The 144,179-nt window shown below is 44.4% G+C and overlaps 1 protein-coding gene across 5 annotated transcripts; it reads left to right on the forward strand.

The window, feature by feature from the left end:
• Positions 1–6,209: 6,209 nt before the first annotated feature.
• Positions 6,210–89,148, forward strand: MECOM (MDS1 and EVI1 complex locus). 5 transcript variants are annotated; one of them, XM_075340647.1, is made up of 16 exons: positions 6,210–6,956; positions 9,127–9,261; positions 20,143–20,245; positions 20,453–20,669; positions 24,573–24,720; positions 29,962–30,118; positions 43,668–45,018; positions 47,838–47,961; positions 52,649–52,675; positions 72,449–72,615; positions 77,726–77,803; positions 80,339–80,508; positions 81,061–81,205; positions 84,164–84,388; positions 84,904–85,087; positions 87,717–89,148. In XM_075340647.1, exons 3-16 carry the CDS (start codon positions 20,197–20,199, stop codon positions 87,849–87,851), a joined length of 3,177 nt encoding a protein of 1,058 aa, XP_075196762.1. In that variant the 5' UTR covers positions 6,210–6,956; positions 9,127–9,261; positions 20,143–20,196; the 3' UTR covers positions 87,852–89,148. The 5 variants fall into 5 exon arrangements, with proteins under 5 accessions (XP_075196762.1, XP_075196764.1, XP_075196765.1 ...); XM_075340649.1 differs by having other exon boundaries at positions 80,339–80,496; XM_075340650.1 differs by having other exon boundaries at positions 47,874–47,961.
• The last annotated feature ends 55,031 nt before the right edge of the window (positions 89,149–144,179 follow it).

Consider the following 144,179-nt stretch of genomic DNA (forward strand, 5'->3'; position numbering starts at 1 on the left):
GCATGCGATTGTTTGTGATCGCTGCCGTAGCGAACATTATCACTACGCAGCATCACACATACTTACCTGGTCGGCGGCGACGCTGTGACTGCCGAACAATCCCTCCTTCAAGGGGGAGGGACGTTCGGCATCACAGCGACGTCACCGCAATGTAACTAAGCGGCCGGCCAATGAAAGCGGAGGGGCGGAGCTGAGCGTGATGTAAACATCCTTCCCACCTCTTCCTTCTGCATTGCGGCGGCGGCAGGTAAGGAGACGTTCCTCGCTCATGCGGTGTCACACATAGCGATGTGTGCTGCCACATGAGCGATGAACCACAAAGCTAAACAACCCTTACCTATTTTTGAGTTTGGGACGACCTCTCCATGGTGAACGATTTTCACCATTTTTGAGATCGCTGGTCAGTGTCACACGCTGCGATATTGTTAATGACGCCGGATGTGCGTCACTAACAATGTGACCCCGACGATCAAACATTAACGATATCGTAGCGTGTAAAGCCCCCTTTAGACTAGTTGCAGATAACTGTATTTCAGGTCCAAGTGCGACCTAACAAAACATCGGATCACACTTGGACCAATGTTATTCTATAGGATGAGTCTGTCCTAGGGAAAAAAATAAGAGCACACCAAAGTTGCTTTTGGAAATTGGATGGCATTCGGCCATGGGGAAAAAAAAAATGGGATGAACTTGTATGACAGCCAAGTACGGTCCGATTTTCACGGATTGACAGAATGGAGACGATTAGAAAAAAATATTCTCCGTCTTTTCCACATCCGAGAAAGAGTCTGATTGGAGCGTGAGTAGGATGGTCTGGTTTTCTCAGATGAGGAAACCACAGTTAGGCTGGACTCACACGAGCATATGGCATCCGATGCGAGAGCATCCGATGCGATATGCTAATGACTCCCGGCTAGGTTCTGCTGCGAGCGTGAGCCAAGTGTCATGCGACTGTGACCCGATCCTGCAATCAGGTCACAGCTGTGAAGCTGAGGCAGGTGCTGCGGAGGACAGGGAGGGGTTAATCCTTCCATCTCCTCCATTGTCAGCCTGTGCGTATATCGCACTGCACTGGGATAACATCCGAGTGCAGTCCGATGTTTCTCTTGCACCCATTCACTTGTATGGGTGCGAGTGATACGGCTGTCGCAGAAAATCATAGCATGCTGCTACTTTTCTCGCATCCAGAATCTGGATGCGAGAAAAGCTGACCAACTGCTCTCCCTCATTGACTAACATTGGTCAGAGTGCAATGTGAGATTTTCTCGCATTGTACTCATCCGTTTTTCAAACTCATGTGAGCGTGCCCTTATCGCTATACTCCCATGGTGAGCGTTTGGTGAACTTTTGATATTGCAGAATTTCTGCACCTATCATGTAAATTAGGTCACTTGCATTATTTTACACTGTTTGTAATGCTTTTTTTGATGTTGCATTTGTTATGTCTTCTTGATGTGTCAGGTTTTAAACAAACCTGCTTTGATTTTCACACTTCCGGGCATTTAGCTTTGACACTGAACTTTATTGATATACTTGTGTGCAGAATACATGCATTTTTTATCTGTGTTTTTTCTGCATTTGATTCAAAGTCTATGGGGAAAAAAATCAACAGAAATTGACACATTGCAGATTTGTAACATGCACCGCAGGTCAGCTAATGCTGAGTAAAAAAAATCAAAAACAAAAAAAAACAAAAACACTGGGCCAGAGCTTTCTATAATTCCCATCCACTGTGCTGGAATTATTAGTAATGTTCACATGTTGCCTTTTTTTGCCTACATGCAGAACCTGCTCTCTTGGCAGTAAAGAAGCTTCCTACAAAAATCAGGATTTTTGCTGCTTTTTGGGGGTTTTTTTTTCTATTTTTTTGGGTGTCAATTATATCTGTCATTTGTCTGCAGTACACGTTTAATAAAATAAGTTTTAGTCACAAAAAAAATACAGAAAAAACACAATTGCGTTCAAAAGACTTTAAACTGCAGTTTTCAAAAATGCAGAGGTTTTCCAATTCAATTAGGCTATGTCCGCACGTTGCTTTTTACCTGCTTTTTACCTGCTTTTTTGCTGTTTTTTCAACTGCAGCGTTTAATGCCAAAATGGATGTGTTCTGCTTTTCAAGCAAAGTCTATGGGAATTTGGGTTTCTTGTCCGCACTATGCTGTTCAAAAAGGTGCCTTTTTGTGGCAGAACATGACAGACATGTCAATTGTTTTTGCCATTTGGGTTTTGCACTGCAAAGCAGAGTTTTTGCCCAAATTTCTGCCACAAAAAGGCACCTTTTTGAACAGCATAGTGCGGACAAGAAACCCAAATTCCCATAGACTTTGCTTGAAAAGCAGAACACAACCATTTTGGCATTAAACGCTGCAGTTGAAAAAGCAGCAAAAAAGCAGGTAAAAAGCAGGTAAGAAGCAAAGTGTGTTCTTAGCTTAAGGCGCTGTGTTTTGATGCAGTGAACATACTGATGGTGGGCACACAGCCTACGGCCTCATTCACACCTGTATTTTTTTGTATCAGTGTTTATATACCAAAGCCAGGGGTGTAAGTTACAGAGAAAAAATGTAAGGCTGGAATCACACTTGCAATTGGAAAATCAGTTTGAGTCTCATGCTAGAAAGTAGGACGATTTTTCCTCACTTTTCATCAGTGTGCTGTCAGTGTGCAATCAGTTTTTTTCCTCAGCAGCTGCTTCTCATTTACAGTGTTCTCTGCTACATGATAGAAATGTATTGAGAAAAACGGATGCCACTAGGATGGTCCGTGTGACATCTGTTTTTTTTCTCGCACCCATAGACTTGCATTGGAGAGTCTCGCATGAGAAAGGCTGGGGCCACACGGGCACTACTGCGATCCACTTGCATGAGACTCGGCTCGTGCTGGCAGTACAGCAGAGCCGAGTGTCATGCGTGTGTCCTTGCAACTGAGGTCCGTTCGTGCGAGCAGACCTCAGCTGCGGGGGGCGGGCCGGCACTCAGGAGAGGAGGGAGGGATTTCTCTCCCTCTCTCCTGCATAGTCGGCTATTGCCATTCTCGCACTGCACTAGCAGTACACCGGTGTACCGCGAGTGCAGTGCGATTTTTCTCTCGCCCCATTCACTTGAATTGGTGCGAGAGAAAGAGACTCAGCTTACAATCGCAGCATGCTGCGATTGTTTTCTCGGTCCGATTAGGGCTGAGAAAATAATCGCCCATGTGTGCTGACACACAGGCTAGAATTGGTCCGAGGGGAATGCGATGTTTTATCGCACTCCACTCGCACCGATTTTCTCGCCGTGTGGCTTAGCCCAAACTCTTGAAATCGCAGCAATTTTTTTTCTCAGTCCAATTTGAACTGAAAAAAAAATAGCAGATGGGAGCTGCCTCATTGATTAACATGGGTCTGAGTGCAATGCGAGAATTTCTTGCATTGCACTCGTGCGAGTTAATCGCAAGTGTGAATGCGGCCTCAGTCTGATCTGGGCTGAGGAAAAAACAGCAGATCAGAGCTGCCTCATTGATCAACATTGCTCCGAGTGCAATGCGAGATTTTCTCACATTGCACTCGTGCGAGTTAATCTCAAGTGTGACTCCAGCCTAATGGAAAGACTGACACCTGTCCTGTGTTTTAGAAACAATCCTGGATTTGGCAAATACTGATGAAAAACTGATCAGAAATACTGCTGTGTGAATGAGGCCTTAGGGAAACATAAAGGAGTAGTCTATTTAAAGGCAAGTGGCTCACACATAGTGCTTTTGACCTTGGCCCTTCTGCTGTCTCTGCCCACATTTGGCTGTGAAACACCTGTGCACCTATTACAGCAAGAAAAGAAAAACATCCATCCATATTGGAAGCTGGCGTTCTATATAAAGGAAGAGACATGTCTACATCTATTAACTCTTTCATTCTGCAATCTCAGACTACACTTCATGTAGCAGAACGAAACGTGTAAAGCATTACATAAGCACAGCAGGGTGTAGCAGGGAGGTGTGATTCCAGCATGGAAAGAGTTAGTGCAGCTCATTTTACTGCATGTGTTATTGGGTGTCGTGTGAGGGTTTACCAGTCAGGTCTGGATTTACTCCGGGAAGCAGCGCCATCTGCCGGGCGTCTGGGGAACTGCTCGTCCATTATACTGCAGCGATTCCAGCGGAATCCCAACTCTCCACCCTAGATAAGTGAGAAGCGGAATCTCTTTGCCCCTTTCATGGGATCCCAGCATATTCAGGGGCTTTAAGAGCAACATTTCCTTCTTTTAAGAAACAAAAGCAGGGGAGAGGGATACCCCTATCATAATCTGGGATCAGACCTATGGACTCGAGCAATCAGTTTCCCAGATTACTTGTATTTAATACACAATACATCATAAAACAAATCCCTCATCCTGACAGGAAGAAAATAGCTCATAGCTAGAGCGGCTCAATTTATGGTTAAATAAAAAAAAAAAATAAGAAAGAAACTCTCCAACAATGGGTGGGATGAGGGGGGGGGCAGGAAACCAACGAGCAGCAAACCGGGACCTCCTTACGGTTCTCAAGCACCCAAGTCTATGGGAAGCTCTGCTCAGTGAGAAGGGCATTTACAAAGGATTTTTCCTGTCTTACCTAGCATTACTGTGTGATTTTACAGAAACAATGGCCATTATCTAAAGCAGCAGTTCAATGTCACAGATAACAGTCTGCGGAGACAAATTAATCATCATCTCTTGTCAAGAAAGTGCCCCCCTCCTAAATAAATAGCACTCTATAACGGCACATTGCTCCAAAATTATAAAGGGGAGCCAAAAGAAGCATGATCAGCATCAACCAGCTATTCTTCCATCTTTAGAGGGGTGCGAGGTGTTAATCAAACAGGAAGATCACTTGTGTCCCCCCCTCTGTGATTCAGCAGAAATCTAATGATATCCTGAGGATTGTTCTCATTTATCAAACATGAAATTAACTTTATAGATCCGATATAAAAAATAAGCTTATAAAAAGGATACAAAGAGGATACAAAGAGGATACAAAGGCTGAAATTCCCGTGCAAAGATTTACAACAATGTAACAGGGTTGAAAATAAATAAATAAATAAATAAAACAAACAAACAAACAGGTGATTCTGAGGTTTAGGTAATTAATATGTATTAATCATCTGGCTTAAATTAGCAAAAGTAACTGGTTCTAAAGTTCTAACAAAAACTCCTGCAACCTTCCAGAAAGGGCAGAGGTTATTGGGGTTTGCTGCCTACCTGTCTTCCACATTTATACTGGGATTATTCAGATTAAGGATTCATACTGGGAATATTCAGATTAAGCATTCATACTGGTAATATTCAGATTAAGCATTCATACTGGTAATATTCAGATTGAGGATTCATACTGGGATTATTCATATTGAGGATTCATACTGGGAATATTCAGATTAAGCATTCATACTGGTAATATTCAGATTGAGGATTCATACTGGGAATATTCAGATTAAGGATTCATACTGGGAATATTCAATTAAGCATTCATACTGGGAATATTCAGATTGAGGATTCATACTGGCAATATTCAGATTGAGGATTCATACTGGGATTATTCAGATTGAGGATTCATACTGGGATTATTCAGTTTGAGGATTCATACTGGGATTATTCAGATTGAGGATTCATACTGGTAATATTCAGATTGAGGATTCATACTGGTAATGTTCAGATTGAGCATTCATACTGGGATTATTCAGATTGAGGATTCATACTGGGATTATTCAGATTGAGGATTCATACTGGTAATATTCAGATTGAGCATTCAAACTGGTAATATTCAGATTGAGCATTCAAACTGGTAATATTCAGATTGAACATTCATACTGGGATTATTCAGATTGAACATTCATACTGGGATTATTCAGATTGAGGATTCATACTGGGATTATTCAGATTGAGGATTCATACTGGGATTATTCAGATTGAGGATTCATACTGGGATTATTCAGATTGAGCATTCATACTGGTAATATTCAGATTGTGGATTCATACAGGGATTATTCAGATTGAGCCTTCATACTGGGATTATTTAGATTGAGGATTTATACTGGGATTATTCAGATTAGGGGATAGTTGTAGCCTCCTCGGTTGCTCTGACCAGTTTATGGTCTATTAGTAATAATGGGACAGGGCTTTCTGACTGAACAGACTTCTTCAAAGGCTAAGAGACGAGATTTCCCTGTAAGAATGAAATCCACCCACCCAGATCTCCCCATTGGTCGCTGATTGCCTGGATGGACATGCTGAAGGGGATGGTGCATCTGTAATCACAGTGTCCTATAGGAGTCCTTAGCGACCTTTTAGTGACCTCTTCTTCTACAGGAGGCTGCTGCTGTCACTTTAAAACTGTCCTGAGAGAGGAGCCAGTGTCTGCTGAGATAGCTGTGGCCCCTGTCCTCCGCCTGCATGGCCGCTCATCCTCCATAGAGAACTTCACATTGTGCACTGAAGACTGGGGAAAGGATGGCTCCCGGAGGATCTCCCCCTGAAGGACGATCTGCAGCCTTGTAGCTCCATCCTGGGACGCCCTGCCAAGGAGGCTCATCATTCCAGGACACAGGGTCTCCTAGCCAGGCTTCCAGGAGAGGGCTGCTGTCAGCTGGAGCCCTGCACATGGCATTATAGAGGAAATCCCAGGACAGGAGGATCCAGCCCAACTTCCAGACAGGATCTCTGCATCCCCTCACTGCAAGACAAAAGCAGCTATCCTCTCCCGGAGCTGCACAGCACCAGGGCTGGACCCGCACCTCTCCTCCAGCCACCCTGCAGGGGCTCCGGACTCTCCAGCGGGGACGGGGTGATAAGAGCCAAGAAAGTGCGAGAAAAGGAGGCGTCCGGAGCGGGGATCCACCGGAGCAGGGATCCACCGGAGCAGGGATCCACCGGAGCAGGGATCCACCCGTGGTAGTCATGGAGCTGTAGGCTGGGATCTGTGGGCTCCAGGAGCCGGGGCTCCCTCCTCCTCAGGTAAGTGCGCACTCCTGGCTGTGAGGTGGAGGCTTCCTCTTGGCTGCACTTGTGGTTACACTTGGAGTTCCGCTGTGAAGTTCTAGTAGAGTGCACTGCGACTATTCTGCGACACTTCTATTTACTGCAGCTTATTTACATAGACTCAACCAGAAAAAAAAGTATTGTGTGCGACTTATGGGATCTTCACCCGGTGTCTAAGAAAACAAGTCCTCGTGTTCAGGACACTTTCTGATTCCAGTCAGGCCACTTTCTCAGCATGAGGCCATTCATCCAGGGTATTAGCAGCAAATCCTCCAGGTGATGCGATAGTCCCTGGGAGACAGGAGGAGGATCAGGTGCGGATCACAGCCTCACCCCGGCCAGACAGGACCCTGCGCCAGGGAACTGCGACATATCGCGACAATCACCCCCGTCCTCCTAATCCTGATCAGAGCCTAACACCCGGCTAGATCGGAGAGGACCCTGGTCACACACTGCAGCCTTGCGCCAGGTAACTGCGACATATCGCGATAATCGCCATCCTCCTAATCCAACTGCACATCACACTGAGTAAAAAAAAGCTGTTTCTTTTTATTTTCTTAACTCCTCATGTCCAGAACAAATCGCACTATTTAGTAATTGCACCGCACTTGTGAGAAGAGGAAGAATAACTTAGTCAGCTCAGTTCACTAGCTCAACTATGTGTGTGTGATATATGTGTGTGTATATATATATTTATTACACACACACTTGTGTGTGTATGTATGTGTGTATGTGTATATATAAAATATATATATATATATATATATATATATATATATACAATGTCACACGTGCAATAAATGATAACGACACATGGATAGATATATAATTTATTATATACTCCCATACATATGCACAAGTCTAGCTAGGTATGTGTGTGTGTGTATATATATATATATATATATATATATATATATATATATATATATAATATTATAATTGCACGCACATGTGAATATTTTGCGTTTGCTGGTGTTTGCAGGTATATTCTGTATTTTATATTTTGATTTATTTAATGACTGTAGGGGGCTGATTTTAGGGGTCAGACTGTGGTGGGGCCTACAGATCCGTGCGGGGAGTAACATGGAGTCCCCCCAGATCAGACGGCACAGGGGGAGCAGGATACAGTGCAGCCTTTTCTGCCTTATTATATCTCAGCCCATAATGTGACACTTTGTGTCCAGATCGGACACTTCTCTGCAGAATACACAGTGCCCTTTTAACCCTATAATACGCTGATCCGCAGCCTGTATATGGGGACATTGGCCTTTCTTCTGGGACGTTTGTGCCCTTCATATAGTTGATGACCGGGTGTCGGGCTATAAGGAGCCATTATAGCACCTCTATATACCGTAGTGTGGAGCATTCTCACCTTCTTCTGCAGGGAGAGCAGACTTTAGAGAGTAAATTGTGTCCTCTCCTTACATGTAGAACATACTAATAGATAAGAATATTCTATCAAGCTCCTCTACTTAGAGAAGGATATACTCTACACAGCAAACAGCTTATTTATTTGGCCGATTGCCTCCACACAGTTAATTTTGCTACTTAAACCTAAAACACATTAAATATCTTCCCATCAGGTTGGGCTATAAATTGTGGTGATGAGAGAGTAAGTCCCTACAAGACAGGGGATAATAACACTGTCATCTGCAATGTGGAGATGCAGGAGATTTTCTAAACCTCCAGGAGACGTTTGGCTTATTGTTGACTGCAATAAAAACGACTTGGGAGGAAATCTGGAGATCTGATGTGAATGCTTACAAATTAGGGCTGGGATAATTACAAGGGTTAACCCCTTCAGGGCTGAAAACTAGATTCTTTTTATTGTCGGTAGTTTATATAGTGTGTAGGTGATCCATGCAGGAAAAATACAGAATGGAGCTGGCAGACAATCCTGCAATCTGTCCTATTCCCAGCAAAGGCTTCACCTGGTTTCCAAATTCCTGCACACAATAAACTTCCTGCAGCCAAGATGGATATTAGTGAGTTACATGCAGGGGTAAAGGATACAATGTTCCTTGTAAAGATTCAATTTGGGCAAATAAATCTCAAATCCCAGTATTTACAATAAATGTATGTGTAGAACAATTGCAATTTATTAAGGGCACCATGTAACCTGAATACCAATGTGTTTTCTCTTTAGATCTTGGATGAGCATTGTAATATAAAATTCTGCATCGATGCCAGTCAACCAGATGTGGGCAACTGGCTGAAATTTATCCAATTTGCTGGACATTACTATCAGCACAATTTGGTGCCATATCAGCTAAATGATCAGGTATGTCCTATTTTATTTATTTATTTATTTATTGCTTAATGCCAGTTATAAAGTCAGACAAATTACCCAGACATGAAAAATTGAGGTTCCTAAGTAGTCTGGATGAAAGGCAAAATATTCAATGAATTATATAATTTACTAATGTCACCAATACCATCAAGGTAAAACAGATGTATATTAATGTGATTGTATTTCTTAAATTCATAATTTTAAAACAAAATATATAATATAAAATGTACATTATTAAAAATATTTTTAAAATGATTAGGTGAAAATATTACAGAACCTTTCCAAGAAATAAATTGTTGATTTAGAAGATTGGTATGCCCAGTACCTGTGTATAGAATATTTATATATCAATTTGCATAATTTAATTTATTGCTACTTTTTATAATTTGTGTTTATAAAAGAATAATGTATGTACATATATATATTAGATAATGTGTGTGTGTGTGTGTGTGTGTGTGTGTGTTAGATTTATTTTTATATATATCATATATAATTATATAATTTCATTTATATAGCTCTATTAATTCCACAGCGCTTTACATACAATGGCAACACTGTCCCCATTGGGGCTCACAATCTAAATTCCCTATCTGTATATTTTTGGAGTATATTCATGTGTTTAATATATACATGAGATAGAAAAAAAATATATTTATAAAATAAAATTATAAAATCTCCTGTATTTATTAAATGCATGTTGGCAGAGAATATAACATTGAAGGAAGCCTATATAGTAGGACAAGCCTTGCTCAGTGTATATTATGTATGGTTTCCAGACAGTGTGACTTATTTATTGTTGAGGTGACCTGCTGGTGTTCTCTCCAGGACTCGAGAGGTTAAGGCGGTCTTGGCCTGGTCCTGTTCAGCTCTGAGAAAGCTGCTCTTAGGAGCAGGATGAAAGGGATTTCTTAAGAGGTTCTCCAGGACCTTTTATTCTTTTGCATGAAGACTAAGATCTGCCAACTGGTGAATAAGCAGTACTCATCACATAATGAACACCCTTATTGTGTAAGAGATTATTCAATATCACTGTATAGTTGGGAGACACTTGATCAGCAGTAATTGTTAACCGCTAATTACTTGAACTCACCTGTGAAACTCCCAAGCAAACATTACACTCCACCTGAAACCGAATAGGCGCATTACAAATCCTCCGATTCTCAGAATGGACCTACATTAATAAGTTAAGGGAAAGGAAAGGTCTGAGACAGCTGGAGGTATGGGATTAGCACACACCCCAAAGTTTTTCTAAGAATTCTGCAGAAATGGGGAAAAAAAGTTTAACTTCTGCCCCCAATTATATTTACTACTCAGCTTATTATTGCTTAACCCTTTATGTCACTTTCCAATTAAACACTGAGCACCAAACATGGTGCAAAATGAATATATAAGCTATTTTTTTTCTTTTGTAAACTGAATAGCTTTGATATATTATTTTATTATTTACCGTTCAAATATAATTTTATTTGTAAGTTCTTACTAGGATAAAATGGAAACAATAAATAAAGAATATTACAAATAAATTGTCTATAGAAAAAGGGCTTGACGTTTTCAGAATAAACAAATAATTAGGATCACTTTCCTGACACGGATTCTAAATGTTGGAATGTTCCATCCTGGCGTGTCCATGACTTAATATTTCGGCCCTCCTAATTGCATAGTGTCTGAAAGCTTAGCATTAACTGCAGTAATTTGTCTCCTTACAGGATTTCATGCCAAAAGTGCTTGTAAAATTGTGGCCACAGGTTGTTACAGCCCCAGAGTGTAGAATCCGTGCTGTGCAGCCATGATCGTCATATTTTTTTTTTTTTTTGGATTCCAAATATAACACTTTCTACCATATTTAAAATGTTTTTCTATTCATAAAATATTTCTTTATTTATTCGTAGTGATAATATACTGCAGTTTATATAAAAATGTGTTTGAACTACATGAAATATGTAGATATTGATAATTATGTTCAAAACACCAAATATTATCATGTTTTGATCAATAATGGTGATTATTTGACTTTGATTTCTCAATATTTTTCTGGAAAAACAGAAATATTGAGAATATCCAATATGTCAGATTATAATTTAACACTGACCGAGAACTGAAATAATTTACCTCTTATTTCAGTCTGGAAAAGCAATGACATTCCATAGATTGTCATATATTTGTTATATTTTACAGTGCCAAAGTGTGAAAATATATAATATGCAATTATCAAATTAATTATATATAATATATACTGTGTATGTATATGTGTGTACGTGTGTGTGTGTGTGTGTGTATGTGTGTGTATAACATGTATATATATGTGTGTGTGTGTGTGTGTGTGTATATATATATATATATATATATATATATATATATATATATATATATATATATATATACATACACACATACTTATTACGCATACATACATATTATATACATACAAACATACATATATATATAAATACACACACATATATATATATATATATATATATAATGTGTGTATTTATATATATGTATGTGTGTATGTATATAATATGTATGTATGCGTAATAAGTATGTATGTGTGTGTATATATATATACATACACACACGTGTGTATAATTATTATATATATTACATATATATAATAATTATACACACGTGTGTGTATCTATATATATTGTGTGTGTATGTATGCGTGTGTGTGTGTGTATATATATATATATATATATATATATATATATATATATATATATACACACACATATATACATACACACACACACACACACACACTCTATATGGTGCAGGGGATCTGTCCAATAGGAGCTTGCAATCTAATGGGCACACAGAATTGTTTCGAGCCATTATTTATCACCAGAGTAACCTGTAATTGAATGGTTACTATAAAGATTACAGTACTGAGAGTACTAATTCATCTGCCTGCGTGGGATTTAACTTTAACCCCTTTCTTGCCGCTAGTCATAATTGCATTTCGCTGCTGTTACATTTGTGAGTTCTCCAGTGTCATAAGGCTCATCGTGTACATTTTTTATTTCGGATCCTGTTGCGTTTCAGAAATAAGTTCAATAAGTATCAGCTTCTCCTCTCTGAAGAATCGCATGCTTTTGGTCTCGTACAATAAAACTTTATATACAAAAGCACATGCCAGCAACGCTATGCAAATTGTAGGCCTCTCTGGCTGGAAATAGGTCTCCCTGCTAATTTCCATTTTAATTATTGCACTGGGAAAATATTTAAGTCTCTTGCAAACCACTCCTCTTATGTTTCATGTGAAGATTGTGGCCATGGAAAACACCCCCTGCTTAATGTTCCTGACATCTTTATTTGTAAACTCAACCTGCCGCAAATTGCCTTCCATGTAGTAGCACCATGTGTCGGCTTCTCCGCTCCGGACGGCGCAGAGCTGCTTTGCATTTATTGCAGGTCGCACAGTGCAGTTTTTCACATGGGCCTTGCATTAAATCCGGGGTTCTCTAACCTTTCTGTTTCCCACGTTTAACAGTTCTGTTTCTGCGTTGTTAACACTACTGTGACCCTGGTTCTGTTGTTTCACTTTTATATCATTGAACACTCTCTAAAACCCTTACAATTACCTGGAGAGCAATACGTATATCATAAATCAGAGTCCTAGTGCTGCAAAACCCCTCAAAACAGTTCTGATTTTGTTATATCGGCTACAATCACTTTTACTTGGGGGGGATTTTCATAGTGGATTCCATAATGCACATAACAAGCTTTGTTTTGATGAATAAAACATCATGAAATTCTGAAAAGTTTTACCCCTAGGCAAACAAATTATCTTTTTACATACAGGAGATCTATTATTTGGTCTTTGGTATATGTTGTTGACCATAAGTTTGTGTGTCGGAACTTTTGATAGCACATGTTCCCACCATTACCTTTATGGGATGTGTATAGAACGTCTACAGCTGCCCCTTGTTAAAACTATATATTTTTTTTTTTATGTCATCATTTTGCCTTTCTATATGGGGTTTACTCCTCAAAAATGTAAGAATATTCTTCAAAGCTGATTAACCTGCTCTTTCCAGTTGTGGTAGAACCACTACTACTCATTGCAGAACTACTAGTTTCAGCAATTATTGTTTAAGAACACATTGCTGGGACTTCTAGTACTATATAGCGGTTAATACTTTTAATAAGGTACTGTAGCATTGAAATGACAATGCTTAACTTTTAAACGGGGGTACAATGAATTCTAAAAGCTTTTTAAAGATATCGTAAGATCTGTTTTGCATAGATTTTTATTTATGTTGATCAAAATTGTAGCTTTCTGAGGGTGTCCGCCTGGCGCGCCTTCTGAGGGTGTCCGCCTGGCGCGCCTTCTGAGGGTGTCCGCCTGGCGCCCCTTCTGAGGGTGTCCGCCTGGCGCCCCTTCTGAGGGTGTCCGCCTGGCGCCCCTTCTGAGGGTGTCCGCCTGGCGCCCCTTCTGAGGGTGTCCGCCTGGCGCCCCTTCTGAGGGTGTCCGCCTGGCGCCCCTTCTGAGGGTGTCCGCCTGGCGCCCCTTCTGAGGGTGTCCGCCTGGCGCCCCTTCTGAGGGTGTCCGCCTGGCGCCCCTTCTGAGAAATGCATATTACCCTTTTCTGCTGTAAAGTCAGACTATACAGCAATACATTAGATTAATTACCTTAATTGTTATTTGCATGTCTGTGTGTGTATGTATATGTATATATATATATATATATATATATATATATATATATATATATATATATATATATATATATATATATATATATATATATATATATATATACACACACTATGAAAGGCCATTTACCTTCCCTATAGTAAAATCTATTGCTATTTACCGTGTTGCACAAGTGCATGACCCTTCACCAGTGGATACCGACTGTTTCACAGCGGCCAATTCTCTGCTGGAGGATGCAGCTATTTTTATAGAACGTGGACTTGCTGAAGCTTAATGGTCATCTGCTTCACAACAGGAATCTTGGATGTCTTTGCAGAGTAAAAAAAGGCAAACACTAGCGCATATTTCTGTGTGTCCTGGGACAGATAAAGTCCTGCTGTGATGCACTAGGATGTAGGTTTTGTTCCAGTCTGTGGTGTCCTATAGTGTAACACGGGCTGCATGATCATTGCAGCTTGTGCTTTACAATGCACGTATACTCGGGCTTATTTTATGGTCCATAAATAATAGTGTATCGGACAAGGAGCATGCAATGCTATTCACTGAAGCATGGAAAAAATCAACATTTTCCTTCAAAGACGACTTCCAGCAGCCGCCTGCTCCAACACCGAGAGGGAAATTTTCCTTTATTAGTTCAATTATTACAACTTCCTGAAAAGGCCAAAGGTCGTTCATAATTCACACTTCAGTCATTTTTAGAGATGGCAAATGGAGTCTATTAATCCTAAATGAAATGACCTGTATATGGCCGACAGTGGAGATTTAACGCTGAACATCACCTATTTCAAAGGGGAATCATTTTGGCCTTTCTGGTGTCTTTTCTAAGTAATGATTTTCCTTTCAGTCTGGTGCTGTACAAATGTGGGATTTAATCGGATAGGTGAGAGTTCACGTTTCTGCGGCGGTAAATTTTTAGGCTGTATGTTTTGGAACGTAATCTGAATATTTATTTAGAGAGAGGGGAAAAAAAAAAGATGTGAATTTGTCGCTTCCTAAAACAAGTCGGTGACAGAAATGGCTGGAGAGGTTCCTTTTGGCATAGCGAAGGTTATTTTACCGGCGCTGAATAATAAATAATATCTTGTGTAATAGGGCAGCAACTGGCTGTATAAAATGTATTTATGTGCATGTAATTTATGGAGCATGAAGTTCACCACTCGTGTACTGCTGCTTTTTAAACACTTTTGCTCTTATGTCGCTGGCCTTCTGTAGAGCGGCACCTAATTTATGTCTTCGGAGAGCGCATTTCTTCCTTTCCCAAACAGCCAGGCGAATGTGACACCTGACAAACATTACAGCAGCATGTCGAAATAAAAGTTTACTGGTCCCTCCCATTGCATGTGACATCACGGGGTGCCAGCCGTGTAACATGTCCGCTGCCGCCGACAGATGACTTTTACATACAATTACAAAGTGTAAATTATGTTTGCGCGAAGCCACTGGAGGATAACAGATCGGCAAAAAATAGTTTAATTTGAATTATTTCAAATTTTCAAAATATTTATATTTCTAGACCAGTTAGGAACAAAACATTTATCGAAATGTTGTTATTTTTTTCATTAGTATTGGTTAATATCTAGAATTTGATATTCTTTATCCAACAATGTCTTCTATAAGAGCATAGGTCGATGACCGTACCCTATAGATCAGCACCTGTCTCCAGACAACCGCCCGATCTCATTGTCCTACGTCAATTACTCACATGTACACTAATTCTAGGGCCAACTTCATAATCTCTAGTCAGATCTGTTTGAGCTATTAGTTTACAAGATAAAGGCTTCTAAAATTAATTGGCTCAGGACTACGCTTCTGGGTTTATCAAGATGGCATCTTGATTATTTTAATGGATGTACTAATTGTTAATGGGAAGCAACAGGAAATCTGTCCTCTTCTTAGTTTACTGGGTTCACTTTAAGAATAATATACCCCTAGTAAAACACTAAAAACCCCTCCTTTATCTCCTAGTCCTGTCACGCGTAAGTATCTGAGGAAGTGTATTTAAACCTATAAATCTGAGTTCTCATCTTTGAGGGTATGTTACTTTTGAGAAAATGCAATGTTCTCAACATCGTTCTATTTCTGGGGAACTGCCATTCACTTTTTATAGGATCTGAGCTCTGTCTGTACCTATGTAGTCTGATTAATATATATTAATCAGACTATGGACTGGTCTATATTAATCAGACCACATAGACTATATACAGGCAGCACACATACAGTGTGTATATGTGTGTGTATATGTATGTGTGTATATATAATATATATATATTATACTGTATGTGTGCTACCTGAATATAGAATAAAGTTCTGATCTCTGTGTCATCAGGTCTGTGAATTTTTTTTTTTTTTTTTTATTCTCTTTTGTAATTTGTCAACATATTAGGTGGTTTAATAGTAAGTGTTAGAATTAATGGAACACCTAAGCTGCGCAGGGTGAGAAATATCCTAAAAATGAAAATTAATGTGAGTTCTGTTAACTTGAAGGATATCCCTTTCTGCATCTAAATACATGTTAGACTTCCCCAGTCATCACATAACCTATATAGAAAGTATGATAAGAAAAGTAATTCCATCTATACTTTACTGTTGAGGATCTTGCATTGGATCCTTTAGACCTGAAACATAATTACTTTAGAAGGCTGAATTGATTTCTAGAAATATCACTGTCACCAAAACAGTCCACAAATTTATGAAAAATCACTGACCTAGTGGATATATACTATGTATATAAACACTTTGGTCAGTGTTTTTGTGTTTTTTTTTTTTTTTTTTTTTATTTATAAATTTCTAGCAAATCTGACTATTTTGGAGACTCAATGTTGAAAAAAAATTTTCAAACCTCTTTTCTGTATTGATAAATCGTGAAGGTAGCATGGTTGAGTTTTGTCAAACTACAAACTCCGCCCTGCTAAGTCTATATTTTATCCATTTTTTTTTTTTTTTTTTACAATAGCTGCCCACAAAATATGACCAGGAGTTGAAGCTTTTCTCCAATAATAGTTTAAAAGTACTTGAGACCATGTTTACAATTACAGGGAAGAGTATTACAAAACTTAACTGACTTGGGATGTATTGTCCTCTGAACCTGCGTGTTTCCGAGAAGCCAATGCAAAGTTCTAATATGTCACAATTCAAATGTCAACATGCTGCTGGAAAGGAAGCCAATAAGCCGAACCTGTGAAAGCTGCCAAAAGAGGTGCTGCTAAGTGCTGAGAGAAGTTCATTGTTCTTAAAGGGAAGTACACTTCCAGTGTGAACCTTCTTTTCACTGACATCCATTAGAATTTATTTTTTATTAAAGAAAGTCGCATAAGACCAAAGAATATCCATGTCAAGAAATCCCAACAATGGGGCAATATACAGACTGTGAATTCCTCATGCAATTGTATTCATGTCATTATAGTACTGAGGATTATCTTGTAGAAAGTGATTGAAGGCAGAAATATTCCGATAAGTAGTATTCTGTATCAAGTATATATTTAGTACATCAATATATTTTTCTTCTTGGTTAAGTAAACCCAACATTTTCTCAGGTGCGAAAACCATTATCTCACATTTTGTTTCTGTCCGACGTAAGGGCTCAAAATTTATTTTCGGACATTAGCTTTATAGTAAACCATTTTATCCTATCTTTAGGGGATTCATTTTGCTATGCAAAATAAAAATGGATGTAGATCATTTAAAACTTGTCATCATTGAAAAAGTTGGTAGGACAAAATGTTAAGGCTGATGGCAGAAGCGACCTTCCCATATAACGAAGAACGCAAACAATAGCTAACCTGCTGAACACGGAATTAGGTTTTATGATGACTAAAGATGTCTAATTTCTTAGGTAATGCATAAAATTAGATTTTTCATTATAATTACACTGCTTCTCTTGTAATCTGCCCCTGTTTCTGATTCTAGAATAACGTTGTCGTCCTCATTGACGACCATGCACAGCTAGCCTTTAGGGCCATCTACTGGAATTGCATGCTAACTACACTTGAGCTGGTACATGTTTAGCGATTTGTAAGTGAAATCTGAAAATGATGTGTTTTTACTCGGTTTGTCAGGTAATGCTGGCTGAAAACAGATCATTTTCAGTCTATAAATGTATAGGTTTTAACTGATGTAAGTAGTACATATGTAGATAAGTGGCAATACACAAGAAGTACTGGCTACTGTTGTCTTATTCCTAAGACAAAGGAGTATTAAGGCTCCTCCACTTCATTACTAAAATTTCTGGAGACTTTATGACTTGGGTCTAGGTCTATGGACCTTGTGTATGCCCTCCCCTAAGGCAGGGAATACAATAATACCTTTTGTCACATCTGCAAGGCAGCAAAAAGCCGTGGTTCGACTGGACGTATCTCATCCTCTAAAGAGAACCTGTCAGCGCAATTTTGTAATGTAGAATAGCCATGGCTGTAATTTGATTTAAATTGATGCCTTTTAAAGAAGAACCACAAAGCAGATCCCCCCCCCCCCCCTCCCTCAGCATTTCAGCATTTGAAGTTTTCAGTTAACGAGATTTGGGTGCACAGGAGCCAGACTATGCACTGAGTCTTCTCCTCCCTGTCTGTGATTCCCAGCCCCTTCATCTGCCCCTGAATAATCTGCATTCTTTAACTGACATCACAGCAGTGACCTGTCATACGCAGACTGGAGGCAGGCGACGGGTATAGGGAAATCACAGACAAGGGGGAGGAGACCCAGAGTACAGTCCAGCCCCAGAAATCTTATTAGCAGAAAACGTCAAATATTGCTTAAAGAATAACCATAAAGCAGATTTCTCTACCAAAGGTATCAATGTAATCAATATTAGAGCGCCATTAGCTTGTCTTTTCTTTATATAACAAAATCGTCCCGACAGGTTCTTTTAATGGACTATGTCATCTGATTTATGCGGCCTTACCCATGTGCAGCATGAATGAGATACTGACTGTGTTCTTGCAGCTGTATATATTTTACTGTCTGTGATGACTTGCCGGAGTTCGGTACCCTGGCGACTTCTACAGTACATTAAGTATTTTCTTCTTGCAAATTGAAATCTGTAGATGTCATTTCTTGCAGCGTTTTTGCTGCAGATTTCACCCATTTCTATTGAATAGGAAAAATATGCACCAAAAAAATCTTTTTCCTATCAAGAGATGCAGAAATGGTGCTAAATTTCTGCACCAAATCCTAAACGTGTGCACATACCAAAAAGACTTTATCTCATAAATATTTAACATTTACCTACAAGCTAAAACCTATATGATTACTGAAAAATCCCATTAATCCTGAGAATAGGAGTCCAAAATCTCCAGTGAGAAAGTATTAGAGAGCATGTGCAACCTCTGGTCTATAATTTCTATACATCGTTAATGGATGGAGCGGAGGTCACCATCTTTGACACCCCTGTCCTCATGATCTGTGGATGGTCCGCTTATTGGATTCCCATTAATCCTACATTTATGACCTACACATTTGAAAAAATATATATTTAAAACATGCAGTGGAGACATTGTCTTGTCTCATCATTATGACAGCAGAAATGCAGGGGAGACATTGTCTTGTCTCATCATTATGACAGAAATGCAGGAGAGACACTGTCTTGTCTCAACATTATGACAGAAATGCAGGGGAGACCCTGGGTCTTATATTTCCATTTTAATGACAGCAGAAACACTTGCCATTCAGAGAAACTTGTTTGACCAGTTTCAAATGACCGTATTGTGGACGTTGTATGACAGGGGTTATGACTGCAATGCGGGGTATATTTGCAATTACTTTACGTTTTACCTGTAGTTTTATTTATGTCTACAAAAATCTGTCTGGGCTCAATTGGAAGCATTAAAGTTTTGAATATGGTGTCGAGTGGAGGTCTTTGTGGGGGGTGGAGTGCAAGTAATGGCCATGGGAAACATAAAAAGTAAATCCTGCCCGGACATTATCTGAAATGCAGAAACGTTTCTATACCCAGTGATACAAGTCTTATTTTTCCTTTTCTTTCGGGCACACAATTGGTTTTAATTTCTTTCTCATGCTTTGGATTGTCTTGCCATGTTTTCTGCATTTAGGAAGTGTAACTCAGCGGGGAGTGCGATTGGCTAATCACCTTTTACGGCGTAGTATAGTTAGTTATGGTCCCATTTGAAAAGGTAAACATTTTCCTCGGCATTGAGCGCACACATAATGACATGCGGGTTTTTGCACCAGCGCTGATTCTCCGGTCTCCCTTGTTCCAGATATTCTACAGAGTTGTAGCTGACATTGAGCCTGGTGAAGAGCTCTTATTGTTCATGAAGAGTGAAGATTATACTCATGTAACAATGGCTCCTGACATCCATGGTAAGCTCTATACTATTCCCTATTGTCTGATGCCCACATGGTGTGACCAGGAGGCTGAATGCAATTTTGTTAAGTCATAGAATAAATTCTCAATGCAGAGGGCACATTTTTCTTTTCCCTCGTGGTCATTCTGGTTATTTTATATGGATGCATTTGCTGTTATTATATTACATGCACTTATGCTATTTTCGTGCTTTTATTAAACAGAGGAGTGCCGGTATCGCTGTGAGGAGTGTGATCAGCTGTTTGAATCCAATACTGAACTGATTGACCACCAGAAGTTTCCTTGTGGAACGCCCCACTCAGCGTTTTCTATGGTTGAGAATAATTTCAAGCAAAGTCTTGACGATGACAGTGATCTCATTGAGATGCAACACTCTCACGAGTGTAAAGAATGTGATCAGGTGTTTCCAGACTTACAAAGGTCAGCCATGTTCTTATACAATTTCTTCACCCTTTGGGTACACTCCCACAGGATATTTCCACTGAGAACTTCTGTATCTGTGACGCCCTGGTCGTCTATGTTTTCATTGTCTAACTATTGAACACTATTAGTGAATATTGTATAGAAAAACTGAAAGCATAACCGTCGTTTTAATTTTTATTTCGTAAATCAGTAATACACATCAAAAAAGCAACTCTGTAATGGATTTGTGACGCCCTGGCCTATCCGGTCATCACAGGGTATTGTGCAATCTGCCCTTATGTGCAATATCCATCTCCTCCTTGGTTACGGGTCTCTCACCTTTTGGTGTTGCCAAGAACAGGCTAATCAAAATCCTAGGAACACTCTGCACCACACCCACCAGACACACCAGTGGACGGCCTGAGTGGAATATTGTAGCCCACTTGGGGGAGTTGGTAAGGGGGGTCAGGAGTGTCAGGAGATACAGTTGAGCAGTGACTCTCAAGAGGAGAGGTCAGGAGCTGGGCTCCTTGGAACTATTCGGTGGCAGACGTTGGACTGGGCCTGGTAGGAGTTGGACCCCGGTCGCAGGGGATCTTGACAAGGGTCACGGACTGTCAAGGAGGACAGCCAGCAGCCTTGTGCCATCACCGGGTAGGGGCCAGGGCACGACTGGGTATGTGGACCCTGGGTCAGGGAGTAGCTTCAGGCATCCTGACAATTTACCTAATGAGGACTGAGTCTTCAAGAGCCATTCTCCACCCATTCCAAAATTGGGGTACTAGCGCAATGAGGGGGAAAGGACTTTCCACTACACAGTCCAGAAAATCCCAAGTGTGAACCCTGAGAGCAAGCTCACTTAGTTAGCCATACTGGGGAGCTGGTCCCGATTTTTAGTTTCACACTACAGGGACCAACTAGAAGACAAGGTGCCACGGGAAAAGGTCACAGACTAACAGGCAACACCAATGGGCACGGGACCCTGGCATGCTCCCTCTAAGCGGCAGCGGTGTCCAGAACTTTGGTTTACTACAGTTGTCGGTGTCAGCGTTATTAGACTGAGTATGCAAGTGACCCCCACCGTCCCAACGGCACACCACCATCACAGAGTCCCGGGGCTTCCCCCTATCCGTGGAGGGGTTAAACACCTAGCTGCCCACACCATTGCCACTGGGTACTCCCAATTGCAGCGGTGGTACTCCACCTTACCACGCACCACGGGTGGCGTCACGAACTTTCCACGCCATCCCCTGTACATAACCCTTCTTGGTTTGAGGAGCCGTGCGACCCCCGGGTCCGGAGTCCTCTTGAGCCACCGCGGATCCGGATCCGAGCAGCCCGGCTGCTGATGCGGGAGTGACACATATTCATAAAGTAGCCGCAAGATCCACAGCTGTAAATACTACTTTCCATTGTGTTGTGGAAAAAGTGCATTTATGCTTCATGTTATTCCACTGTTATATCTGCAGCAAAATCAACATATTGATCATCAGTGATAAATGAACTCTGCAAATTCTTCATTCTCTCCTTCTCAATGCTGCTATATGTAATATGCAGCAGATCTTTTGCGAGCAAATCTGCATTGAAAAATTCACTGTATTTCCTGTAGGAACTTATGCCAGCGGAACTTCGCGTGACTTCAATCTGAGACAGAAAATATATTTGTTGCAAATTCGATATTTTGTGACCAATTCACATTAATTTCAACCTAGGGTGATATATGCAGGAAAAAAATCCACAGTATAAATCCGTATGATACGGATTTAAAAGGAAGTTTGTCAGCACAAAATGACTTTCCAAACCAAGCACAGGTGCATATATCTCCACCTTTTTCTTCCTTTATTAACGGATGTGGATTTACAGCAACCAGAGAAGGTTTGAAATGCATGAAAAACAAATGGGATGGAAGGTGCACCAAACTGTTTGGTCATACCAAGGGTACTTCGAGCACGCGGGCTTAGTTTGGACAGTCATTTTGTCCGGACATCTAAGAAAAAGACTGGCACATCCTATCTTTTTAATGTGAACAGGTGCAAACTGAATATGAAACCTAGTAAAAAAAAAAAAAAAAAAAAAAGGAGACAGTTGCACTCTGCAGTGCTAAGATATGTGGAACAATGAATATGGGAATATAGACATGCATTACTGCTATGAAAAAAACATGTAAATATTGAGATACTTGGCACACAAAATTGGCCAGATTTTATGTGAGCCCAACAGCCAGCGGCAAGGTGATCTTGGCATTAGTTTGATAGGGACCCAACAAAAAATGTCGCCTTGCCGCTGGCTGTTGGGCTCACGTAAAATCTGGCCAATTTTGTGTGCTTCGTATCTTCATTTTTATGTTTTTTTATCATAGCAGTAATGCATGTTTATATTCCTATATTCATTGTTCCACATAGCACTGCAGTGCCCAACTGTCTCCTTTTTGTTATTTTGTCCTGGCAGACCTTGCTTAAAGGAAAATTGTCAGCAGGATTTCATCACCCAAATTATTTTAAAGCACATGTAGCCTGCTTTACTGAAGGCTCCTTTGCCTGAAATCACACAACATAGAGGCTTCCCCTTATGCAGGAGAAGACAGCGATGGGTGGGGAATAGAGCTAGAGTGACAAGAGGCTTCAGATCTTTAGCCTAATTTGCATATCAATTAAAATGCCGATTTCTCAGTAACAGAGTAATGGACTGGCCACATAAAGGATTTGCTGGACTTTTTTTTTGAAAGATCTACATGTGTGCAACAAATATTTACACACACACACACACACACACTTTAGACTTTCCAGCTGAATTCTAGGTGGCAGCTCAGACGAGAAGCTGCATGTGTGATCATACTCTTAATGGTGCTTTACACGCTGCTACATCGCTAAAGATATATCGACGGGTTCACTTCATTAGTGACGCACATCCTTCGCCGTTAGCGACATCGCAGTGTGTGACACCAAGGAGCGACGATCAACGATCGCAAAAGTGTCAAAAATCAATGATCGTTGACATGTCGCTCCTGGTGGTTCGTCGCTCCTGCGGCATCACACATCGCTATGTGTGACACCGGAGGAATGACGAACATCTCCTCACCCGCGTCCACCGGCAAAGAGGAAGGCAGGAGGTGGGCGGCATGTTCCGGCCGCTCATCTCCACCCCTCCTCTGCTATTGGGTGGCCGCTTAGTGACGCCGCAGTGACGTCGCTATGACGTCGAACGCACCTCCCCCTTGAGGGAGGGATTGTTTGGCGGTCACAGCAACGTCGCTGAAAAGGTATGTGCGTGTGACGCTGCCGTAGCGATAATGTTCACTGCGGCAGCGATCACCAAATGTTGCACGAACGACGGGGGCGGGTGCTGTCGCGCACGACATCGCTAACTATCGCTAGCAATGTCGCAGCGTGTAAAGCACCCTTTAGTCATTCATAGACACACAGATTTTGCTAACCAGACCATTATCATTGAACCACATGCTTTTCCTCTAGGAGTATCCTCATTATAATGTACAATTTGATAATAACTGCCCACAACAAATAACATTTTTTTTTAACTAGGTCTGATACATTTTCTGGACAGAAAAATTGACCTTCCTTTGTCTATCATCTATCGCATATTTTCATTCAGATTGGTAAATTGGATCTCTTTTTCTTGCACATGAATTCCAAAGAATGGGACATTCCATATATTCATTGCATATTTCTATTTTAACCACTGGGTTATGAAGTCTGGTAGATAAATTACACCAGATCCAGCAGCTGACTGGTAGTATTGATGCCATGTATGTGACCCTAACAACCTTCAATATAATGTCTGTAACTCTTGCACCTATAAAAATATTCTGCATGCTTCTCTTATCTCACGTCCATGATGTAATGCTTTTACAACATGCTTAGACTGGGATAGCCTTTTATATTTATACGTCCATTTGTTTTTCAGCCTGGATAAGCACTTACAGTCTCACACAGAGGAGAGAGAATATAAATGTGATCAGTGCCCAAAAGCCTTTAACTGGAAGTCCAACTTAATCCGCCATCAGATGTCGCATGATACTGGAAAGCACTATGAGTGTGAGAACTGCTCCAAGGTAATGTGAATTTGTGTTTGGTCATTGAAAGTACACCATAATCTGAGACAATTAAGCTGGTGTCACACATAACGACAACGACGTCGCTGCAACGTCACCATATTCTGTGACGTAGCAGCGACCATAGATGATCGTTAGTAAGCTGTCAAACATGTTATAAAAAGCAGCGACGGAGCAGCGATCATAGCGACGTCGACGGTCGTTGTGTGGTTTCAGACGTAGCGTCGCTGCTGCGGTGTCAAACACAAGGATTATCAGCTTATCAGCATGGCGCAGCGGGATAGCAGCGATCAAAAAATGACCTGGAGCATTCAGGGGCGAGCAACGATTTCGCAGCAGGGGTTTGATCGTTGTTATGTGTCACACACAGCGACGTCGCTGTTGAGGTCGCTGCAACGTCACAGAATATGGTGATGTTGCAGCGACGTCGTTGTCGTTATGTGTGACACCAGCTTTAGGCACTGTTGGGAGGTGCTTTATTTTCTTGCATATATTGTATTCAGATGGGTATTTCACTTAACAGGTTTGTCCAGTGTTTAACTGTTAATCATTGACTGCAGACTTGTGAATCCTGAGAGTGAGCACTGCACACTGTGAGGATTCTCTGGTGTTAGCACCAGGCACGGCGGTCACATGAGCACAAGTATGTGATATACAGACTCCAGGACAGAACCTGGCTAGAATGCTTCCGGCTCATTTAATGAAAGTGTGTTGCCCGAGGCTGGACACTGTCTAGTCCAAATTCTGGCCAGGAGTATGCATATTGCATATTTGTGGCCATGTGACCGCCGTTCCCAGCTCTGACACTGGAGAATCCTCACAGCTTACACGGTGCGCACGATGAGAGGATTCATAAGTCTGCAGTAACATATTGACTCCTGACTTGTTGTTTTAGACTGAACACCTTTTTTAAATTCCAAGTGAAAAGGAGCCTACCATAGCCATGTGATCCAAACCACCTAGGGTGCACGGATGAAGAAAAGGGGCGGTCCACCCCTGCAGAAGTCAGTCTAAATGAGAGTAAGTGATAATCCAGCACCTGTAGTCCAGTCTTCAGTGAAAATTAAGACATTCTTTATTCATAAAACATGTTAGAAACATACATGCTTAAAATCAGAACTGCCTATTCTAATTTTAGTCACTGTATCGACCTACTGAACCCGGTTATTTTTAACTGTGTTTTTCAGATAGGCTTCAAAATTGTGTGGAATTATCAAAATTTTTTTAATAGTATTTAATAATAATAAAGGTTAAATTTTATTGTACTGTCCACACAGCCAGTGAATTACTGTTCTAATTTTAAACATGTATGTTTTTAACATGTTTTGTGAAAAAAAGGATGTCTTAATTTTCACTGAAGACTGGACTCAGGGTGCTGGATTACCACATACTCTCATTTAAACACCTTTTAAAGGCTCTGTTGTAACACTGAGGCAACCTTAGCTAATGTTGACCCTTCTTCTTTCTTCAATATGTGTTTTATACCTAAGTATGCCTGATTCTTTTAGTTACCTGAACATTTGTAAGGCCTCTTTTACACATCCGTGAAAAACCACACACGTTTTTCACGGACGTGTCAAAGGTGCGTTTTGCCCTCCGCGAGCCGTGTTTATGGCACATGTGTGTTATCCGTGTGCTCCACACGTACACACGGTCCATGGTAGAATACACATGTGAGCGCAGACCCATTGATGTTAATGGGTCTACGTTTGCCCGTGTCTCCGGTACGTGAGGAAACGGACCAAACACGTACCGGAGACACGGACGTGTGAAAGTGGTCTAAGAAAGGGTTACATCAAAAGGTCTCAGAAATGGCACAGGAATGATGAAGATGGTTGCTAATCAAATAGCTTGGAGCAGCTGGGCATGTGCCAAGGGTATTGGGTGCTGATGGACCATGAACAAGCCAGTGTGCTTTGGCTATTCTTTTTAGACATAGGTTCAGTTCACTTTCTTAGCCCTATGCCCTGAGTGATGGAAAGCTTACTTATGGCTCTGACTACTGCTAACTGGAGTTTTGTTTTAAATTTTGCTCTTCGACCTTTTTTCTCCAACTTATTTCTGAATCTTTGAACTTAACAACGTTTTAGGTTAAAGATGTGTTGTTAAATAGGACCTGTCTCCGGGACCAAAATGTCCAGTTCTTGCTCAGATTTAATTTCTAAAGCTCCTCTGAATTTTGTATTATTAATAATATTAATTAATTAATATTATTAGAATATTATATTTTTTTTATTTGGTGTATAGTTCCAGTAATATGGCTTTTATAGTTGGTGTTTATTCTTTATGGTCTTTTCAAAGTAGGCGTGGTATACATTCTCTGGAGGCGTATCTTTAGTCTCCTCTGTATTATTATCCTATAACCAATGTCTCCTTGATAAAAATCAGCTCCTAGTACAAAACGCCCATATGATTTTAGATTGGTCTAAAATTACAATAGCGATGGAGCACCAACAGACGAAATAAAGGAAAGTCCACATTCCCTTAAATGTGCAATCATTTTAAGTTTCCACTCGTGGTTCACATTGCATAAAGAAATGGTCAGACTACGGTAAATACTAGTTTCAAATCGCTACCTGTTATATACATGTAAGCATAGAGGGACTCCAAAGCAAGACAGCGGTGTTACAATGGTTGTACACTGGTAATTGTAGTCTTCTAGCGCAGCCTAAACCAAGTAACGGTGCTTAGGGCATTATGACGTTGTCAAACTGTCAAACCTTTAAGTGTACATTCCCACCTTCTTGTTTTCCTTTTGTCTCTGACTCTATGAAGCCAGAGCTGTCAGTCAAAGAATAGGGAGAGTGGAGATGGGTGGGAAGGTGAACTAAAATGTTTGGTAGCGCCATGATGCATGGGCACCTGTACTTGGTTTGGGCAGTCATTCTGGGCTGACCGAGTCCCTTTTAACAAAAATTTTGGTCTTGACATGCCTTGGCATACGTTTAGGCTGGGGCCAAATGGGGACTAATGCGATCCTCGCATGACACTCGGCTCGCGCTGGCAGCAAAGCAGGAGCTGAGTGTCATACTAGTGTCACTGCGACTGCGGTCTCATCATGCGATCGGACCCCTCAACTACGGGGGCAGGCCGGCACGGAGGAGGAGAGGGAGGGATTTATCTCTCCTCCATAGCCGGCTATTGCCATTCTCGCCCTGCACTCACGGTACACCGGTGTACCGCGAGTGTAGTGCGATCTTTCTCTCGCCCCATAGACTTGAATGGGTGCAAGAGAAAGAGTCTCGCATTACAATCGCAGCATGCTGCGATTATTTTCTTGGCTCCAATCGGACCGAGAAAACAATCGCTCATGGGTGCTGGGACATGGGTTAATATTGGTTTGAGTGGAATGCGATGTTTTATCGCATTCCACTTGGTCCGATTTCCATGCCGTGTGGCTTAGGCCTAATCGTAATACCATAGTGCAGCAAATCTTATGCTTAGATAATCAAGAAGTTATTTTTTTATATACTACACAATAAAATTCACATGGTAAAAAAACACAGAGACCTAGTGGGATGCCACTCCTCTACCTGACACTGAGTTTCGCTTTCACAGCTTTTTCTGTGGCTGTGAAAGTCCAAAGAAGCTGCAAAATTTAAACCCAGGGTCTGGCAGAAGTCTGGTGGTGATTGGACATGGTTCTCGCGTGACGTTAAACATCACATGAGCTCCAGGAATGAAAGTGTTGGAACCGCTCCGACTTGGGAGGGGAGCATAAGGTGTGTTTTTAACTTTTGTACAGCAAATCTGGGGAATGGAAGCATGTACTAGTGGTGGACAATCCCTTTAATATATCACTAGGAATATCAAGACTGGATTTTTGTTAAGTGGCATTGGAGGACAACATGTACCATTGGATAACCACTTTGGATACGTCTTTTTTGTTTTTCTGTATGAATAAAGGTTGAGTGCTATTCTAACCGTGACCATTGCTTGTGCGATGTGAGACACAGGAGCACGAACTGGAACTGGTCAGGATTATTCTGTCATGCCGTCTACAGAAGACATTATCAAACTGGACAGTCTATTCCTTGTTTAAGTTAAAACCTTCAGGTAGAGAAGAGTTGGTTTGGTTTAAAGTTTGTTCCACTTAAGGCTGAGATAGACGTGCACCATGCTTTGCTCGAAAGGAGTCATATGCTAAGGTCAGTGTAGCAGGAGTGGTGTTCAGACCCCGTGGCATGCCTACTTCTAATACTCTATCAGTAATGGTAAGTTATACAGAGTATAGTCACAGTATTGGGAATTGGGGAATTCTGTGAGTCTCTGGCTAATATTCTAAAAACAAAACAGATAAATAACTATCAACTTTATGGAAAATTGTACTATTTTCTTTCCAGAGCATATTCTCCTTTTATAAACTGATACAATGACCTTATCAATATATCCAATCCAAATATGAATATGCCTATTCATCCAAGCTACATACATTAAGTAATAGAGTTTAGACTTGATGTGGCTGGTGTTCGTACCTTGGATACCCATGTCAGAATGGCTGTATAGTGCTCAAATGTAAAAGGGAACCTGTCATATTTGATAATGCAGATAATCTGCAGATATAGGGTTAATGGGTGTTAGGAAGCTGCTCAGCCACTTTACCAAAAGTGTGGAACCTGGGAAAAAATGAACTTTAGTTCTCACCGGAGCCGTCGGCTTTCAGTCACACAGGTTTGCTGGTGCGACTTCAGTTACTGCTCAGTAAACAGAGCGGCGGCTGTAAACACTGCTTGCTCTGCATTGATGCATTGTAGATTCGGCAGTTGGGGTGTGTTTACAGTATAGTGAGTGATGAATGAAGATGTACTGGCATACTTGTATGACTGAAAGCCAGCAGCTTCAAAGCAAAATATATACAGCTGCAATAATGCACCCATTGTCTCATTCAGGTTGCATGAATCAGATGACAGGTTCCATTTAATTTTGAGTAACAAGTCCATTGTTTTCAAAGTTGACTTTTCCCAGGTACTGTACTTTCAGTACAACACTCCAGTACCTTTTTTGTAACGCTTTATCGCAAATTATCCTCATTATCGAACATGACAATTTCCTTTTAAATATCAGAGCCTTTCACAAAAGTTCATGGAACCCTTCATACATTGATTCTTAGAGTAAGTACACCAGCCTCATCAGGTATCTGAGATCTATTTAATACTGTATTGCTGTTTTTGTATTGTTTAATTTCATGACAGATCCTCTTTAATGTGTACATTTATCAACTAATATGTACTCATTTCCTAGCAGGTTTTCACGGATCCTAGCAACCTCCAAAGGCACATTCGCTCCCAACACGTCGGAGCCCGAGCCCACGCTTGTTCGGAGTGTGGCAAAACATTTGCAACCTCATCAGGTCTTAAGCAACACAAGCACATTCACAGCAGTGTCAAGCCCTTTGTATGTGAGTAACTTTGTTTGCAATTTCTCAGTTTCCGTTTTCCAATGCTTTTTTTTTTTTTTTTTTTCTCTTTTATCTTAAATCAAATGTCTACAAATTAGACATGAATGATGGGAATATTGAAAGGAGCATCCTGTAGGAACAGCTTTTAAGATTCAACAGAAGTCTTAGCAGTTCTTGCATTGGAGGTATTTGTGCTTGCTCCATAGAGCAGCCACAGTCCTGATCGGTCATGCCAAGCTCTGTGAGATGGATTGCTACTCGCAGGCACAATGTCAACATTTTTATATCTAATTAGCTAATAATTTAAAGGGACAAATTCATTCTAGATATCTGTTTGGTGCGCAGATCAAAAATCCAAAAAGGTGCAAACGTCTGATATTTCTTTGATGTGTCGGAAGTTTTCAAACATCGCAGGTACTCCTTTTTAAAGTATATTTTCATCTTTGATTACAATTTTTCATTCTACATGTTAAGAAAATGTAACAATTTTTGTAAATGCTTTGTATTAGTCCTCTTCTACTGATCCAGGGCCACATGCAAAATAAGTACCGTATTTTTCGGATCATAAGACGCACTTTTTCTCCCCAAAATTTGGCAGGAAAATGAGGGGTGTGTCTTACAATCTGAATGTAGCTTACCGAGAGGGGGAGAATGGGCGCTGTGCTGGTTGCGGGTAGTGGGGCGGTGCGATTGGTGTCCCAGATTCTATGTCAGCGGTGTGAGCATAAAATCATGGCGCCGGGAGTCGACGCGTGTGCAGATGGAGCTCTTTTCTCAAGATCTTATTTGCACATGGGATGCCTCTGGCCCATTGATCTCCCAGCAGCGGACTTAAGGAAAATGGCGCCTGGAGGTGGCACTTGTGCATATGAGATCTTCGCTTGTCATTGAGCTGAGAGAAGAATCTGTGAATACTCCAACTCCTGACGCCATTTCTTTGAAACCTGCACCGCCAACAGAGCATCTTTGATAGCCACCGCACCACCCTGCTCAACACAGATAGCACGGCCCTTGCATGCAGCACAGACCCCGCAGCCAGCACAGCCCCCACCGCAGTGCCTGCAGCATCGTCTTACTCCAGCACCACCCCTGCCTCCTGTGACCCCTGTTACTCCACCACCGCTGCTGCCCCCATCTAGAAAGACTGCACCGGATTATAAGACAGACCCCCACTCCTTTTTTTTTTTTTTTTTTTTTTTCTTCCATCTAAAATTGGGATGCATCTTATAAAACAAAAAATACGGTACATGTTCAAAAGATGGATCAAAAATCAAAAAAAGTGTTTTCTAAAATTGAGTGAATCCATTCTCAATACTCTGGTTCAGATTAGCTGCTGAACGGTAAGCCTATGAACCCATCTTCTACCTGCCGGAATCCTTAGCACCTCTTAAGAATTGAAGGTCCGACACAAGAAGATGCCATAATGATGGGGTTGTGCTGGGCCTACAAATCTGTAAAGGTGATGGGGTTTCTGACAGTCAGAATCTGGTTCAGAAGCCCATGTCCGGCAGCCATGGGATTTATTTTCCAGTATTTTCTAAGGCTGACCTCATATCCATGTTATGGGTGTGTGTATATATGTATATATAATATATATATATCTCTATCTATTCTAATCTCTATCTATCCGTTTGTGTGTGTAATATATAATGTGTATGTATGCATCTGGTGATATCTCACAAATTGCTCCTCAAAACCGCCCATACCATTCAAATAAGTTAAGTGAGGCAGCTGTGCATGTTCTCCGTCCAAATAGCGCCTTCTGGGCATATATTCAAGTTCCTACATTACTGGATAAAACCAACGGCACACAATTTTGAGCACCACTTCTGTAATTACACAATTTGGAAATCTCCTTGCACCAGGACTATTTTACATGTAAAATTGCTGTCTATGTCCAGATACAGGCCACACACAGTGTACAGCACACCAGTCTGTTTATGGCAACTGTCTCTTATTACACTATTCTGCTCAAAGTTGAGGGAAAGCTCACCAACACAAAGGTAATTACTCACTGCCTTCGCAAACTGTTCAGGTCCTCCAAATAGAAACCACATGCTATAATTGGTCCAGCGGATTCAGTACGCTGCTTAATGTGTTTAATAAGCAGAAAATATGCAATCCTGACGGCTATCTTGTACCAGTCTTCTCAGAAATTACAAATGAAGTGAGCTAGATGTTGATAGGATAATTCTCATTGGCGCATGGGTTTTTTGGAAAGTGATGAAAGATGGTAGGATAGATCTATGAACATTGGAATTGTAGGTGCTCCGGTAGAAGAACGGTGTCTTTTGTTTTTGAAGGGTACTGTATGGAAGCTATTAGCCCATCTGGTTTACTTAAAGTCAGATATCAAGTACTGAGTATTACAGCTTAAAGACGTTCTGTTTTCCCAAACCTGCTCAAGGGCCACATTAATGCAGAGACTCTATTGTTCAATGTGTGAGGCCATTCAGCACAGGGTTATATAATGCATTGCCTGTCCCAGTGCTGTCCATGGATTTAATCTTGTTAATTAAAATAATAGCATTTTTACTGTTCTATCATTAGCAGGTGACCATTAAGGCTTTTTCTAGTATTGTGCCATCAGTCAATGTTACAAAATAGCCTTCTAAGAAGTGATCATTTGCAAATGAAGGTGGTCCCAATAAATCTCTGTCCACAGCGTAACAGTTTTTATGTGACCATAATAAATTTGAAACAATTGACTATGGCGGGTTCAGTTATCCTTTCTCGGTGATAATTACGTCAACATTATCTAATTTATCAATAGATTTTCTTCCTAGACATTATAGTAGAGTTCATGATTTCCATAGAAAGATACTTTGGGATTATAGATGTGTGTGTGTGTGTGTGTGTGTGTGTGTGTTACAGATGTGTGTGTGTGTGTGTTACAGATGTAGTGATGGGCAAAAGTGTTAGGCAGTTAGGCAGGTGTTTTGATAAAAGAGGTAAATTTTAAGAATGCTTTCAAAAATAGAAGTCTTAATAGATTGCAAATTGTTAATTGATTTACAAAGTAAAGCAAGTGAACAAAATGAGAAATCCGAGTCAAATCAGTATTTTCTCTGACCACATTTTTGTCTTAAAAAAAAAACATTTAAAGCATCAGTTCTATTGAATAACACTCGTACACAGTTTTTTCAAGAACTCTGCAAGTTGTTCTAAACATCTTGGAGAACAAACCACAGATCTTCTGTGGATTTAGGCTTATGTAAATGCTTCTGTATCTTTATATAATCCCAGACAGACTTCATGATGATGCGTTCTGGGCTCTGTGGGGGGGCCGTATCTTTATGTCCAGGACTCCCTTGTTCTTTATTAAGGTACTGTCACACCTAGCGACACTCCAGCGATCCCACCAGCGATCTGACCTGGCAGGGATTGTTGGAGCATCGCTGCATGGTCGCTGGTGAGCTGTCAATCAGGCAAATTTCCACAGCGATCAGAGATAAGCCACCAGTCACCAGTGATCTGTGTAACGACGCTGTGCTTGGTAACCATAGTACACCTCAGGGTACTAAGCAAAGCGCTTTGCTTATAGTTACCCGATGTGTACCTTGGCTACGTGTGCAGGGAGCCGGCTTCTAGAAGCTGCGGATGCTGGTAACCAAGGTAAATATCGGGTAACCAAGCAAACCCCCCCCCCCCTCCCGCTCCACCACTGCTGCCGCCCCCCTCCGGTAAGACACCACCAGAATTTTAGATTGACCCTATATTTTTTTTTTTTTTCTCTAAATTTGGGGTGCATCTTATCAACCGAAAGATACGGTATATTTCAGCAAGACAATGACCCCCCAAACACACTTTATATATCATGAAGACCTACCTTCAGCTTTAAGAAGGAGACCTGGAAGTGAGAACTAGAGATGAGTGAACTTCTGAAGGCTCGAGTTCGGTTCGTCGAACGGAGGGCTGGTTCAACGAACCGTTCGACGAACCTCTCGAACCCCATTGAAAACAATGGGAGGCAAACACAAACACATAAAAACACATAGAAAACACCTTCAAAGGTGTCCAAAACAACTCCCAAGACATCACAAACACATGGGAAAGTGACAAGAACATATACTCATGCGAAAACAAAAGAGATGGACCAGGAAAAAGAGGAGGAGACACAGATATAGGCATGTCATGCCCTTCTAAAATCATGTAAAACACAGCAAGGGGACTCCAAGCAGAGTCTCCATTTTTTCCAAAAATTCGGCCCCACAGACACCACTTCAGTGGCATCACTTGTGCCCCAGTTGCAAACTTGACAGGTAGATTTGCATCAAGCACAGTCAAAAATACGCCAGCCTTAACTGTCCCCAGGATGACACTGGGGTAGCAAAGTCCTTGCTGATCCATGACTTGTTCATCTTGATGAACGTTAGTCTGTCCACATTGTCACTAGACAGACGCGTGCGCTTATCTGTCAGTACACACCCAGCAGCACTGAAGACACGTTCAGAGACAACGCTGGCTGTGGGACATAAGATCTCCAAGGCGTATGTGGCGAGCTCAGGCCATTTGTCAAGATTGGAAGCCCAAAATGATCAAGGCTCCAGTTGCACAGTCATGGCATCGATGTTCATTTGGAGATACTCCTGTATCATCCTCTCCAGCCATTGACTATGTGTCAGACTTGTTGTCTAAAAAAATTATAAAATGATTCAATAAAATTCTGTTACTACCAGATACGGTGCTGCTGGTACGGTTTGACTGTTCATGACGTGCCAGTCCCATGTTTGTCAAGTTACAATTGGGAGATTCACTGTGTGCACCACTGGTGTTTTGTGCAAAAGCCGAGCTAAGATTGCGTAACAGCTTCTGCTGATACTCCTGCATACGTGCGTCCCTTTCTATGGCTGGAATTATTTCGCCAAATTTTTACTTGTACCGGGGATCTAAGGGGCACTTTGCACACTACGACATTGCAAGCCGATGCTTGCGATGCCGAGCACGATAGTTCCCGCCCCCGCCCCCGTCGCAGCTGCGATATCTTGTGATAGCTGCCGTAGCGAACATTATCGCTACCGCAGCTTCACATGCACTCACCTGCCCTGCGACGTCGATCTGGCCGGCGACCCACCTCCTTATTAAAGGGGCGGGTCGTGCGGCGTCATAGCGACATCACACGGCAGGCGGCCAATAGAAGCAGAGGGGCAGAGATGAGCGGGACGTAAACATCCCGCCCACCTCTGTCCTTCCGTATAGCCGGCGTGAGCCGCAGGACGCAGGTAGATGTTCCTCGCTCCTGCGGCTTCACACACAGCGATGTGTGCTGCCGCAGGAGCGAGGAACAACCTCGTACCGTCGCAGCAGCATAATTATGGAATTCACCGACCCTACACAGATACCATTACAACGATTTTGCGCTCGTTAATCGTATCATCTAGGATTTACACACTACAATGTTGAGAGCGACCCCGGAAGTGCGTCACTTTCGACATGACCCCACCGACATCGCACCTGCGATGTCGTAGTGTGCAAAGTGCCCCTAAGAGTGTGGCAACCCAGTAGTCATCATTACTTCTAATTCGGTCAATGCGAGGGTCATGTTGTAGGTAGTGCAGCAAGAAGGCGCTCATGTGTCTTGCGCATCCATGCGGACCAAGTACTCACTGTGTTTGTGGCGGCGAGGTGATAACCGTGCTTTCTTTCTCTGACATCTCCCCCCAACCTCGTTCAACCGAAATTTGACAAAGGTCTCCCTCATCTGCTGAGTCTTCCATGCCCATCGAGAGTTCGTCCTCCATTTCTTCCTGGTCTCCTGCACCTTCCTCAACATTTTGGCTGCTACCATGTTAATCCCTCTTCCCCACCGTCTAATGCCTGCCGCCTTGGTGATGCTGAACGTCTGGACCTTGTAGATGTTTGTATCCCTTGCACATATGAATAATCCTGTACTTCCTCCCCTTCCTGTTGTCCTACCCCCTGACTCCGAATAGTGTTTAGCGTATCCTCCAGCATGTAAATGATTGGAATTGTCATGCTGATAATGGCACTGTCAGCGCTAAACATATTCGTCGCCATGTCGAAACTTTGCAGAAGGGTGCATAGGTCCTTGATCTGAGACCACTCCAGCAGCGTGATCTGCCCCACCTCTGCATCTCATTGGCCCAGGCTATACGTCATAACGTATTGCACCAGGGCTCGGCGGTGCTGCCACAGTCGCTGTAACATGTGGAGAATCGAATTCCAGTGTGTCGGCACATCGCATTTCAGGCGATGAACCGGCAGGCCGAAAGACTTCTGGAGCGATGCAAGTCGGTCAGCTGCGGCGGATGAACGGCGGAAGTGAGCAAAGAGTGACCATGCCCTGTGCAGAAGCCCATCTAGGCCGGGATAGTGGGTTAAAAATTGCTGGACAACAAAGTTCAACACGTGAGCCATACAAGGCACGTGTGTCACCTTGCCCTGGCAAAGGGCCGCACCCAGGTTTGCAGCATTGTCACACACGGCCTTCCCAGGCTGCAGCAACTTGGACTGCAGAGCTGACCACAACTGGGCAGCTGTGTGACTCTTATTTCCCCAGACATTTCAACGTAAAGACCACCTGATGCCGTTGAGCTCTGCTGTCAGCATAGTAAGGAGGTGTGTGGGATTCCTTGTGCGCAGTTACAATGCGGGTGGCCTGACCACACAGGGTTTGGGCAGAGGTGGAAGACCCAGACGAGGTTGAGGAGACAGAAGCAGTGGAGGAACTTCTACATACAGAGGATTGACGCACAAGTCGTGGGGACGGCAAGACTTGTTCAGCAGACCCTTCTCCATCTCTCACCATAGTTACCCAGTGCCCAGTCAGTGACATGTAACGCCCCTGTCCATGCTTACTGGTCCAAGTATCAGTGGTGAAATGCACCCTGTCAAACACTGAATTTCTCAAGGAAGCCATGATGTTGTGTGCGACATGCTGGTGTAGCGCAGGCACACCTTTCTTGGAGAAGTAGTGGTGACTGGGCATCTGTGGCACTGCGACTGACATAAGGTCTCGAAAATCCTCTGTTTCCACCAGGCGGAAAGGCAGCATTTTGGTAGCCAAAAGCTTAGAGGGTGAAAGTCAACCTCTTAGCTTTGTCATGGCTCGGAGGAAATGGCCTTTTATTTGTCCACATCTGAGGGACCGAGATCTGGCTGCTGTGTGGAGATGGTGTTGAGTAGGGTGTCCCTGGAAAACTGCAGGTCTGTGAGGAAAGTGCAGGCGGAGACATGATGTTGCCTTCATCCAAAGTTGGTGCTCTTGATGTCTGAGAGAGCTCTACACCAGCACTTGTTTCCCCTTCCAAAACAACTGACGACCTGCCGAGCAAACTGCCTGCTGTGGTTAAAGAGATGGAAGGTCTGCGTGGAAAAAAAATGTGTGACAGCTGTCCCCACAGTCATAGAGGATGAAGAGCGCGTGGATGCACTTGAAGGGGCAGACGGTGGTTGTCCCACTCCACTAGGCCGCATTGTAGCACGGTGAGCTTCCCACTGGGACTTATACTTGTTATTCATGTGACGATTCATGGAAGAAGTTGTCAAACTAGTGATGTTTTGGCCTCTACTTATAGATTGGCGACAAATCTTACAGATCACATGATTTGGGAGATCCTTTGCGATGTCAAAAAAGGACCAGGCTAGGCAAGGCTTAGACACCATGTGACCTGCAGAGCCACCCCGACTTGTGCTCAGAGGCAGAGTTGTGGCTGATGATGCAGTTGTTGACGTGCTTCCAGTACTCCGACTCTGTCCAGGAAGGCGCAAGGTAACTTCGTCGTCAGTCGCATCCTCCTCCACCACCTCTGGTGACCTCATCGAGTGCCTGACTGTGGGTTGACAGTAAGTGGGATCTAGAACTTCATCATCAAGCGTTGTGTTTGCACTCCCCTCGCCCTCAGACCTAACCTCTTCCTGCCCTGACTGAATATTTAAGTTGTCATCCCAATCAGGTATCTGCGTCTCATCGTCAACTCATTGTCTCCACCAATAGGTGTTACAGTTTGGGAATGAGGGTCTACATTATGCTCAGAAACTTGGTCATCAGGGCCTGAATCTGACTCACAAAGCTTCTGGGCATCACTGCAGACCATTTCCTGGTCTGTACTCACTGTAGCTTGGGAGCAGACCTCTGATTCCCAGGCTATAGTGTGACTAAACAGCTCTGTAGACTCAGCCATCTCTGTTACACCATACTCTGCAGGGCGGGTGGAGACTTGAGAGCTGGGAGAAAGCAAGTGCGATTTGGGGTGACAACTCAGAGGACTGTTGTTTTTGGGATGTTGAAGTTGAGGTGGAGGAGAGGCCACTTGTTGGAGCACTTGAGATCCATTCAAGCATGTTCTTTTTTTTTTTTTGTGCATCATCTACCTTTTGTTACAGTTGTTCGGTTCTGTAAAAAAGGGAGCACATCCGATTGTCCACGGAAAGTAGTAGACATCTTACTTTTGCTGGAAGATGGCCTTTCTTCAGCAGATGTTAATGTAGCTTTTCCACCTACCCCACGGACACGAACTTTTTTTTCCTTTTCCTAACACTCCTGTTCCCCTTTCCACCAGCATCTGTCCTTTTGCCACTCAATTTGTTAGCAACAAGATTGAAAACTTAAAATGTGGTAGCAAAAATGGAGAGGGGGTGTAGATTACAGAGGTGGTCTAGCTTTATTGACAGCTGAAGAACCAACACTGACTATCTCAGTCAATTTTAGTATGCCCTTAACAGTGACAGCACAGTTTGCAGTTAGAATTGCGTAGCAAAAATGGACAGGTGTGTAGCATGCACAAATGCTGTACCGTGATTTGGTAGCAAAGGAACACTAAGGTAGTATCCCAGACAATTTTAGTATGCCCCTCACAGTGGCAGCACAGTTTGCAATTAGAATTGCGTAGCAAACACTGGGCAGGTGGGTAGAATGCACGGATGCTGTGGGTCACTGGACAGCAAAAGAACACTAACTTAGTATTCCAGACACTTTTAGGATGCCACAAAAAGTGTAAGCTCTTTGGGGAAATAAAATAGCGTGGCAAAAATGGGCAGGTGTGTAGAATGCACGGGTGCTGTAGGTAACAGGACAGCAAAGAAAGCCTCACTTTCTATCCCTGCTAATGAAAAAATGCAGCAAGGAATTGCCTGAGCTGAGGTAGCCAGACGCTGTTAACTAAAGCCATGCACAGTGTTAGCACGGACCTGCCTAGCAGTTATGGCTATGAACGCCTGTAAATCAGCCCTGAAAAGGGCTGAAATAACCAGTAGTCCCTAATCTCTAAAGCGCTGTGTAGATTGCACTGTATCTCTATAGCGCACACAGCAGCAGCAGCAGCGGGAGTAGTGACTGTCACCCACACGCAGCAGAGAGATAATGGCGGCGACAGGGAAAATGGCCTTGTCTTATAAGGCAAGGACATGTGACATGCACAGCTTATGGCACATGCCCTTGCTTGTCTGGCAAAAATCCACTTAGCTGTGTGTGTGTCTGTGATTGGCTGACAGCCTGGCCCGCCCCACTGTACGCGCGGTTAGGGAAAAAAAAAATAAATAAAAAATGGCGATCGGGATCGGCATTCTCTCAGCAGCAGCACAGATCTAAACCACGTCCCCCACCCGCACACTATACGCTGAATTTTGCTAATAGCGTGATTCACAGTGACGCGTACTATTATAGTTAAAAGCCAGCTAGTAATTACCTTGGCTTTTTGTTGATCGAACCGTTCTCGAACGTTACTCAAACTGTCAAACTTTTAGCAAAAGGCTTGAGTTCGTCGAACGACTCAACACCCCCCAAAATCACTCGAACATGAAATTGGCAAACCTCGAACATAGCTCATCTCTAGTGATAACATTGTCCCCATAGGGGTCTGATCTCTATATTAAATCTGTCTGGGATTACATGAATAGACAGAAGGATTTGCACAAGCCTACATCCTTAGAAGATCTGTGGCGCATACTTCAAGATCCTGGGAACAGCCTCCCTGCGGAGTTCCTTCAAAAACTGTGTGCAAGTGTACCTAGAAGAATTGATGCTTTCATTCTGTTTTTGAATGCAAAGATCGATCATACAATTTTTGATTTCTCTCTAACAAAATATAAACTATTAACACTTCTATTTTTTTAAAGTGTTCTTCTTTCTCAGCGTTTTTCCACATCTACCTAAAACGTTTGCACAGATGTGTATAAAAAAGATGTTTATCATGTCTTATAAAGAAGTCTTACTTCATGCTTGTGGTGCTTAATAAGGATATAAAATCTTTTCAGCATGAATGTCAGATTTACTAATAGGTATTTAGGCAACGGCTAGATTACTGTAACTTCTAGCACTCTTATTGTGATACCTTGTTTGTTTATGAGAGGTGATGCCAGGGTAAATATTTGGGAGATGACAGCAAGTGTTCTGGATTGTCAAGGACAAGGGTTTTCCTAGTGCTGGAAGGTTAGTGCTGGTGTGAGTGGAAGTTAGGGACGTGATTACAGTTCATGGGAACCAACAATCCAGGATGAGATACATTCAATTTGGTTTCCTTCTCTTGCTTAAAATAGAGCTATTGTCAGTTTGGGCAGCCTGTCTCTAGCTCCACTTGTCGCACATGGTCCGGAATGCTCACTGTTTATACTTTGTATGTCTTTGATGTGAGAATGATGAGAACACCATGATTTATAATACATCCTTTGCAGGTACAAAAAAACCCTTTGTGTTAGTGACACCTAGCAATGTTATCTGAAGGTGACAAACAATTCCCCAAATTAACTATATCTGCAGGTCATCACCTATCATCCAAATATTTGTTATTGGGGCTTTTTTGCACTTCATTTTATATTAAATGAAGTAATAAAGTTTTAATTTATATAGTGCCAGCATATTCCCCAGCACGTTACAGTTGAAGTAAAATATAATTAGGCCAGTTATCAGGATCCATTTGCTACTGGAAATGTTAATATTAAAAGCATATCAACCTTGTCTAACAGCCGTGGTCCGCTTATGTAAATGGACTCTTAAAGTGAACCTGTCAGGTCCAATATGCACCCAGAACCATAAGCAGGTCTGGGTACAGATTGCTAATCCCTGCCTGTCACAGCATCTAGTAGCATAGATAAAGAGATCTTTTGAAAAAGTATTTATAAAGATTCTTTATTATATGCTAATGAATGCAGGAACTAGATTCCCTCCCCCCAGAATGTTGACACGCCCCTGTGGATATGCCAACATGCTATTCAATGCCCAGCATCATCGGTGGTGACGCACATATCTGTGTCCATTGTCATGCGTCATTGGCGGTCATGCACACTATGAAGCTGGGTGTTCGCATCACGGTTTCTGAAGGGTCTAGTGCTCATGACTGGCAGTGTTGGGACTTCTGATAATGCTCACTGACCTTCAACCCGGCGTCTGAGGTGGTGACACACGTACCTGTGTTCATTGTCATGCGCACTATGAAGCTGGGTGTACGCATCCCGGCTTCAGAGCAGAGCTTAATGCGCACTGCACCTCAACCCGGCGTCTGAGGTGGTGGTAATGGACACTGGTACGGGAATCCCAACCAATGATGCTGGGCATTGAATTACTTGTTAGCATGCCCCTTTGGACGCCGTAACATGCTAAGAGGGTGGACTAGTAGGGAAAAATAATGCCCTTGTGACTAGGCCCTGTGCTCATTAGCATATCCTAAAGGACCTTTAGAAATACCTTTTTTCTAAAGATCTCTTTGTGTATGCTACTAGATACAGGTACAGTTAGGCAGGTAATAGCAATATGTACTCAGGACTGCTCGTAGTTCTGGGTGCATATAGGACCTGACAAGTTCCCATTTTTAAGGTATATTCACACCTCAGATCTGTTGTGGAAATTTGTGAGTGGACTGAATCTATTCTATATGCATGAATGGAAGGTGTGTGTGTGTGTGTGTGTGTATATATATATATATATATATATATGTTGTGTGTAGTTACCAAGTGTTTGTGTAGGGTGCTGTACATGTTCTGGGTGTGGCGGGGGGTGAGAGCGGTGTTGTTTGTGTGTTGCGTTGTTTGTGGAGCGCTGTGTCTGTAGCGTTGTGTGTGTGTGTTGCGCGGTTTGTGTGTGGTGTGTTTTGGGGGGAGGTATGTTTTGTGCAATGTGTATGCTGTGCGGTATGTGCGTATATTTGTGTGTGCAGCGTTGTCTGTGTGTGGGTGTCTGTGTAGGGCAGTTGTTTGTGGTTCCCAGTGTGTGTGTGTGTGTGTGTGTGTGGTGTGTTGTGCAGTGCGCACGCGCGTGTGTGTGTGTGTGTGTTGGGGGGAGGTGTGCACTCCCCATCGTGCTCCATCCCCCTATGCTGCGCACCCCCCATCGTAATACATCTCCCATCCTGCGCACTCCCAAACGTGCTCCATCCGCCATGCTGCGCACTCCCAAACGTGCTCCATCCGCCATGCTGCGCACTCCCAAACGTGCTCCATCCGCCATGCTGCGCCAGCATCAGCCTCTCTGCCCGCAGCATCATCTCTCTCCTCCCAGCATCAGCCTCTCTCCTCCCAGCATCAGCCTCTCTCCCCACAGCATCAGCCTCTCTGTCCCCAGCATCAGCCTCTCTGTCCCCAGCATCAGCCTCTCTGTCCCCAGCATCAGCCTCTCTGTCCCCAGCATCAGCCTCTCTGTCCCCAGCATCAGCCTCTCTGTCCCCAGCATCAGCCTCTCTGTCCCCAGCATCAGCCTCTCTGTCCCCAGCATCAGCCTCTCTGTCCCCAGCATCAGCCTCTCTGTCCCCAGCATCAGCCTCTCTGTCCCCAGCATCAGCCTCTCTCCTCCCAGCCTCCTCCAGCACGCCATGCTCCTCTGCCGACACTCACACACCCGATCGCATACACTCACACACACCCACACACACCCGATCGCATACACTCACGCACACACACATTGACGATATTGCACATACGCGCTCATACTCACAACATCCGGAGATACCACATGCTTCTGGCCATGTGATCCTCCGACAGGTCCTGGAAGGTCACAACAGCACAGTATCGAGGCCGAGAAGCAAGCGATATCGCCGGATGCTGTGAGTGTGTGGATGCGATGTGATGTATGTGTGAGGTGTGTGTGAGAGTGAGTGTGATCTGATGTGTGTGTGTGTGTGTGTGTGTGTACTCACCTGGGAGTCGGAGCTACGTGTCAGTTGGGCAAGAGTGAGCGTGGATTGCGTGAGGGGGGTGGGGCCTGCAGAGAGCCGGGGCGAGAGGCCAATCCGTGTGGGGGGGCGGGGCCATGGCGAGCCCAGCGGCCAATCAGCTTTGTGTCACCGTAAGGACACAATTTTGGAGCATGACAGACAGACAGACAGAATAAGGCAATTATATATATATAGATAGTTTGCAATGATATCTGCAAACCTCATTCAGACTAATGAGAAATGTTAAACATTTTGACAACAAATCTGTTGCTTGTGAATGATGTTTCATCAAGGAATCTCACAAGTACATCTATTTGCTTAATATATGTAGGTAGTACATGTGGCATTGAATGTTTAAATTTTAAAGAAAGTTGTTTGCATTTTGGTGTATCTGTAATTTCTGCTAAACACATGTAACATTTAAGATCTTTCTTTTTTCTGCCCAGGTGAAGTCTGCCATAAATCTTACACTCAGTTTTCAAACCTCTGTCGACATAAGCGTATGCATGCAGATTGTAGGACTCAGATCAAATGCAAAGACTGTGGACAAATGTTCAGCACTACATCATCACTTAATAAGCACAGGAGATTTTGTGAGGGGAAGAATCACTTTGCTGCTAGTGGATTATTTGGTCAAGGAATTTCCCTTCCTGGGACTCCCTCTTTGGACAAAGCTTCAATGATCAACATGAATCATGCAGGCACAGGACTTGCAGACTACTTTGGTGCTAGCCGGCATGCTGCTGGTCTTACTTTTCCAACAGCGCCTGGATTCTCTTTTAGTTTTCCAGGTCTTTTTCCCTCAAGCCTATATAGACCTCCATTAATGCCTGCCAGTTCTCCTGTGAAAGGCCATCTAAGTATTGAACAGACAAATAAGAGTTCACATTTGAATCGACCACAGATCTTGCCAGCAACGCAAGACCTTTTGAAAGCACTGAATAAGCATTCGTCTATGGGTGAAAACAAAACCTTGGATTTTGTAGGCGAAAATATTTCTGACCAAAGGCCTCTTGACAAAATGAGTGACCCGTCCGAAAGCAGTGACCTTGATGACGTCAGCACACCAAGTGGTAGTGACTTAGAGACAACTTCTGGCTCTGACCTAGAAAGTGACATTGAGAGCGATAAAGAAAAAATGAAGGAAAATGGTAAACTATACAAGGAGAAAGTTAGCCCATTGCAAAATCTGGCTGCCTTGAATAGTAAACGAGAGTTTAACAATCATTCAGTTTTTTCACCATGTTTGGAGGAACAGACTGCTGTTTCAGGAGCCGTCAATGATTCCATAAAGGCAATTGCCTCGATTGCTGAAAAGTACTTTGGCTCGACAGGACTTGTAGGTCTGCCAGACAAAAAAGGTGGAACTTTACCTTACCCATCTATGTTTCCCCTTCCTTTTTTCCCAGCATTCTCTCAAACAATGTATCCATTTCCTGACAGAGATGTAAGGCCTGCTCTTCCAAAACTTGAACCGGAGTCTCCAAAAGAAGTCAAGAAAACTCCAAAGGGGAACGTAGAGTCCCCTTTTGATCTTACTACAAAGCGTAAGGAAGAAAAGGTTGTGTCAAATGTGCCCTTAAAACCACTGGGATCAACGTCTTCTGGTCCTGATCAACCTTTGGACTTGAGTATGGGAAGCCGAAGTCGAGCTGTCCCAACAAAACAGACTGACCAGCCTAGAAAGAACCATATATTTGGAGACAAGAAAGATGGGGAAACAGAACAAACAAAAGCATCTGAGCATTGTTTGCAGCATGCCAGACCTGCACCTTTCTTTATGGATCCTATTTACAGGTATTACTTATTTTCGCACTGTCTTTTTTTAAAGATTTATAACTTCAGAAGATGTTGTCGTAATTAGTGTGTTTTGGATTTTTTTTTTTATTTGTGAGAAAAGTATGATGATGTTTGAATAATCTACAAAGTTAAAGGCTTGTCAGGTCCAAAATGATTAAGTCTGCATACTTATGAATCCTTCCAGCGTGCACACTGTGCACTGCGAGGAATTGCCGGTTTCTGAGCCGGGAATGGTGATCATGTGACCCCAATTGTGCTATATGCATGTTCCAGGCCAGAGCCAGACTAGTGGACCCTGCCTCACTATATAAAAGTCTATGGAGTGGGCATGTAAAACTAGTAGGCATGACTTTGCTCAATGCACTTGTATAGAGTGCGGCTGCGCCCACTAGCCGGGAACATGCATATCACTCAGAAACTGGCAAATCCTCGTGGCACGCAGTGTGGGCGATGTGAGGATTCACAAGTCTGCAGTCACATAGAGCGATACATAGTGACTGCGGATTTTGCGGGCGGGGGCCGCTGCCATTTCTTCTCGGGGGCCTGCTCGGTTCCAGTATCGCTGCAGCGGCTCGAGTGGTGACCGGACCCGGACTCACGCGGCCGCCTGTCCTCACAACCATCGGAAAGCGGATATTGCAACTCATGGGTTGCGGTAAGAGATGGTGGCACCGCCGCTGCCTGGTGATGGGGTGCCCGGGGCTGATGGAGCAGGGCACCAAGATGTGATCCCCTCCACGGGTAGGGGAGGTGTAGTCTCGGGGCCCGCGGTCTGAACATTGAAGTGATGGCTGCTGGAGGTGGCGCACCGGGCTGGACCGGTAGTCAATGGTGGACTCACAGTTCAGTAATTTCACACAAGTCCAATAGTAAACCAAGTTGCCAGTGGCCGGCTGCCTTAGGAGGGTACATTCAGGTCCCGCACCCAGGTTAATGAACAGGTATCCCTTCCTCCTGCACTTTGTGTTTGTCTTTCCTTTTGGACGACTTTGCATGGAACGGAGAAGTCCACTCCCGGTTCTGCATGTATTTGGGAGCTGTGGCCCGCGAAAGCTAACCCTTGGGATCTCAGTGGGTTCTGGCGGACACTCTATCCCCCGCGTTGGGCTTCCGTTTCACTCTATCTGGGCAGTTAACGGGACAAAGTCTGATACCTTGTCTCCGGCTGGTTAATTGGAGAGGGGCTTGCAACCTTCCTCGCCCTAGGGTCCAAGCACCTCGACTGTGCATGGCCTTCGGACCGGATTCCCTCTGTCGGCACTGGCAGGCTACAACCCTGCCCCAGTCCACTTAAGGTTTCCTGCGACCGGATTTCCGTTGCCTGTGGCCCTGTTCACTGTCTGCCACCTAGCCAGGTAGTCCAATGGCTACTACCCCTGACTACACTTCTCGGTGTGTGCTCCACTTCCACTTGACTGTCTACACTTCAAAGCCTGAACTTGATCTACTGTGTTCCCATCTCTGACACCTCAGGACCCCTAGGTGGACGTTCTCATCCACCTAATCCCGCCCAATGGTGTGTCCCTATTATCATGAGGGGGTGGCTAGGGTTTAATGGCCTTGTGTTGAACCTGAGTGTGGGTTTCTGGTGGTACCAAGGACGATGTACACTTTTTTGTGACTACCTTGTTTTGCTAGGGCATCACACAGACTTATCATTTTAAGCCAGACAACCTCTTTTAAATGGCAAGCATATATTTCTATATGAGAATCTATATTTAGTTTTTAAGGGAGTTGCAAAAATTGTTAAGCGAGCGATTTTCAAGAACTTCAGTAAAACTAAAGAGAGCTAGATCTTTTCATTGGCAAAGGTGTATGACTGGGCCCATTTTTCAAGAAAGATGTGAACTCCAGGGGTGGGACCAACATTTATGGCATGTATAGTGGTTATATAAATATTTGGGAAAGTACTGGAAAGGGAACCTTTTTAGCAGGCTTTTGTACCAAAAGCTAATGTTTATATTAAATCACTATAATATTTTATAAATCCATACCTTAATTTTTGCAACTTGTGCTTCCATTTTGGAGAAATCCTTCCTCCAATTATATGCTAATGAACCACAACTGTAAGGGGCTTAACTTGCACTTACAACTCTTCAGTCTCCCTCCCTCATTATCTGTCCACCGCTTCCCTCCCATCTTGGACTGATAGGTCATTCTTTTCTGTGACCTGCTTTGCCACCTGAGATCTCACACAATTGCCCTCATTCCTGGGGGTGGCACATATGCAGATCGATACTCTGGCTATTGTAACATCCTCCATCCTGAGAATGACAACACTTGTTTGTGACTTGCTCCTCCAAGATCTCACAAAAGTGCTTCGTCAATCAGTGATAGGAGGCTGGCCGCAGGAGGAGAAAAAGGTAGCGAGACCGGAAACCTGGAAGTGCGCGGCCAATCCCTTTTGTACTTGCAGCTCATTAGCATAAAAGCTGGATAGGGTATTTCAATGAAGCTAAAACAAAGGTACGGATTTATTCAGTATTACATAAACTTCACATGAGTGATAATACTTTGGGGTACAACAATTTTGTGTAAGGTTTCCTTTACATTAACAATATATTCCTACTCGATTATTGACTGTGTGGTGAAAGTGAAAATGGTATAGATAATAAAAACTCCATGTCGTCATAGAGCGCCTTCCACTATTACTTTATTCTCACTTTTGCATTAAAGCTTGTGAGTTTTGCCATCTTTTGTTTATGATAAGGCAGTTAATAATGTATAGTATGTATTGACAAATATATGCAATATTAAAATGTTGTGCAAAAAATGATTTTTCTTTTCTGATCAGACATTTGTTCTATATTTGTCAGAATGACTGATGATAACCTGAATATCGACAATTGCAGGGTAGAAAAGAGGAAACTAATGGATCCACTTGAGGTTCTCAAAGAAAAGTATTTAAGACCTTCCCCCGGATTCTTATTTCACCCACAGGTATGTGCAGAACTGAAATGATAAAATTACCAAATGGCCTCATTTGCCTATGTGGCGCTCCAGGATCTGGTTGCCACAACAGCATTGCCTCTTCCAAAGGGTTAATGCTGAGCCTGGAGGTAATTGGGAAGTCTATTGGCCAGTAAGTACCAACATTCAACATCGTCCTTTCTCAGGCCAGCAGAGGAAGCTCTAAACCTGGAGTTCCAGGGAGCACTCCCTTAAGTCTGACCTGAGGGAGGAGTTAGGTAGTCAGTCTGTTAAAGAAGTGCAAAGAGAGAGGAGCTAAGTAGTGAGTAGTGCGGTCTTGTGAGCTAGGGTTTGGAGCTAGGCTAGCTCAACCCAGAAAAACAGGAGCCGTAATGAGGCAAAGAGAAGATCCTAGGGGAGAACTGTCACAATCTGATCGCCTCAGAGGAACATACTGAAAATTAGACATCGGAGTCTGTGGTTGCCGGGCTGTAAAACCCTTACCTGGTAGCCGAATCCGAAAGGCAGGAGGACTGTAGGTCTCCTGGCCCCCAGAACAATCCGAAGGTACAGCTGCATCACCAGGGCCCGGTGTGGACCCCAGCAGGGAAGCATCAGAGAAGGCCTGCGCAGCCTATCCTAGGAGAAAGGGATGAACCACCGGTCCCCGCAGCAAGAGGGCCATTGCTAAACCCAAAGTGCAGGGTCCTGCAGAAGCAAAAGGGAGAACAGGGAGTAGGCCTCAATACTCGACTGGCCAAGGAGATCACCCCAGTTACTTCCAGGCCGGCCGGATCCTCTTCACCACCTGTGACTGTCTCCCAGGACTGAATTGTTGCACAGTAAAAAGAAAAAGGTAAAGAGCCTGTTGTTTGTGTCGGTTCTTTCCACTGTCCTGATTAGCCCTGCACCCTTTCCAAGCACCAACGGTTGCTCCAGAGTACCGCTCCACCTGTGGGGAGCAGAACCATCCCAGCTGCTACTCCATCAGCCCCGGAGGTCCCATCCAGCAGCGGCGGCTCTATAGTCGCAATCCACAGGTGGTGTCACGAATAACCTACAAACTCTATTATTGATTACCATCCCCACCACTGCCATATTAGTTGACCCCCGCCAGGGTCACGGAGTCGGGCCCCGCCAACACTCGCCACCCCCCCGGACTAGTCCGGCCCAGCACCGGGTGTCCCAAAGCCCTGGGGTGGGCGGGTCACCTACACCTTACTTTGGATGTTTTCAATACTTAGATTATTTAATTAAATGACGGTTTTATTTATGATGCAGATTATGACTTAATTTATTTGGTATATTCTGTAACAACATTAGTTAGTTATTTATAGCTGAAGCATTTGTTTTTCTAGTCTTTAAAAGGCAAACTGTCTGCTCTTGTGACACTTGCTTTAGCAATTACTTGTATTCCCTAGAAATCAACGATTCTAAATCATCTTTTCTTGTAACTCCATGTTATGCCATGAAAGATGTTTTGTGCTGCAAGATGAGTTGATACATGGCATTTCTGGGGTGGTGCTCAAGTAGGGTGCAAAACTGTCTCAAGTAGATGTAGAAACTTGGCACTCAAGCTAAATGTGAATAGTGTCTTTTATTGAGAAGAACTTGCAAATCAAAAAGGTCCGTGGAGCCTCTGTTAGGAGTCTCAACATGGAAAATAGCCAGATATCCCTCCGGAAAGGACCTAGCCAAGGAGCCACTCCTTGGCTAGGTCCTTTCCGGATGGATATCTGGATATTTTCCGTGTTGAGACTCCTAACAGAGGCTCCATGGACCTTTTTGATTTGCATACCTCCTAGGGGGCAATGCACCTAGGATTTCACTGTGTTGAGTAGCTGGTTACCATTTTTCTAGATTCAGGCAATTATACGTTTTGGGGGGAAATTCATAAAAATTCAGTTTTGGAACAGATTTGCTCCCGTCTAGTCACAAGTCTAAGCTGTCAGGGCGGACAAGTTGGTGCAATCTACTACAGGAGTATAAAGTGTCATCAGAGTGCTTTGTACTCTGTTCTCCGGCTCGTGCAATATCAAGCAATGAATGGACATTGAAGTATTGCCCGGATGATGATGATCGCTGTTTTTAGGGCATTGGCTTTCTTTTAAAATTGGTTACAATTAAATAGTTGATTGTTCTATGACTATATAATGGACCAGAGTAGTCAATACAATGTGTGAAATAGATGAGATTGTTTTGAAACCTGAGTTGGCTGATTCAGCAGAGGTTCATCAGCAAATGTTACCTTTATGGATTGAGGAGACACAACTGAGGAGGCCATGAATAACGGAGAACGTGAGTTATGGCTTTTGTCTCATTAGGGTAATGTATTGACATTTGCAAACAGGTGCACTCATTCTTGCAAACAAAGAGGCTTTTCTCCACAAGGGAGTAAATGCATCAGCTTCAGCTTAATTGACGGGAGAAAATGTATTAACCTAATAGTGTGATATTGCAACGCTCTTGCAAGGACAGTTTTAAAAGTGTATTTGGTTTAAGGCCAAGAATGCAGTCATTTTAGAAGAAGAGACCTGGTAATATGGCGATGGATAGAATTACAAAATGCTCCAGTATTTGCTTAGTTTACACTTGCTCATCATTTCATACATGGAATTTGTCTTTTGGATTTGGCATATTTGCCATTCCTATATATTTACACATTGGTATTTTCGTAAGGCTTCAGAAACGGAATTATTTAACTTGGCAACTGATTTGTTATGTATGTTCTGGGAAATGGTTTCACAGCCCAAAATATCTTCAGATTACAAATAGCAGCTTATGTTTGTATGATGTAGTGTGAGATGCTCGCTCATGTGTTGGTCCAGCCAGTGTATCTAAGATCCTTTGGGACGTGGAAACGTTCCATGTATTGGCAAACACTAAATCTTCTATTAGTGTCAATCACTTGGTACAGCTTGCAGGGCTGCAGATGATGGCTACTAAAGATCAGCATGCTGTAGAATCCATTCCCAGAAAGTTTTAAGCCTGGGTTCACACCAGTAGCTTTGAAACGTTCCTGTCCTTTCAGATGACTTTGCAAATTAAGTTGTTGTGCGTTTTCATTAGCAATGACCTGATTTCTGGCCATTATATCACTTTTATCCAGGATTTTTCACCAGTTTTCCCTTCTGCTGGTTTTATCACTAATATTCAGTTATTTCTGTGTTTTTTGGTGGAGACTATCTACTATGATGTCCATTTACACAGCACACAGAGATGAAGAGACAAAAGCAACTGGATATACATGGAAGACCTTACTGAGCAGTACTGAGCTTTGTAGCTGTGAATTTAGCTCTGTGGTGAACTCTCAGCACAATCTGCCACTGCCTATGTCTGTATGGTCTCTCCCTGCGCTGACTGCGCCTCACTCCTCCTCTACCTTTCCCTCTTTATAGAGTTTAATAAGACGGAACATGGTACTTCTGTGAACTGGAAGTCCGACTTGTATTGGCCAAAACTGATTTTTGTTTAGTTTGATGATTAGTTCAGGAGAAGTGGCTCATGGGGAGACATTAATAATTTTTTTTCTCAGATAAATAGGAATCTGTTTATTAAAAAAAAAAAAACCCAAAAAAAAACTATTAACCTGCAGATATTGGGTTACTCTGCAGCTTCTGACACCATACGGCCACCACAATAACAGAATAATAAGATTATATTAATAATTAAGAATTATAATAATAAGAAATGAACATTATTCCTTCTGGCAGGCTTGGCTTTCAGGTATACAGGTGCGGATGACGTGGTTTCAGTCACTTCTGAAAGCATAGTGAGTGGCAGCTGTAGCCATAAACCAATATTGACAGCCAACTCTGTACTGATGCAATGCGGAGCTGGCTGTCAGTCTGTGCCAAAGGAGTTGTTGGTGCTGCCACTTACTCTGTGGGGAGCAGTGACTGAAGCTGCGCCAGCCAGGCCTTTGGCTGAAAGCCCAAGGCTGCCAGTAGGTAAAAAGTTAATTTCCTCCAGGTAATGGAGCTCTCAGTGTGGTGGCCATCCGAATGCTGTTAACCTGCAGATTACCCCAATTTTTGCAAATTAATATATATATATATATATATATATATATATATATATATATATATATATATATATATATATATATATATATATATATATATATATATATATATATATATATATATATATATATATATATATTATAATATATATTTTATACATACATATACATAATATATATTAATTTGCAAAATAATAATAATTTTGTTATTTGACATGATGGGTTCCATTTAAATATATTACAAGGTTTCATACATCTGCTTGACTTATTTGATTCATGCAATGTGTGTTGAAAAACAGTGACCAATTAATGCATTTTGGTGCCATTAAGGTATAAAGACAAAATGAGGCTTGTATCAGCCTTCCCTGTTACTATTTTTCTTCCTTTTGCATCCACTCCTCGCTTTCGCTTAAAACTGACACAAAATAGGTTTATTTTGTATCGGTTCAGACCATCTAAACATTTGGCCAAGATGTAATTCCTAAGATGGCAGTTATCTGCCCATTTTCATGCTACTATATTTTTCTCATAGTATTGGCACTCTCAAGATAATTTGTCATTTTTCAGTACACAATTATAATAATATTTTTGTCCTTTTTAGGCTAATGCTAAAATGGCAATAGTTTCACAGATTATATGAATTTCTGAATTGTTATACAAGGAACTTAATGATCTTCTTTATCATTTCAACAGTTCCCACTGCCTGATCAAAGAACCTGGGTAAGTAGTTATACATATAAATGTTAATTACCTTTTTGTGTATGGAAAAAAAAAAAAAAATTGGCTTTAAAGTGGTTATCTGGGGATTTTGCTTCATTTTTTTTCTATGGGGTTTAGAATTTATCAGCAGTTAGTTGCTAATTACCTGCCTGTTCTGCTCGGCGATGGTCTCTGGTGGCTCAGAGTGGGCACAGACCGCTTCTGTCAGTGATTCTCCTCCCAGTGATGTCACATTCACAGAGCAGCTGCCTAACTGCAAGGAGTGGGCTATCAATCAGCAGGACATCGGCAGTGACACCCCATCGACATAGCAGACCAAAAGAGAGAGAGCTGCTCTGTTAACATTACATCATTGAAACCAGTAGAATCATCTCCTGAACAGAGCTGAGCGAGTACGTAATTATTCGTACTTGCTATACTCCTAATGAGTACTTTCTAATACTTTTGTATTCATTACAAAAAGCATGTACAATGCGAGTTTTTCCTCAATGACTTGCAAAGGAACGAGTAACCCAAATGCCGCACTATTTGCTACTCTCATGAATAGTACGGCATTCGGGTTACTCGTAATTTTTGCACATTTTTCCCCACTGACTTGCATTGCACACACTATTCGGAATGAATACGCGAGTATTAGACAGTACTCGTTATGAGTATAGCGAGTACGAATAGTTGGGTACTCGCTCAACTCTGCTTCTGAAGCTTCAGAGATCTTTGCTGGGCACAGCAGGCAGTTAACTAGCAACTACCTGACCATAAGTTCTGAGTGTCATACAAAAAAATAACCAAAGTCCTGGATAACACTTATTATTATTATTATTATTATTATTATTATTATTATTATTATTTATTATTATTTATTATATATTTTTTTTTCTTTTTTTTTTTTTAAGTAATTTATTTACAGAGTTTTGAAATATAAAGTTGTGTAATTTTCAATATTTAGAAAAGTATTATTGTAATTAGAATAATACCCAAAGAGGAAATTTATTACCAGATTAACATAAAATCGCTGAAAAATGTTAATCAGATTATTTCTGATGTGTCAAAAAAAGAAGAAACTTCAGTTGTCGGAACAGTCTTGAAAATTGGTGGAAATCCATTTCATATTCATCAACAGAGCACATTATTAGTGTATTCTCATCCAACAACAAAAGCCCCATGATATTGACTTTTTCCTTTTTCTCATATTAGATGACATTTTTAAAAATATGTTCTAAGTCTTAAAACTACATGACTATATGTAGAAAGCTTAAAATAAGCAAGGAGAATAAAAAATCGACAATTCTTTCTTTCTCAAAAATATTACGGTCTTTAATTTTTCCAGTGTTTTATTAATATTTCCTTTTTGTCCAAAGTTAATTTTAGGTGATATCCTAATGGAAAAGTCCTATCTATTATATTATAATCTTAAATATCAAGAAGGCAATGAATCATTGTTAGTTAGTAAATGACCTTTCTGCTGAACTCTCCTCCTTTGTAAACATTGAGTTCTCATAAATAAAGTTATACTTGTCTTTTTGATAAATCATCACAATAAATACATGTTTTATAAGTAGGGCTGCAAACATCAGGATTCTGAGATTTCCCCCAGTGATAACATTTAATATAAAACAGTATTTCTCCAAAATATTGTGTATTATAAGTTTTTATATGAGCATTCAGAGTATCTATATGTATGGGTCTATCATATTTCTGATTTTAAAGAGGTCTTGTCATTTGCTCAAAAATATTGAGTCGAATAACATGTAAAAATCCCTGCGCTCCCCTTATTCTACCGCTTTCTTTTTTGCCTTGTGTCTCCATTGCATTCACATTTGTTGCTTTTAGTGCACACTTTGTGAAATTTCTGTTTACAGTCCAACAATTCTTCAGAGTCTTCTTTTGTAGGTGAGTACTTTCACCTCTCTCTCTCAAATGAAGCCATCACAGGTAGGCAGCATCTGTGACTGCTAGATTAGCTGCCAAGCTGTGATTGACAGCATCTGGTTGGAAAAGGTAAAAGCAATCACTCCCGCAAAAGATTCTGAAGAAACCCCCCAGTTGGTCTCAAAGCAGAAATTTCACATATTCATATTTCTTGCTTTTGGATGGCAATATCTCTGTGAGGAAGTGACACAACGTAAAGCAGAAAAAAAAGCACCAGCATAAGAGGAGCTTAGGGATTTTTAAAAGGCATTTAATTCATTTGAGCAAGTGTGTTTTTTTTTTTATTTATTTTTTTTTTTTTTTGTTTTTTTTAAGGGGTATTCCTGAGTGAAGCATTGATCACCTATCTATGGGATAACTGAGAAGTCCTAGAACAGTGGTAATCAAACTACTGGCATTATCACTGATCATCGGAATTAGACCTAAGCCACATGGCATGAAAATCGGTGCGAGTGGAGTGCAATAAAAAAACCGCATTCCACTTGGACCAAAATTAGCCTGTGTGTCAGCACCCATGAGAGATTATTTTCTCAGCCCTAATCAACCGAGAAAACAATCGCAGCATGCTGCGACTGTAATGCGTTTCTTGTTTCTCTCGCACCCATTCAAGTCTATGGGGTGAGAGAAAAATCGCACTGCACTCGCGGTACACCGGTATACTTCGAGTGCAGGGCGAGAATGGCAATAGCCGGCTACGGAGGAGAGAGGGAGATAAATCCCGCCCTCCCCTCCGCAGCACCGGCCCTCCCCTCCTCGGTGTCGGCCGGCCCCCTGCAGCTGAGGTCCGCTCGCATGATCGGACCTCAGTCGCAGGGACCCTCGCATGACACTTGGCTTTGCTGTACTGACAGCGTGAGCCAAGTGTCATGCGAGGGGATCGCAGTAATCCCCGTGTGGCCCCAGCCTAAACAACCCAATCCCTCACTGCTCCTAACCTCAAGACCTTGGCTAGCGGTTTAAGCTATGTGCGCACGCTTCATCTTTGTGGTGACCGCAAAGATGAACTTTTTTGTTCCCAAAAAACACTCCCTCAGCATGCACTTCTTGCCGCGTTTTAGACCTTGTTCACACACTGCGTTTTTACCCGCGTTTTTATTTATTGCATTTTTGCTGCAGAAAGTTGTTGAGAAAATGGCTGTAACCTTTCTGCAGATATTCCACAGCAAAACCTATGGAAAAATAAATAGCCGTGCGCACACCTGCGTTTTTTTTCTCAAGAACATCCTTTCTGCAGAATTTCTTGGGGAAAAAGAAAGAGCATGTCACTGCTTTTCTACAGGTACCTACGTTTTTTGCAATAGATAATGGTAAAAAACTGCAGGGACCAAGCTGCGAAAAAACAGCACCAAAAACGCAGTAAAAAACGCATGCGGTGTGTTATTGGTGCGTTTTCTTTCACCACAATTGCACTAATCTTTTAGACTTTCAAGAAATTTCTTGAGAAAAATCCTTTTTCTAGTGTGAACAGAGCCTTACTGCGTTTTTTTAAAACGTTTTTGCCCAATGCATTTTTATTTTTTTTTTTAAGTCAAATCTTTTGACTGGAAGGGCGCAAAAACGCTGGCAAAACCGCAGAAAGAATTGACATACTGCATCTTCGTGGTCACCACAAAGACACGGCCAAAAAAAATTGCAACGTGCGCACAGCAAAAATGAAATCTCATAGACTTTGCTGGGGAAGGAAATGCATGCAGTTTTGGGACCAAAAAAATGCAGCATGCACACAAGGCCTAATTGGAGAGGCCATTGCAGTAATAAAAAGGTGTGTTATATTAAGGTGTGTGATATATTCTTGTAGTTCCGGGTTTACAAAAGGCATTCTTAGTTGTTCTGGTACATCTAAATCGATGAGCTTTCTCTTTCAGAAGGCCGGAAAGTTGACGTTTTGTAGCACCTATACATTTTTTTTAAGGATCCACACACAGAGAACTATTTTTAAACTGGAGAGCTACAAATTACAGGCAGACTACTGCATTTTGTCATAGATAGCCATTGGCTGAAGAATACTGCTTTATTGTCCAGTTTCTACTTTGACCCTACAAGTTCGTGTAGTTTGTTGTTGGGTGGCAGTTGTGGGTGACGGATTGATTTCAGATGCCCCAGCATGCAACATAAGAGTTAGTGCAGGCTCGGATTTTAGCCTGTGAACTCGTGCAGGTCGCATACTGCAGCTTGCCAAGACTAGATGACAACTCATACTCCTTAGAAGACCAACAGTTTTTTCAGACCACAGTACTTTAACTCAACCATTCATTGTCAGCAATAACTATACAAAGATACCTGGCACAAATCTGCCAAAACATTACAATTCTGCAAGGCATATTTGGAAAGTCTCAGTTCCCACTGGGTTGCTTCACATCTTGCTATTCTTGTGAGTTCCAGCACAAGCCAGCCTAATGACACTACAGTACAACTCGTAACCGTTGCTTTCTCTTGCAGTGGCTCCATGTATTTGCCTATCACCAGGGTAAGGTTATGTGTCCACGATGCGTTTTTACATGCTTTTCTGCAGCGTTTTCAACTGCACCTTTTTAATGCCAAAATGCATGCGTTGTAATTTCCCAGCAAAGTCTATGAGAAATAGGTATTTCTTGTGCCCACCATGCAGTTCAAAACGCTGCATTTAATTTGCATAATTTTGGGCAAAAACTCAGCGTTTTAAAGAAGCGGTATGTAATTGTTTTTGCCATTTGGGCTGCGTTTTGATAACATTGAAGTCAATGAGAAGTTGCAAAAAAACAAACCACATCAAAATTCTTGCTTTTTACCTGCTTTTTAGGTGCTGAAAACATGCTTTTTGGACATCAAAATAAAGATTTCATATGTCACTTTACAAACACACATAGTCCAACAATTAAATTAATGAAAAATATCAATTTATTGCTATTTTACCGCTAAATAGTACATAACCGCTAGAATTATAACTTTTTTTTTTTTTTTAATAAATTATATATTCTTTTTTTTCCTCTTTTTTCATTGTTTGACTGTTTAATCTTTATTTAGCAGTATCTTTATGTTCAAAACGCATCTGTCAAAACGCTATTGAAAAGCATGTAAAAAGCGCTAAAAACGCACCTAAAACGCGGTAAATATGCTATTTTATGGTAAAAAGCAACTTTGGCAAAAGCAATTACTGCCAGAGGGTGCGTTTAGAACTGCACCAAGCTCGACGCATCGTGGACACCTAGCCTTAGAGTAAAGCCTTGTGGTCTCAGACTTTCAGGGAAAATTTGTTAGGGTAAGCAAACTCCGTTCACACGCTAGTTACCATTAAGGGGCCTTGCCCTCAGAGTCCTCTCCGTTCAAGAATTGGTCTCTTGTTTCAATGTTGTTTTTTGCTCCATATTTCAGTCAACACTGAAGGATTGCACTACATTGTCTCCAGTATCCCTTCTTTCCTGTGCTGCCACAATCAATATACTATATGTCTGTAATTATCACTCACTAGATCTTCACTGCACTGACTCTTCTAGAATGAACAGTCTCTAGAATGAGCAGTCCCTTAACCTATCAACTAACCCCTCCCATTGTGGGTTAGTCTTAACACTTAAGTATTATTTACTCCATAGTCTGGTAACTGCCTAAACACCAATGCTATGTCACACATTACCAAATATACACTGCACAAAAATATAAATGTAACACTTTTCTTTTGGCTCCCATTTCTCTTGAGCTGAACTCAAAGATCTAAGATTTTTTTTTTAATGTACATAAAAGGCTTTTTTCTCTCAAATATTGTTGACAAATTTTTCTACATCTGTGTTGGTGAGTTCTTCTCATTTGCCAAGATAATTCATCCACCTCACAGGTGTGGCATATCAAGATGCCGATTAGATATCATTAGGTATTCTCCACACAGATGAATGCCAGTTTTGACTGCACAGGGCAGATGTCAGACCATGTGTATGGCGTTGTGTAGGTACGTGATTTGCTAATGTTAGCATTGTGAATCGAGTGGCCCATGGTGGCTGTGGGATTATGGTACGGGCAGGCGTATGTTGTGAACATAGGTGCATTGTATTAATGCCATTTTGAATGCACAGAGATACTGTGATGGGATGCTAAGGGCCAGCCATTGTGGTGTAATTTATCCACAACCATCACCACGTGTTGGAGCATGATAATGTATGGCTCCATGTTGGAAGGATCTGTACACAGTTCCTGGAAGCTGAAAACCTCACAGTTCTTGAATGGCCAGCATACTCACCGGACATGTCACACATTGAGCATGTTTGAGTTGCTTAGGATTGGAATATATGACAATGTGTTCAAGCTTCTGCCAATATCCAGAAACTTCGCACAGGAAAGTACCAACATTCCACAGGCCACAATCAACAATCTGACCAACTCTATGCAAAGGAGATGTGTTGCACTGTGTGAGGCAAATGGTGATCACACCACTTAGGCCGGTTTCACACATCCGGCATTTCACCACTTTGCCGGATCTGTCACACTCCAGTACAGTGCAATACAGTACAATGGCATCGCGGCAAGCATGTGACCGGAGCTTGCCGCAATACCATTGTACTGTATTGCACTGTACTGCAGTGTGACTGATCCGGCAAAGCGGCAAAATACGGCATGTGTGAAACCGGCCTTGCTGACTGGTTTTCTGATTCCCCAGACCCTATGTATATTATAAAATTGTATATTTTAGTGTGCCCAGCCGACGGCGCACCTGTGGAATAATCATGCTGTCTAATCAACATTTTGATATGCCACACCTGTGAAGTGGATGGATTATCTCTCCAAAGGAGAAGTGCTCACTAAAAGATTAATTAGTGAACAATATTTGGGACAAAAATGTTTTTTTTTTTTTTTTTTTTTTTTGTGCATAGAAAAAGTGTTAGATCTTTGCGTTCAGCTGCTGAAAAATGGGAGCAAAAACAAGTGTTGTGTTTTATATTTTCATTCAGTGTAATACTATACACAATGCATTACAGGTTACACTGTACAATACAATCCACTCATTATTATCACAGTTCACATAACATATATACAAAAGGGGCAACAAAACATTACCATTACACTACAATGACGCGACTGGTGTCTTCAGGGGAAGGAAGGTGACCACCACAGTCCACCACCTTACGTTAAAAGCAGAATTGCTTTTCATCATCCAATCCATTGTTTCTCCCAGTGATGTTTCCTCAGAAATGATCAAAGTTTCTTTTTCCCGCCGAACAGCCAACAACATGTATTCTGATTCTTGCTCTTTCGAAGAGTCAATTTGGCAGTACAGGTGAAGGATGACTCTCCCACCTAGACATAGGTCTATTTTATTATGTATTTCGATATTTGTATATCTGAGCTGGAATAATCCTTAAATGGATCTATGTACATGAACGGTGAGGAGTCCCAACATGTACATAAACTTCACATACATACACATGTCAAAGCTTGTAATTTACCTAAGTGGTTGATATTGATTAGAATATATTATCCATATAATTTGTAACATTACACCAGGACTCTTAGAAGCTTTGTTTTAAAATGCTGATTTAATTTTGGTGTACAAAGCTTTGGAGGAAGTGGTTGCCGTCCCGAGGCATAGCGGAGCATTAACTCTTGCTACACATAATTTTCAACCTCTTGTAGCTGCCTGGAATAATAATATATTTCTAAAGCGTTGGCTGATTACATTAATTACGCTCCGACAATGCCGAGTACATGTGCGCATGGGAGGTCAGTGTTGGGCAGACAAGACTACAGTCTGTTCCTCTGAACCTCTTTATATGTAATGTTAATAATTGAAAATAAATTGGCTCTGAACATGGCCTGCGGCTATGAATAGATATTACAGTAATAGGCATTGTGCGCCATTTTCCATGTAAATGGGCTATGATTCTAAAGTATCTTGGCACACAAAAATGTCAAGTGATTTAATACCTCTAGATAATGGAACTAACCCGAATATTAAAGGACTATAAATAAATAATATTTATTATCTTTAGGAAGGTACTTATTATTCCCAACTATTATATGCGCTTTCATAACCCCTGTGCGTATCTGTCACTGCTAATCAGCCCAAAGGCCAGAGGTCATTTATCATTCACGAAACCTTTTCCCGCTGCAGTTACGCAAATATGAAATTGATTTCTTACCCAAGAACAGTCCGGCAAGATTAAAATCCTCAGGATTCAGATTGCATGTGATAAAAAATTGATTTTTAATAAATAAAAAAATAGAAGCGTTAAAAATAAAAAATCCCTGAAATGCTAATTCTCCAGATGCTTGAGTTAGATAATGGCATTTCTCTGCAGGGATGGAATTACCTGCTATGAGATCAGCAGTAACATTACAAAGCTGTCTGCCCTGTGATCAGTAGGTGTCAAGATCCTTCATGTTGACAAATGTGCTGTCCATAAGAATCTGTGGAAAATGTTTTAGCGGCAGAATGATTATGAATCAAACCTATGTGAGCCTGCGGCCCTCGCTGCATCCCAGGCCCTTTGTATTTGCTGCATGACAAGTAAATGCATCTTGACTTCCCTTGGAGAATTTTTTTTTTCCTGCTCTGTATTTGAAAGACACACAGCAAATTGATAATGGTATTCTGTACTCCGCAATTTGTATCCAGCATTAAAATCTCCAAGCCTGAAACGCGAGGGCAAGCCTGGAGGTCACGGGATATGGGGGGAAACACAACATGCCATATATAATATTTTATATATAATTAGTGAGATCTCGCCTGCTCACGTGATGGGGTACTCATTTTGTTGTGTATCAGAGGTAGCAACAGGTACACCCCGGTCACTTAAAAGTTCAGCAGTTTTTATTACAACGCCTCATAAATTGCTCACCAGGAACACAAATGAGTCTTACACAGGCTTTACAAAAAAAAAACCATCATATGGTTCACTGACCATCTTAAGTGTGGCGCTCCCACACAGGTCTCACTGAACCCAGTCAGGTTTTGTCCACAACTACCAGTCCATTATACTCCAAGAGGTTTCTGTCCCTATTTACTGAGTCGAGCAGTCTCTTGTCCACCCTCAGAAGCTGCTCCTCAGACACCTGGACTCCTGATCCATACCCAGTCTCCTGGCTCCTGCCAGTGTACTCATTTTTCCTCGTAGAGGCTTCTCAGATAGTCTCCTCAGACTCCCAGTCTCTGGCCGTCTAGGTCAAATCTCACCAAGGCTTCTCTAGACACATTTTGCCGTGTGCCAAGCACTGACTCCATTATACAGGAGTGACACACCCATGGGCGGGGTATGTAGGTGGCCTTGCCCAGTAGACCTTATAATACAAAGCTGCGGCACTACAGGTACCATAACGGAACTCCAGGCTTCCACCACTTTTGGGGTAAATACCGCCTGTTCACAACAGAACAGATCGCTTTCTCAAAATAATCTCTCATTAAAAAAAATAACCATTGTCTGAAACCTATTGGCCCATTTTTAGGATAAACTCTACTACATTATACAGTATTGGTTGACATTGATGTTGGTATAAGGGGTTCATGGTTGCACTCATTCCTGTGTCACTCTCGAGACAAGTGTTTATAACTTACACATATAGAAGTTCAGAATTTCATTTTATTTTTTATAATTTTTGCATTTGGACCCAGAGCTTCAGGTTAATTCTCTGCGAACTGTGCTCAGTGCCCCGATACAACATTTGTAGAAAGCTGTCAAAGATAATTTTAGACAAACTAAAGCAAATCTAGTTTTCAATAGGCCATGTAGAGTTAGTCTTCAAAAAGCCGGGAACATGAATATGAAGCAGCAATAGTTAGATTTTATTCAAAACAACCATATTGTAAACCCCTGATACAGATGTAGCAGAGCTGGATATATAATTGAACTGTTTGTTTTGTGCAGTGGGATATATCATTGAGTTAAGTGAAGAGGTTTATTCTTCATTGTCAAACTTGGCTTTGCTTCATCTGTACTTTATGCAAAACAGTTTCAATGTAATTGTGAAGCCCCACAGGTGTTGTGTCGGTGCATTACCTTCAGGGACTCCACTCAGCTGGATCTGGTCACAGGTAGGAGATCTTCTTCTTGTCGTGACGCCACTCTCAGTATTGCGGCCAGTAGGGACCGCCACTGCAGGTTGAGGGTCGCCTGGGGCTGATGGTATGTGCAGTTAGTTGGAATAGCCTCCTGAGAGTGAGGCAAGCCCCAGGGCCCGATGTAGGTGCGTAGTACCACAAGGCGCAGAATAACTCCACACAGGCAGAATGTCTTTCAGGGTTTTTACTCACTTCAGGTGGCAGGGTGAGTAACCCGGGCGTAGCTGGGATGAACCAGGCGGGAATCAGGTGTCCTTCAGGCTGACTTGTGAGGGTGACTACTAACTCGCCTTCCTTAGCCCTTTTTGGTTTGGGGTGACCCCGACTTTGAGTCCCTATGGGGGTCACCCAGGGAAGTTGCTGAAGCCTCACTCCCCTTCGTTTGCCGTTTGCTTGTCGCCTGGACCAGATCACTCCAGCTTCTTGCCTCCTGTGAGCTATGGGCCCTAACTGTGGCTACGTGGCTGCGGCTTTTGTGGTGTTGTGGCGTGGGCTTTGAGAGCCCCACACCGGCAGGTTTAGCAAAAGAAAGTTGGATCTATCTCCGCTTCGGGATCTGCCGCCCGTTTGGGCCTGGTACTCTCTAGCAGTCTCCTTACTTCCCACTCCGTTGCTCTCTCTTTAGCTGAAGATGGATTTCGGGTAGCACTCCTAGTTGACCGTTCTCCCCCGTCAGTAGCCACTGCGCGGGCGCTGTTAGACAGCAACAGCCCCACAGGTATGCTCCTCACTGAGCCCTATGGAGTTCTGCTCTAACTGACTCACTGCCCCTCCTCTCCTGTTCTTGCCTACGCCACCTAGCAACCAGATTCTCCTACCACACCCCTTGAGAGGAGATGGAGGCTTTTGGCCCCCTCCACTATTCCAGTGAAGGTCAAGGCTTTTCCCCCTCCTGGGATCCCCAGGGGTCCTCTCATGGGTACATGTGTGAGAGCTGATTACTATGCGCCTGTGTACCACACCCCTGTCAGCCTTCTGGATTACCTGTGTTGTACTGTCCCCAGCATGGGTGCAGTACTCAGTGGTGCCTGACCAGGTCAGGGGCGCCACATTCCCCCTTAGTTATCACCAGCACGTCCTCGGGCTGCAAGACAACATTTTAAAATGCATAAAACATTAAAACATGTAAAACATTTTTAAAAGCACCAGGTACCATACATCACCACCCTCCACCCACAAGTCCGTTAACCCACCCAAAACCCTTTCACGTTGGCCGCGGCTTCAGCCACTTCTGGCAGGATGTAGAGGCGGCTTACATGGGCTGGTGGTTTCAGGGTATACCTGGCCTGGTGGATCCGCGCCTTCAGCCTCTTCTGGCAGGATGCAGAGGCGGCCTCCACAGTTGGTGCTGACCAGGTACCCTCTTTGTGGTGGAGAGCCAGGCCCCATAAACAGGCATGCTGTCTGGTCGCAGGTGAGCCAAGGCCCTATATACGGACGGACTCCTCCTGGTTGCAGACGAGCCAAGCCCCTAAACAGGCTGACTCTGGTGGTGGTGGTGCCCTCTGGTGTAACTATTTACACTGCGAGAGTTTGTGGCTATAGCCAGTTCATAGCCTTAAGGTTTATGGTTTTCTCACAATAGTTTTTGTGGGCACATGCTTAAACGTAACCGTTGCAAAACAAACTTTTCAAAACTTTAACTTTCTAACTGCTGAACTTCTTACTTTCCTTTACTCCTCCATACCAGGGCTTTGGCCTGTTGGGCTGCGGCACCTGCTGCTTTCTTGCTCTTTGTCGTCGTCTGTAGTTGTCTCTTCAGTAGGTTCTTTGTCTTTTCTTTCTTGATCTTCATCTGTTTCCTTTGCTGCATCTGTTTCTTTATCTCTGTCTTTTCTTTCTTCTTTGGGACATGGTGCTACATCTAAGGCATACCAGCCTCTTTCTCCTTGGTGCATGGTGAACTGCACTGTGTCTCCCATCTTTAAGTTTCTGCCAGGGTGTCCTCTGGGCAAGTGGGCTCTCACATCCCTCCTATTAACGAAAATGCCCTCTTTCATACCCGGTGCCACAATAAAGCCGTATCCGCTTTTCAAGTTAAAGTCCTCCACAACTCCTCTGCAAAGGGGTCCTCTGGCCTGGGCTTTGGCTCTTCTCAGGAACCTTTTCTCCTGTAGATCTCTGGCCGTGACTTCTCTCTGCTCTGGGGATGGCGGTGCAGGGGACAGCGTTGTTCTGTTGCGACGCCTTGTCTTGCGGCCTGAACTCTGCGTGGTACAGCTTGCAAGCTCCCAGGTGAGACTTTTAGGCAGATCTTCGTCAGCGGACGGTGTCAGGTCTTCCTCATCCCAACGGGAATAGGGCAACATCTCCGGCTCTGAGTATAGATCCACTGCTGGTGGCTCCAGAGTCGGCTCCTCAGCTTCCTGGCCTCCTCTCCCCCTTAGTTCTTCTTGGCACTCCTTTGGTGGCAGTGCTGGGGATGGGCTTTCTTCAGCAGGCTCAGGCAGGGGACTCTTTGGCGTGGTTGCTGCAGGGGTTGCTGGAATCCTCTTGGGGGTGTGCGGAGGGAGCATGTATCTGTCCACCATCTCCTGTGGGAACTTGGCCTCCAGGTCAGCCTTCAGCTGCCAGTATGCGGAGTCTTCACCTATCAGGGATTTCCTAGTAGGGACTTCCTCAGACCGGGGAGCGGTATCTGCTCTGGCCTTGCAGGCCGGGGAAAATGATGAGGCAATCTTTCCTTGGCGGGCCGCGCCCGGCATGGCGGCGGCCTGGTCTTGGCGGGCCGCGCCTGGCATGGCGGCGGCCTGGTCTTGGCGGGCCGCGCCTGGCATGGCGGCGGCCTGGATCAGCGTCGCTGTTGCAGGGGGCTCTGTGCAGGCTGGGCTGGACGTCGCTGCAGCAGTCTGGGCTTGGCGGGCCGCACCTGGCGGGGCTGCGGCCTGGTTCAGCACCTCACTTGCGGCGCGGACGAGCGTTGCTGCGGCGGTGGGGTCTTGGCGGGCCGGGCCTAGCAGGGCGGCGGCCTGGGTCAGCGTTACGCCTGCGGCGCAGATGAGGGTCGCGGTGGCAGCCGGTTCTTTGCGGGCCGTGCAGGGCATCGCTGCGGCGGGCTGGGCTTGGCGGGCTGCACCTGGCATGGCTGCGGCCTGGCTCAGCGTCGCCACACCGGGCGCCTCTTCAGGGACCGCGGGCGTGGCAGCAGGGGTCGGGGCATCCGGGCCGGCAGGGGCAACACTGGACTCACCCATCGGTAGCAGCATCGGGGTCTGAGTCGTCACCGCCCGGTCTGGCACTCGGTGCGCGGCTCTCTCCTCGTAGGCCCGAACCGCCGCGGTCATCCATAGAAACTCCTCGCGTCCCTCTCTGATCAGCCTTCCGACCCTGGCTTCCAGTTGATCGCAGAACTCGGCGAGCTCCCGACACCACCAGGCAGCGGAGCCTGGCTCTGGGTATCCGTGTCTGGACTCCATTTCTTCTAGCACGCTACTGGCTTCTTCTCTGTTCCACCGTCTCTGGACGCTTCCGCTCTCTTCACAAGCGAGGTCAGAACCCTGCAGGGGATCTCTGGGTAGCCACACCTCTTCGTGGGCGGTAACTTCTTCCAGCGCGGGCTGCTGTTGTTTTTCAGCGCGCTTTTCATGGTGGCAATATGGCGGCGCTTCCAATTTTTCAAGCGGACCGCCCAGGCACATGGTCACCTGTCTGAACAGGTCTAGTCCTTATCCTGTTCGTGACGCCAGATGTGAAGCCCCACAGGTGTTGTGTCGGTGCATTACCTTCAGGGACTCCACTCAGCTGGATCTGGTCACAGGTAGGAGATCTTCTTCTTGTCGTGACGCCACTCTCAGTATTGCGGCCAGTAGGGACCGCCACTGCAGGTTGAGGGTCGCCTGGGGCTGATGGTATGTGCAGTTAGTTGGAATAGCCTCCTGAGAGTGAGGCAAGCCCCAGGGCCCGATGTAGGTGCGTAGTACCACAAGGCGCAGAATAACTCCACACAGGCAGAATGTCTTTCAGGGTTTTTACTCACTTCAGGTGGCAGGGTGAGTAACCCGGGCGTAGCTGGGATGAACCAGGCGGGAATCAGGTGTCCTTCAGGCTGACTTGTGAGGGTGACTACTAACTCGCCTTCCTTAGCCCTTTTTGGTTTGGGGTGACCCCGACTTTGAGTCCCTATGGGGGTCACCCAGGGAAGTTGCTGAAGCCTCACTCCCCTTCGTTTGCCGTTTGCTTGTCGCCTGGACCAGATCACTCCAGCTTCTTGCCTCCTGTGAGCTATGGGCCCTAACTGTGGCTACGTGGCTGCGGCTTTTGTGGTGTTGTGGCGTGGGCTTTGAGAGCCCCACACCGGCAGGTTTAGCAAAAGAAAGTTGGATCTATCTCCGCTTCGGGATCTGCCGCCCGTTTGGGCCTGGTACTCTCTAGCAGTCTCCTTACTTCCCACTCCGTTGCTCTCTCTTTAGCTGAAGATGGATTTCGGGTAGCACTCCTAGTTGACCGTTCTCCCCCGTCAGTAGCCACTGCGCGGGCGCTGTTAGACAGCAACATCCCCACAGGTATGCTCCTCACTGAGCCCTATGGAGTTCTGCTCTAACTGACTCACTGTCCCTCCTCTCCTGTTCTTGCCTACGCCACCTAGCAACCAGATTCTCCTACCACACCCCTTGAGAGGAGATGGAGGCTTTTGGCCCCCTCCACTATTCCAGTGAAGGTCAAGGCTTTTCCCCCTCCTGGGATCCCCAGGGGTCCTCTCATGGGTACATGTGTGAGAGCTGATTACTATGCGCCTGTGTACCACACCCCTGTCAGCCTTCTGGATTACCTGTGTTGTACTGTCCCCAGCATGGGTGCAGTACTCAGTGGTGCCTGACCAGGTCAGGGGCGCCACATAATTATAGAACTGTAAAGCACTGTATTCTTGCCCTTTGATCAAAAACTCTTGATATGCTGTAAGCATGTGGGGTTATAAGCCTGAAGAAGGCCAAAAAAACTATCCTTTTCCCTGTTAAAAGGGCTACTAACTTCTGTCATTCTGCAATGAAAAAAAAGTGTGAAACAGGGTTCATTAGAGTAGGCTTCTTTACAGTAAGAGCAATAGGACTGTGGAATTCCCCACCACAAGTGATAGTAATGGCTGACACTATAACAACATTTAAAAAAATGGCTGGATGATTTCCTCCATACACACAACATTGTCGGTTATAAATGATTTAGTGACAAAATGTATAATTGGTGGAGGAAGGTTGAACTAGATGGAACTAGGTCTTTTTGCAACCTATGTAACTATGTAATACTATAATTAACAAATAGTATTCTATTCAATGATATCCACTAATTCATATATACGTTGGGTTTTTTTTTTTTTTATTATATATATGCACTAGGGCCCTATAGGGTGTTGTACACACTTTATACCGCAATGGGATATACCACAGGCCTCTGTCAGGCAATCAGGATTTTTTCTGGCATGTCTGTCATACAGAGGCCATTAAAGTTGAACAAATGTGAAAATGGCATTAAATAATAGACCCATGCGGACCGGGATTAAAAATGATAAATGGAACACATTTACCGTTATTGGTACAACTTGGTGCCATTGCTTTGATGACTTATTTTTTTGTAATTCTAAACTAACCTTAAAAAGAGTACTATGGTAAGAACAGGTATATAGAAGCAAACTAGCACTATAGAATAATCTGTTGAACTTCATGGACTTAAGGGGCAAACTATTTCTATGAAATGGATGTAAATTGGCAAATTTGGGGGAAATTTCTTCAAGTTTAATTTATAAATACCTAGCTTAACATAATGACCCTTTTTCACTAGTAAATTGTAATATTTTTACAGGAAAGAAGCACTTTAGAACATAGTGAATGTACACTGGTCATAGTTGTTGGCCTTGGAATAGAATAAAGAGCTCATTAGGAAGATTTTTGTATGTTTACATTTTTTAGTTGTGTTCTGTCCTCCCTACTGTCCCTGGGGTGTGTGAAGTTTGACAAGCAGTAAAACCTTCATCCACCATAGCTCAATAAGGAGACTGTTACTATGAGATTTGTGCATTTATTGAACATTAGTAATTGGGGTTGGTGAAACTAGGAACAATGAGATATGTACAAATTAGCACGTGTATAATACAACAGAGAAACATACCTCGGATGCCTGTACAATATACATAGAATTCTACAAATAGCTTGAATTTAGCTTGGTAAATGCAGCTAACTAAACAGAGTACAGCGCATCGGATGGGAGCAAAACATAGACTTCTTTAATAGCAATGCAATCACAAGGGGAACAAGATGGAGAATGTCCTCAGTTTGTGAGTCATGAGAAAATGGAGACTTTCTACCCAGAATGCACTGCAAAGTGGAGGGAAAGGAGGCATGAAAAAACAAGGCTAATACTGATTAAAAAGTTTGGTCACTAGAGGGAGCTAAAGTACTCTAGACAACTTGGTAAAGAAGACATAGATGTACAGCAAAGCAGAACAATGAAGAACACAGATTAAATGCAGAAGGCAGAACAAGGTGGTTATTAGGATTCCACTAAGCGCTAATTTTTTTTCTCAAACTGAATAACCCCAATATTGCTGCTGTGTCTTCAAAGGACAAGATGATATAGATATGGGGTACTAAAAGCCTTTTCTTGGCACCAGATGGGTCAAACATAACTCTTGCATTATATTCTTTATTAAAGCACTCTCAAATTTAAAAGGGGTTATTGAAACACCCACGCCGGGGCTTGCAGGGCTCGCATGGTCACCGGTGGTATTCGGGGTCAGGCTGTGAGTGGCCCGACCCGGCTTCCGTGACCCCAGCGGGTTTCAATAAAAGGGAAAGTCCGACAGTCAGTACGGTGTGACAAGGGGGTGGAAGGAGGATACGGGGTTCCTGGGGAGCTTGCAATCACTCACGGCAGCCACTGAGGTCTCGGCCTCCTCTGCCACCGCTCTCCCCCAGGAAACGGTATGGTACGGGGACGGGGGATGCTAGCAGCGCCACCCGTGGTATACGGCCAGGTGTTCAGCCGCCGCTGCACAGTCTCTCTCCGGGGCAGGTGTTACAGGCAGCCGGATGGAATTGCTCCCCTCGGGTGGAGTGGGGAAGCCCCGGGAGGTTAATGAGACCCAGGGCAACAGTCTTCAGAGACATCGGGGGCACAGGGCGGCGGCATTACTCACACTAGTCACAGAGTGCGAGTTCCAGTTTCTCTTTATTTTAAAGTCCATTCCACATCGCACCCAGGTGCTGGTCCTCGCCGCCTATAGCCTCTGGTCGGTCCCGGGCAGGTAGGAGGAAGGGTCCGGTGGAGTGATCTGGGGCATGGAGCATCTTGGGAACTCGCCGCCACTGTCTCTTATTTGCCCGGTAGCGGGCACACCACCAACCGCCACCGGGTACAACACACTTCAAAGATCACCAGTCCTCAGCTCCATTCCCTTCCTCAGATGTTATTGTGATGCCCTGGCCAGGCAGGTAGTCACACAAAAAGAGTTAATCCTCCTTGGTAATCTGATCCCACACTGGTGCACCAAGGCAGACACACCCCTTCCCCCCCTCTCCCCCAGTGTAGGAGCTAAACTGAGCTGCAGGGGAGGGGCTGCAGCAGAGTGTGTGAGGAGTGAGAACAGAACAGACCGGGGGTGCTAGCTCCCGGCTGCTGAAGATAAGGGAAGTGTGAGGAAGGGGCCTGAGGTGACCGGGGCAGGGTAGTGGCCCGCCGGCACCAAGGGAAGATCCGGATCACTGCAGGGGGAGTGGGCTCCCTGTTCTGAACTGAGGAGAGGGAGAGTGAGAACAAGGAAGGAGGAAGAGGCTTCTGGCTGCAGGGCAAGGACAGGGGCCTGCTGTACCGCGTGTGGGAACCAAACACACTCCGTACCAAAGGCTGCGGACACTGGCAATTTCTAGTTTACCAGTGACTCTTGTGTGGTTAATAACAGTGAGTACACCAGTGCCCTCGGGCACTGCACCACACTACACTGCCCTTCCCTGCATCCCTCTGGCAGCCTCATCACCCCCAGGGGGCCCCGGGACCCACATCCCCTACCCACGGAGGGGTCAACACCTAGCTGCGCCACAACACCGCAACCCGGGAGCCCCCACCATCACCAGTAGTGGTGGTGCAAATAATCACCATGACCCGTGGGTGGTGTCACGGACAATCTCCGTTACCTAATCCCCTTTTTTACTGTGGAGCCTGGGATCACAGACCGGGTTATGCAACCGTACACCTACAAAAGTGACCCCTTGGCCTGGATCTGAGTACCCCTTATCCCTGGGTGACACATTATCAGCCCTGGTCTCGAGGCATCTCCACAGCAGGAGCTCACAGCCTGTCTCGTTCTGACAAAACTTTGTCGCTCTGCACTTCACTCCTCATTTCAGGCCCCCCCCCATCAGGTTGTCATGGGGACCTACACTCCTGCTTGTTAAGGAGACAGGATGAGTCATGCAGACTCAAACTACGTGCTGCAAAACCTTTTAACTCTTTCCTGCCAGTGTTTTTGTGTGGGGACTCTTCTCCTCCTTCCCGGGAAAAAATGGGGTAATATTTAATACCCTGTAACGACCCGGCTGTAGGGGCGTTACACTATCCTTTAATGAAACCCCGTTCCCTAGACATAGATGACTTTAAAATACTGATGTATAGTGACTATTTGGCTTCCCTGTGGATCCAGTAAAGATGGCCGCCGTGCTCTGAGCCATAATTAGAAGACATGACTTCACCATTCATCTATCACAAGTATTAACCACCTGACCACTGCAGTCGATCACAGGTCTCAGAGGTTCTGTGACAGAATAATGGTGCCATATTGGCTTCAGATATTGATACTGAGCACTAAATCGATCTGTGCTTGATTTTGGGGTGGGAGGAAGTGAAAAAAGGAGAAATTACTCTTTTATTTATTTATTTATTTATTTATTTATTTTTTTTTGGAGGGGGGTGTGGAAGGGGGGGGCAGTAATGTGAATAATTAGTGTTTTTAGTTAGGCAGGATAATTCCTTTTAACCGACAATCATTGCTTTTTTTAACTAGCACTGTCTTGCATTCCCCCATGAGCTGTGTACTTACAGTAAGCCGGCAGCAATTGCTTCAAGCCGTTTTCATTGTACTTGGACTTAAAAGCATGTGCACCGGTAACCCCACAATATACAGTGAGCTCTATTCAGAACAAAACACATTTCCTGAATATTTTTTTTTCAATATGGAATCCATCATTATATTGAATTTTATAGACAAGTCAAAGCAGATGGAATTTTTTGTCTTGTTAATCGTATTTTGGGATCCATCTGCGGTTCACAGACCACCTGTGTGGAAGGAAAATGACCTGGCACCCAGACGGTTACATAAATGGTTGTTAAACATAAAATAGATCTTATCGAGAGTATAGAGAAATAAATGCTGACGTACAAGCAACTTTAATTGGGTGTCTGAGTTTCTTTTCAAGTTTAATTTTATTTTTTTGAGTTTGGGTATAAATATATGTTACATTATATTGTAAAAACACACACTGTTTTTATTGTGTGCCATAAAGTACAGATATTGTCAATATGAAAGGAGGGCGTTATGTTCTAAGGAGTTTTTCTATTATAATACAAGTCTTCTATTGTGTTCTTATTCTAATGTATTATTAGATTAATATATTCAAAATATAGTCACATATTTAACTAAAGCTTACGATTCTATAAAATGGGTAAATGTCTGTTTCATTTTACTAGATCAGTGAAGTTAATGAAAATCCGTGTTTTTTTTTTTTTTTTTTTTTTGTTTTTTTTTTTCTTCTCTGATGCTAAACGTTCACATTTGTACGGGTCACAAGCCATTAACTGAATGTTTTGCTGTTTCCTTAATTGTATATTTACTGTTTTTGCAGATGTCAGCAATAGAAAATATGGCTGAGAAGTTGGAAAGCTTCAATGCCCTTAAACCCGAGTCCAGTGAGCTGATACAGTCAGTCCCTTCCATGTTCAATTTCCGAACTTCACCATCTGCTCTTCCAGAAAATATTCTCCGAAAAGGCAAAGAACGATATACTTGCAGGTGCGTAACAAAACACTGGAAATTGTCAACCAAACTAATCCCTCTACCGGGACTCTGTCAGCACGGAATAACTGTTCAAATCAAGTACATGCGCTCAGTGCATCATGGTGAAGCTAATCATTTAAGTGCACCTTCCCACCTGCTTGTTTTCCATATATCTCCATCATTCTCTAGCTCTATGTAGGCAGAGTTGTTTAGCAAGTCAGGAGGAGATGGAGGGAAAAAAAGCAGGTGAGAAGGTGCACTTAAATGTTTGGCCGCATCATGATGCATCGGGCGCCTGTGCTTTGAATAGTCATTCTCTGCTGACAGTCCCTCTAAGGCCAGAGTTCCACTTGCATATGACACAGGTGGGTCTTGCATCGCATCATCCTGGCACGGCCGTACACTCCTGACAGGAGCGGGTCGGCTGCTGTATTTCTATGCAGGTGAGAAGCTCGTGTCTGGAAAGCATCAGGCCGTACCAGGTGATGCAATGTGAGTATCGCGCGTATCATATGCAAGTGGAACTCCGGCCTAAGGCAGAGTTACTCAACTCCAGTCCTCAAGACCCACCAACAGTGCATTCTTTCAGGATTTGCTTAGTATGGCACAGGTCACCGTTTTATTGCCTGCACAGGTGATGATTCCAACACCTGGGTAATACTAAGGAATTCCTAAAAAGCTGCACAGTTGCTCGGTCTTGAGGACTGGAGTTATGGAACACTGCTCTAAGGACTCATTCAGAGAAGCATATTTTACTAGTTTCACTACTTGTATATCATGTGTAATCTCTAGATACTCAGCAAGCCTACTGGGCAATAAAATATTTTTTTGGGATAGATGTATGGCCAACACACTTGTGAGATTTTCACTTATGAGTAAGACTGAAACTGGCTAGGTTTTGCAAGGTTAAAAATGTGCAAAACAATAATTGATCTTAAATAATGAAAATCCATGAACTTTTTAATAAGACATGAAATCTAAGCTGTTAACTTTTGGTTTTTTTTTTGTATAAAATATGCAATGGGATCTAATGTCCTGCAGTTTGCTGCCCATTCCCATGCCTTACTTCCCGCTTCTATGATTTCTTCCAAATAAATAGTCATGTGACGGCTGTAGCCAATCTCTGACTTCGGTGGGACACAGCTATAGTCAGTAGATATTTGTTTTGTCATTCCAAGTTTCTACACTTTTGTCTGGTGCCATAAAAAAAAAAATCAATAGTTTTGACCAATCTGAATGGGGGGCTCACATTGACCCCATGGTACCAGACAAGGGTTAAAGAAAAAGACCTTCAAAGGTTGCAAACTCTTTAAACATTGGGACAAATGTAGTATAACAAGGTGTACATACTTTAAGAAATTGACTATAATAAATACATGTTAGTTATTACCAAAGCACAAATCCATTCAAGGTGTACCGCCCTGAGAGGGGCCCGGCCGCTTCCTCCGCTTGCTCGGGCCGAGCCGCTCGAGGTCCGGGCTCGGGTTGTCTGTGGCACGAGCATCTCCGGACCGGGGGCCATGTCGCTCTGTTAGAGGGGGAGAGAGGTAGTGGGGTGGTGATGATGGTGGGACGGGGAGCGCAGCCGGGGAGGGCCGCGCTTTCGTCTCACGGGTCGTGACACCACCCACGGGTCGTGGTGACGGGATGCACCACCGCTGCGGCTGGAGTGAAGGCGGGCTCGTTCGGGATCGGTGTTGCGGCCGCAGCCTAGATGTTAGCCCTTCCGTGGGTAGGGGCGGTGTGTCCCGGGGCCCCGGTGGTGGGGACTGGAGCGCTGATGTTGTTGTCGGGGTGCAGGGTGCCGTGCCGCGGTGTAGTGTCGTGCCCGGATGGCACTGGTATACTCACGATTGATTCACACTCAGTCACTGGTAAACCAAAGTTCGGATGTGGGCGGTTCCCGCGGCCGGCTGCTGATGTCCCCTGTGGGGTAATGGTGGCCCCTTTTCCCGTGCACCTCTGGTTTTGTTTCGGCTCCCCCTGCCTGAGCAGTGGTAGCCCGCTCCCCGGCGTTGAGCTGCCAGAGGAGCCCTCGGTTGCCCGCAGGCGCTGGTCCGTCGGGTGTTTGGCCCTTGGTGGTGGTGCTCACCCGGTCTCGGTGGGCTTTTGCCTTCTTTCGGGACTCTGTGTGTGGATGAACCCGTGAGGTCCAGCCAGCAATCAGTCAATTTGCCTATACTCAGTCGCTTCTAAGCTAGGACAGGGTCTGAGTACCCGGTTTCTGGTGCTCTGGTACACGGTTGACTCCCTGGTTCAGGACCGGCGGGCTCCAACCCAGGCCCGGTCCATACGGTTCCGCCGGTTGCTGTACCGGTACTCCTGCAGACGGCCACCACCGTCTGCCTGCCTGACGTTTCCAAGGGGGCCCAGGCTCCTAGCCGGGTCCCTGACAGCTGCTCCACTACCACTCACTGTCAACTCCAAAACGTAACTGTTTGAACTTCCTGCCCCAGGACAGTAGTCTCCTCGGTGGGCGTGTCTTTCCACCTGACTCCGCCCACCTGCTGTGCTCTACTGGCCCTGAGGGAGGCATCAGGTCTCCCTCTCGGGTGACTGTGTGTGACCTCACAGGGGGTGGGGGTGTGTGTGTATGTGGTAGGTGTAATTACCTGTGACCCCTGGGGTCCAGGGCATCACAAAGGCATATATATGCAACTTGAGTTTGAGGAGACCTCCAAGCACATTCAATTAACATCAAATTGATTTGATGTTAATAGAATTTCCCAGCTAAAATTGATTTTTTTTCTTTACAGATTCTTTCATCTCTAGTTGATATCTTGGATAACTATAAAAATAATGGTGAGTCTTCTAGACTGCTTGGGTCCCTTCATTAAAGGGAACCTGCCTGCAGATTTACGACCTATAAGCTGCAGCCACCACCAGTGGGCTCTTATATACAATATTCTTACATTCTGTATATATAAGAGCCCAGGCCACTGTGTTGAAATGTAAAAATCACTTTATAATACTTACCTAAATGGTCACTACGGTGGAGTTGGGTCAAATGGGCATCTCCGTTCTCTGGTGCCTCCTCTTTCGGCCATCTTTGTCGTCCTTCTTCTGAAGCCGGGGTGTATGATGCATCCTACGTCATCCACACTCGCCAGCATTGAGGTCCTGCGCAGGCGCACTTTGATCTTCCCTGAGCAGGGCAGATCAAAGTATTGTAGTGTGCCTGCGCGGAACCAGCGAGTGTGTATGACGTAGGACACGTCATGCACATAGGCTTCAGAAGGAGGATGAAGATGGCCAAAAGAGGGGGCGCCGACACAGGAGAATAGAGACACCCATATGACCCAACTCCACCACAGCGACCATTTAGGTAAGTATTATAAAGTGATTTTTATGTTCTACACAGTGACCTGGGCTCTTATATACAGCATATAAGAATGCTGTATATAAGAGCCCACTGGTGGTGGCCGCAGCTTATAGGCCCCAAATCTGCAGACAGGTTCCCTTTAAACAAATATAGGAGCACATATTAATACAGAACAATATATAGTGACTTTGGATATTGTGTTAATCCATACCCGATGAAGACACCTAAGTAGTCTGGAAAGTTTTGTCACCACCTTTTCAGTTTGCCATTAAAGGCTATCAGCTGAGGAATCTCAAATTTATTTTTGCACTTGTTTGGAGACTTGAGTTGGCAAATAGAAATACACTAAGTAATGCTGACTAATTTGGTTAACCCCTTCACGACCATGGACGGATATATCCGTCATGGAGCATGTCCCGTTAAGCCCCGCCCCCTGTCACGGGCAGGCGGCGGCGGTCGGCACACACATCAGCTGTTTTCAATGGCTGACGTGTGCCTGCTAGCCGCGGGTGGAATCGCTTCCACCCGCGGCCATTAACCCCTTAAATCTTGCTGCCAAAGTCTGGCAGCAAGATCTAAATGCGCGCGGCGATGTTTTTTACTTACCGCCGCCCCCACCGGAAGTCACGTGCGTGATCACGTGACTATCGGTGGTTGCCATCGTAGCACAGGGTCATGTGATGACGCCTGCAGCTACGAAATTTCACTTTCGTTTTTCCTCGGCCAGGAGCAGAGGGAAAAAGAAAGTGACTGAATCTGCTGTTTTATAGCTGTATAGCTGTGATCAGCAGATAGCGATCAGCGATCAGATTGCTGATTGCTATAGCCCCCTAGGGGGACTAGTAAAATAAAAAAAAAAAAAAGTAAAAAAAAAAAAGTTTTAAAAAATAAAAAAAACAAAAAAAACCAAAAAATTTTCAAATCACCCCCCTTTCCCCCCAATGAAAATTAAAGGGTTAAAAAATGAATAAATATACACATATTTGGTATCGCCGCGTTCAGAAATGCCCGATCTATCAAAATATAAAATCAATTAATCTGATTGGTAAACGGCGTAGTGGCAAAAAAATTCCAAACGCCAAAATTAAGGTTTTTTTTGTCGTTGCAAGTTTTATGCAAAATGCAATAACAGGCGATCAAAACGTAGCATCTGCGCAAAAATGGCACCATTAGAAATGTCAGCTCGAGACGCAAAAAATAAGCAGTCACTGAGCCATAGATCCCAAAAAATAAGAATGCTACGTGTTTCGGAAAATGGCGCAAAACATGCGCCACTTCTATTGGACAAACTTGTGAATTTTTTTTAACCTCTTAGATATAAGTAAACCTATACATGTTTGGTGTCTACAAACTCGCACCGACAGGCATCATACCCACACATCAGTTTTACCATATAGTGAACATCGTGAATAAAACATCCCAAAAACTATTGTACCATCACACTTTTTTTTTTGCAATTTTTCCACATTTGGAATTTTTTTGCTGTTTTCCAGTACACCATATGGTAAAACTTATGGTTTCATTTAAAAGTACAACTTGTCCCGCAAAAAACAAGCCCTTATATGGCAAGATTGACGGAAAAATAAAAATGTTACGGCTCTCGGAAGAAGGGGAGCAAAAAACAAAAACGCAAAAACGAAAAGTGCCCCGGGGCTGAAGGGGTTAAAATAGACATGAAATTAAATAGAATGTGTATATCAGAGGGACCTGATGGGAAATTAATAAGACAATAGAAGGAAGCTGTGGGAACAAAACCATAAAACTTATAAAAGATCAATTTTCTTATATTGTTTATTCTATTAGGTACTGTGGAAAAATCTTTCCCAGATCCGCAAACCTAACTCGCCATCTGCGGACCCACACAGGAGAGCAGCCTTATCGGTAAGACACATTTACTCACTGTCTCATGTTGCAGTTTTTCCTTCCAAAAGTGTATGTATGTATGTATGTATGTATGTATGTATTTTCTAAAAGTTTCAATCGATTTTATTTATTTTTTTATTTTATTTTTTTTTTAAACTGATGTTTTTAGTTTCTCATGTGGTGACTATATTAAATACATGCAGAAATAAAGATCTACCGATGTGCTGTAAAGAAGCTGGCTTCAATGCGTTTAATGGGATTTTCAACAATATAGAAGTGAGGGACGATTGTTGTATTTATTACATTTTTTTATTGTAGTCAGTCGCAAAACATTCCTCTAACACATGTTCCTCATTCATGGCTCCTGGTGAAAACCACCTTGTCAGTACTTGCTCATTACAATAAATGAAAAAAGACCAAAGCCTCAGCTAATGAACAAGGGGTACTTTATGAGTATAACCAAAATAACAAACCCCATATAAAATATAACCTTTAATATTATTATTAGGTAAAACAACACAAAAAAACTATCTCTTACAGTGTAGGGTAAATCTGAAAAGGGGCAGGTAATACCCGATAAGTACAGTATTTACCAAAACAGATAAAAGCGTAGGGATATAGCTGACCCTAGTGGGCCCTAAGCCTGTCCCTACCTAGCAATGGAGGGTATGACGCCCTAGGGTTGTGGCGCCCCCATTCACCGATGGGGAAACTCTCGTGGTCCCTAGTACACCCTACACTGTACAAAAAGTGCACCATCAAAACAAAAAGAGAAAATATATTAAAAACTGGATAGGCATAATTACACCATAGACAATAAATTATGACTCATCTGGTTAGAAAATCCATGAATCATGGTCTTCAGAGGAAAAAGTCGTCCCAACGCATTTCTCCCTATTGAGGTACACAGGGTTCATCACGGAACAATCAAACCAATAGTACCAAGATACCACCTGGTATCTTCCACAAGCACCCAGACTCTGGCTGTTCATGGGGTGTGACATCCATCATCCTGGACTATTTGATTGTCCCCTGATGAACCCTGTGTACCTCACAGGGAGAAACATGTCCCTAAATACCCTCCATTGCTAGGTGGGGACAGGCTTAGGACCCACTAGGGTCAGCTTTATCCCTACCCTTTATCTGTTTTGGTAAATACTTATCGGGTATTACCTGCCCCTTTTCAGATTTACCCTACACTGTTAAGAGGTAGGTTTTTTTTGGTGTTGTTTTGTGACACCCCAGGGCTTTGGGGTACTCTGTCTCGGGCCATATATGTACGGGGATGCTGTGTCACAGTTGTGTAATGGCCGATGCCTGGTTCCGTGACCCCGGGGGTTGCTTTTTAAAGGGATTATTTACAGGGGAGATTAAAGAGTTTATATCATGACTCCACTTGCGGGTTGCAGTTATGGTGATTGAACCACAGCTGCACAGTCTTACCACTGGGGATGATGGTAATAGCAGTCTAGATGATAGGCCCTCCGCAAATAAAGCTGGGCCCCAGGGAGTGGATGATGGGATCTGGCGCAGAAAGAAGGGAGACCAAACGATGGAGATACAGTGCAACTGTTGTTTATTCACAGCGGTGTTGAGCTGATGCACTGAGGACAGCTGGTTTCAACCCCTGGTCCCTTTTTGTTCCAGTGCTGGTGTGGTAACTTGGTGGCTTCTTTCCCCGACACCTCACTGGTCGGTGGAACCCTGCGGCTTGGAGCGTCTGGGGGTCCCCTACTGTCTGTCGGCAGTCTCTGGTCCATACGGCGGGCAGTGTGAAGCCTGTATGGTCGGTGTTCTGTTCTGGTCCCTGGTTCTATCTTTACTGCTGGTGCCCCTGGATTCTTGGGTCACTGAGGTTCTTGATGGTCCCCTCACTGTGCAGGTATTTGTCAGGTAGCCTGAAGCATTCGCCTGACCTAGGGCCCCGTGCCCCATCGGTGCTCGGCTTCCAGGGATACCTGGCTGTATTCTCTCTGGCAACCACTCTCCTATGCCACTTAGGTCACTGCTACACGGCCCCGTCTGGAGACACATCCGTCCCTTTCAACTGTCACTACCGGACTCTGTCTTTCTGTCTGTCCCCTCCCACCTGGTTGTCGTCTAGTGGACTGGACTGGCTCCACCCTTGGGTGGCCATCCATTGGGTCCTGGACTAGTCAGTCACCCATGATTGGGAGAGGGAAACTGGGGATGTTTGTGTTTTGATGTTACCGGCACTGGTCTTCCAGGTCCCTGGGGGTTGGCCCTGCATCTTTGACAGGATGCAGTATCTAGTAGTGACCTGATGGGTTCAGGGGCGCTACAGTTTTGCATAATAATAATATTATTATTATTATAGGTTATATTTTATGTGGGGTTTGTTCTTTTGGTTATACTCATTACAATAAATCTAAGGGCAACTTTTTTTTTAAGAATTTAATTCTTTCTGGAATTTATTTGTAGAGCAGTATCCACAGAAAATTTATAAGAATAACCATATAGAGCAAATGTATTTTTTGCCATCCTTATTTTACGTACTTAATGTTCCTCCTATACCTATTTTCTTTACTTTAGATGCAAATATTGCGATCGATCCTTCAGTATCTCTTCAAATCTTCAGAGACATGTCCGAAACATTCACAACAAAGAAAAACCATTTAAATGTCATCTTTGCGATAGATGTTTCGGTCAGCAAACCAACCTGGATAGACATTTAAAGAAGCATGAGAATGGTAACATATCGGGTAAAGAATCTTGTTTTTATGCTGTAGGTTTTGAGGAAAGCCATGTATATTCTTTGGTTGAAAAAAAAAAGTAAATGACAGTTATGAAAAGCAATGTCAAGTATTGTCACAATATGAAAACGACTTAATGTTACTTGTCTAGTGTGATAGAATGTCCACTTGGGAAATACGCAGCCCCCTTACTCAACGTGTTCTGTTATGCTTATTGCATACTTCACTGATGGACAAAGACAGTAGAGGGCCCCTGTGCAAGATCAATATAAGGACCCTTTGCAGTCCAATAATGCACAATTCCACCTGCTTTAGAGGTAGAAATGGGTCTCTTGACCTCTTTGGGCCACTGTGTGGTTGCACCAATGATCTGTGTGCTGCTGGCATTGTTAGTTATTCTCAGACAATAGGACAATACATTGAGATGGATTTCTTATGGTTTTCTTGAAAACTCTAAACAAACACATTATTACCTTTCACAAATGTCTGCCCTCCTCCAGACAGACCCAAGAGATTGAATAAATAATACATAAAACTGAGCTTCTCTTTGCCTTCTACCAGGTACAGCTGCATCCTCCCCTCACTCGGAGTCTGAAGGCACTGGAGCAGTTTTGGATGACAAAGAGGATTCCTATTTCACTGAAATAAGAAATTTTATTGGGAACAGCAGTCATACAAAACATTCACCCTTAAATCCTGAAGAGAGGTAAGACATTCAAATTTGTGAATCATTATAGCATGCAGCATCATTTCTGTGGAACAGTAACTGTAGCACCAGTTTCTTCTGCAAACACATTAAAGACATTTATCTCGGGTGTGCCATTGGTGTGATGTTCTCTTGTTCATGGTGTTGCCCATATAATTTCCCGATGTCATCAATGGACTGTAATGGAGGTATATCCTCATAACTGATGAGTCCCGCTTTTGAGTTATTGAGAGTAATAGTCAGAGATTGGTCTAGAGTTCATCTGGCCAATGCCATGAAGTGACCTTCACAATACGCCTGAGATCGAATAATATATGGTGACCTGACCCCCCTAGTCTTTATTCCAGGTATAATCATGGCTCAGCGTTAAATTTTTTTGTTCATGAAACCAGTGCTACGGTCATTTTTACAAAGTATTCAAGGAGCTGTTTTTCAATATAAAAAGGCCAGGCTGCAGTTTACCTGTCCTACTGTGAACAGCCTGTGTTGCCTAAAGGCTACTAAGGCTTGCAGCGTCTCTTGGCTTGTTTCCCATTGAATACATCTGCCACGTCATTGGTCGGCTTTTGCAAGAGGAGCTGCCAGCAGCGGATCTTGGTGATTCTGTGTGTCCAAATGCATTCAGCATGGCAGAATATTTCTCAGTCCATCATCAATAACTTAATTTATTGCAGGCAAGGCATGTAGATGCTGTATTTCTGCACTTGGTGCTCATTTTGTATATGTTCTGTTGGTAGTGCAGTTGTGGACAAACCCTTAAATGCTTCAACGTGGCAAGACATTTGTACAACTATGTGCTTTAAAAGTTTTCGGGAACGATTTAGGGAATGCCCCTTTCTGATTTAGCATGACTGTGTCTCAGTACACAAATCAAAGTATACAAAGACCTGGCTGGATGTGTTTGGTGTGGAAGATCTTTACTGAATGCACAAAGCTCTCAACTAGGCCTCACTGAACACTTTTTTGGGATGAACTAGAATTGAGATTGCGAGCCAGATCTTATCAATCATCCGTGTCTGATCCACACGTGCTCTACTAGGTGAATGGGCAGAAATTCTCAGAGACCTTCTGCTAGGAAAGCTTTCTACTGTCGTGAGGCAAAACTTGTTGGAGGGTCACTTTGACTTCTAGCATTGCTACTTCCAATAGGTGGCACCAGAGTTAGTCTTCTTCCTCCCTGAAGAGACCATTTGAATATTTTCCAGAGGAGCATTGCGGCTTAAAAGTCTCCTCACTGGCATGCTGGACAAGTTTGTTAGTCTCAGTAAGAAGAATAGCTTCCCCTTTAGACTACGTCTTTGCCTCTCATATAGTCAGATCAGATCTCATACTTTTGCACTGGGAGGGACAACCATCCCAAAACACCGTGTCTGCAAATTGAAGTTCTGATCTGGCGTAAATCCCAAGTCCTACAACAACTCATTGGAGGGTCACTTTGACTTCTAGGATTGCTACCTCCAATAGGTGGGACCAGAGTTCATGTTCTTCCTCCCTGAAGAGACCATTTAGAAGATTATAAAGTTGTTTTAGCAACAAAGGCACCATATTGATGCTTCTGCATTTAAAATGAGATCTCATAAAAAGCTTGTGTGGGAGTAATGTGAAGGTTTCCAAATATGTCTGTCCATACAATGTACATCCACATAGCATTATAAGTTATACTAAAACCCGCTTCCATCAATATATTATTAAAATTTTGAAGTTATGTAAGATGTTTTATTGCTTAATAGCACTTCATTGTGAGCAGTTTAGGCTAATAAACTTCCACATTTAGATGTCTATGTATTCTTTAATCCAATAGTACTAAAACATTACAAATAAGTGTTTTGTAAGATATATATTTTTTATCATTTTATTTCTTTTTTTCTTTTTTTGATTGGTGACTTTCCTTAACATCTGGCTACAACATGTCCCTAAACAGGAAGTTAATAAGGAGAGTGGGTCATAGGGTCACTCAGTATTTCCTTTTCAGAATTCTGCATTTTGACTGCTCTTGATGGATATTTTATCCCTGGCAAATTACTGAACTTGGAGACGTAATTAGCAAATCTGTTTATTCAATCATAAAGCGTTCCTTTCTTTAGGTCCAATTCATGAAACCTTCATCCATGAGAATTGCGATGTAGCATACCTTACACTATTATTTTGGCTGTGATATATATTTTTTATTTATTATTATTATTATTATTATTATTATTATTATTATATTTATCTTTTTATTCTGCTGGTGGTAGTCCAAAATTACTATCATTTGTACTCGGATAAAAGATAGAAGTTACTGGGTGATTTGAGTGTTCCAGTAATTATTCTGTTTGACTCATACAGACTCCATTGCATATTTAGTTTTTCTAATTTAAATAAATAATTTCCTGACTTTTTTGCATTGATCCTCTTTAACAGTGTTGACTTTTCATGTTTCCTGGTGGGGGTGATGTATATGGGAGGAGAGATTGCAAGAAAAAATAGACCCAAAATAGTCAAGTCTTAATTTACCAAGGAAGCCCATTGTCTAGAACGTGTGATACATGATTTGGAGAATTACTGACTCATTTCTAATGTGGTTACAGATGATTTAGTAAATAGATTATTTCCTGAGAAGAAAAGACCCCATTTTGCAGAGCTGACAAAAGTTTCTCTGTGCTGCGGCTATAATAATGAGGAGGTTTAGACCTAATCTAAACATTTTTTTTTTTCTTTTACGATTTTTGTAAAAAAAATATAGTTAGATCATGCATAACATTGATGTGCGCTAGACTAATATAAGATAGATATTAAATAAGGAATTAGGGAAATTATAGATTTTTTTTTACTGGATACTTTTTCTCATATTTGGAAATTTGCTACATGCATATGTGTAGAGTTAAAACAAATAACATATGTTTGTTTGGATATCCTGAAAATCTAACTGTCCAAAGGCAGTGACAAGATTGTAATATATGCTTCATATCCCTCCTTTAGAATGAATGGTGCCCATGACAAAATTATGCTGACTGGACAAAATTCTGATATATTGGATGATGATGAGATTGAAGAAGATACTCTACTGGATGAAGATGATGAAGGAAGTGACATTGCTGGAAAATCAATGAAGGAACAAAACACAAGCCTACTTGAAAATGGCAATGACAATGATTTTGAAGAAGCTAGTAAAGCGGAATTAAACTGCAAAGTCTCCCCCAGCAGGTAAGTGTGAGCAGCGTCTGACTGGCTACCGGAGGAATCACCAGTAATGCTAGGCCTGGATTCAGTTACCTGCATTGCATTCCGGAGCTCTCACCTGAGCTCCAGAGTGGAACCTAGACTGCACCGTGAGCGCCGAGTGATTGATTCCCTGGTGATTGCGGTTCAGTTCATGACAGCTGAAGACAGACCGGGCTGATCTCCAGTGCTCTCACCTGAACTCCGGAGATCAGCCCGGCCTGTCCACAGTTGTCATTAACTGACCTGCAATTGCTGGGGAATTAATCACTCTGCGCTTGCGGTGCAGTCCTGCAAACTCTGAGATCAGTCCAGGCTGGAGGTGAGAGTTCCGTAGTGCAGTGTAGGTAACTGAATCCAGGCCTGGCATTACTAGAGATTCCTCCGGTAGCCAGTCCGACGCTGAGTGTGAGTCTTCTAACTCGTAGGTGATCGGCCATTAGCAGTGAAAGTCGTGATCCACCTTCAGTCTTCCTTCAATCTATGATTGTTTTATGCAGATATGACGATGAAGACTTCAAAAGTGGTCTATCTGCTTTGGATCACATAAGGCACTTCACTGATAGTCTCAAGATGAGAAAAATCGATGAGAATCAGTACAATGATGATGATCTCTCTACGTTCACATCTTCTCATTTGGCGGAAGACTTAAAACAGCCGATATATAGGAAGTCCAAATCCCAGGTAAAGATTGTTCATTCCTGTATAAAAAGAAAAAAGTGTAAATGTGGCAAAGCATTATTTATGGTATGATAAATTTGAGGCCGCATGCTAGCTCTCAGATATTGTGCACACTGTGCAGAAAATTTCTGCACCTTATGGCAGAAAAATTAACCAAAATCCACATGTGTTTTTTGCAGCATTTTATAGGCGGTGCGTTTTTGTGGCATGCAACAAGGAAAAGACTGTCAAAGCTAGGTTAATAAAAAAGAAAATAAAAGCTTTCTTGATGTCATTTCCTGCTTAAACCGTTCTTCTGTTTTAATTTTACATTGTTCTGCTCCTGATGACATCACATACTGTTGTAGCCATGTGTTTTTTGTTTAAAAAAAAAAAAAGGATCAAAAACTCAGTGTGAACAAACCTGCGGATTTGCAGCAGTTTTTCATCACATTGAATTCAATGGGTGAAAAAACTCTGCAAATCTGGACCAATAATTGAAATGCTGCAGATTTTTTTTTTTTCTGCATCAAAATCTGCACCAAATCCGTAAGGAAAAAAATATGCAGCATTGGCACAGCATTTCAGAAGTCGCATAGCTTTTGCTGGCTTCAGGAGAGGCATGCAGATTCTGGTGCAGGTTTTGAAAAAAAACTCTTCAAAAAACGTACTGTTCTAAATACCATTCCTTCTATATGTAAACACATTACTTAGAATCCGTGTCTGTGCCAGAATTGTGCTGAAATATTATTTGAAAGTCTCAAAAATTTTTATGCAACAGTGTTGCGCAAAAATTTGGTGACTTGTAGCACTTTCATGCTAGTTTTTGCCAGCTCTTTAGAAAGTGGTGGTGTTGGGATGGGATTGGGGCGATGACAATTTGTATAACTAATGATGGTCTATGGCAGTGTTCATCCAACTACAGTCATTAGAAGCCACAAACAGTGCATGTTTTCACGATTTCCTTAGTATTGCACAGGTGATAATTACCTGCACAGGTAATAACTCAATCCCCATGTGCAATACTAAGGAAATCCTGAAAACATGCACTATTGGTGGCTTCTGATGACTGGAGTTGGGGTTCACTAGTCTGTGGCATCTTAATCTTACTCAGATCTGTAAAGCAACTTTAAGACACACCTGATTCATTAAGAAGTATGTATCTCTTAACCCTCCGTCACATACAATATCGGTTCTAACGAGTTCACATACAATGTGACTGTCAGGCGCAGGCTAGAAAAATACCTATAATATCTAATGTTAATCAAAAAATACCTAAAGAAGGAATAGGTGTCTTTTTTTTACGTTAAAAAATGATTTTTTATTCAGAAATTTAGGTTAAAATTACATCAAATGCACATTTATAAATACCAATAATAGGACTGGATCAGATGCCCATAATACAACAGCAGCGGTTAAACCAAAATATACAACCTTTTAATTATTAGACCAACCAGTATGTAATATAATATTGATGTTTTTCAAAAAATGAGACATAAAGTGCAAAGTGCTTTTTCATTGTAGAAAACACCAAACAATTGTGGTAAGAAAGGCATTAAAGTAAAAAATCATTATAATACAAGTGCTAATAGACCGCAATGAATATTGCTGAATACAAAATACCTTAGAGGTGGTCAGGGTTGTTAGATATGCCGCATTTATCCCGACGTGCGTTTCAGCGTGCTTTCTTCAGGGGCTGCTATAATATCTAATGTTTGCAATTTCAGTGCTCTAAAAGTGATCAGTGACCTTCATAGGGATGTAATAAAAGAGACTACACATAATCAGGGGCAAAAAAAACCCATTTACTTAACATAAAACTAATAACTCTGAAATACAAACATTTCAAAACTCCCGCCAAATAGTCCCCAGTTCGACTCTGTCAAAAAACTCTACAAAGAAAATTGATGGAAACAAACTTAATTTTAAGGTACCTTAAGTACTAGTAAACACATATTCAATCAGAATTAGATCCTGAAGTTTCCCCAGAAAAATTACACTTGCAGAGCATGTGATGAATAAAAACATAAAATACCAACCTTATTGAGTGGGACATGTTCACATACAATGAGCCTGAGAGATTAGCGCAGTTATATCTGTCCTCCTGAAGCTCTGCAAGCCAACTGTGGTATGATGTTTCACAGAGCTGCTAGAGACAGGAGACAACCTGGAGGGAGGGGATTTCCTCACAATCTGGTGAGGAAGGAGAAATGAAAGTAAAAGAGATGTGCCTGTCAGGCCTATTGTATGTGACGGAGGGTTAATGAATCAGACACCGGACTCCAGCACATCTCTTATAAAGGTCATGAACAATACTGGTCTTGATAGATCGGGGTCATTTTATAGTTTGTTTAAAAATACAAATTGAACATGTCTGTAATTACAAAGTATAATGGGGTTAACTCCTTTCCACTTTGGGAGGTGAGCTGTGGCGTCATGTTTATACACATGCATAATTGATCTGCATTGTGCATGTGGCCTATTCCAATGAATAAGGGGCTGATGCTTGACCTCATCAGCTTGGCTCACCACCCAATGTGGAACTGAGTGGAACTAATCAACTACTTTGGGAACTTTAAGTTAAGTTTTAAGACTGCTTAGTAAATATCAGAATTTTTGCTTTAGATTAACATTGTTTTCTCTACATTTTAAGGCATATACAATGATGCTGTCTCTGTCTGACCAGGAACCAATCCATGCAACGGGCCACAATTCCACCAGCATTTGGCACAACATGGCAAGAGCAGCTGCAGAATCCACAGCTCTACACTCAATTAGTCACGTATGACACTTTGGGGAAACATCCATGGGACCAAGTCCGACACTTCGCATGGCTCTTCCATTCGTGACTTTTTAGGGAAAAAAAATAGAGAAAAGACTGAAGAGCAGGATGCCTTATTACCTGCAGGGTCATCTCAAGTCCTGGTGACCTTAAATGGAATAATTTAAGAAAAAAAAAAAGCAACTATTTATTCTCATTGTTTTGTTTTGCACAGCAAAGGCAGCTGCTGATTTCCTGAGCAAAAAAAGACAGACTATGAAAAGCTATGAACTTTGGTGGACGATGAGTCTTCCAGCCCATTTGGTGTCATCTCGGCACTTATACAAGCACTCGAAAATAAAAAGGAAAAAATAAACAAAAAACTGAATCTTTTTTTATACACACTGATTTACTACAAGTGTGGCAGAAAGAGTTGCTCCATTATAGACAATTTCTATAACACAAGCTTCATGTATGTAAACACTTTGAAAACAGAAGTAGTTATTTACAACTGTACATTATCACTTAATGTAGAAAATAACAGGGAATCGTTTCTTCTTAGCTGAGTCTTAATTGTTTTTTGGGGAAAGCAATTATGTGTATATTCTGAATTTTGCAATGTTCAGTACTCATACAGAGCCGGTAAAGGTCCATTTCCATTGCTGATACCACTAATATATCTTACAGTTCAATGTTTGCCAAATCAATGTTTTGACTTTTTAATTTTAGACAATCACGTCGGAGTTTTTTGACTTTTTCTTGCTTGTATACTTTGTATTTATTTCTTATTTTTTTATTATTGGCTCAAGAAAGCACTGTTACATTTCTTATGTTGTCAGAGGCACTCACGCATTTCAATATTGTCTGGATACAGATTTAGGTATGTGTGTGCAAACTTTTGTGTTGCAAGTTTTCTAACGCATTAGAAAATAGAGGCAAATTTTTTTTTTTTTTTTTTTACAATTTCTTTTTTTTTTTGTTAACTTGTATAAATTTTGTTTTCATTGCTATCATGAGCGCATGATTCTCCTGATTAAAATTGTATTTGTTTTCTGCAGTTTGTCTGTAAGCTTGTGTGTTATGTTCCTGTTAAGCCTGTTTGTAAAATGAAGTGTTTCAATCCTGTTTTAAAAAAAAGTGTATTTTTTTTTTTCCATGTTCGAGGGACCGAATTTTTTTTTTTTCCAAATTTTTTTTTTTATAATCTCATTTTGAATAATTGAGGTACTTTCTTTAATTGTTTTGTATAATTGTAATTGTTACACATTCAATACATTATTTTGGGAGGAGAAAAATACATGAAAATAAAGACTACAATGTTGAAGGGTCAATGCTCATTCTATGGGAGTCTATAGGAAACGCTATTGAAACTGTGGTTCTGTTTGCTTTAATTGTTCATAAAATTGTGCTGCAGTTTTTCTACAATGTGTTCCAGAAAAACTACTGTATTTTTAGTTTTATAAGATGCACCCCAAATTTAGAGATGGAAAAAGGTAAAACAAAATAAAATGGGACAGTCTTGTACTCTAGTGGTGTCTTACCGGAGGGGAGAGGCAGCGGTGGTGGAGCAGGGTCACAGGAGTCAGAGGCTGTGCTAGTGGTGGGTTTCTGCTGGCGGTGGAAGCTGCGGTGGTTGTGTGGTGGAGCAGGCCGGTGTGGCGAGTGTCCCAGATGCTCTGTTGGCGGTCCGGGCTTCAAAGAAATGACACCCAGAGCGGCACATGCGCAGATAGAGCTCTCCTCCAAGAGCTCCATCTGCGCACGCACTGACTTCAAGCACCATTATTTGAAGCCCGGATCGTGGACTGACTATCTGGGACACCTGCCGCACAGCCATCGCAACTTCTGTTGCTAGCACAGCCACCACAGTCTGTACAGCGGGCAGCCAGCAGGCCACCCACCTGCCCGAACTGAGGGGCCGCCAGCAATGCACAGAGGGGTGCACAGGCCCCTGCCAATTCTCCACTTCCCAGTAAGCTATATTCGGATTTTAAGACTCACCCCTCATTTTCCTCCCAAATTTTTGGGAGGAAAAGTGCGTCATAATCCAAAAAATCCAGCATACACAGAACAAGATTTTTCATGATGATGTTTTTTTTTTGTTTTATTATTTATATTTACGATGCCCTGCTCATTTACACTTGGTGTTTTCAATTCGACTTTGCTGCAGCACTGGTACAATACATGGAATACTTTTCGTAAGTCAAATTTAAATTAAATTTAGTGGGGCAAATAAGTATTTGATAGACTGCTGATTTTACAAGTTTTCCCACCTACAAGGAATCACCTTTAGGCCCCTTTCACACGTCAGTGATTCTGGTACGTTTGTGCTTTTTTTTTAAACGTACCAGAATCCCTGACATACGCAGACCCATTATAATGAATGGGTCTGCTCACACGTCAGTGATTTTTCACTGCACATGTCTCCGTGCGGCGTACCCGCGTGTGCGTGATTGCCGCACGGAGACATGTCCATTTTTTTCTGGCATCACTGATGTTCCACGGACCACGCAGTGGTGTGGTCCGTGAAACACGTGCCAGAAAAAAACGTACTTTTAAAATAAAAAACATTTTTAACTCACCCGGCTTCAGACGCCCTCTCTGCAGCCCGTTCTCCCTGCTCCTTCTGTGCCGGCTGATTACTGTCGCGCATATTCATTATGCGCGACACAACCGACCCGGAAGCAGCTGCTACGGAGGTCAGCGCCGGCCGGATGCTGCGTCGCGGGAGCGATCAGCACCATGGACAGCGGGAGCGGGCGCAGGTGAGTGAATCTCTAAGTGCAATCACGGGCCACGGAGAACGGAGCCCGGATTGCACTTAGACAACCCACGTGTGCCGTGATTTTCGGCACACGCAGGGACATGTGTGTGTTTTACACGCCAGTGAAAAACGTCACTGTTTTTCACTGACGTGTGAAACGGGCCTTACTCAATGAGGCGAGATCCTGCATGGAGCCTCTGACCGAGTAAGATTGACAGTCATCTTGTATTTTATCCATTTTCTAATAATTGCGCCAACAGTTGCCTTGCCTATTGTCCTGTAGCCCATCCCCGCCTTGCACCGGTGTACAATTTTGTCCTTAGGGTCCTCAGACATCTTGGTTTTGGCCATGGTGGAGAGGTTGGAGTGTAATTGAGTATGTGGACAGGTGTTTTTATACAGGTAATGAGTTCAAACAGGTACAATTAATTCAGGTAATGAGTGCAGAGTAGGAGGGCTTTTTAAAGAAAAAAATAACAGGTCTGTGAAAGTCAGAATTCTTGATGGTTGGCAGGTGATCAAATACTTATTTCATGCAATAAAATGCAAATTAATTATTCAAAAATCATACAATGTGATTTTTCTGGATTTTTTTTTTTTTATTTTGTCTGTCATGGTTGAAGTGCACGTATGATAAAAAATACAGACCGCTCCATCCTCTGTAGGTGGAAAAACTTGAACAATCTGAAGTGTATTATACTTATTTTCCCCACTGTATATGTTTTAAAACTGGGCACATATTTTTCTGGTATTTTAGTGTCATTTGAGTGGGCAGATCTTTAATAATATCAAAAACCTTTGCTTGAGGGTAAGAGGATTAATTCTACTTCATTCCTAAAGGGAGACAATAGTTGAAAGTTAAGGCAACATCCATTTGTATTGCTACTAATGCAGTTTTTCTGAAGAGAAGTGTCACAGCTGCTGATGATACTTCAACTGAAGGTTACTTTAAACAGATCCATTTAAATCCAAAGTTTAAATTTTTGGTGAAAATGCATACTGTGGTTAGGATAGAAAAGTTTCCAATTCATCTTTTCAGGCTTCTTGTAAGGCCGGCTTCTCACTTGCGATTTTCTCGCAGTAGTGCAATGCGAGAAATTCTCGCATTGCACTCGGACACATGTTCAATGATTCAACTCTCATCTGCGATTTTTTTTTTTTTTTTTTTTTTTTTTTTTTTTTTTTTTTCTCACTCCAAATCGGACTGAGAAAAAAAATCTCAGCATGCTGCGATTTGGAGAGTTTCTTGTGCGAGTCTCTTCAATGATTCTCTATGGGAGCGGGTAAATAATTGGATGTCACATGGATGGCACTCACACCATCCTAGTGACATTGGATTTTCTAAATACATTTATCGCATGTTTCACAAAACACTGAGTGAGGTCTCACAATGTCGGTCAATCTCTACCTCTGTCAGTCGGTCTCTCCCTCTCTGTCTCTATTCTCTCTCGGTCGGTCGGTCTCTCTCTCTGTCTATGTCAGTCTATTCCTTTCCCCCCCCTCTCTCATACTCACCGATCCCCCGATCACTAGCACTGCGCTGCACGGCGTTCACACTGCTTCGGCGGCTTCTCTTTTGAAAAAGCCGGCCGCTCATTATTCAATCTCGTATTCCCTGCTTTACCCTCCCACTGGCGCCTATGATTGGTTGCAGTCAGACACGCCCCCACGATGAGTGACAGCTGTCTCACTGCAACCAATCACAGCTGCCGGTGGGCGGGTCTATATCATGCAGTAAAATAAATAAATAATTAAAAAAAATGGCGTGCGGTTCCCCGTAATTTTAATACCAGCCAGGGTAAAGCCACACGGCTGAAGGCTGGTATTCTCAGGATGGGGAGCTCCACGTTATGGGGAGCCCCCCAGCCTAACAATATCAGCCAGCAGCCGTCCAGAATTGCCGCATCCATTAGATGCGACAATTCTGGGACTCTACCCGGCTCTTCCCGATTTGCCCTGGTGTGTTGGCAATCGGGGTAATAAGGAGTTAATGGCAGCAACCCATAGCTGCCACTAAGTCCTAGGTTAATCATTGCAGGCATCTGAGACACCCCCAATGATTAGCCTGTAATTTAAAGTTAGTAAAACACACACAGTGAAAAAATCCTTTATTTGCAATAATAAACAAATACCCTCGTTCACCACTTTTATTAAGCCCCAAAAACCCCTCCAGCTTCGGCGTAATACACGGAGGTCCCGCGTTGCTTCCAGCTGTGCTACATGAAGGTGACAGGAGCTGCAGAAGAACACAGCTGCTCCTGTCAGCTCCACGCAGCAACTGAGGTGAGCCGCGTGATCAGCTGTGCTGTCACTCAGGTTACTAGCGGCCACTGCTGGATCCTTCAACAGTGACAGCAAGTCTCCCGAGTGACAGCGAGGAAGTCACAGGTGAGTTGCGGTCTCAGGTGGAGGAGTCCAGCTGGTCGCGGGTATCCTGAGTGACAGGAGCGCTAATCGCGCTAATCACTTCAGTCACTCAGGGGATTAGCGGTCACCGGTGAGTCCTTCACGGGCGACCGCTAATCAGAACACGACACCCAGACAGAGCCGCAGGATGACAATGAAGTCGGGTGAAGTTCATCCGACTTCATTCTGATCGTGCGGCTCTATCTGTGTCTGCTGTCAGCGACTATTCAGCTCTATTGAATTGCAGATGACATAGTAAAAAGGGATCCCATACGCATCAAACACGCATTGCACACGCTCTGCTAGTCATTAAATAATTAAAAAAAGCATTGCACTTGCATTGCACACTGACCTAACGTGAACTAAAATTGGCCTAGTTTTTGTCAGGCAAGTCGGACCGATTTTACACGCATAAATGTGATTCCAGCCTAAGACTCAGTATGCCAATTTCTTGGTATTTTTTTCTCCATTGGTGGTTTAGCAGTTTGTACTCTTTAAATATTTCAGAACTACCAACTATTTCCATTTTAATGGGATTGTCTACCATTTTGTTTTTGCTGCGTGGTTGTCAGGCCTCATTCGGACATCTACATTTTTTTTTCTTGTACACAAAAAGTGGTTCACTGATTTTCATCAATGTTTTAGATGAGATTTTCATAGATGAACGCTCATTGTGTCAGTTTGTATCATCAATAAGTCAGTTTCGTCAATTATTTTCTGGTGTGCAAAAGGAAAATTGTCCAGATAGCAAACGTGCTTGAAAAATGGGTGTCTGTATAGGCCAAAGTCCATTATCTACAGTACCTTAGCGATCTGCAAAAAAAAAAAAAAAATAGCATCCATCATTACTCCTCATTTATTATGGCTCGCTCTATACTGCTCCATTCTTATTTAGAGGGTTGATCCCAAAATGCCGGTGGAGATAAGAAAAAAAAAATATCTACAGTCTCAGGGATGACAAAACAGGCTATAAAAATGGAGGAAAGCACATGAAGAGAAAATGAGAGCAGGAAAGAACGAGTACTTATACATGACACAAAGAAGGCCGCATCACACTAGATACACACAAATCTCTCATCCAGCCTGTATAAGATACATTCCCACCATGAGCTTTTGGTCAGTTTTTGATGTTTCAGATTTTTCAATAAGTAAAATGGGTTACTTGCATTATTTTCAAAAATATGCAGAGTAAAAGGTCACCAAAAAACACAGTGGGAATGTAGCTTTCTTAGGGAGATACTCCCACAAGAGAAAAGTCTAAATGCAGGCTTCAATCTGCACATCTAACGTTTTGAAAATGAATGACAGAATGAAGATTACAGACAGGAACTTAGTAGTACTTTTAAGTTATAAAATTGCAATAACGTGTAAAAATACTGTACTGACAGCAAAAATGAAAACTCATCGACTTTGCTGGGGAAGCAAAGTTATAAAGTTTTCTGACCAAAACACACCTAAAAAATGTGCAAAAATGCCATGAAAAAAGCAACGTGCGCTCATAGCCTAAAACATAAGTGGCAAAACTGCTATGGTTTCTCATCATACCTCCAAAAAAAGTGGAATAAAATGAGATCAAAAAGTCACATGTAAAGAAGAATAGGAAGAAATCCAGCAAGCTTGGTTGAAAAAATTATTAAAAATTTGCATTATATTCAAAATATTTGTTTTAAAATTACATACACCAGATATCAGCTTTGACAAAAAGTGAAGGAAAGAGTATAGTGGTCTAAATGAGATGCGTTTCAGCAAGCACCTTCTTCTTAGGCCCCCTTTACACGTCCGTGAAAATCACGCACGTGTTTCACGGACGTGTCAAAGGTGCGTTTTCCCCTCCGTGTGCCGTGTTTATGGCACTACATGTGTTCTCCGTGTGTTATCCGTGATAAAACACGGAGAACGAGAATTTTCAACTCACCTGACCCTGGCGTCGCTGTCCGTGGTGCTGATCTTCAGTCTCCAGCCCTGCCGACTCCCCGCTGCTGCGCTTCCGCCGCAGTGAAGTGAATATTAAATGAGTATAATGAGCGGCGGTCGGCAGCAAGGGACAGCAGGGCTGGAGAAGGTGAGTAAAGATTTGTTATTTTTTTCTCTGACACGTGTGTTTCTCCGGCGCATGTCACACGGGACCGCATCCACACTACATCCGTGTGGTACATGTGCAGGCCGCGTGACACCCGTGCTGCCGGAGAAAAACGGACATGCATCCGTGTGGAGCACACGGGCTCACGTCTGCCCCACATGGAGGCACGGGCCAATGGCTGCACACGTGCCTGCACATAAACCATTGATTTTAATGGGTTTACGTGTGCCCATGTCTCCGGTACATGCGGGCACGGACTTAGCACGTGCGTGTGCAGGGGGCCTTAGTCATAGTGAAAATAGAAATAGTATCTCCGAAAAACATCATCACGTAGCGCAATAAACAAACTCCGTCAGAGGAGAAATAAAAAAGCGATATCGCTTAGAATGCAGCAATGCAAAAACCATTCCTTTTTTTCTCTAAAATTGTGTATAGGTGTAAAAGCGGCAAAACATAAAGAAAAAAAATCTATATATAAATGTGGTATTGCTTTAATCGTACTAACCTGAAGAATAAAAAGCTGTCTCGTTACTTTTTTGACACAGTGAATGGCTTAAAAAAAACAAAAAACTATTCCTGAATTTTGTTTCTTCATGATTCTGACTCACAAAAGACAGAATAGAAAACGATCAAAAAAATTATGTAGCCCAAAATGGTAGCAATAAAAACTTCAACTCATATCGTAAAAAAACAAGCCTTCACATGACTGTTGGTAGTAAAATTAAAAAAAATATACCCTTCAATATTCAGTGATGCAAAAAAACCTTTATTTTGTAAAAAAGCATTTAGTGTGGTAGTAGCCAAACCTAAAAAAACCCCTATATAAATCTGGTATCCCTATAGTCGTACTGACATGAATAAACCCACCTAATCACTTATACCGCATGATGAACAGTGTAACAATAGTAATAAAGCAAATTTTTCAACTGCTGTTGACTCGTTTATTCTGCCTTCCAAAGATTGGATTATGACCAGGCTCATATTTATCCTGTGCTCTATGCTGAGCGCTTACATCGGCAATTGCAATGTAAATCTCTGAAAAATGTGATTCAGACCAGATTCCCAATGGAAAATTCACTGTAATGAGGCAGAGGGAGTCTCTTTGAACTCCCATCTAACCACCAATGGCATTCAACTCAACCCCCAAAAACAAAAGTCTCCATCAAGATCCATCATCTTTTAACATCAAGATCCATCATCTTTTAACGTAAATATAAGAGCTTCCATGTTACTGATAGGATAAAGGTTCTGGAAAAGCGTCATGTCTTTTTGCCTCCCAAACAGAAAACCAGCAAAATCTGCTCTCAAAATATCCAAGAATCCTCCTCCCTTCTGAGCTCCAAAAATTAACCTAAACCACAGTTAACATCCACATGCTTGGCATTGATGTAGTAAGGAAGCTCGCTTAATTTACAGAATGTGTCTCCAGAAGCACGAGCTGGACACCATGTATGAGCACTACAATGTACTGGGCATGACAAAGGCTTGCTTATTAGCAATTTTTAATTCTGTAACATTGTGTGTTTGACTCCATGGGTGTTTTTCAGAGACTAAATCATCACTACACCCATAGAGGGGTTTAATTTTTGTAAAATCTGGTCACTTGAGTTTTTTTTTTTTTGCTGTTCTGGATATAGGGGCTATGCTAGGAACATCTGTGTTCTAAAAATCAAATGGCGCTATTTACTTCCTAAAGCCCTGGCGTTTGACCAAACATACATACATACGTATAGTCACAAGTGGAGTATTGCCATATACGTGGGAAATTGTGTAACAAATTTTGCATTCTTTTTTATTTATGAATTTCCCTCGTAAAAATTGGAAATTTGAGGTTAAAACCTCATTTTAGTGATAAAAATGTGATTTTTTTTTCACTACCCAATAGTATAAAATTTACTGACACACCTGTTGTGTCTATATGCTCACTGCACCCCTAGAAGAATACATTGAGGGGTGCTGTTTTTAAATGGGGTGCATGTCTGCTGTTCTAGTGTACCGCCCCGCTCTTAGCAGCCGAGCTGCTCGGATTGGGACCTTCTGTGGGTGGCTCGAGGGTCTCCGGACCAGGGGGTCTCACGGTCACTTCAATCAAAAAGGGGGTTATAGTGGTGGATGTAGGACGTATATGTACGGGCTGAGCCGTATTAAGTTTGTGATTCCACCCACGGTGTGTGGGGAGGTTGGACACCACCGCTGCAGTTACGGGGGCACCCGGGGGAGATGTTGTGCAGCAAGTTGTTAATCCCTCCGTGGACAGGGATGGTGGCCCCGGGACCCGTTGGGTTTTTGGTGCAGGGAGATGAGCGACCGCAGGGTGCTGGTGTACTCACTATTGAAGGAAACACATGAGTCTCTAGTAAACCAAGGTGATGGTGGTCGGTGCCCGCAGCCGGCTGCGTTCTGGTTCCCCCACCCGGCTGGTGGTCTCTGTCTTTCTCCTGCACCTTTTTAGAATGGTGGACTGCCTGTGCTTGCAACTTCAGGAGTCCGCTCCCGGCTGGATGTGGCCAAAGGAGCCCTTGCCCGCAGACGCTGAGCCCTGGCGGTGGCCTTTAATCCCCCTCGGTGGGCTGTTGTCTTCTAATAGGGACTTTGGGTGGGACAGGACCTCTAGTCCTGGCCTCAATCAGTTAATTAACCAGTTCCAGTAGCTTCTGGACTTGGCTTCAGGGTCTGAGTACCCCCCCCCCGACTCTTTAATGCGAGGAAGAGGGTATGCATCCTTACGCGTTATCTGATTAATCTTCCGGTAATCCACACACATTCTCATGGTATCATCTTTCTTCTTTACCAGGACCAACGGGGCTGCCCAGGGACTACAACTATCACGGATGACCCCTGCCTCCTTCATGTTCCTCAACATATCTTTGGCGCACTGGTAGTGTGCAGGTGGGATCAGCCTGTACCTCTCTTTAATAGCTGGACGTGTGCCTGTGGGGATATGGTGCTGAACCCCCTTAATCCTTCCGAAATCTAATGGGTGTTTACTGAATACCTGCCCGTACTCCTGCACTACCCGATACACCCCCTCTTTGTGATGTGTGGGTGTAGATTCGGTGCCGACATGCAGCTCCCGACACCACTCCTCTACCTGTTTGGGCGGGGTGTCACTATCTGACTGTGATGCGGTGATGGTGGAGGTTGCACCATGGATGGCGTCTGCGTCTACAGAGAACAACTTAGCAATGGTAGCATAGCGGGGCAGCCTAACCTCTTCCTCTCCGCAGTTCATCACTCTCACGGGCAATCTCCCCTTTTTGACATCAATCACCCCTCTGGCTGCCATTACTGTGGGCCAATGTTCTTAAGGCAAAGGCTCCACCACTGCCGGGTAATCCTGTCCCCGTGGACCTACTGCTGCCCTGCACCAAATCATCATTTCGCTCCACGGAGGCACCACTAGAGGCGCCGCATCCATCACTTGCACACCACCGATCTCTCCACCTGTCATGGTCACCTGTTGCCGCTGCAGGAGAGCCCGGATTTCACATTGCAGAGCCCTCTGCCGGCCCGCTCCCGCAGTGTCAGACAATTGTTGCAACAGATGCAGTACCTCTCCCATGCAGTTCTCAATCACGTTGGTCCCAAGGACCACCTTTGGGTTACGGTCACTGGGGTCATTCTGTACCACAATCATCCACTGACGTTTCAACTCCACTCGCTCCACTGTCAGAGTCACTTCCTTGAACCCCACTTGGGTCATAGGGAGTCCATTGGTCGCAATGATGGTCAAACTGTCATCCGGAGGGGCAAGTTCACTATCAGACCAATAATGTTGATATAATACATAAGGTATAGTCGTTACCTGTGATCCGGTGTCAAGAAGGGCTAAGGTCAGGATACCGTCCACAGCCAGGGAGATGATGGGGCGACCTCCAACATACCGATCCCGACAATCAGCCAGGCCTTGAGGGTCTATTCCTGAGGATTGGACCTTGGCCTCAGGGGTTGCTCGTTTAAAGGATACCGACGGGAGTAGTGACCGGTCTTGTTGCACTTGTAGCAGACAGGTGGTCCATACCGGTTGTCGTTCCTCCACCGCTGCATCCACGGGGCATCTTCCGGGCTGTCGGCGAGCTGTATCTTCTCCGCCGGCTTGACTTTCGTCGGTAGCTGCAGGGCGGCGAGGATCCTGGCGATGTCATCACTCAGGCCCTGGACTTGCGACGACAGATCTTCCGGAGCCCCGGGGATTGCTGTAGGGGCCAGCAAGGCCAACAAGGGGGCTGCTACCGAGATGGGAGCGGTGAAGCCGGCCAAGATGGCGGGTCGGGAGCACCAGCATCCGCCGTCTGTAGTGCTTTAATAGCCCGCTCCTTTAGGACTGCAAAGTTCAAGTCTGTGTGCTCCAGAGACCACAGCAGTAGTTGCTTAAGATCTTCAGCGGACCCCAGCCCCTGCAGGAACTGTTCTACCAGCATTTTGTTACTGTCAACCTAATTGATGGGGTCCACCCGCCTCAGCGTACGCAATGCCGTCTGTAGCCGCAAGGCATAGTCTCGGATACTGTCCCGCGGCCGCTGTTGGGAGTTATAGAACTGCATCCGTAACTCCGCTTCCGTGCGGGTCTCAAAAGCAATCTGAAGTTTATCAAAAATGGCGGTTACCGAGACCCGGCCCGTGTCTACCCAAGTCTCCACCTCCTGCTTGGCGGCGCCGGTCAGCTGCCCAAGTACTACCGCTGCATGCTGCTTGCCAGTCCTGGCGTACAAATCGAGAATCGTGCATATTTTCTTCCGGAACACCTGCAAGGCATCAGGCTTCCCATCGTACTGGGGTAGCCAGGCAGCATCGGGCACCTAGGGCAAGAAGATTGGCATTACCTGGGTGACCGTCGGGGCCACAGCTCCCCCCGCTCCTACAACCAGAGCGAGAGCTGCCACATTCCCATTGTCAGGCGCATCTGCAGGTGCCGCCGCTTCTGCGGCCGGGGCCACTCCGCCGTCGTGGTTAGGCGCGGACATCTTCCCGCTTCTCCCCCTTGGTCTTTTTCTGGCACCCCTCTTTTAGGCTGGTAAATTTCGTTTTGCGACTTCCGGCCTTGATTCCGTGTTCCCAGGGAGCGGGGCTTCGGCTTTCACGCCCTTTTCTTGGGGAAGAAGACTCTGGGCGGGAATCTTCATGCCCAAAAATGGCGGCAAGATGGCGGTTTATGGAATTTCTGCAATGAATCACCGCTGACTTCAACACAAGGCGCACTTCCACAAGGTAAGTGGATGGGTATCTATCTTGTTCGTGATGCCAGAAATTAAGGTGCTCTGCCCCGCTCTCAGCAGCTGAGCTGCTCGGATCCGGACCTTCTGTGGGTGGCTCGAGGGTCTCCGGACCCGGGGGTCTCGCGGTCACTTAAATTAAAAAGGGGATTATAGTGGTGGATGTAGGACGTATATCTACGGGCTGAGCCGTATTAAGTTTGTGACACCAGCCACGGTGTGTGGTGAGGTTTGACACCACCGCTGCAGTTACGGGGGCACCCGGGGGAGATGTTGTGCAGCAAGTTGTTAACCCCTCCATGGGCAGGGTTGGTGGCCCCGGGACCCGTTGGGTTTTTGGTGCAGGGAGTTGGGCAACCACAGGGTGCTGGTGTACTCACTCTTGAAGGAAACACATGAGTCTCTGGTAAACCAAGGTGATGGTGGTCGGTGCCCGCAGCCGGCTGCGTTCTGGTTGCCCCACCCGGCTGGTGGTCTCTGTCTTTCTCCTGGACCTTTTTAGAATGGTGGACTGCCTGTGCTTGCAACTTCAGGAGTCCGCTCCTGGCTGGATGTGGCCTAAGGAGCCCTTGCCCGCAGACGCTGAGCCCTGGCGGTGGCCTTTTATTCCCCTCGGTGGGCTGTTGTCTTCTAATAGGGACTTTGGGTGGGACAGGACCTTTAGTCCTGGCCTCAATTAGTTAATTAACCAGTTCCAGTAGCTTCTGGACTTGGCTTCAGGGTCCGAGTACCCCCCTGTGTACTCTGGTTTCCGAGTCGGTTCCCCGGGTCGGTACCGGTGGGCCACTACCCTGTCCTGGTCCACCTCGATTCCCCCGAGCCGTCTTCCCGGCTCCTGCAGACGGATACTGCCGTCTGCCTCCTAGCCAATGGCACCAGGGCTCCTATCCTGGCGCCGTTCAATTTGGGGTATCCGCCTCTGCTGGAGCTGGACACAGCTCCAGCCCACACTCCTCTCCAACTTGAACTCTAACACTTGTCTCGACTCAACTCAACTGACTACTTTCCCACCCCCGGGCTGTCTAGACTCCTCGGTGGGCATCTTCCAACCGCCTGGTTCCGCCCTCTGGTGTGTCTACTCAGCCCTGAGGGGGGTGACTAGGGTTTTAAAGGATGGCTGATGTCACCTGTGAGGGAACGGTGTTGTGCAGGGGCTTGTTTATGACTACCTGGCCCGGCCAGGGTGTCACACTAGCACCTTAGGGGCTCTGCCAATATGACATGGCAACCCGAAACTATTCCACCTAAATCTGAACTGAAATATGGCGTTCCTTTCCTTCTTCACTTTGTACTGTGCCTCAAAAGTACTTTTCAACTACATATGGGATATTTGTGTACTCAGGAGAAATTGCATGTTCTATTGTTTTCTGCTACCCTAATGAAAATTAAAAATTTGGGGTTAAAGCAACATTTTTGTGGTCAAAAATGTACTTTCATTTTCACAGCTCAACGTTATAAAATTTTATGAAGCACATGGAAGATCAAGGTGCTCACCAAACATATAGCTAAATTACTTTAAGGGGTACTTTACACGCTGCGACATCGCTACCATTTGCTAGCGATGTCGAGCGCGATTGCAACCGTCCCCGTCTCATGGCCGATATCGTGTGATCACTGTCGTAGCGAACATTATCGCTATGGCAGTGTCACACGCACATACCTGCTCTGCGACGTTGCTGTGACCGGCGAACCGCCTCCTTTCTGAGGGGGCGGTTCGTTCAGCGTCGTCACAGCAGTGTCACTGAACCGCCGCCCAATAGAAAAGGAGGTGAGGAGATGAGCGGCCGGAACCGCCCACCTCCTTCCTTCCTCCTTTTCCGGTGGAGGCAGGTAAGGAGATGTTTGTTGCTCCTGCGGTGTCACACACAGCGATGTGTGCTGCCGCAGGAACGACAAACAACATCGTACCTTTCGCTGCAGCGATATTAAGGAAATGAACGATGTGTCAACGAGCAACGATTTTTCATGTTTTTGTGCTCGTTGATCGTCGCTCATTTGTGTTACATGCTGCAATGTCGGTAACGGCGCCGGATGTGCGTCATTAACGACGTGACCCCGACGATATATCGTTACCGATATCGCAGCGTGTAAAGCACCCTTAAGGGTCTACTTTCCAAAATGGGGTCAATTGTGCAGGAACACCACTGTTTAGACACCTCAGGGGCTTTGCCAATGTGACATGGTACCCGCAAACCGTATAAACCAAATCTGAACTCAAGTATGTTGCTCCTTTCTCTGTTGTTATAAAAATGCAACATTTGGAGTTAAAGTAATATTTTTGTGGGTAAAAGTAAAATTTTCATTTTTTTTTTTTACACATTGCTTTAGTTCCTGTGAAGCACCTAAAGGGTTAATAAACTTCTTGAATGTGGTTTTGAGCAACTTGAATTGTGCAAGGTTTTAGCATGGTGTCACTTTTGGGTATTTTCTGTCAAATAGGCCTCCCAAAGTAACTTCAAATGTGATGTGATCCCTAAAAAATAGTTTTGTAAATTTTGTTTGAAAAATTAGAAATTGCTGATAAAATGTTAGCCCTTGTAATTTCCTAACGAAAAAAATCATGTTTGAAAAATAGTGCTGATGTAAAGTAGACGTGTGGTAAATGTTGAAAGAACAAGAGAAACGGAGTATTTTGTGTGCAAATATATTAATTTTAATAGGAATCATTACAAATACATGTAAGAAACATTTAAGAAGCATAGACCTGGGAAAAATACATCAGATCCCCATGAATCACCAAACATATCAAAAAATGAACATGATCAGGAGAAAAATTCCAGTATACAGGTGATATGGCAGCTAACTGCGGCTAAAAATAGTATGGCCTAGTCCACAGAGGATAGGGAGGCTATACACAGAAATGTAATATAGAATGTATCATAATAGCCACCTATTATTAGTAAATGGATCTACACCTACCCAAAGGGTACTAGATAAGTGCATGGTCGCATATGGAAATATGTGCAAAGAGGTGAAGTTTTATAATAAAAAGATCAGCTCCATAGGGACCAAAGTAAACAAGGCCAGCAGAAAAGCTTACCAGTATATAGGTGGTTCAGGGGGACCAGTCAGAGGGGACCTCCGACGGCCGTTTCACAGTCCTATGACTGCTTCTTCCGGGAGGAGAGGTGTAGTGTCTGTCTAGCAGACCGGCTCCTATATGTCTGAGCACCCGATCACGTGATTCCTCACGTGACCGGAAGCCGGAAGGAGGCGGGGACGTCCGCACACGCTGCACCGCATCTGACAAGGCAGGCAGTGCGCGTGCGCAATCCACGCTACAGAGAGCGCGGCATCCCCGTCCCCCCGGCAACGGTAGGGACGTACAGAGTGCCAGCACTCCAGCACGTCACACCGCGCCCACAAAAATTGCGGATCGCAAGTGACGGTCAGAGGTTGCACACCTCCGCCCCCCCGGTGACGGACAGAAGGAGCAGGGAGATAAGTAAGAAAAGAGGTAGAGTAATAGTAGTGTAATCATCCAGAACGGGGACAGCCCATGGGTCACACATCACCAAGCACATAGCAACCGGCTCAGAAGGGGGACGCGTCACCAGCCAGACGAGCCAGGTTGTACTTAAAGCGGAAAGGGACCCACGTAACAGACCCTCAAATCAGTAGATCTGGATATGTTAATTTACATAATCTAACATTTTACTCCCTAGATGGTCAGAAAAGTATAAAGAAAAGGGATAGTTAATATGTGTGTCAAATATGTGGTAAATGCTATTTATTTACTATTTGTTTGACATAACTCTCTGGTTTAAGGGCATAAAAACTTCATAGTTTAAAAATTGCTAAATTTTCAATAAATTTCTCATATTTTCAGAAATGCAAACAAAAAATACTAAATTTACAACTACTATAGAGTACAATATGTTACGAAAAAATAGTCTCAGAATCACTGGGATTCATTAAAGTGTTCCAGAGGTATACCCTGTCAATGTGACACTAGTCAGAATAGAAACAAATGTCCCGGTTATGAAGGTGAAGATCCGGCTTGGGGTGAAAAAAAATTATATATTTATAAGTATGTTTTAATTATTTTAGCTCGAGACTGGTCAATATCCATCTATAAACCTTTGTGATTTGTACCTATTTTTCAATGGAAGCATTCTGCCATTTTATGAATGGTACAGCTTCTCATTTAACTCATCTGCAGCACATTTAGGAGGTGGACAGATAACCCTACTTTTACAGTGTTTGTACATATATTTTATATTTTGTCTGTCTACATGTTGGTGCTGCTGGGGAATAAGGTCTGGCAATGTTACAGAGACGGAGCAGTGCAGCGGTCAGCGCCATCTAGTGGCTGAGAGTTTAAAGTGTTTTAATGCAATTTACTGAACAATGCATTTAATTATAACTGTGCATGTTATAGTAATCTAAAGTACAGTCATATGAAAAAGTTTTGGCACCCCTATTAATGTTAACCTTTTTTCTTTATAACAGTTTGGGTTTTTGCAACAGCTATTTCAGTGTCATATATCTAATAACTGATGGACTCAGTAATATTTCTGGATTGAAATGAGGTTTATTGTACAAACAGAAAATGTGCAATCCACATTTAAACAAAATTTGACCGGTGCAAAAGTATGGGCACCCTTATCAATTTTTTTATTTGAAAACTCCTAACTACTTTTTACTGACTTACTAAAGCACTAAATTGGTTTTGTAACCTCATTGAGCTTTGAACTTCATAGGCAGGTGTATCCAATCATGAGAAAAGGTATTTAAGGTGGCCACTTGCAAGTTGTTCTCCTATTTGAATCTCCTATGAAGAGTGGCATCATGGGCTCCTCAAAACAACATTCAAATGATCTGAAAACAAAGATTATTCAACATAGTTGTTCAGGGGAAGGATACAAAAAGTTGTCTCAGAGATTTAAACTGTCAGTTTCCACTGTGAGTAACATAGTAAGGAAATGGAAGAACACAGGTACAGTTCTTGTTACGCCCAGAAGTGACAGGCCAAGAAAAATATTAGAAAAGCAGAGAAGAAGAATGGTGAGAACAGTCAAGGACAATCCACAGACCACCTCCAATGACCTGCAGCATCATCTTGCTGCAGATGGTGTCAATGTGCATCGGTCAACAATACAGCGCACTTTGCACAAGGAGAACCTGTATGGGAGAGTGATGCGAAAGAAGCCGTTTCTGCAAGCACGCCACAAACAGAGTCGCCTGAGGTATGCAAAAGCACATTTGGACAAGCCAGTTAAATTTTGGAAGAAGGTCCTGTGGACTGATGAAACAAATATTGAGTTGTTTGGTCATACAAAAAGGCGTTATGCATGGAGGCAAAAAAACATGTCATTCCAAGAAAAGCACTTGCTACCCACAGTAAAATTTGGTGGAGGTTCCATCATGCTTTGGGGCTGTGTGGCCAATGCCGGCACCGGGAATCTTGTTAAAGTTGACGGTCGCATGGATTCAACTCAGTATCAGCAGATTCTTGACAATAATGTGCAAGAATCAGTGACGAAGTTGAAGTTACGCAGGGGATGGATATTTCAGCAAGACAATGATCCAAAACACCGCTCCAAATCTACTCAGGCATTCATGCAGAGGAACAATTACAATGTTCTGGAATGGCTATCCCAGTCCCCAGACCTGAATATCATTGAACATTTGTGGGATGATTTGAAGCGTGCTGTCCATGCTCGGCGACCATCAAACTTAACTGAACTGGAATTGTTTTGTAAACAGGAATGGTCAAATATACCTTCATCCAGGATCCAGGAACTCATTAAAAGCTACAGGAAGCGACTAGAGGCTGTTATTTTTGCAAAAGGAGGATCTACAAAATATTAATGTCACTTTTATGTTGAGGTGCCCATACTTTTGCACCGGTCAAATTTTGTTTAAATGCGGATTGCACATTTTCTGTTAGTACAATAAACCTCATTTCAATCCAGAAATATTACTCAGTCCATCAGTTATTAGATATATGAAACTGAAATAGCTGTTGCAAAACCCCAAATTGTTATAAAGAAAAAAGGTTAACATTAATAGGGGTGCCCAAACTTTTTCATATGACTGTATAACCCATTATGTGTAGTTCATGTATTAACAGTATAAGACTGTTGAGTAGGAATGTCACCTACATAGCTAGTAGAGTAAGAGAAGGTTTTAGTATGTACAGTGTAACAGATACTTCCTGGTTACCGAGGAACTAAGAGCCAGGATAGGAGGTGTGTCAGAACACAGGGTTGACTGGTTAGACAGGCCAGGAAGAGAGTTAAGGGGGCTTTACACGCAACGACATCGCTAATGATATGTCATTGGGGGGGTCACAGAATTCGTGACACACATCCGGCCTTGTTAGCGACATTGTTGCGTGTGAAACGTACAAATGACCGCTAACTATGAAAAATACTGACCTAATCGTTGATCACTGACACGTCGTTGTAATCCTAAATTTAGTTGCTGGTGCAGGACGCAGGTTGTTCATCATTCCTGAGGCAGCACGCATTGCTACGTGTGACACCCCAGGAACGACAAACAACACTGTACCTGCGTCCTCCGGCAACGAGGTGGGCGTGTCTTTCCTTCGACTGCTCTCCGCCCCTTCGCTTCCATTGGCCACCTGCCGTGTGACATCGCTGTGTAACCTCCCCCTTAGAAAAAAGGCAGTTTGCCAGCCCCAGCGGCGTCGCTAGGCAGGTATGTGTGACGGGGACTAACAATTTTGTGCGCCACGGGCAGCGATTTGCCCGTGACACACAAACGACGGGGGGTGGGTGTGATCGGCAGCGACATCACTAGCGATGTCACTGTGTGTAAAGTGGCCTTTAGTTCTGGTGTGTGGATGGTGCTTGTTAACTTGGGTCCATTGGGGAACCCGGAGGTATCCTCTCTTGTGTACGGAGCATATGGCTCATCTCAAGAAGACAAAACAATCACTGATCTCGAGGAGACCAGCCAGAGAAAACACTGCTGGCAGCCAGCAAAGGCGCTCAACACAATGAAATCCTAGGTGCATTGCCCCCTGGGAAGTATGCAAATCAAAAAAGTCCATGGAGCCTCTGTTAGGCGTTTTGATACAGAAAATAGCCAGATATCCCTCCGGGAAGGACCTAGCCAAGGAGTGGCTTTTTTTAGGAGACCACCATAACCACCATATTAGGTGGCCCTTTTAGTCAATATCCAACTCTTGACGAGTTTAAAGATATGACAAGGGAAATACCAAGGCAAGGTATCTATCCACAGACAGCTGTTTGGGGGTATTTCCCCTCATCAGTGTGGAATAGGATCCTGGCCAGGTGGCAGCAATGCCTATAGACCAACAAGACAAAGAAATCACTGATCTCGGGGAGACCAGCCAGAGAAAACACTGCTGGCAGCCAGCAAAGGCGCTCAACTCAGTAAAATCCTAGGTGCATTGCCCCCTGGGAAGTATGCAAATCAAAAACGTCCATGGAGCCTCTGTTAGGAGTCTTGACACAGAAAATAGCCAGATATTCCCCCGGGAAGGACCTAGCTCCCACCTGGCCAGAATCCTACTCCACATTGATGTGGGGCAATACCCCGAAACAGCTGTCTGTGGATGGATACCTGGCCTTGGTATTTCCCTTGTCACATCCTTAAACTCGTCAAGAGTTGGATATGGACTAAAAGGGCCACTTAATATGGTGGTTATGGTGGTCTCCTAAAAAGAGCCACTCCTTGGCTAGGTCCTTCCCGGAGGGATATCTGGCTATTTTCCCCTCCATACACATCTTCTCCAGATCTTTCAGGTTTGGGGGCTGTCACTGGGCAACATTGAGTTTCAGCTGCTTTCAAAGATGTTCTATTGGTTCACACCTAGTGACTGGCGAGGCCACTCCAGGACCTTGAAATGCTTCTTATGGAGCCACTCCTTAGTTTCCCTGTCTGTGTGTTTCAGGTCATTGTCCTGCTGGAAGAACAAGCCATGATCCATGTTCAATGCTCTTACTGAGGGAAGAAGATTTTTGACCAAATGCTCTCTATACATTACCACACCCATCATCGCTTCAATACGGTGTAGTCATCCTTTGCAGAAATTCACCCCCAAAGTATAATGTTTCCACCCCCATGATTCATAGTTGAGACAGTGTTCTTGAGGTTGTACTCATCCTTCTTCCTACAAATACTACAAGTGGAGTTGATACCAAAAAGTTCTATTTTGATGTCATCCGACCACATGATCTCTCCCATGCCTTATCTGGATCATTCAGATTTGTCATTGGCAAACTTCAAACAGGCTTAGACGTGCTGGTGTGAGCAGGGGGACCTTGTATGCCTTGTAAGATTTTAATCCATGATGACATATTGTGTTACTAATAGTGATGAGCGAGTATGCTTGTTACTACTTGGTACTCGCACGAGTATCACTGTACTCGGGCTACTCGGCGGGGACCTAGTAATCTCGCGATACTCGTGCTGTACTCGTGGTCTTCATCCCTGCATGTTGGCGCTCTTTTGAGAGCCAGCCCTCATGCAGGGATTGGCTGGCAGACCACTGCAATGCCACAGCCCTGTTAGTTGTGGAATTGCAGTGATTGGCCGGCCTGCACAGCGTGACCGAGCCTTTATACCGGCGGGCGCGCTGTGCTCTGCACACAGCCATCCAGACAGTGAGTGCAGGGAGAGTGTTGCTGCTTCAGGGAAAGGTTTGCGGCCCTTTACAGCTATTTTCGTATCAGGGCTGCAAACAGTGTGACCAGAAGTCCTTCTCAGGACTATTCTAGTTGTATACAGGCAGGCAGGGTATAGCCAGGTCGGAGTACAGTAGCAGAGTCCTTCTCAGGACTATTGTTGCTGTATACAGGCAGGGTATAGCCAGGTCGGAATACAGGCTAGTGACCAGAAGAGTCCTTGTCAGGACTATTGTAGCAGGCAGGAAGGCAGGGTATATAGCCATTCCTAGTGGTGACCGTATACCAACTTTCATCATATCTGGGGCTGGTGTACACAGTCTAAAACAGTCCAGATAGTGTCAGACTTCTCAGTAATTGTCGCTCCTAAAAACCTGTTAGGTTCTTAGTGCGTCCGTGCTTGCATTTAAAAACCGCACGTGTGTGCCTGTCGGTGGCAGCGTACAGGTGCACTTGTGTGCGTTTTTCACAAACTATTATATAACGCACAAGTGTAGTGTATAATACACGTCAGTCAGCAGTGTCTGATAGTGTCAGTCTTATCAGTAATTGTCGCTCCTAAAAACCTGTTAGGTTCTTAGTGCGTCCGTGCTTGCATTTAAAAACCGCACGTGTGTGTCTGTCGGTGGCAGCGTACAGGTGCACGTTTTGCACAAACTATTATATAACGCACAAGTCTAGTGAATAATACATGTCAGTCAGCAGTGTCTGATAGTGTCAGACTTCTCAGTAATTGTCGCTCCTAAAAACCTGTTAGGTTCTTAGTGCGTCCGTGCTTGCATTTAAAAACCGCACGTGTGTGCCTGTCGGTGGCAGCGTACAGGTGCACGTTTTGCACAAACTATTATATAACGCACAAGTCTAGTGAATAATACACGTCAGTCAGCAGTGTCTGATAGTGTCAGACTTCTCAGTAATTGTCGCTCCTAAAAACCTGTTAGGTTCTTAGTGCGTCCGTGCTTGCATTTAAAAACCGCACGTGTGTGCCTGTCGGTGGCAGCATACAGGTGCACGATTTGCACAAACTATTATATAACGCACAAGTCTAGTGTATAATACACGTCAGTTAGCAGTGTCTGATAGTGTCAGACTTCTCAGTAATTGTCGCTCCTAAAAACCTGTTAGGTTCTTAGTGCGTCCGTGCTTGCATTTAAAAACCGCACGTGTGTGCCTGTCGGTGGCAGCGTACAGGTGCACGTTTTGCACAAACTATTATATAACGCACAGGTCTAGTGAATAATACACGTCAGTCAGCAGTGTCTGATAGTGTCAGACTTCTCAGTAATTGTCGCTCCTAAAAACCTGTTAGGTTCTTAGTGCGTCCGTGCTTGCATTTAAAAACCGCACGTGTGTGCCTGTCGGTGGCAGCGTACAGGTGCACGATTTGCACAAACTTGGATATAACGCACAAGTCTAGTGAATACACGTCAGCACAGCATTGCAAAATGCGCAAGGGCGTTGGCAAGCAACAAGGAAGTGGACGTGATGGTGGTGCAGGCAGAGGCCGAGGTCATGGGCAAGCTCTAATTTCGCCACAACAAAGGGCCGCATCTAGTCGCTCGCACGTCCTGTCCCAAATTCTTGGGGACCGCAGCAGTACACCGCTCTTGAACCAAGACCAGTGTCAACAGGTTGTTAGTTGGATAGCGGATAATGCTTCCAGTCAGATTGGCACCACCACAAACACTCTGTCTTCCACACGGTCAAGTGTCAGTAGCCGTGATACTGCACCGCACATTTCAGAACCTGATCCTCCTTCCTACCACAAGGCTGAGTACACGTCCTCGGACATTACTGATCCCATACTTGGACACTCGGAAGAGCTGTTCACGTTTCCATTCGCACATTCTGGCCTCTCGCCATCTCATGTTGAAGTGGGTCATGAGGAGATCGTATGTACAGATGCCCAAATATTTGAGCAGCCACGTTCTCACGAAGTTGGCAACGTGTCTCAACAAGGGGTGGACGATGATGAGACACAATTGTCAGGAAGTCAGGAGGAGGAGCAGGGTGCGGAAGAGGAAGACGACATGGTGGATGATCCAGTAACTGACCCAACCTGGCAGGAGGATATGCAGAGCGAGGACAGCAGTGCACAGGGGGAGGGAGGTGTACCATCCCAACAGGCAGTAAGAAGCAGGGTGGTGGCTCCAGGCAGAAGTCAGGCAACCGTTCCCCGGAACAACCACACGACACAAGGTGCCTGTACAAATGTTAGGTCTTCCCGAGTCTGGCAGTTTTTTAAGTTGGCTCCAGATGATCCTAAAAAGGCCATTTGCAACACCTGCCGTGCCAGCATCAGCAGGGGTACCAAAACTAGCAGCCTGACCACCACCAGCATGATCAGGCACATGTCAGCCAAGCACCCGACTTTGTGGGAAGTACAACAGAGTCGAGGAGCAGTGCTTGCTGATGTCACTGCTACGTCTTCGCTTGTTGTGCATGCGAGCCAATCCCCTGTCCATGCTGCCTGCGAACAAGCCTCCTCCAGTCCTGCACCTGCAGATGCCTACGCAGAAATAACACCATCATCAAGCACGTCCTTGTCCCAGGGCAGCCTTCAGTTATCCATTCAGCAAACCTTTGAACGCAGGCGCAAATACACTGCCAACGCCCCACATGCCACAGTTCTAAATGCTAACATTTCGCGACTGCTTGCGCTGGAAATGTTGCCTTTTAGGTTGGTGGAGACAGAAGCATTCCGCGACCTGATGGCGGCAGCTGTCCCACGTTACTCGGTCCCCAGCCGCCACTATTTCTCCCGGTGTGCCGTCCCCGCGTTGCATAACCACGTGTCACAAAACATCACACGTGCCCTGAACAACGCTGTTTCACCCAAAGTCCACCTAACCACAGACACGTGGACAAGTGCTTGTGGGCAAGGCCGCTACATCTCGTTGACGGCACACTGGGTTAATATTGTGGAAGCTGTGACCCAGTCTGAGCGAGGGATGGAACACGTCCTTCCCACACCAAGGTTTGCAGGCCCTACCTCAGTCAGGGTTTCACCCACACTCTACAGCTCCGGAATGTCATGCTCTTCAGCCTCCTCCTCCTCCTGCGCATCCTCATCCACTTTACCCTCCACACCAGTCCCAAGCTGGAAGCACTGCAGCACTGCCTCGGCGAAGCGGCAACAGGCTGTGCTGAAGCTAATCTGCATAGGTGACAAACCCCACAATGCAGAAGACGTGTGGACAGCTCTGAAACAGCAGGCAGATCACTGGCTCACACCTCTGAACCTAAACCCAGGAAAGGTCGTGTGTGACAATGGCCGGAACCTGGTGGCGGCTTTGAGGCGAGGCCAGCTGACACATGTTCCATGCGTGGCCCATGTGCTCAACCTCGTGGTTCAGCGGTTTCTAAAGTCATACCCAGAGCTGTCTGATCTGCTGGTAAAAGTTCGCCGCCTGTCTGCACATTTTCGAAAGTCACCTACTGCTTCAGCCGGCCTTGCCGGCTTTCAGCGCCGTTTGCATCTTCTGGCTCACAGACTGGTGTGTGATGTCCCCACGCGTTGGAATTCAACTCTGCACATGTTGGTCAGGATATGTGAGCAGAAGAGGGCAGTTGTTGAGTACCTGCATCACCTAAGCCGTCGGGAAATGGGTCAAACTCCACACATAACACTTGAGGAGTGGAGATGGATGTCCGACCTATGTACCATCCTCCAAAACTTTGAGGACTCCACCAAGATGGTGAGTGGTGATGACGCCATTATTAGCATCACCATACCGCTTCTCTGCCTTCTAAAACGGTCTCTGCTCAAAAACAAACATAATGCATTGCAGGCGGAGCGCGATGAGTTGCAGCAAGAAACAGTAGTGGGTGTGGGTGATAACACACAGCCCAGCCTCGTCTCATCACAACGTGCAGTGGAGGACTATGACGAGGAGGAGGATGAAGACATGGAGCAACTCTCCGGCCAAATTGAGGATATGACATGCACACCAGTCATATCCTCGGTTCAGCGTGGCTGGCCAGAGGACAGGGTAGATGAGGAGGAGGAGGAGGAGGAGGAGGACAGCATGTTCAGTCATCGTGTTGGTCAGGATACTGAAGTACTGGCTGTTAAGAGTCTGGCGCACATGGCTGACTTTATGGTAAGCTGCCTGTCTCGTGACCCTCGCGTTAAGAACATCTTGGCCGACAATCATTACTGGTTGGTAACACTGTTAGACCCACGCTACAAGGAGAACTTTATGTCTCTTATTCCCGAGGCGGAGAGGTCAACCAAAATGCAGCAGTTCCGGAAGGCCATAGTCACGGAAGTAGGCAAAGCATTCCCCTCACAAAACGCTAGCGGCATAGGTCAGGAATCAGTGGACAATCAAGGCGTACAGCCGAGAGAGGCACAAGTCCAATCCACCAGAGGTAGGGGAACAGTCTTTAAGATGTGGGACAGTTTTCTCAGCCCCTCACGTACCACAGCCCCTGAGGTGCGGGGTAGTGCCACAAGAAATCCTAAGTTTGCCCAGATGCTCAAGGAGTACCTTGCAGATCGAACAACTGTACTCCGACATTCCTCTGTGCCTTACAATTATTGGGTATCCAAGGTGGACACGTGGCATGAATTGGCTCTCTACGCCTTGGAAGTCCTGGCCTGCCCTGCCGCTAGCGTTTTGTCAGAGCGTGTTTTTAGTGCCGCAGGTGGAATCATTACAGATAAACGCACCCGCCTGTCAACTGAAAATGCTGACACGCTGACTCTGATCAAGATGAACAAGGGTTGGATTGGGCCAGACTTCACCACACCACCAGCAAATGAGAGCGGAATTTAAAGTTTGTAACGGGAATTTGCCATGTACCTCCACTCACCCATGGGTACACACTTCTGGACTTTGGATAATCGCTGGACTGCTCCTCCTTCTCCTCATGCGCCACCATGATGACCGTTACAATAGTTAGGCCGTTGTTTCAGGTATACCCCCAGTGGTAAATTTTTTCGCCCATTCTTTCAGAATGGACATTACAATGACAGGAGACCCGCTCCTTTGCAATGGGAACAATGTTTTGAGGCCCTCATGCACGTCTCTATCCAGCGACAATGTGGAGCCTCCCAATTTTTGGCTGCCCTGCCTAAGGGCTATACTACAATACACCCACTTCTTGACAATGGACACTTCAGGTTTACAGGCCCTCATGCACGTCTCTATCCAGGGACAACATGGAGCCTCCCAATTTTTGGCTGCCCTGCCAAAGGGCTATACTACAATAGACCCACTTCCTTACAATGGGCACTTCAGGTTTACAGGCCCTCATGCACGTCTCTATCCAGGGACAACGTGGAGCCTCCCAATTTTTGGCTGCCCTGCCAAAGGGCTATACTACAATAGACCCACTTCCTTACAATGGGCACTTCAGGTTTACAGGCCCTCATGCACGTCTCTATCCAGGGACAACGTGGAGCCTCCAAATTTTTGGCTGCCCTGCCAAAGGGCTATACTACAATAGACCCACTTCCTTACAATGGGCACTTCAGGTTTACAGGCCCTCATGCACGTCTCTATCCAGGGACAATGTGGAGCCTCCCAAATTTTGGCTGCCCTGCCTAAGGGCTATACTACAATAGACCCACTTCCTGACAATGGACACTTCAGATTTACAGGCCCTCATGCACGTCTCTATCCAGGGACAACGTGGAGCCTCCCAATTTTTGGCTGCCCTGCCAAAGGGCTATACTACAATAGACCCACTTCCTTACAATGGGCACTTCAGGTTTACAGGCCCTCATGCACGTCTCTATCCAGGGACAACGTGGAGCCTCCCAATTTTTGGCTGCCCTGTCTAAGGGCTATACTACAATAGACCCACTTCCTGACAATGGACACTTCAGGTTTACAGGCCCTCATGCCCGTCTCTATCCAGGGACAATGTGGAGCCTCCCAATTTTTGGCTGCCCTGCCTAAGGGCTATACTACAATAGACCCACTTCCTGACAATGGACACTTCAGGTTTACAGGCCCTCATGCACGTCTCTATCCAGGGACAACGTGGAACCTCCCAATTTTTGGCTGCCCTGTCAAAGGGCTATACTACAATAGACCCATTTCCTTACAATGGGCACTTCAGGTTTACAGGCCCTCATGCACGTCTCTATCCAGGGACAACGTGGAGCCTCCCAATTTTTGGCTGCCCTGCCAAAGGGCTATACTACAATAGACCCACTTCCTTACAATGGGCACTTCAGGTTTACAGGCCCTCATGCACGTCTCTATCCAGGGACAACGTGGAGCCTCCCAATTTTTGGCTGCCCTGCCAAAGGGCTATACTACAATAGACCCACTTCCTTACAATGGGCACTTCAGGTTTACAGGCCCTCATGCACGTCTCTATCCAGGGACAACGTGGAGCCTCCCAATTTTTGGCTGCCCTGTCTAAGGGCTATACTACAATAGACCCACTTCCTGACAATGGACACTTCAGGTTTACAGGTCATCATGCACGTCTCTATCCAGGGACAATGTGGAGCCTCCCAAATTTTGGCTGCCCTGCCTAAGGGCTATACTACAATAGACCCACTTCCTGACAATGGACACTTCAGGTTTACAGGCCCTCATGCACGTCTCTATCCAGGGACAACGTGAAGCCTCCCAATTTTTGGCTGCCCTGCCAAAGGGCTATACTACAATAGACCTACTTCCTTACAATGGGCACTTCAGGTTTACAGGCCCTCATGCTCGTCTCTATCCAGGTACAACGTGGAGCCTCCCAATTTTTGGCTGCCCTGTCTAAGGGCTATACTACAATAGACCCACTTCCTGACAATGGACACTTCAGGTTTACAGGCCATCATGCACGTCTCTATCCAGGGACAATGTGGAGCCTCCCAAATTTTGGCTGCCCTGCCTAAGGGCTATACTACAATAGACCCACTTCCTGACAATGGACACTTCAGATTTACAGGCCCTCATGCACGTCTCTATCCAGGGACAACGTGGAGCCTCCCAATTTTTGGCTGCCCTGCCAAAGGGCTATACTACAATAGACCCACTTCCTTACAATGGGCACTTCAGGTTTACAGGCCCTCATGCACGTCTCTATCCAGGGACAACGTGGAGCCTCCCAATTTTTGGCTGCCCTGTCTAAGGGCTATACTACAATAGACCCACTTCCTGACAATGGACACTTCAGGTTTACAGGCCCTCATGCCCGTCTCTATCCAGGGACAATGTGGAGCCTCCCAATTTTTGGCTGCCCTGCCTAAGGGCTATACTACAATAGACCCACTTCCTGACAATGGACACTTCAGGTTTACAGGCCCTCATGCACGTCTCTATCCAGGGACAACGTGGAACCTCCCAATTTTTGGCTGCCCTGCCAAAGGGCTATACTACAATAGACCCACTTCCTTACAATGGGCACTTCAGGTTTACAGGCCCTCATGCACGTCTCTATCCAGGGACAACGTGGAGCCTCCCAATTTTTGGCTGCCCTGCCAAAGGGCTATACTACAATAGACCCACTTCCTTACAATGGGCACTTCAGGTTTACAGGCCCTCATGCACGTCTCTATCCAGGGACAACGTGGAGCCTCCCAATTTTTGGCTGCCCTGCCAAAGGGCTATACTACAATAGACCCACTTCCTTACAATGGGCACTTCAGGTTTACAGGCCCTCATGCACGTCTCTATCCAGGGACAACGTGGAGCCTCCCAATTTTTGGCTGCCCTGTCTAAGGGCTATACTACAATAGACCCACTTCCTGACAATGGACACTTCAGGTTTACAGGTCATCATGCACGTCTCTATCCAGGGACAATGTGGAGCCTCCCAAATTTTGGCTGCCCTGCCTAAGGGCTATACTACAATAGACCCACTTCCTGACAATAGACACTTCAGGTTTACAGGCCCTCATGCACGTCTCTATCCAGGGACAACGTGAAGCCTCCCAATTTTTGGCTGCCCTGCCAAAGGGCTATACTACAATAGACCTACTTCCTTACAATGGGCACTTCAGGTTTACAGGCCCTCATGCTCGTCTCTATCCAGGGACAACGTGGAGCCTCCCAATTTTTGGCTGCCCTGTCTAAGGGCTATACTACAATAGACCCACTTCCTGACAATGGACACTTCAGGTTTACAGGCCCTCATGCACGTCTCTATCCAGGGACAATGTGGAGCCTTCCAATTTTTGGCTGCCCTGCCTAAGGGCTATACTACAATAGACCCACTTCCTGACAATGGACACTTCAGGTTTACAGGCCCTCATGCACGTCTCTATCCAGGGACAACGTGGAGCCTCCCAATTTTTGGCTGCCCTGCCAAAGGGCTATACTACAATAGACCCACTTCCTTACAATGGGCACTTCAGGTTTACAGGCCCTCATGCACGTCTCTATCCAGGGACAACGTGGAGCCTCCCAATTTTTGGCTGCCCTGCCAAAGGGCTATACTACAATAGACCCACTTCCTTACAATGGGCCCTTCAGGTTTACAGGCCCTCATGCACATCTCTATCCAGGGACAACGTGGAGCCTCCCAATTTTTGGCTGCCCTGTCTAAGGGCTATACTACAATAGACCCACTTCCTGACAATGGACACTTCAGGTTTACAGGCCCTCATGCACGTCTCTATCCAGGGACAATGTGGAGCCTCCCAATTTTTGGCTGCCCTGCCAAAGGGCTATACTACAATAGACCCGCTTCCTTACAATGGGCACTTCAGGTTTACAGGCCCTCATGCACGTCTCTATCCAGGGACAACGTGGAGCCTCCCAATTTTTGGCTGCCCTGTCTAAGGGCTATAGTACAATAGACCCACTTCCTGACAATGGACACTTCAGGTTTACAGGCCCTCATGCACGTCTCTATCCAGGGACAATGTGGAGCCTCCCAATTTTTGGCTGCCCTGCCAAAGGGCTATACTACAATAGACCCACTTCCTTACAATGGGCACTTCAGGTTTACAGGCCCTCATGCACGTCTCTATCCAGGGACAACGTGGAGCCTCCCAATTTTTGGCTTCCCTGCCAAAGGGCTATACTACAATAGACCCACTTCCTTACAATGGGCCCTTCAGGTTTACAGGCCCTCATGCACATCTCTATCCAGGGACAACGTTGAGCCTCCCAATTTTTGGCTGCCCTGTCTAAGGGCTATACTGCAATAGACCCACTTCCTGACAATGGACACTTCAGGTTTACAGGCCCTCATGCACGTCTCTATCCAGGGACAACGTGGAGCCTCCCAATTTTTGGCTGCCCTGCCAAAGGGCTATACTACAATAGACCCACTTCCTTACAATGGGCACTTCAGGTTTACAGGCCCACATGCACGTCTCTATCCAGGGACAACGTGGAGCCTCCCAATTTTTGGCTGCCCTGTCTAAGGGCTATACTACAATAGACCCACTTCCTGACAATGGACACTTCAGGTTTACAGGCCCTCATGCACGTCTCTATCCAGGGACAACGTGGAACCTCCCAATTTTTGGCTGCCCTGCCAAAGGGCTATACTACAATAGACCCACTTCCTTACAATGGGCACTTCAGGTTTACAGGCCCTCATGCACGTCTCTATCCAGGGACAACGTGGAGCCTCCCAATTTTTGGCTGCCCTGCCAAAGGCCTATACTACAATAGACCCACTTCCTTACAATGGGCACTTCAGGTTTACAGGCCCTCATGCACGTCTCTATCCAGGGACAACGTGGAGCCTCCCAATTTTTGGCTGCCCTGCCAAAGGGCTATACTACAATAGACCCACTTCCTTACAATGGGCACTTCAGGTTTACAGGCCCTCATGCACGTCTCTATCCAGGGACAACGTGGAGCCTCCCAATTTTTGGCTGCCCTGTCTAAGGGCTATACTACAATAGACCCACTTCCTGACAATGGACACTTCAGGTTTACAGGTCATCATGCACGTCTCTATCCAGGGACAATGTGGAGCCTCCCAAATTTTGGCTGCCCTGCCTAAGAACTATACTACAATAGACCCACTTCCTGACAATGGACACTTCAGGTTTACAGGCCCTCATGCACGTCTCTATCCAGGGACAACGTGAAGCCTCCCAATTTTTGGCTGCCCTGCCAAAGGGCTATACTACAATAGACCTACTTCCTTACAATGGGCACTTCAGGTTTACAGGCCCTCATGCTCGTCTCTATCCAGGGACAACGTGGAGCCTCCCAATTTTTGGCTGCCCTGTCTAAGGGCTATACTACAATAGACCCACTTCCTGACAATGGACACTTCAGGTTTACAGGCCCTCATGCACGTCTCTATCCAGGGACAATGTGGAGCCTTCCAATTTTTGGCTGCCCTGCCTAAGGGCTATACTACAATAGACCCACTTCCTGACAATGGACACTTCAGGTTTACAGGCCCTCATGCACGTCTCTATCCAGGGACAACGTGGAGCCTCCCAATTTTTGGCTGCCCTGCCAAAGGGCTATACTACAATAGACCCACTTCCTTACAATGGGCACTTCAGGTTTACAGGCCCTCATGCACGTCTCTATCCAGGGACAACGTGGAGCCTCCCAATTTTTGGCTGCCCTGCCAAAGGGCTATACTACAATAGACCCACTTCCTTACAATGGGCCCTTCAGGTTTACAGGCCCTCATGCACATCTGTATCCAGGGACAACGTGGAGCCTCCCAATTTTTGGCTGCCCTGTCTAAGGGCTATACTACAATAGACCCACTTCCTGACAATGGACACTTCAGGTTTACAGGCCCTCATGCACGTCTCTATCCAGGGACAATGTGGAGCCTCCCAATTTTTGGCTGCCCTGCCAAAGGGCTATACTACAATAGACCCGCTTCCTTACAATGGGCACTTCAGGTTTACAGGCCCTCATGCACGTCTCTATCCAGGGACAACGTGGAGCCTCCCAATTTTTGGCTGCCCTGTCTAAGGGCTATACTACAATAGACCCACTTCCTGACAATGGACACTTCAGGTTTACAGGCCCTCATGCACGTCTCTATCCAGGGACAACGTGGAGCCTCCCAATTTTTGGCTGCCCTGCCAAAGGGCTATACTACAATAGACCCACTTCCTTACAATGGGCACTTCAGGTTTACAGGCCCTCATGCACGTCTCTATCCAGGGACAATGTGGAGCCTCCCAATTTTTGGCTGCCCTGCCAAAGGGCTATACTACAATAGACCCACTTCCTTACAATGGGCACTTCAGGTTTACAGGCCCTCATGCACGTCTCTATCCAGGGACAACGTGGAGCCTCCCAATTTTTGGCTGCCCTGCCAAAGGGCTATACTACAATAGACCCACTTCCTTACAATGGGCCCTTCAGGTTTACAGGCCCTCATGCACATCTCTATCCAGGGACAACGTTGAGCCTCCCAATTTTTGGCTGCCCTGTCTAAGGGCTATACTGCAATAGACCCACTTCCTGACAATGGACACTTCAGGTTTACAGGCCCTCATGCACGTCTCTATCCAGGGACAACGTGGAGCCTCCTAATTTTTGGCTGCCCTGCCAAAGGGCTATACTACAATAGACCCACTTCCTTACAATGGGCACTTCAGGTTTACAGGCCCTCATGCTCGTCTCTATCCAGGGACAACGTGGAGCCTCCCAATTTTTGGCTGCCCTGTCTAAGGGCTATACTACAATAGACCCACTTCCTGACAATGGACACTTCAGGTTTACAGGCCCTCATGCACGTCTCTATCCAGGGACAATGTGGAGCCTTCCAATTTTTGGCTGCCCTGCCTAAGGGCTATACTACAATAGACCCACTTCCTGACAATGGACACTTCAGGTTTACAGGTCATCATGCACGTCTCTATCCAGGGACAATGTGGAGCCTCCCAAATTTTGGCTGCCCTGCCTAAGGGCTATACTACAATAGACCCACTTCCTGACAATGGACACTTCAGGTTTACAGGCCCTCATGCACGTCTCTATCCAGGGACAACGTGAAGCCTCCCAATTTTTGGCTGCCCTGCCAAAGGGCTATACTACAATAGACCTACTTCCTTACAATGGGCACTTCAGGTTTACAGGCCCTCATGCTCGTCTCTATCCAGGTACAACGTGGAGCCTCCCAATTTTTGGCTGCCCTGTCTAAGGGCTATACTACAATAGACCCACTTCCTGACAATGGACACTTCAGGTTTACAGGCCATCATGCACGTCTCTATCCAGGGACAATGTGGAGCCTCCCAAATTTTGGCTGCCCTGCCTAAGGGCTATACTACAATAGACCCACTTCCTGACAATGGACACTTCAGATTTACAGGCCCTCATGCACGTCTCTATCCAGGGACAACGTGGAGCCTCCCAATTTTTGGCTGCCCTGCCAAAGGGCTATACTACAATAGACCCACTTCCTTACAATGGGCACTTCAGGTTTACAGGCCCTCATGCACGTCTCTATCCAGGGACAACGTGGAGCCTCCCAATTTTTGGCTGCCCTGTCTAAGGGCTATACTACAATAGACCCACTTCCTGACAATGGACACTTCAGGTTTACAGGCCCTCATGCCCGTCTCTATCCAGGGACAATGTGGAGCCTCCCAATTTTTGGCTGCCCTGCCTAAGGGCTATACTACAATAGACCCACTTCCTGACAATGGACACTTCAGGTTTACAGGCCCTCATGCACGTCTCTATCCAGGGACAACGTGGAACCTCCCAATTTTTGGCTGCCCTGCCAAAGGGCTATACTACAATAGACCCACTTCCTTACAATGGGCACTTCAGGTTTACAGGCCCTCATGCACGTCTCTATCCAGGGACAACGTGGAGCCTCCCAATTTTTGGCTGCCCTGCCAAAGGGCTATACTACAATAGACCCACTTCCTTACAATGGGCACTTCAGGTTTACAGGCCCTCATGCACGTCTCTATCCAGGGACAACGTGGAGCCTCCCAATTTTTGGCTGCCCTGCCAAAGGGCTATACTACAATAGACCCACTTCCTTACAATGGGCACTTCAGGTTTACAGGCCCTCATGCACGTCTCTATCCAGGGACAACGTGGAGCCTCCCAATTTTTGGCTGCCCTGTCTAAGGGCTATACTACAATAGACCCACTTCCTGACAATGGACACTTCAGGTTTACAGGTCATCATGCACGTCTCTATCCAGGGACAATGTGGAGCCTCCCAAATTTTGGCTGCCCTGCCTAAGGGCTATACTACAATAGACCCACTTCCTGACAATAGACACTTCAGGTTTACAGGCCCTCATGCACGTCTCTATCCAGGGACAACGTGAAGCCTCCCAATTTTTGGCTGCCCTGCCAAAGGGCTATACTACAATAGACCTACTTCCTTACAATGGGCACTTCAGGTTTACAGGCCCTCATGCTCGTCTCTATCCAGGGACAACGTGGAGCCTCCCAATTTTTGGCTGCCCTGTCTAAGGGCTATACTACAATAGACCCACTTCCTGACAATGGACACTTCAGGTTTACAGGCCCTCATGCACGTCTCTATCCAGGGACAATGTGGAGCCTTCCAATTTTTGGCTGCCCTGCCTAAGGGCTATACTACAATAGACCCACTTCCTGACAATGGACACTTCAGGTTTACAGGCCCTCATGCACGTCTCTATCCAGGGACAACGTGGAGCCTCCCAATTTTTGGCTGCCCTGCCAAAGGGCTATACTACAATAGACCCACTTCCTTACAATGGGCACTTCAGGTTTACAGGCCCTCATGCACGTCTCTATCCAGGGACAACGTGGAGCCTCCCAATTTTTGGCTGCCCTGCCAAAGGGCTATACTACAATAGACCCACTTCCTTACAATGGGCCCTTCAGGTTTACAGGCCCTCATGCACATCTCTATCCAGGGACAACGTGGAGCCTCCCAATTTTTGGCTGCCCTGTCTAAGGGCTATACTACAATAGACCCACTTCCTGACAATGGACACTTCAGGTTTACAGGCCCTCATGCACGTCTCTATCCAGGGACAATGTGGAGCCTCCCAATTTTTGGCTGCCCTGCCAAAGGGCTATACTACAATAGACCCGCTTCCTTACAATGGGCACTTCAGGTTTACAGGCCCTCATGCACGTCTCTATCCAGGGACAACGTGGAGCCTCCCAATTTTTGGCTGCCCTGTCTAAGGGCTATAGTACAATAGACCCACTTCCTGACAATGGACACTTCAGGTTTACAGGCCCTCATGCACGTCTCTATCCAGGGACAATGTGGAGCCTCCCAATTTTTGGCTGCCCTGCCAAAGGGCTATACTACAATAGACCCACTTCCTTACAATGGGCACTTCAGGTTTACAGGCCCTCATGCACGTCTCTATCCAGGGACAACGTGGAGCCTCCCAATTTTTGGCTTCCCTGCCAAAGGGCTATACTACAATAGACCCACTTCCTTACAATGGGCCCTTCAGGTTTACAGGCCCTCATGCACATCTCTATCCAGGGACAACGTTGAGCCTCCCAATTTTTGGCTGCCCTGTCTAAGGGCTATACTGCAATAGACCCACTTCCTGACAATGGACACTTCAGGTTTACAGGCCCTCATGCACGTCTCTATCCAGGGACAACGTGGAGCCTCCCAATTTTTGGCTGCCCTGCCAAAGGGCTATACTACAATAGACCCACTTCCTTACAATGGGCACTTCAGGTTTACAGGCCCACATGCACGTCTCTATCCAGGGACAACGTGGAGCCTCCCAATTTTTGGCTGCCCTGTCTAAGGGCTATACTACAATAGACCCACTTCCTGACAATGGACACTTCAGGTTTACAGGCCCTCATGCACGTCTCTATCCAGGGACAACGTGGAACCTCCCAATTTTTGGCTGCCCTGCCAAAGGGCTATACTACAATAGACCCACTTCCTTACAATGGGCACTTCAGGTTTACAGGCCCTCATGCACGTCTCTATCCAGGGACAACGTGGAGCCTCCCAATTTTTGGCTGCCCTGCCAAAGGCCTATACTACAATAGACCCACTTCCTTACAATGGGCACTTCAGGTTTACAGGCCCTCATGCACGTCTCTATCCAGGGACAACGTGGAGCCTCCCAATTTTTGGCTGCCCTGCCAAAGGGCTATACTACAATAGACCCACTTCCTTACAATGGGCACTTCAGGTTTACAGGCCCTCATGCACGTCTCTATCCAGGGACAACGTGGAGCCTCCCAATTTTTGGCTGCCCTGTCTAAGGGCTATACTACAATAGACCCACTTCCTGACAATGGACACTTCAGGTTTACAGGTCATCATGCACGTCTCTATCCAGGGACAACGTGGAGCCTCCCAATTTTTGGCTGCCCTGTCTAAGGGCTATACTACAATAGACCCACTTCCTTACAATGGACACTTCAGGTTTACAGGCCCTCATGCACGTCTCTATCCAGGGACAACGTGGAGCCTCCCAATTTTTGGCTGCCCTGCCAAAGGGCTATACTACAATAGACCCACTTCCTTTCAATGGGCACTTCAGGTTTACAGGCCCTCATGCACGTCTGTATGCAGGGGCATTGGTGAACCTCCCAATTTTGGACTGCCCTGGCAAAGGAAAATACTACAAAGACTCACTTCCTCAAAATGGGCACATTAGACTCAAGAGGCCCTCATGTACGTCTCTTCTCAGGGCCATCGGAGTGCCACACAATGTTTTACGTAAAATCTTTCATGTATTAATCTCAAAAAGTAACATACACCAGCTCTATCTCACTATTGGATATGTGCCCTTAACATTTCTGACATGAAAATTCATTTTGGTGTCATTTTCGAAGGTTTTCTGGTGAGTCCGTAAAAATGGCGTAAAACGCGGACAAAATTGTTCACAGCTGTGACTTTTGAGTGATAAATGCTTCAAGGGGTCTTCCCCATGCTGTTGCCATGTCATTTGAGCACTCTTCTGAGACTTTTGTGACATTTTTAGGGTTTCTACATGCTGCCGGGGGTCATTTCATAAAAATACTCGGGTCTCCCATAGGATAACATTGGGCTCGGTGCTCGGGCCGAGTACACGAGTATCTTTGGATGCTCGGCCCGAGCCTCGAGCACCCGAGCTTTTTAGTACTCGCTCATCACTAGTTACTAACAGTAATATTTGAGACTGTGGTCCCAGGTCTTTCTATAAGGTCATTGACCAGGTTCTCCCGTGTAGTTCTGGGCTGATTCTTGACCTTTCTTAGAATCATCCTTAACTCATGAAGCGAGATCTTGCCAATCCACTTGTCTTTCTTACATTTTCTAATTGTGCCAACAGCTGTTGCCTTTTCAACAAGCTGCTTGCCTATTGTCCTGTAGCCCATCCCAGCCTTGTGCAGATCCACAATTTTTTCCCTGGTGTTCTTACACAGCTCTTTGATCTTGGTCATGGTGGAGTGTGATTGATTGAGTGTACGGAAAGGTGTATTTCATACTGGTGAGTTGAAACAGGTGCAATTAATACAGGTAATAAATGCAGAGTAGGAGAGCATCTTAAAGAAATAATATTAGGCCTGCATAACAATGCAAATAAATTATTTAAAAATCATACAATGTGATTTTCTTAATTTTTTTTGAGGATGGGGGATTCTGTCTGTCACAGTTGGAGTGAACCTATGATAAAAGTTAGAGCTCATGCGCATGTTGCGTAATATCATGCATTTACGCTGCGTTTAGCACTTCAGCGTAAATGCATGCGTCCTGCATCCCCTGCACAATCTATGTAGACTGTGCATAATCCGTGCGCGCGATTTGGAAGTCAAAATGTTTACCCAAATCCGTGCGTTCAAAAATGCAGCATGTCAATTAATTTGTGCACTTTGGATGCAGCTCCCACTCTGTCTATGGGAGAGCCAGAATCCATAGCGCTTGAAATTGGCATGTAATCTGCTGAAACACTGCATCCATTATGCAGTGTTTCTGCAGTGATTTGAAGCGCACATGTGCTGTCAAATCGCTGCAGAAATTTCAGCATTTACGTGCGAATAAGCCCTTAGAGACATCTCAATTTGTATTAGTGGGAAGACATGCAAAATCGTCAATGTATCAAATATTTATTTTCCCCACTGTAAGTAAACCTACACCTATAGCACAAACAAGCCAAACTAAATCTTACTTTCTGTACATCTGGGAATATTGCAATATTGCTTTTATTGTATGTACACAGCATCTAATTTGGCACATTAGTTTCTATTGATGGCTACTTTTAGAAATGATGATATTGTGTTGTTGTATGTGGCAGTCTTGTGATTATAGATAAAATATTTTTTTTTCATGTTAATCACAGTGAGTGAACTCTTTCACTTACACTGGGACATAGACGCCTTTAACTGACAAGTAGCTCATTGTAGTATCTTAAAAGGTTTGTAGATATACATACAGTATTTATGCCAGTTACTAATCACTCTTCTATGTAAAGCAGCTTGTATTTTAAGTTATTTGGTCCTTTAATAAAAGATGGAAGTCTTCCCTCAAACACCACCCATTTACCCAAGGGTCGATGATTAATTACTTTTCTCAATCCTGCCATTGCAATGAATAACCTTGTCTGTGTTCCAGGAATGTGCTAAATTTGTCACCTACAAAAGTGACCACTTTTCTTCAGAACAGTGTTTTGTGGAAAACTCATTTGTGACTTTTCACTGATTTATATTTGCTGGTGTTTTCCGCTAGCATCCCCAACCTTAGCAAGGAGTATTCTTTTACTGCGCTCATCCTGCAATTATGTTATATAACACTTACTACATATAAAGTTAATTAGTATTGATCATGGTGCATTAAAAAACGAAATGCACAAATTCAGAGCATAGCATATCATTGGTTATGTTCTTTTGTCAATGGGGAAGAATTTAGAAAATACAGAACAAAGGTAGCTACTGTGCCGCTCCTGCAGCGGATCGACCCCCTCGGATCCGGGGGTGGTGATTGTTCGTGGCTCAAGGGTCTCTGGACCCGGGGGCTTAGGGGCCACACTCAAATGGAAAGGGGAGTATTTACAAGGGATTTGGTATAGTTCATGATGCCACCCGTGGTGTGCGGTAATTGGCAGTACCACCGCTGCCGTTGGGAGTACCCGGGGTGATGGAGTGGGGCAGCTAGGTGACGTTGCCTTCCACGGGTAGGGGTAGGCCCCGGGACTCTGGATGGGGATGTGGGGATGCAGTGCAGGGATCAGTCGGGTACTCACTCAGCAATGAAGCAGACGCTGACAACAGGGTAAACCAAGTCTCTGAATGCCGTTGCCTCTCGAGGGGAGCTCATCCGTGTCCTGTCCCCTTCAGTACTGCCGGTGGTCCGTAACTTGCCTCCTGGCACTAAGTTTTAGATTGTCCATTGTGGCCCGGTAGCTTGGAGCTGTCCGGACCCCGCTCCTCACTGTGGCTAAGTGGAGGAGCCTGCTTTCAGGAGCTCACGCTTGGGATTTCAGTGGTCTGCTTGATAGGAAAGCCCTATCCCCTCGTTGCGCTAGTACCCCTGATCTCTGAGCTGGTAGGAACAGTCAATAAAGACCCTGTCCTCCGCAGGTTAATTGCCGGGTCGCCTAAAGCTTCTCCCCGACCTAGGGTCCGTGTACCCCGTTGTGCCTTCAGTCCCGGACTGGTGATAGGACCAGGCTGCTGACCGTCCTCCTTGAGGGGTCCCAGGCAACTAACCTCAATCCCCTGCCACTGGGGGTCCGACTCCTCTAGGTCCAGACTACCGTCTGCGACCTAGTTTACTTCTCCCCTGAAAGCTCCAACTCCCAGCTTCCTCAGAGCTCTTGACAGCTCGAGGGATACCACTCAAGTAACTTGACACCTCCCACCTCCCTGTCTGATCCCTATGTGGGTGGCTCTATTCCTGCTTAAGCAGCCCACTGATGTGCCAGACAGGTGTGGTGTAAGGTATATCTAGGATTTGTGAATGCTGATGGAGGCAGTACTGTAGGATAGAGACCTGGAACCATGGGGGTTTGAGTCCTGCAAGGGTAGGGCAGATTGTGCAGAACCCTGTGACGACCCGAATAGTCCAGGGCGTCACACTTCTGCCTAATTTACTTCTTTATATGCTATTGTAGAACCCCTGAGGTATCAGGTGCCACAAAATGTGAACGTTGAAACCCAAACCCCAGAATATCCATGCCAGTCAACACACTAGCACCCTCAGGCCACATACATAACCCCAATTCCAGACTGGGAGACTGCCTAGCAACAGGTAAAAGGGATGGGTACTGATTAGATAGTTACCACCCAATCTGTAGGGTGAGATCCAGCAAAGGGAGGGGCGAGTGGTCATTTGAGTAGTTGGCGGGAGGAGTTGTGCAGAAGAGAGAAGTATGGAGTAGTAGTCAGTGAGAGTGAGGAGTGAAGTAAAGAAAGGAAAAGTGTAAAGACCTGTAGTAACAATGTAACGCTGTAACAGGAGTGAGGGACTGTGGAGTAAGGAACCAGGACTCCAGGAACCGTGGGTTACCTGTGGAAGTCTAAGACTCCAGGAACCGTGGGGCACCTGTGGAAGTCTGGAACCTAGGCTCACAGGACTCAGCACAAGACGGTGTGCAGATCCTAGGACAGCGGGACACTTTATGGTCAACTGTTAAATCTGCCATGTGAGGGAAACTCCAGGGTCTCTCACCACCCAAAGAGTCTGACGCATTAGCAGCAAAGAGGGGACCGGGGATTGAACCCCTTAAATAGACCAGGCTGCCTTCGATAGGACCAAGACTGAAACAGAGAGGCTTCCCCAGAAGCTCTAAGCCATAGGAGCCCAATACAAACGAGAGTGCACGGAGGACAGCTACCTCAGGTCACAGCTAGCTCGGAGAACAAGGGGAGCGGTAACACAAAGCCAAAGTAAAAGGCAAGTTGAAACTGCAATACTGGTGTGGACTGTTTCCTTCTCACCTCCGTACGCATAATTGTTTCTTACTATAACCCCGATCAGCCACTGCTGGGGCCTAGCCCTGCTTGCGGAGGGCCCAAAATACCTAAGCTGCATTATTCCACCAGCCCCAGCAGGACCCTGAAGCGGCGGCTCCCATAACCTGGCCACACACCGCAAGTGGCGTAGTTGAAAAACTTTTATTTTATTTTCTTTTATTTCTCTCCCATTTTTCACCCCCTTTTTATCAGATCGACCCCCAGGGTCACGGAATCGGGCATCGGCCGCAACCACGACTGTCTCCCACTGTGCTCCATACGTCCGGGACCGAGTACCCAACAGCCCTGGGGCGTCACACTATACTAAAGGTCAAATTCTGAAATACTATCCTTATGCCTTTTGAAAGGCAATGTCGAACTCCTAAAGATGAGCAGATCGATCTATGGAGAAATTAAGAATGTCCTATAATTTGTGATGCCATGCAAATTCAAATAGACTACAATTAAATTTTTAAGGATTGTAAAAAAAATAAAAAATTGAAAAATGCACTGAGACATCTTCCACACTGCTAAAGACTCAGACTTAAGAGTGAAAATCGCATACGAGTACTTTTGTGATGTCCACTGAAATGGAAGGAGTATCATACCACTGCAAATCTTCCAAGACCCGGCCATCCATCCAAACGTTCATCTCAAACAAGGAGAAGACTGATCAGAGAAACAGCCAAGATGCCCATGATCACTCTGGATGAACTGCAGAGATCTACAGCTGAGGTGGGAGAGTCTGTCCATAGGACAACAATCAGTCGTACACTGCACAAATCTGGCCTTTATGGAAGAGTGTCAAGAAGAAAGCCATTTCTCAAAGATATCCATAAAAAGTGTCATTTAAAGTGTGCCACAAGCCACCTGAGAGACACACTAACCATGTGGAAGAAGGTGCTCTGGTCAGATGAAACCAAAATCTAAAGGCCCCTTTACACACTGAGACTTTCTAGCGATCCCACCAGCGATCCCAACCTGGCCGGGATCGCTACAAAGTCTCTGGTAAGTCGCTGGTGAGCTGTCAAACAGGTAGACCATACCAACGACGCAGCAGCGATACGGACCTGCAGAACAACCTAGCTGGTCATTGGGGACATATTAAAGCAGCTATTTGAAAGGGAAGTCGCTAACGAAGTCGTTGTAACGGTGTCAAACACACCAATGCATGCTGCTCAGCGGGAAACAAAGGACCAAAAAATGGTCCTGAAAGATTTGTAGCGATCAGCAACCTCACAGCGGGGGCCAGGTCGCTGATGCGTTTCACACACTGCAATGTCGCTGGGGAGGTCGCTATTACGTCACAAAACCGGTGACGTTACAGCAATGTCGTTAGCGATGTTGCAGTGTGTAAAGGGGCCTTTACTATTTGGGATCAATGCCAAACGATATATTTGGTGTAAAAGCAACACAGCTCATCACCCTGAACACACCATCCTCACTGCCAAAGATGGTGGTGGCAGCATCATGATTTGGGCTTGCTTTTCTTCAGCAGGGACAGGGAAGATGGTTAAAATTGATGGGAAGATGGATGGAGCCCAATACAGGACCATTCTTGGAGAAAACCTGTTGGAGTCTGCAAAAGACCTGAGACTGGGTTCGAGATTTATCTTCCAACAAGACAATGATCACAAGCTAAAGCAAAATCTACAATGGAATGGTTCACAAATAAATGTATCCAGGTGTTGGAATGGCCAAGTCAAAGTCCAGACCTGAATTCAATCGAGAATCTGTGGAAAGAGCTGAAAACTGCTGTTCACAAACGCTCTCAATCCAACCTCACTCAGCTCCAGCTATTTGCAAAGGAAGAATTTCAGTCTCTCCATGTACAAAACTGATAGACACATACCCCAAGCAACTTGCAGCTGTAATCACAGCAAAAAAATGGCGTTACAAAGTATTAACTTAAAAGAGACGAATAATATTGCACGCCCCACTTTCAGTTATTTTTTTTTAAAAAAAGTTTAATATAAGCAATAAATTTTGTTCAACCTCACAATTGTGTCCCATTTGTTGTTGATTCTTCACCATAACATTAAAATTGTTATCTTTTGTTTGAAGACTAAAATGTGGCAAAAGATAGAAAAATTCAAGGAGGCCGAATAGTTTCACAAGGCACTATATGTATCAGGTTATCTGACATGTTCTGGTTAGCTACATGTGTGCAACATCAGAAACAAACATACAAATACATAACAAAAACCACCAACAGTATAAAAATACATCATTAGAACCACCATCAGTACATTAATACATTACTATAACTATTAGCAGTACAATACATCACCAGATCATCATCCCATCATTAGTATAAAAATACTGTATGTCACCAGAACCACCATCAGTACAGAAATACATAATCAAAATCAACATCACTACATAAATACATAATTTAACCATGATCAGTACATTAATACATGATCTAAATCATCAACAGTAAAGGAATCAGACCCATCATCAGTACATAAATACATCACCAGAACTAACAACAGTATAGAAATACAGCATTACCAGACCCACCATCAGTGCAGGAATATATGTTCAGAACAACAAACAGTAGGGAAATACCTCACTAGAACCACCATAAGTGCAGGAATGCCAGCAGCATCACACCTCCTACTGTGGCCTCACCCTTTTCTCCCTCCATACTGTTCCCTCACACTTTTTTCACTTATGCTGCCCCATCTCACTACTACCCCCTCACACTACACAGTTTCTATACTGTGCCTCCTCAAACATTTTTCCCACCATACTGTTCCGTCACACATTTCCGCCACTTCACACATTTCTACCCTCATACTATCTCATCATACTCCCCTTATTGACCTCTCCCTCATTTCTCTCATATTCTCCATACTGTCTCCTTGGACATATTTGCCCCTCCCTGTACTGTATTCTCACACATTTCCCCTTACTCTTACTGTCAACTCAAAATATTTCTCTCTTCCTATACTGTCAATTAACTGACATCCCCTCCTCGTCTCATACTATCTCCTCACACATTCACCCACATCTAATACTGTCTACTCACACATCATCCCACTCCCCATACTGTCTCATAACATATTCTCCACCCCATACTGACTCCTCACTCATTTTCCCTTCGCTATCCTGTCTCCTCACACATTTTCTACTTTCCATTGTGTTTCCAATACGATCAGTTAAGCTGATCACATAGTTGCACTACACAGCTAAACCAGCCACACATATCACGGCTATATTCATTTGAGGTTACACAAACATGAAACCACTCTTAAGGTCCAGTCACACTAAGCAACTTACCAGCGATCCCAACAACGATAGGGATCGCTGGTAAGTTGCTAGTAGGTTGCTGGTGAGATGTCACACTGCGACGCTCCAGCGATCCCACCAGCAACCTGACCTGGCAGGGATCGCTGGAGCGTCGCTACACGAGTTGCTGGTGAGCTCACCAGCAACCAGTGACCAGCCCCCAGCGCCGCATGGAAGATGCTGCGCTTGGTAACTAAGGTAAATATCGGGTAACCAACCCGATATTTACCTTGGTTACCAGTGCACGGAGCTACACGTGCAGAGAGCAGGGAGCAGCGCACACTGAGCGCTGGCTCCCTGCTCTCCTAGTTACAGCACACAGCGGGTTAATTACCCGATGTGTGCTGCAGCTAAATGTGCACAGAGCAGGGAGCAGCGCACACTGCTTAGCGCTGGCTCCTTGCTCTCCTAGCTACAGCACACATCGGGTTAATTACCCGATGTGTGCTGCAGCTAAATGTGCACAGAGCAGGGAGCAGCGCACACTGCTTAGCGCTGGCTCCTTGCTCTCCTAGCTACAGCACACATCGGGTTAATTAACCCGATGTGTCCTGCAGCTAAATGTGCACAGAGCAGGAGCTGGCACTGACAGTGAGAGCGGCGGAGGCTGGTAACAAAGGTAAATATCGGGTAACCAAGGACAGGGCTTCTTGGTTACCCGATGTTTACATTGGTTACCAGCCTCCGCAGAAGCCGGCTCCTGCTGCCTGCACATTTAGTTGTTGCTGTCTCGCTGTCACACACAGCGATCTGTGCTTCACAGCAGGACAGCAACAACTAAAAAATGGCCCAGGACATTCAGCAACAACCAACGACCTCACAGCAGGGGCCAGGTTGTTGCTGGATGTCACACACAGCAACATCGCTAGCAACGTCACAAAAGTTGTTCGTTAGCAGCGATGTTGCTAGCGATGTTGCTTAGTGTGACGGGGCCTTTAAAATACGGATATTTTTTTTAAAAGGCTTGGTGACAACTAGCTATGGTTTCTTCACTTTGAAAGCAGCACTGCTGTTTTGTCTTCCTAAAAATGGGATAATATTTTTGACGAAAAAAAAGCCTAAATACTTAAATCATTTTATAAGTACACCAATTGCGTATTCCAAAAAAAGATAATTTTTAAATCCAAGTTTATAAGTTCATGTTCAAAACATACTGCTGTAATGTTTTCCTTATTAAAGGGATAGCTTTGGGGTGGCTTATGAAAAAGCCATCATTTCTTCATTTAGATAAATCTTTAGCTCTTGATACTCCCCAAACAGGGATAATTTTTGGATCTAACTGTGTAAAAATGCAACGGCTTTTTACATTTTCACTGCATGTGTTTAACATATAGCAACACATGCATCTACCTCCAACAGTTGAACATTTTTAGATTGTATACACAACATATGTAACCTACAAAGTCCGAAACAGCTTTGTGTGGTTAAGTAGGCAGCTGGTTGCTTACCACCAATTTTTGACTAGCCAGAGTTGAACTCACATGAACATTTAAAGACTGTTTTTGCATTCCAAAGATCAAATAGTGTTCAACTGATACCTAGGGAAGCTAAGAATATTGTACACATATTTTTCAGGAAATTGTAATGCTTTTAGTTATGGAATTCAAATTTTGAGAGAAAATTTTGAAAAGCTTGTGAATTTGGATTCGAAAATATCCACTCATCACTACTTACTTATTGAGGACCGATGAATTACATTTTTGCCTCAACGTTAGGCTTATGCTCATCTTTTTGCAGCCACAAGATTAAAGGCTGCTTTACACGGTACGACCGATTGTGGAATTTCACAATCGATCGTACCCGCCCCCGTCCTTTTTGCGTCATGGGCAAATCGCTGCCCGTGTCGCACAAAGTCAGTAACCCCCATCACACATACTTACCTCTCGTGCGACCTCGCTGTGGGCGGCGAACGTCCACTTCCTGGAGTGGGAGGGACGTTTGGTGTCACAGCGACGTCACACGGCCGCCTGCCAATGGAAGCGGAGGGGCGGAGATGAGCGGGACGTAAATATCCCGCCCACCTCCTTCCTTCATATAGCCGGCTGCGGCCGCGTGACGCAGGTGAGCTGCTGTTCATCGTTCCCGGGGTGTCACACGGAGCGGCGTGTGCTACCCCGGAAACGATGAACTACTAAATTAAACAATATTATGGAACCTAGCGAGCAGTACACGACTCACGATTTGTGAGCGATACTGCGTCGCTAGGAGGTGTCACACAGGACGGCATCGCCAGCGATGCCGGATGTGCGTCACAAAAACCGTGACCGCGACGATCTATCGCACGATAGATTGTCTGGTGTAAAGCAGCCTTAAGAGTTCAAATGCATCACTTGATGCATTATTTTTAATAGGTCCTAAAAATAGCACATCTTATCATAGGAAGACTCATCTTTCAGCACTCAAGAATGGCCAAGTCATTCAGTGGAGATAGCTTAAAAAGCATCTGCTACTACTCCACAAATATAAAAAGTAATCAAATTGGTACAGTATGCTAAAAGATGTATTCATAAAAAAACACCTTGAAAACATCACTCATTTCTGTTGGGCATTATACCAGGAAAATCAGCCAGATATAATAAAAGGAAAGGTTTTTTTAATTTGCAGATAACAAAAAGTATTTGAGGAAAGCATAAAAACATTTAATAAAGTGAAATGGACATAGCTTCAGTTTAGGAAGCAATCTTATGGCATTTTTTTTTCTTTATTACAATTGGTTACAATGGAATTACACCAACATAACTTTACCTATCCCTACCAGGTCCATGTAGAAATAGGAAATAATGACTTAAGCGGGCTTTACACACTACGACATCGCTAATGCGGAGTCGTTGGGGTCACGGAATTCGTGACGCACATCCGGCCGCATTAGCGATGCCGTTGCGTGTGACATCGATAAGCGATTTTGCATCGTTGCAAAAACGTGCAAAATCGCTAATCGGCGACACGGGGGTCCATTCTCAAATCTCGTTACTGCAGCAGTAACGAGGTTGTTCCTCGTTCCTGCGGCAGCACACATCGCTGCGTGTGACGCCGCAGGAACGAGGAAGCTCCCCTTACCTGCCTCCCGGCCGCTATGCGGAAGGAAGGAGGTGGGCGGGATGTTACGTCCCGCTCATCTCCGCCCCTCCGCTGCTATTGGGCGGCGGTTCAGTGACGTTTCAGTGACGTCGCTGTGACGCCGCACGGACCGCCCCCTTAGAAAGGAGGCGGTTAGCCGGTCACAGCGACGTCGCCGGACAGGTAAGTATGTGTGACGGCTGTGGGCGATGTTGTGCGGCACGGGCAGCGATATGCCCGTGTCGCGCAACAGATGGGGGCGGGTACCCACACTAGCGATATCGGGACCGATATCGCAGTGTGTAAAGTAGCCTTAAGTCAATCACTTACTGCAGCATTGACCCACCTCAGCCTCAGTTTGGCTGCAGTTGGTTAAATGTGGATGTATCAGAACAATGACTTCTAGCATGATGCAAACTAAGCCTTGAGAGGTTCGCTCATTTCTAAGGTTCATACCAATCACAAACTTTACAAAAGAAAACAGTGTTTGAGTTGGAGTTCAGCTTCATTATGTATGCTGACTAGAGTTGAGCGTGGTTCGTGGTTCTCGTGATTTTGGGGGGTGTTCGAGATCGAACTAGAACTTGAGCTTTTTGCTAAAAGTTCGTTAGCTCGAGTTACGTTCGAGAACGGTTCTATCAGCAAAAAGTCAAGCTAATTACTAGCTGGCTTTTCACTGTAACAGTGTAAGTCACTCTGTGACTCACACTATTATGAAATTTCAGCGTATAGTGCGCGGGGACTGTGCATTCAGATCACCGCTGCTGGGATAATGGCGATCACCATTTTTTTTTTCCTTTTCTTCCTTCGCGCGTGTAGTGGGGCAGGCCAGCATGTTAGCCAATCCCAGACACACACACAGCTAAGTGGACTTTTTGCCAGACAAGCAAGGGCATGTATCATAGGCTGTCCATGTCACATGTCCTTGCATTATAAAGACAGGCATTTTCATGTCTGGACGCTATTATCTGCCTTCTGCTTCTGGGTGACAGTCACCGCTGACGCAGCTCCTGCCGCCGATCCTGCTGTGTATGCTCTACACACAGCGCTCTACAGATTAGGGATAGAAGTTTAATTCAGCCCTTTTCACTGCTCATTTCATCCGGCTCAGAGCCATAGGTGACAGTCAGGTCCGTTGAAACAGTTTTTAACAGCTACAGATAACAGCGTCTGTGTAGCTTAGCTCAGGGACTTCCTTGCTGCACTTCACCATTAGGAGGGATAGAAAGTGAGGCATCCTTTCCTCTACACTGACCAACAACCCGGCCACTGTACCCTCCTGCCCTTTTTAGCAAAGCCATTTTAATTGCAGAGTGCTGCCAGTTAGTGCCATCCAAAGAGTGGCTGCTGTCCTCCATTATTGGGGCACTTGTGCCAAGCAAGTCCCACCACCTCTGCATTCTCCCCTCCTGCACATTTTTGCAAAGCCATTTTAATTGAAAAGAGTGCTGCCAGTTAGTGGCATCCAAAAAGTGGCTCTTGGACTCCATTAGTGTCCCACTGGTGCCAAGCAATTTCCAGCACCTCTGCATTGCACCCTCAAGCTCATTTTTACTAAGCCATTATAATAGCAAACACTGAGAAAACTTAGTGGCATCCAAAAAGTGGCTGTCGGACTCCAATAGTGTCCCACTGGTGCCAAGCAATTTCCAGCACCTCTGCATTGCACCCTCAAGCTCATTTTTACTAAGCCATTATAATAGCAAACACTGAGGAAACTTAGTGGCATCCAAAAAGTGGCTGTCGGACTACATGAGTGTCCCACTGTTGCCAAGCAATTTCCAGCACCTCTGCATTGCACCCTCAAGCTCCTTTTTACTAAGCCATTATAATAGCAAACACTGAGGAATCTTAGGGTACCTTCACACTTAGCGATGCAGCAGCGATCCGACCAGCGATCTGACCTGGTCAGGATCGCTGCTGCATCGCTACATGGTCGCTGGTGAGCTGTCAAACAGGCAGATCTCACCAGCGACCAGTGAACAGCCCCCAGCCAGCAGCGACGTGCAAGCGACGCTGCGCTTGCACGGAGCCGCCGTCTGGAAGCTGCGGAGACTGGTAACTAAGGTAAACATCGGGTATGGTTACCCGATGTTTACATTAGTTACCAGCGCACACCGCTTAGCTGTGTGTGCAGGGAGCAGGGAGCCACGCACACTGAGCGCTGGCTCCTTGCTCTCCTAGCTACAGTACACATCGGGTTAATTAACCCGATGTGTAATGCAGCTACATGTGCAGAGAGCAGGGAGCCGCGCACACTGCTTAGCGCTGGCTCCTTGCTCTCCTAGCTGCTGTACACATCGGGTTAATTAACCCGATGTGTACAGCAGCTACATGTGCAGAGAGCCGGAGCCGGCAGCACAGGCAGCGTGAGAGCTGCAGAGGCTGGTAACTAAGGTAAATATCGGGTAACCACCTTGGTTACCCGATGTTTATCTTGGATACAGCTTACCTCAGCTGTCAGACGCCGGCTCCTGCTCCCTGCTCGCTTCATTTGTCGCTCTCTCGCTGTCACACACAGCGACAGTGGGAGAGCGCCTTTGAAGAAAACGAACCAGGGCTGTGTGTAACGAGCAGCGATCTCGCAGCAGGGGCCAGATCGCTGCTCATTGTCACACACAGCGAGATCGCTAATGAGGTCACTGCTGCGTCACAAAAAGCGTGACTCAGCAGCGATCTCGGCAGTGAGCTCGCTGTGTGTGAAGCACCCCTTAGTGGCATCCTAAAAGTGGCTGTTGGACTTCATTAGTGTCCCACTGGTGCCAAGCAATTTCGAGCACCTCTGCATTGCACCCTCAAGCTCATTTTTACTAAGCCATTATAATAGCAAACACTGAGGAAACTTACTGGCATCCAAAAAGTGGCTGTTGGACTTCATTAGTGTCCCACTGGTGCCAAGCAATTTCCAGCACCTCTGCATTGCACCCTCAAGCTCATTTTTACTAAGCCATTATATTAGCAAACGCTGAGAAAACTTAGGGGCATCCAAAAAGTGGCTGTCGGACTCCATTAGTGTCCCACTGGTGCCAAGCAATTTCCAGCACCTCTGCATTGCACCCTCAAGCTCATTTTTACTAAGCCATTATAATAGCAAACACAGAGAAAACTTAGTGGCATCCAAAAAGTGGCTGTCGGTTTCCATTAGTTTCCCACTGGTGCCAAGCAATTTCCAGCACCTCTGCATTGCACCCTCAAGCTCATTTTTAGTAAGCTATTATAATAGCAAACACTGAGAAAACTTAGTGACATCCTAAAAGTGGCTGTTGGACTTCATTAGTGTCCCACTGGTGCCAAGCAATTTCCAGCACCTCTGCATTGCACCCTCAAGCTGATTTTTACTAAGCCATAATAATAGCAAACACTGAGGAAACTTTCTGACATCCAAAAAGTGGCTGTTAAACTTCATTAGTGTCCCACTGGTGCCAAGCAATTTCCAACACCTCTGCATTGCACCCTCAAGCTCATTTTTAGTAAGCTATTATAATAGCAAACACTGAGGAAACTTAGTGGCATTCAAAAAGTGGCTGTCGGACTCCATTAGTGTCCCACTGGTGCCAAGCAATTTCCAGCACCTCTGCATTGCACCCTCAAGCTGATTTTTACTAAGCCATTATAATAGCAAACACTGAGGAAACTTACTGGCATCCAAAAAGTGGCTGTTGGACTTCATTAGTGTCGCACTGGTGCCAAGCAATTTCCAGCACCTCTGCATTGCACCCTCAAGCTCATTTTTACTAAGCCATTATAATAGCAAACACTGAGAAAACTTAGTGGCATCCAAAAAGTGGCTGTCAGTTCCATTAGTGTCCCACTGGTGCCAAGCAATTTCCAGCACCTCTGTATTGCACCCTCAAGCTGATTTTTACTAAGCCATTATAATAGCAAACACTGAGGAAACTTTCTGACATCCAAAAAGTGGCTGTTAAACTTCATTAGTGTCCCACTGGTGCCAAGCAATTTCCAACACCTCTGCATTGCACCCTCAAGCTCATTTTTAGTAAGCTATTATAATAGCAAACACTGAGGAAACTTAGTGGCATCCAAAAAGTGGCTGTCGGACTCCATTAGTGTCCCACTGGTGCCAAGCAATTTCCAGCACCTCTGCATTGCACCCTCAAGCTCATTTTTACTAAGCCATTATAATAGCAAACACTGAGGAAACTTAGTGGCATCCAAAAAGTGGCTGTCGGACTTCATTAGTGTCCCACTGTTGCGAAACAATTTTCAGCACCTCTGCATTGCACCCTCAAGCTCATTTTTACTAAGCCATTATAATAGCAAACACAGAGAAAACTTAGTGGCATCCAAAAAGTGGCTGTCGGTTTCCATTAGTGTCCCACTGGTGCCAAGCTATTTCCAGCACCTCTGCATTGCACCCTCAAGCTCATTTTTAGTAAGCTATTATAATAGCAAACACTGAGAAAACTTAGTGACATCCTAAAAGTGGCTGTTGGACTTCATTAGTGTCCCACTGGTGCCAAGCAATTTCCAGCACCTCTGCATTGCACCCTCAAGCTGATTTTTACTAAGCCATTATAATAGCAAACACTGAGGAAACTTTCTGACATCCAAAAAGTGGCTGTTAAACTTCATTAGTGTCCCACGGGTGCCAAGCAATTTCCAACACCTCTGCATTGCACCCTCAAGCTCATTTTTAGTAAGCTATTATAATAGCAAACACTGAGGAAACTTAGTGGCATTCAAAAAGTGGCTGTCGGACTCCATTAGTGTCCCACTGGTGCCAAGCAATTTCCAGCACCTCTGCATTGCACCCTCAAGCTCATTTTTACTAAGCCATTATAATAGCAAACACTGAGAAAACTTAGTGGCATCCAAAAAGTGGCTGTCGGACTCCATTAGTGTCCCACTGGTGCCAAGCAATTTCCAGCACCTCTGCATTGCACCCTCAAGCTCATTTTTACTAAGCCATTATAATAGCAAACACTGAGGAAACTTAGTGGCATCGAAAAAGTAGCTGTTGGACTTCATTAGTGTCCCACTGGTGTCAAGAAATTTCCAGCACCTCTGCATTGCACACTTAAGCTTCTTTTTACTAAGCCATTATAACAGCAAACACAGAGGAAACTTAGTGGCATCCAAAAAGTGGCTGTTGGACTTCATTAGTGTCCCACTGGTGCTAAGCAATTTCCAGCACCTCTGCATTGCACCCTCAAGCTCATTTTTACTAAGCCATTATAATAGCAAACACTGAGGAAACTTAGTGGCATCCAAAAAGTGGCTGTTGGACATCATTTGTGTCCCACTGGTGCCAAGAAATTTCCAGCACCTCTGCATTGCACCCTCAAGCTAATTTTTACTAAGCCATTATAATAGCAAACTGTGCTGCCAGTTTAAGGGCCATAGTTGCATTGTCAGGGATAGTCTGTGTTGTTTCTTCTGCTGTCAATAAAGCGAGTCCACCTCTGCAATCTACACCACCCCTCAATTTTTACTACCACATTTTAAGTGGACAATCTTGTCGCAATCAAAATGAGTGGCAAAATGACAGATGCTGGTGGAAAGTGGAACAGGCGTGTTGGAAAAGGAAAAAAAAGTTTGTGTCCGTGGGGAAGGTGGCAAAGCTCCATTAACATCTGCTGAAGATAGGCCATCTTCCAGCAAAAGTAAGATGTCTACTACTGTCCGTGGACAATCAAATGTGCTCCCTTTTTTACGGACATGAACAACTGGAACAAACGTAGATGATGTCCAAAAAAAGAACATGCTTGAATGGATCTCATGTGGTCCATGGACATAATTTCAGCCATAGAAAGGGACGCACGTATGCAGGAGTATCAGCAGAAGCTGTTACTCGATCTTAGCTCGGCTTTTCCACCAAACAACCGTGGTGCACGGAGTGAATCTCCCAGTTGTAACTTCACAAACATGGGATGGTCTCGTCATCTTCAACAGTCTACCCGTACCAGCAGCACCGTATCTGGTGCTGATAACAGCAATTTTATTGAATTTTTTCATAATTTTTTTAGATCATCCTTTGCAAGGCCACCAGAGACAACAAGTCTGACACATAGTCAATGGCTGGAGAGGATGATACAGGAGTATCTCAAAATGAACATCGATGCCATGACTTTGCAAATGGAGCCTTGCTCATTTTGGGCTTCAAATCTTGAAATATGGCTAGAGCTCTCCACTTACGCCTTGGAGATCTTGTCGTGTCCCGCTGCCAGCGTTGTCTCTGAACGTGTCTTCAGTGCTGCAGGGTGTGTGCTGTCAGATAAGCGCACGCGTCTGTCCAGTGACAATGGGGACAGACTAACGTTCATCAAAATGAACAAGTCATGGATCCACAAGGAATTTACTACCCCTGTGTCATCCTGGGGAGAGTAAATGCTTGTGGACTTGGAATGTGCTTGATGCAAATCTACGTGTAAAGTGTACAACTGGGGCACAAGTGCTGCCACTGAAGGGGTCTCTGTGTAGCCCAATTTTTGGAAAAAAGGGAGACTCACTTGGAGTAACCCTTGCTTGCAGTGTTTCTAAAAATGATCCAAGATGAACAGATCGGGGATCAGCAGAGACTTTGCTACCCACCTTGGTGTCATTCTGGAGACAGTTAAGGATGGCGTATTTTTGAATGTGCTTGATGCAAATCAACCTGTGAAGTGTACAACTGGGGCACAAGTGCTGCCACTGAAGGGGTGTCTGTGTGGCCCAATGTTTGGAAAAAAGGGAGACTCCGTTTGGAGTAACCCTTGTTTGCAGTGTTTCTAAAAATCATCCAAGATGAACAGATCGGGGATCAGCAAAGACTTTGCTACCCACCCCGGTGTCATCCTGGAGACAGTTAAGGATGGCGTATTTTTGAATGTGCTTGATGCAAATCTACCTGTGAAGTGTACAACTGGGGCACAAGTACTGCTACGGAAGGGGTGTCTGTGTGGCCCAATTTTTGGAAAAAAGGGAGACTCCGCTTTGAGTCACCTTGCGGTGTTTTACATCATTTTAGTAGGGAATGCCATGCCTATATCTGTGTCTCCTCCTCTTTTTTCTTGTCCAGGTCTTCTGTTTTCGCATGAGTATTTGTCCTTGTCACTTTCCCATGTGTTTGTGTTGTGTTGTGAGTTGTTTGTCACCTTTTGGACACCTTTGAGGGTGTTTTCTAGGTGTTTTTATGTGTTTGTGATTGCCTTCCTTTGATTCCTATGGGTTCGAGTGGTTCACCGAACCGGTTCGCCGAACCGAACTCGAACTAGACCTCCGTTCGATGAACCAAGCTCGAGCCAAACTGCGACCGGTTCGCTCATCTCTAGTGCTGACCACTCAAGCAAGCATCGCTGTGCTCGAGTACACTCAGTGCTCAGCCCAGTGCAACCCCTTAAATTATGATGTCCACACTAATTACCCATAAGAAGCTCATATTCTAGAGAGGCAAACACAGACAAAAACACAGACACACAGAAACAGGCACAGACACTTGCCACCAGTACATCTCTGCTTCAGCTCTTCTGCAAAGTCCAGGATCTTTGGTGACATCACAGTCTCATGACCAGTCACATGATCATGATGTCACCAAAGGCTCTAAAGTCCTGCAGAGTACAAGACGTGTAGTGTGACATCACGGTCACATGACTTGTCCCCACAAGCCCCAGAACAGGTGCTAATTTAAACCTTTTATGAGGCCTTAGAACTAATTTATTATGAATGTGACAGAATCCAGGTAACTTAGGACAGAGGCTAAGATAATGAACCTGACACAGGGGAGCCACACTGCTGTGGATTATAGTGTTAAATTCTGGCAATGGTCCACTGAAGTCCAGTAGAGTGACGCAGCCTTTTACATTCATTTTCAAAAGAGCTGTCCAATTTGCCGTCAAGGAAGCAATCCATCGGAAAGACCTATGTCTGGATGATTGTCAAGGGTTTTACCTAGACTTTTATGTACGTTTTTTCTCCACTTCTTGATATAGTTTTGTCCTTCAAGAACCAGGTATTAACCGCTTTGACTTTCATTGACTGCGGGTCTTCAGCTAACTTTATTGATTCTGGACTATTTCTGAAATTAGGATTAGAAACAGTTAGTTTGAAGAATTTCATTTAAATTTTTCCAATGACAAGATATCACTACTTCAGAACTTTGTCAAACGGATAAAGGTGAAGCTCATGCACTAATTCGGAGCATTTCACTCTGTTTTGCTTTGGATAATTTACCTGCTTGGGGTTTCCTTGTCTACTTATTCACAATCTTCCTTTTGATTGCTGCCTGAAGGAAATTGTTAAGTGGAGTCCCAATTGTCATACAAATGTTTAGGTTTCGTACAAATATGCTTCGCTAGTCTGAAGGGACTTCTGGGGTACATGAAAGACTTTGAAGATGTGTTGTCAGAAAAAGAGGTGCAGATTCTTCTTCCCCATCATCCCTATTATTGCGCTAATAATCTTGTCCCTAATGCCAAATTACCTAAAGCTCGCATTTATAATTTGTCTGTGCCTGATTGCACTGCCATGAAAACTTATGTTATAGAAAGTCATATCTGTCTTTCCTCCTTCCCTGTAGTCACTGGATTCTTCTATGAAAAAAAAAGATGGTGGCCTCCATTCTTACCTTGATTTCTGACAACTGAACAATATCACAGTTAAGAATACATACCCACTTCCATTCATCGCCGACCAATATAATCCACTTATGTGGGCTGAGTGGTTTTCCAATATTGATCTTAGAGCAGCTTATAAATTAATACACATCTGAAAGACTGATAAGTGGAAAATTAAGTTTTTTAATGTCTGAGAATTTACTTGAAAAACTTGTCATGCCATTTGGATAAACCAATCCACCAGCAGTATTTAATACTTTACGAATGATATTTTTCCCATTGCATTTGAAGAGTAATTGTGATTTACCTTGATGACATTTGAATTTTTTTGCCAAGTTTGAACACTCACCAGGAACATGTCCGTGTGGAATTAACAGGGTTGAGAGAGAATTCTTTTGTTTCAATTTTTTTTTCTGTTCAGGAAATTTCATTCCTGAGGTTCATTTTATTGGCTCATGGGTTTAAGATGGATCCTAGGAAGATGCAGACCATAATAGATTGTAATGCTTTGAGGTCACTAGGTTTTATTCAATGTTTTCTAGGATTCACCAACTATTATAGAAGATGCATTGTTTTTTTTC

The sequence above is a fragment of the Anomaloglossus baeobatrachus genome, chromosome 3 (assembly GCF_048569485.1).
Source record: "Anomaloglossus baeobatrachus isolate aAnoBae1 chromosome 3, aAnoBae1.hap1, whole genome shotgun sequence".
NCBI classification, from domain to species: Eukaryota; Metazoa; Chordata; class Amphibia; order Anura; family Aromobatidae; genus Anomaloglossus; species Anomaloglossus baeobatrachus.

Coding starts and splice junctions, on each gene's coding strand:
- MECOM (XM_075340647.1), top strand. CDS start 20,197: ATGAAGAGTGAAGATTATACTCATGTAACAATGGCTCCTGACATCCAT. Junction 20,246..20,452: donor AATGGCTCCTGACATCCATG/GTAAGCTCTATA, acceptor TTTATTAAACAG/AGGAGTGCCGGTATCGCTGT. Junction 45,019..47,837: donor TTTATGGATCCTATTTACAG/GTATTACTTATT, acceptor TATATTTGTCAG/AATGACTGATGATAACCTGA.